Genomic DNA, 144,179 nt, shown 5'->3' on the forward strand with positions numbered 1-144,179 from the left:
ATAGTAGAGAAATTTTGATCACTTTTCTAGTTTCCAGGATGGAAAATGGTTATCAGTATAAGAACCAATGCCTAATTCCTGGTTGCCCTTGGTAAATGACAACAAATATTATAACAACCTGACTCAAACATCTTTGAACAACTGGGCTGGGCCCTTTATGGAATTATGTTCCTATCATCTAATGGGAAAGCACCCAAAAAATCGCTGGGAGATGCTTAGTCTGTGTAATAAGGATTTATAAGTTATTATTTAGATCTATAGACTTCTTTTTCTTGATAAAATTGTTTTCTATCAAATAACTGGGGCTTAGCAACTATCACTCTTGGATCATTTTTAGCAAAGCTTTTACTTTTTTTAATCATTTGGATCCACCTCTTAGATAATGCAAAAGCCAGAGGGGCATCAGCAAAATCCTTCCAACCATTTGCAATAAAAAATAATTTACCCAAAATTTTGAGGTTTAATTATAGAGACTCAATTGAAGATGCCCAAGTTTTACAGATTCATCTGGACTTATTGTTTTAGTGTTTTAGGGGAAAGTGAGTTTCCACAATTAAAATAACTTTTTCCTTCCCAAATTTCATTGCTCTAATTTTTTATTATCTTGAACTTAATAAGCCTTTTTCTTCAGAGCAATAGTTATCAGCTGATTAAAAAACTGGCCTCATTATTATTCCATTTTGAAGAAGCCTATCACATACTAGACAAGAATCAGTAATAATCATTATGCCTTGTGGGGCTCTCTAAAGACTTATATTTGGAATTAATTGTGTAAATATTGTTTTGCAGCAATTATCTTTCAGTTTTTGATGTTATTTCTTTAATTCATTATTTTTTGTACTTTAGGGGACCAATCTTATTTCATTATAGGCTTGAATGATCCTTGAACAGCTATTGTAGAGTTTCTAACTGACATTGAAATATGTCTTCTAAGAAACAGAGTTTTCCAATTTTTATAGCCAGTGCTTCTGATGAAGCTCTAATTTCTAAAATATGTAGAGAAGTAAGACAAATTTATAAGAATACAAACTATTCCCCAGTTGATAAATGATCAAAGAATATGAACAGGCAATTAGGTATAGTCATATGAAAAAGTTCTCTAAGTCACTGTTGATTAGAAACGTGCAAATTAAAACAACTCTGAGGTACCATCTCACACCTATCAAATTGGCTAACATGACAGAAAAGGAAAATGATAAATATGGAATAAGATGATGGAAAATTGCAAGATTTAATGCATTGTTGTGGTGGAGTTGTGAATTTATCCAACCATTTTGGAGAACAATTTGGAACTATGACCAAAGGGCAATCAAATTGTGCATACTCTTTGATCCAGCAATACCATTACTAGGTCTGTAGCTGAAAGATATCATAAAAAGAGAAAAAGTCCTCCATGAGTAAAAATATTTGTAGCAGCTCTTTTTGTAGTGGTAAGGCACTAGAATTTGAAGGAATGCCCATTAGGTGAGGAATGCTGAATAAGTTGTGGTATATGAATATAATGGAACATTTGTTCTAGAAGAAATGATGAGCAGGCTGATTTCAGAAAAACTTACATCAAGTGAAATGAGCAGAACCAAGAGTACATAGAACTATGGAGTCTGAATGAAGATTGAAAAATACTATTTTCAATTTTTTTGTTTCTTGTTTTTATCTGTTTTGTGGTTTCTACCTTTTGTTTTGATTCTTCTTTCAAAACAAGACTAATATGAAAATGTTTAACATTATTATAGATGTATAACAAATATAAGGTTGCTTGCTATCTTAGGAAGCAAGGGAGAAAAAAAGAAGTGAAAATCATAAAAATGAATATTAAAAACTATATACACAGAAAATTTTCACTCTATTTATAAAACTAAGTGGTGTAGGAGAAGCAGCTCATTTTTGTTTCATCAGATCAAATTCAGATATTCTGGGTCACTTAATTGTCAGCAGAAGTACATACTCTTGACTCATCCTTTGAAGAAAGAGATAGTGGTGAATGCCATCTGAGTGATGTGAGATGAGGAGGAAATGAAAGAATCAACTTTCAATGTGTCCCCATTTTCTCAATCAAATGTGAGGTAAGATTCTTAGATGGAAAAATAGGGAGAAAGGTACACCTTGGGAAGTGTGAAGAGGGTGGAAAAGTTGTGGAAAAGCAATTGGAGTGAATGAGTGTTAATAATTTAAAGAAGTATAAAGGATTGCCTCATCATAGTATGGGTGTAGTTGGGATTATATCAGTCAGCCAACTAGCATTTATTAGCATTTGTTATGAGCCAGGTATTTTTCTAAGTGCTAGGGAGAGAAAGATGGCACTTACTTTATCTGTGAGTACAATGTAGTCATGAGGAGTGTAGAGAAAACTCAGAAATTTGGTTGGTAAATCACAATGAAAACTGCTCAACTAAATCAACCCAAGGGGGTATAAATGCCTGTTATTGTTAAACATCCATTTCCTGTCTTGGTTAAGTAAACCTCATGTTTTTAAATTGTTGAATATTTTGTTTTGTTCCAATGTCAATTTGGAATTACTGGGTTTCTCTTCTGAGAGTCATGTTTGGTCTAGAGTGGTCCTCAAATTTTTTAAATAGGGGGGGCCAGTTCACGGTCCCTCAGACTGTTGGAGGGCTGGACTATAGTAAAAACAAAACCTCACACTCTGTCTCCGCCCCTCAGCCCATTTGCTATAATCCACGGGGCCCCATAAACATCCTCATCTGGCTGCATCTGGCCCACGGGCTGTAGTTTGAGAATCCCTGGGTCACTCTAGAACATAGGTATAACAGCTATAACCTTAGGCAAGCAACATTAAAAATAGATGACCAATATAGGAAAGAAGGAGGATGATATTATTCTTTTTTTATTAATAGTTTTTATTTACCAGATATATGCATGGGTAATTTTACAACATTGACAATTGCCAAACCTTTTGTTCTAATTTTTCCCCTTCTTCCCCCCACCCCAGATGGCAGGTTGACCAATACGTGTTAAATACGTTAAAGTATAAATCAAATAACAATATATGTATACATGTCCAAACAGTTGTTTTGCTGTACAAAAAGAATTGGACTTTGAAATAGTGTACAACTAGCCTGTGAAGGAAATCCAAAATGCAGGCAGACAAAAATAGAGGGATTGGGAATTCTATGTAGTGGTTCATAGTCATCTCCCGGAGTTCTTTTGCTGGGTGTAGCTGGTTCAGTTCTTTACTGCTCTTTTGGAACTGATTTGGTTCATCTCATTGTTGAAAATGGCCTCATCCATCAGAATTGATCATCATATAGTATTGTTGTTGAAGTACACAACAATCTCCTGGTTCTGCTCATTTCACTCAGCATCAATTCATGTAAGTCTCTCCTTTCTGAAATTGGATGACATTATTCTTAAAGATAGCATAGATAACAATATACTATTAATAATAGATATGTATGTACTGAATGGTATGTCATCCAAGTTCTGGAAACAAAACTTAATTTAGTTACAAGGAGTAATAGACAACAGAACTATTATAGGTGGACAGATCTAAACAAATCTAGCAAAAAGATAAATGAGAAAAAATGTAATGTCAGAATACTTTTATAAAAGTTAGATATGATAATTCCTTAGAAATTATTGGATAATAACACACACACACATACACACACACACACACACACACACACACACACACACACATATATAGTTTTAAATGTATATAACATCTTATAAATATTGACCATATGCTATGGAATAAAACTCTTAAAGGAGAAGAGTGGACATATTGAACACATTCATTGATCACAAAATAATGCATATATATTCAATAATGGACATTTGAAGAAAGAATTCAAATTAGAATGGATTCTAAAGAATGTGTAGCACAGAAACAATAAATATTTCTATCAAAGAAGTGACAATAAATGTTTGACAACATGCCACAAATTTTGAAATGTAGCTAAAGGAGTAGCACTTAACTAGAAAACATATTTTATAATACTTTCCTCAACAAACTGAGAAATAAAAGAACAATGAATTAGGCATGTAATTAAAAGAAATCATAATTTTTTTCCCCGTGACTTGCCCAGGGTCACACAGCTAGGAGGTGTTAAGTGTCTGAGATCAGATTTGAACTCGGGTCCTCCTGAATTCAGGGCTGGTACTCTATTCACTGCACCACCTAGCTGCCCCAAATAAATCATAATTAATAAAAAAAAACACAACTTAAAATGAAAACACAAATTCTGAAAATAAGAGACTAACACAATTAAAAATATAGTTGAAATTATAATACAGTTGAAATTATAAATAAAAGTAGACTCATTGAAATATTAACTTATAATGGGAAAGCACCTCAGGGGTCTTCTAGACTAATCTCCTACCTTTAAAAGAAAAACAAATTAGAAAAGTATAGTATGATTTTCTTGCTTTTATATATACATATCTATATCTATATATATATATATAATTTTTTTTGCAATATAGCTATGTAATTTCACATGAGTAATTGATATGTACTTTTTCTTGCTTTCTCAGTGCATGGGGGAAGAATTGGCAAGGAGAGAATTTGGAATTCAAAATTTAAAAAGAAAAAATGTTTAAAATAATATACTTGTTTAAAGAAACAAAAAGAATGAAGGAAAGATATTGACTGAGAAGTGATAAGAAATATAAGGAGAACTTGGAAAGAGCAGAATAAAAAATAACCCAGTACAGAAAAGTTAAGAAGTATAAATCTTAAAAAAAAAAAAGCCATTAGCAGAAACTAGAGCCACACCTAACACAGTATAACATGATAAGTTAGAAATGAGTTTAGATTTTAGACATGATTTAGACATAGTGATACTTTAAGCAAATTAGAAAAACAAAGAGTAGTCTACTCTTCAGATCTATGGAGAAGGAAGGAATTTATGGTCAAAGGAAAATTAGATACATTATGAAATAGAAAATGGATAATTTTGATTGTATTAAATTGAAAAGTTTTCATACAAACTAAGATTAGAAGGGAAAGCAGAAATTTGAGAAAAAAATATTTATACCCAAGGAGTCTGATAAAATCCTCATTTCTAAAACATAGAAAATTGACTCAAATTTATAAGAAAACAAACCATTCTCCAATTGAAAAATGGTCAAAGGACATGAACAATTTTCAGATGAAGAGATTAAAACCATTTCTAATCATATGAAAAAATGCTGTAAATCATTATTGATCAGAGAAATTAAGACAACCTTGAGATACCATCATACACCTCTCAGATTGGCTAAGATGACAGAACAAGATAATAACAATTGTTGGAGGGGATGTGGGAAAACTGGGACACTAATACATTGTTGGTGGAATTGTGAATACATCCAGCCATTCTGGAGAGTTATTTGGAACTATGCTCAAAAAGTTATCAAACTGTGCATCCCCTTTGATGCAGCAGTGCTACTACTGGGCTTATATCCCAAAGAGATCTTAAAGGAGGGAAAGGAACCCACATGTGAAAAACTATTTGTGGCAGCCATTTTTGTAGTGACAACAAACTGGAAAATGAATGAATGTCCATCAGTTAGAGAATGACTAAATAAATTATGGTATATGAATATTATGGAATATTATTATTCTATAGGAAATGATTAGGAGGATGATTTTAGAGAGGTCTAGAGAGAATTACATGAACTCATACTAAGTGAATTGAGTAGAACCAGAAGAATATTGTATACAGCAACAATAAGATTATACAATGATCAATTCTGATGGATGTAACTCTTTTCAACAATGAAATGATTCAGGACAATTCCAATAGCCTTATGATGGACCCAATTGCATATGATATTTTCACTTTTTTGTTGTTTTTTCTTGCTTTTTGTTTTCTCTTTAATTTTCCCCCTTTTTTGATCTGATTTTTCTTGTGCAGCATAATAATTGTGTAAATATGTATAGAAGAATTGCACATGTCTAATATATTTTGGATTATTTGCTGTCTAGGGGAAGGGGTGCAAAGAAGGAAGATAGAAAAATTTGGAACACAAGATTTTGCAAGGATGAATGTCGAAAACTATCTTTGCATGTATTTTGAAAATAAAAGCTATTTTTTTAAAAAAAATTAGATATGAAATTTAGTATCAAATAAAAAAGAAAAACAGAAAAGAAATTCAGTTAAGTCTGTCAAAGCTGTTTTCACTTATAATGCTATAGTCACTGTATAACATCCAGCTAACATAATTCCATATCAATTCAGACAAGTCTTGAGAGATGTCATTATATCCATCTAAAACAACACTTCTTATACTAAAATAATATTCTATTATTGTAATGTCCAGATGCTAAAATGTAATGTTATGGCTAGTTTTCTGGAGGACCTCGGGGACCAGCCTTGATCTTAGTGCAGGAGGCAGGAGAACCACCATGAGGCTGGTCAAAGATAGACATTCTATCTTCCAGTCCTTCTTAGCCCTTATATACCTTATTGTAATTACATCATTACAGCATACTGATTATGTGTGAACTAGAGAACCATTACATCACCATACTAAGTATTAAGTATGTATGTGAACTAGAGAACCATTATCTCATCAATTCCACTGAGTTAAAACCTTGTTTCAAGTATAGTTCTGGCTCTCTGGAGAAGAAACAAAATAAAGCAAAACAAAAGAGAACATTGTCATGTGTCCAGCAGGGACATCAGGGAGGATTCAAGATATATAACAATAAATTACCAGATAAAGAAAGTGTGTGTGTGTATATATATATGTATGTAGAAGAAATTATATTTATGAATGTTCATTTTTTTACTTCCTTGTAAATTGTTCTTTAGTTCTCTACTGAGAACTTTATTTACTTTATTCATTTCCACCCTTTCATTCCCCTTACCATCCAAACAAGCTGCAGTTAAATATAAAGACATATTTATGTATAAATATGAATATATATAAAAACATACACACGCACATCCCACATACACATTTGTCTTTCCTATTCCTGCTGACTCTTTAATAAATTCTGCTCCATAACTTGCCTTGCTGTTACTTAGTTCCTCCCTCCCCACTTGAGGATTCCTCCTTTGTCTTCTTCCCTCATCCTTTGCTTCCCCATCTGCCCATCTCTCCCCTTTTATTTCTTTAAAGATTTTGGAAGGTGCTATGTACTTCATGGTCTGATATTTAAATTTGTATTTAAAATGTTTGAGGTCCAGATTCTCTCACTTATTTCTACCCTCAGGCCCTATTAAGAAACCACTTGTAAAATTATGCAAAACATTTCCAAAGAAAGTCATATTGTGAAAGAAAACATAGATCTCCTACTATAAAAAAGAAGTAAAATTAAAAAAATAAAAACTTTTAAAAAGAGAGAAACAAGCAGTTAGATGAGTGCAGTAGATGGAGTTAGGAGGACCTGAGTTCAGATCTGTCCTCAGACACTTAATATTTTTTATCTGTGTGACCCTGATCAAGTCAAGTGACATTGCTGTTACTTTGTACATAGTACATTTATTTCACTTTGCTTGAGTTTATGGAGTACTTTCCAGGTTTTATTCTGAGAGAATTCTGCTCATCATTTCCCATAGGAAAATGATGCTTTGTCATAATCACATATCACAATTTATTGAACTATTCCCCAGCTGATGGGGATCATCTCAATTTCCAATTTTTTTGCCCTGAGAAAAGGGCAAAGTTCTTTTCCTTTAAAAAAAAAATCTCTTGGGATTCATGTGCAGAGGGATAGAACTCTGAAAAGGTGTACTTAAATCTAGATCAGCAACGTACTTATAGTTAAGTATATACTTAATACTTAGTATGGTGATGTAATGATTATTTTCTGTTTTTTTTTTTTTTTTTTTTAGTTTCATTTGATTGTATCTTAATTTCTCATAAAGGGGGCAGCTAGGTGGTGCAGTGGATAGAGTACCAGCCCTGAAGTCAGAAAGTCCTGAATTCAAATCTGACGCAGACACTTAACACTTCCTAGCCATGTGACCCTGGGCAAGTCACTTAACCCCAACTGCCTCAGTTAAAAAAAAATTGAGAGAATTTCTCATAAAGTCATTAGCTTCCATTTGCTCAATACTAATTTTTAAGAAATTATTTTCGTGAGCGAGCTTTTGTACCTTCTTTCCCATTTGGCCAGAGCAAGCATAGACAAAGAAAAGAAGTAAAGTTACAGCTTTTTACAAACAATATTTTCTTCAAGAATTATAGGAATGCAATTAAATTAATAGAAACAATTTATAACTGTAATAAACTAGTAGCATATAGAATAAACTCACAAAATCATCATCCTTTCTATCTATACCAGCAAAATACAAGTGATTAAAAAAATAAATTTAATTCTAAATTGTTACAATACATTAAAACATCTGTCTATTTAGACAAAAAAATTATATAAATGACAGTATAAAACACTCTTTTATAGAAACAAACATAGATCAGGGAGGATTCAAGATATATAACAACAAATTACCAGATAAAGAAAGTGCATATATACTTGGAGAGGAATTATCTACACCTGGTTGGACTTTGCTAATAAAAGAAAAATAAAAGTACTTTTGTATAAATTAATTTATATATTCATTATAGAATAAATTTTTGTTATAGCAAAGAACTAAAAATTAAAGACAATGCTTATCAATTACTAAGGAGAGGATGTGTAAATTATGTGGTATGCAAATACATATAAGATGTAGAGAGCCAGAACTCTGGAGAAGTATACTTGAAACAAGGTGTTAACTCAGTGGAATTGATGAGATAATGGTTCTCTAGTTCACATACATACTTAATACTTAGTATGGTGATGTAATGGTTCTCTAGTTCACACATAATCAGTATGCTGTAATGATGTAATTACAATAAGGTATATAAGGGCTAAGAAGGACTGGAAGATAGAATGTCTATCTTTGACCAGCCTCATGGTGGTTCTCCTGCCTCCTGCACTAAGATCAAGGCTGGTCCCCGAGGTCCTCCAGAAAACTAGCCATAACATTACATTTTAGCATCTGGACATTACAATAATAGAATATTATTTTAGTATAAGAAGTGTTGTTTTAGATGGATTCAATAACATCTCCCAAGACTTGTCTGAATTGATATGGAATTATGTTAGCTGGATGTTATACAGTGACTATAGCATTATAAGTGAAATCAGCTTTGACAGACTTAATTGAATCTTCATTATAGTGGATGGATTGCCAAATCAGGATTCAAAAAAGATTGAAAATGAAGTATGCCTTGTATTTCTTGGAGGAAACATGATTGATTTTATATATATGAAGAATTACAGATGCACACATATTTCCAGACACAATAAATACATCACATATTGTTTTGCTTGACTATTGTAGCAAGTCTGAAAGGTCCTACTGAGGCTATCCCATGAAACATTTTCAGAGAGCCTCTAAAAATTTCCAAAGACTCTTAGGACAAAGCGACTAATTTCCTGGGCTTTGGGGAATGTCGTGACTCAGAACTGTAGGACTTTTTGGAGTTCAAGAATGACATGATAGACCCTGAATGGTTCTTGGACTGTCTACCCCCATCACTTTCCCTATCTGCCCCCTACCCTCCATAATTGCAAAAAGTAGGTGGGATATTGAATCTTAGAAAAGAAGAAACTTCTTCTAACACCTAGTCATGTTCTTTTCTTCTTTTTTAAAAAATATGACTATCAATGAAACTTTAAACTGTACATAAAAGAAAGCAGATGGAAGTCCAGAAGGACATATAGGAAAAAAAAGGCAAGGTAGGTACTACTATGTTAAATTGAATATATTAAAAACTAAGCTGAAGGTAATTAAAATAAAATATATGAGGTGTTATTATACAGTAATGAAATGGATTTCTCAAATCACTCATGGAGACCAGTTCCATTACTTTATAGAAACACCTGGTAAATTCAGTGATCATGCCTGATTATTGGAGTTGGGGAAGATGGTGAGAATATATTAATGGTTTTTATTAGATCATATGTTTGAATATTTTACCTAATTATAAAAATACATATGAGTAATTATACACACACACACACACACACATATATATATATATATATATATATATATATATATATATATATATATATATATATATATATACATATATACATACACATTTACACACATACAAAAACACACATACACAGGATGAGGAGCCATGGTAGGGATAATCAAAGTAAGGGAAGGCAGAAGTTTACAAGATCATTGGCCCAGAGACAATATAGTACCATCTTCCTATTTTACAGATGAAAAAAATGGAGATTCAAAGAATTTAAACAATTTATCTCAGGCTACAACAGGTGGTAGACGTTCATGGTGGGATTGAAATCCACATCCTTTGACTCCAGAGTCAATGATCTTTCTCTTGTATTCTGCCTCTTCTTAGATAAGGACAAACAAAGGTATAGATATTCTCTAGCTCTAATTTTGGAAAAGTTAAAGAATATAAAACAGTCAGGCATCTCTGCATATTACCACAAAAGTCAGCAGAAAGAAATTGAAAAAATTTAAAATAATTATATAATGCATAAAATACCTGAGTTACCTATTAAACACGGGTGGTTAGTGCTATTATTTTTTTTCTCATTTTATAGATGAGGAAGCAGAGGCTGAGAAGGTTTGCTAGATGCCATTAAAATTACATGAGTTCAGCACTGATTGAATGACTGGATACAAAGAGTAATAGTAGTTCAATGTCAGCCTAGAGCAAGTTTTCTAGAATGATGTTCCTGTTATCTTTCCTCTGCTATTCCATATTTTTATCAGTGATTAGGATGAGGACATAGATGACATATTTATCAAATTTATAGATAGCACAAACTTGGAAGGGTTATTGAATATGTCAAGCAGCAGAATTAGGATACAAAAAGGACCCAATAGGTTTAACTAAAAGGTCATATCTAATAAGACAAAATTTAATAGGTCTATCAACTATATAAGTATAAAATGAGAGGATACTTGGTCAGTTTGTATAAAATAAGATTAGAAGCTGAACATCTGTCAATGGTTTCTCATTAGCTTAAAAAAGAAACGGTCTTAGACAAGATTTAAAAAAAAATTCATAGTGGTTCTAATGAGGGGAATAGTGATTACTCTGTATATTTCCTTGGTATTCCTTCTGTACCTATAGACTACATCTATAATAGTGTTCTCAGTTCTAGGGGTCACATTTTAGAAAAGACATTGATGAGACTTGGGCAAGTCACTTAACTTATCTCTTCCTCAATTTTTCTGTAACATGGGAGTTGGATTAGAAGACCTTTAAGGTTCTTTTCACCTTTAACCTTGTGATCTAAGTTTTAGCATATCCTGGAGAGTACACCTCAGATATGTAATATGACTGGAGATCGTGTTACATGAGGATCAATGGAAAGAATTAGGCTTGTTTAGCTTATAGAGAAGACTTGGCAGGAGCTAGAGTTCATAACAGCTTAAAATATTGAAAAGACTATCATAGGAAATGGTGATTGGATTTGTTCTGATTGGTAGTGGGAGAGATAGGTGGAAATAATAAAAAAAGATTTTGGCTTGAAAATATAAGGAAAAAATAACAAGTAGAGCTGTCTCAAGGTGGGATGGGCTACCTTGGGAAACTGGAATTTACCATTCACTGTTGGCTTTCACACAGAGGCTAGAGAGCTATTCACTGGGGATGCTACTGAGAGAATTTTCTTCAAATACAAGTTGGACTCAGGGTCCCCTGAAGACCCTTCTAATCCTGCAATTCTGTTACTTAGTCATGAAACTGAATTTTATCTTTTTTTTTTTTTTTTTTTTTTTTTTTTTGGCCCTTTTATTTTTTTTTTATTTTTTTTTTATTTTTTTTTATTTTTTTTTAATTTTTTTTATTATATATATATATATATTTTATAATATTATCCCTTGTATTCATTTTTCCAAATTACCCCCCCTCCCTTATTCCCTCCCCCCGACGACAGGCAATACCATACATTTTACATGTGTTACAATATAGTCTAAGTACAATACATGTGTGTGAATATCATTTTCTTGTTGCACAATAAACATTAGAATCCGAAGGTACATGCAACCTGGGCAGACAGATATTAGTGCTAACAATTTACATTCCCCTCCCAGTGTTTCTTCTCTGGGTGTAGCTACCTCTGTCCATCATTGATCAACTGGAAGTGAGTTGGATCTTCTTTATGTTGAAGATTTCCACTTCCATTAGAATACATCCTCATACAGTATCGTTGTTGAAGTATACAGTGATCTTCTGGTTCTGCTCATTTCACTCAGCATCAGTTGATTTAAGTCTCTCCAACCCTCTCTGTATTCCTCCTGCTGGTCATTTCTTACTGAGCAATAATATTCCATAACTTTCATATACCACAATTTACCCAACCATTCTCCAACTGATGGACATCCATTCATCTTCCAGTTTCTAGCTACAACAAAAAGAGCTGCCACAAACATTTTGGCACATATATGTCTCTTTCCGCTCTTTAGTATTTCTTTGGGATATAATCCCAGTAGTAGCGCTGCTGGGTCAAAGGGTATGCACAGTTTGATAACTTTTTGGGCATAATTCCAGATTGCTCTCCAGAATGGCTGGATTCTTTCACAACTCCACCAGCAATGTATTAGTGTCCCAATTTCCCCACATCCCCTCCAACATTTGTCATTATTTGTTCCTGTCATCTTAGCCAATCTGACAGGTGTGTAGTGGTATCTCAGAGTAGTCTTAATTTGCATTTCTCTGATCAGTAGTGATTTGGAACACTCTTTCATGTGAGTGGATATAGTTTCAATTTCTTCCTCTGAGAATTGTCTGTTCATATCCTTTGACCATTTATCAATTGGAGAATGGTTCGGTTTCTTATAAATTATGGTCAGTTCTCTATATATTTTGGAAATGAGACCTTTGTCAGAACCTTTGTTTTTAAAAATATTTTCCCAATTTGTTACTTCCCTTCTAATCTTGTTTGCATTAGTATTATTTGTACAGAAACTTTTTAGTTTGATGTAATCAAAATCTTCTATTTTGTGATCAATAATGATCTCTAGTTCTCCTCTGGTCATAAATTCCTTCCTCCTCCACAAGTCTGAGAGGTAGATTATCCTCTGTTCCTCTAATCTATTTATTATCTCCCTCTTTATGCCTAAATCATGGACCCATTTTGATCTTATCTTGGTATATGGTGTTAAGTGTGGATCCATATCTAATTTCTGCCATACTAATTTCCAGTTTTCCCAACAGTTTTTTCCGAATAATGAATTTTTATCCCTAATGTTGGAATCTTTGGGTTTGTCAAAGATTAGATTGCTATAGATGTACCCTTTTTTGTCCTTTGTATCTAATCTGTTCCACTGATCTACCGGTCTATTTCTTAGCCAATACCAAATGGTTTTGGTGACTGCTGCTATATAATATAGCTTTAGATCAGGTACACTTAGACCACCTTCCTCTGAGTTTTTTTTCATTAGTTCCCTTGCAATTCTTGACCTTTTATTCTTCCATATGAATTTTGTTGTTATTTTTTCTAGGTCATTAAAATAGTTTCTTGGGAGTCTGATTGGTATAGCACTAAATAAATAGATTAGTTTGGGGAGTATTGTCATCTTTATTATATTCGCTCGGCCTATCCAAGAGCACTGAATGTCTTTCCAATTATTTAAATCTGATTTTATTTTTGTGGCAAGTGTTTTGTAATTTTTCTCATATAATTCCTGACTTTTCTTTGGTAGATGGATTCCCAAATATTTTATACTATCAACATTTGTTTGGAATGGAATTTCTCTTTGTATCTCTTGCTGTTGCATTTTGTTAGTGATATATAAAAATGCCGAGGATTTATGTGGATTTATTTTGTATCCTGACACTTTGCTGAAATTTTGAATTATTTCTAGTAGCTTTTTAGCAGAGTCTTTGGGGTTCTCTAAGTATACCATCATGTCATCTGCAAAAAGTGATAGTTTAATTTCCTCATTTCCTACTCTAATTCCTTGAATCTCTTTCTCGGCTCTTATTGCCGAGGCTAGCGTTTCTAGTACTATATTGAATAGTAATGGTGATAGTGGGCAACCTTGTTTCACTCCTGATCTTACTGGGAAAGGTTGCAGTTTATTTCTATTGCATATTATGCTTACTGACGGTCTTAAATATATACTCCTGATTATTCTAAGGAATAATCCATTTATTCCTATACTCTCAAGAGTTTTTAGTAGGAATGGATGTTGGATTTTGTCAAATGCTTTTTCTGCATCTATTGAGATGATCATATGGTTCTTATTAATTTGATTATTAATATGGTCAATTATATTAATAGTTTTCCTAATATTAAACCAGCCCTGCATTCCTGGAATAAATCCTACTTGATCATAGTGTATTATCTTGGAGATGATTTTCTGAAGTCTTTTTGCTAATATCTTATTTAAGATTTTAGCATCAATATTCATTAAGGAGATTGGTCTATAATTTTCTTTCTCAGTTTTCGATCTACCAGGTTTAGGTATCAGTACCATGTCTGTGTCATAAAAGGAATTTGGTAGGACTCCTTCATCCCCTATTTTTTCAAATAATTTATATAACATTGGGGCTAATTGTTCTTTAAATGTTTGGTAGAATTCACATGTGAATCCATCTGGCCCTGGGGATTTTTTCCTGGGGAGTTGATTAATAGCTTGTTCTATTTCTTTTTCTGAAATGGGACTATTTAAGCAATTTATCTCCTCCTCTGTTAATCTAGGGAGCCTATATTTTTGGAGGAAGTCATCCATTTCACTTAAGTTATCAAATTTATTGGCATAAAGTTGGGCAAAGTAACTCCTTATTATTTCTCTAATTTCCTCTTCATTGGTGGAAAGATCCCCCTTTTCATTTGTAAGACTATCAATTTGATTTTCCTCTTTCTTTTTTTTGATCAAATTTACCAAAGGTTTATCTATTTTATTGGCTTTTTCATAAAACCAACTCTTGGTTTTATTTATTAATTCAATAGTTTTTTTACTTTCAATTTTATTGATTTCTCCTTTTAATTTTTGTATTTCGAGTTTAATTTTTGGTTGGGGGTTTATAATTTGGTCTTTTTCTAGCCTTTTAAGTTGTAAGCCCAATTCGTTAATCTTCTCTTTCTCAATTTTCTTCAAATAAGCCTCTAAAGATATAAAATTTCCCCTTATTACCGCTTTAGCTGCATCCCAAAGATTTTGATATGATGTCTCATCATTATCATTATCTTGGGTGAAATTGTTAATTGTTTCTATAATTTGCTCTTTCACCCAGTCATTCTTTAAGATGAGATTATTCAGTTTCCAATTACTTTTTGGTCTATTTCCCCCTAACTTTTTACTGAATGTAGCTTTTATTGCATTGTGATCTGAGAAGAAGGCATTTATTATTTCTGCCTTCCTACATTTAATTTTGAGATCTTTATGTCCTAGTATATGGTCAATTTTTGTATAGGATCCATGAACTGCTGAGAAGAAAGTATATTCCTTCCTATTGCCATAAACTGAATTTTATCTAATAGAAATCACCACATTATTGATCGTTTTGTTTGAAAATTAGACTTGTATTTTGTTTTAAAGGATATTAAAATGGGTATGTATGTGTGCTAGAAAATCATCATTCTTTGGGAAATGACAAACAGGATGCTCTCAGGAAAAAACAAAACAAAACAAAACAAAAAACCACAAAACTTTGAAAGTCCTCCATGAACAAAATGAAATGTACTATATTCAAAGTAATAGCAATGTTTTGGGATGACGAATTGTAAATGACTTTCTTATTGTCAGTAGTACAATCATCCCAAAGGATGAAAAATCTTATCCATACCCAGAGAAGGAATTGATTGTGTCTGAATATAGATGGAAACATTCTCTCCCTCTTTCTATCTCTCTTACTTTTTAACTTAATTTTTCTTGAGAGTTTTTATTTTCATCAGGGTGAGAGATTTATTTTTTCTTTCACAACTTGACTTTTATGGAAATGCTTTGTATAATTTCACATGTGGCTTTTAATTGTGGGTGGAGATAAGGAAGAAAATGTAGGATTCAAAAATCTTAAAAACAAATAAAAAGATTTGTTTTGAATGTATTAAATATTACATAAATAAAATATTTATCTAAATATTAAATATTTATTAATATTAAATAAATAAAATATATTAGTTGGGAGGATAGTTAGTACAGGATATATCTATGTGTCTAGGGCCAGAGGACATTTTAGGGATTAAATTCTTAGTGTAACTGCATACTTTTGCCCACTCACTAAATTCCTTATTGATTTCATATGTCTTTCTGTGAAACTGTTTTTAAGTTATTTGTTAGAGTATAATAGTATTCAATTACATTCAGACATTCTTCACTATCATTCTATCATTTTAGGTGAACCAGTGGCTTTCTATTTCTATTCCAGCCTCACCAATCAAAGTCAAAACAATTAACTCACTTATAGTACAATCTTTACATGAATATTTATTTGATCAGTATAATTTTCTCTGTGATATTGGATTACATAAGAGGAGTTAGGCTCCATAGACACTGGGGTCCATTTGTGAAAGGGTATATATATAGCTGTTGAGAAGAGAGTCACCTTCCCACTTGAGGAGTCCAACAACATAAAGAAAATTGTAGAGATCAGTGCCTATAGAGGTCATGCCATGAACAGGTCGATTTTTGGTGCAGATTGATAAAGCCAAAGTGGAGACACAGAACCATAGGTTCAGCTACAATGAGACAGTGATAGTGGAGAGTCTCTGAATGTAATGGAATACTATTGTAGACTAAGATGACCTCAAGGACAATTTCATAGAAATCTGAGAAGACAAGTGAACTAGTACAGAGGGAAAGGAGTAGAACCAAGAAAATCATTTGCAGGAAAGAGAAAAACCACATAACAGACCAATACTATTTTAAAGACAAACAAATTTTAAAGATTAAAGAACTCTGACTGATGAAACAAGATACCTTCCTCTATGAAATGAGATAGTCCATGACATACACATTTTTACACAAGGCCCATGAGAGAATTTGTTTTGCTTGATTATTCATATCTATAACAAAGATTTCATTTTGTTTTTAATTTGGGAGGGAATGAAAAGGAGAAAAAACAGTGCTTGTTAGTGAAAATAAAATAAAGGTTAAAAGAACACTGTGACCCAGGTCATATCCAGTCTGGCTTTGCAGTTTGGGGAAGAGTATGAAGATTGCTGTTATCATTCATTTGAAATGGTGCCATTCTTTGAAGGAACTGATGAGTAAGGACCACAAATAACTCTCTTACATGGATATTCATAAAACATACTTATGTGATTGGACATGCTTGTAGAGACTCACACAGCTCTTTACATAAATCTTTTATCATAAATTTATACTTGAAAAAAATGATGAAGTCCCCAACTTATCATTCTCAAGTAAGTGAGGGAGAAACTTGACTACAATTAATATGGAGGTGGCTACAATAGAATTTGGTTTGAAATTTTTTAAGTTTACAAAGAAGGAGTTTAAAGAAGCTATAAAAATATTTGAAGAAAGAATGAACATTATCATCTTGGTATAATATTAATTTTTTTTTCATGAGACAATTGGGGTTAAGTGACTTGCCTATGGCACACAGCTAGGAAGTGTTAAGTGTCTGAGACCAGATTTGAACTCTGTTCTATTCATTGCACCATCTAGCTGCCCCTATAACATTAACTTTTAATTTTTCTGATTGTCCTTACTTTTTATTTCCACTTTCTGTTTCTTGGAGATTGATCACATGGTTAGGTGTTTGAAATTTTACATACCAAAAGGCAGTTCTGAAATAAAAATTAAAACATTAAAAATAAATCAAAATAATTTAATTTAATAATACAGATGGAAAAACTTAAAGCATCTTCTTTGGGTTGCCTCTTATAACCCATGGATATAAGTTGGATTCACTGGGAGATAACTATCCCAGATTTAAGGTCTGTTGTTGTTCAGTAATTTTTCAATGATTTCTGACTTATGACCCCATTTGAAGTTTTCTTGGCAAAGAAAGTTAGCAAGCTGTCACTTAAGCTAATAAGTGTTTGAGGCTGCATTTGAACTCATGAACATGAGTTCCTGATTCTAAGCTCAATGTTCTATCCGTTCGGTCACTCAACTGTTCCAGTGATTTTAAGTAGGGTGTATTTATACACCTATATACTGCTTTTTCCATAAAATATTATCTAGAAGAATTTCTTTTTTAATTAATTTTATAATTATAACATTTTTGACAGTATATATACATAGGTAATTTTTTTTACAACATTATCCCTTGTACTCCCGTCTGTTCCGAATTTTTCCCCTCCTTCCCTCCACCCCCTCCCCTAGATTACAGGCATTCCCATACATATTAAATATCTTATAGTATATCCTAGGTACAATATATATGTGCAGAACCGAATTTTGTTGTTGTTGTTGTTGCAAAGGAAGAATTGTATTTGGAAGGTAAAAATAATCTGGGAAGAAAAAAAATGCTAACAGTTTATACTCATTTCCCAGTGTTCCTTTTCTGGGTGTAGCTGATTCTGTCCATCATTGATCAATTGGAATTGGATTAGCTCTTCTCTATGTTGCAGATATCCACTTCCATCAGAATGCATCCTCATACAGTATCATTGTTGAAGTGTATAATGATCCCCTAGTTCTGCTCGTTTCACTCAGCATCAGTTGATGTAAGTCTCTCCAAGCCTCTCTGTATTCCTCCTGTTGGTCATTTCTTATACAACAATAATATTCCATAACCTTCATATACCATAATTTACCCAACCATTCTCCAATTAATGGACATCCATTCATCTTCCAGCTTCTAGCCACTACAAAAAGGGCTGCCACAAACATTTTGGCACATACAGGTCCCTTTCCCTTTTTTAGTATTTCCTTGGGATATAAACCTAGTAGTAGCACTGCTGGGTCAAAGGGTATGCACATTTTGATAACTTTTTGGGAATAATTCCAGATTGCTTTCCAGAATGGTTGGATTCTTTCACAACTCCACCAACAATGCATCAGTGTCCCAGTTTTCCCACATCTCCTCCAACATTCATCATTATTTTTTTCCTGTCATCTTAGCCAATCTGACAGGTGTGTAGTGGTATCTCAGAGTTGTCTTAATTTGCATTTCTCTGATCAATAGTGATTTGGAACACTCTTTCATATGAGTGGAAATAGTTTCAATTTCATCATCTGAAAATTGTCTGTTCATATCCTTTGACCAATTTTCAGTTGGAGAATGGCTTGATTTCTTATAAATTAAAGTCAATTCTCTGTATATTTTGGAGATGAGGCCTTTATCAGAACCTTTAACTGTAAAAATGTTTTCCAATTTGTTACTTCCCTTCTAATCTTGTTTGCATTAGTTTTGTTTGTGCAAAACCTTTTTAATTTAATTAATCAAAATTTTCTATTTTGTGATCAATAATGATCTCTAGTTTTCCTTAGGTCACAAATTCCTTCCTCCTTCACAAGTCTGAGATTTAAACTATCCTATATTCTTCTAATTTATTTATGATCTCGTTCTTTATGCCTAGATCTTGTACCCATTTTGATCTTATCTTAGTATGTGGTGTTAAATGTGGGTCCATGCCTATCTAGAAGAATTTCACCATCCTTTCAAGAAAAAATTCACATTTTAAGTTACAATATGCCAAAAATTTCATGGCCAAGGCTGAAATCTTATCATGACATGTTTCTCAGTGATAAAAACACTGAAATTTTGCCTACTTTAATGTTCCAAGTAGTTGTTGCAATAAGTACATGAGCATTTGATTATAGCAAATGACAGGGATTAAATTAGGAATTTCAGTGATCTCCAGCTGTAGGGTTCAGAGAAATGGGAAGCTTTATTATAATTTGGGTGGATAGGGTACGAAGTTTTGTTCTAAATCCAGACAAGTGCCAATGACCTGTAAATTACAGGAGAGCAAATGGTCACTACAACACACTAGTTGACATGTTCAAAACATAAATGACTAATTGTGTGAATAGAAGCATGGGCTTATTCCTTCCCAAAGTCAACTTTCTTGCAGCCAGAAAGCAGAGCAGTGTCTGCATAAAACCATTTATCTTGGAATCCCTTTTGCATATCCTCTTGGGTTCTTCCTTACATCTTCCAATAAATAAATAAGTCTTCTGGTTTGTTTATCATTGTTGATTTTTTATTATTCCTTCTGGAATAAAGACATCTTTTCTGTTGGACTTGATAAACAAATAAAATTTCTCATGGTATTTGTTTCCCAGAGAATGCATTTAGAGAGACCAGACTGTGGAGCTGTTTACCTATATTAAAACTAGCTTTTGACAGCAAGGTTTAATAGAGTGGTGGTATTTATTACTTGAGCAAAGAATTATTAGTCATGTGAAAATGTAGCAATTTGTGACACTTAAGGTGAGATAACATTAAATCATACCAGACACAAAAGTTCTATAACTTCAATAGATCTGTTATCCTCCAGATAATCCCTCCAGATTCCAAGCTATTAATAATATAAAAGATAAAGTAATTCAGATATTAATTCCCTAAGGAAGGAGTTTTGCTTTTTAATGGTAAGAGTCTAAAAATCTAGGGCTGAATAAAAAGAATGCTAGATTTGAAATCATAGTTCCATAGTAGTATCAAGTACATATTCTGGATTTACTATTTGTGTAACTGTGGACAATTCTACCCACTCCTCTGGGCCTCAGTTTCTTTATTTTTAAAATGTAGGGATTGGATTTCTTGTTGTTTAGTTGTGTCCACTTTTCTTGACCCCCATCTGAGGGTTTTCTTGACAAAGAAATTGGAGTATTTGTCATTTTCTTCTCCAGCTCATTTTATAAATGAGAAAATTTAGGTGAATATGAAGCAACTTACCCAGTGTCTTTTTTCTAGTAAGTGTCTGAAACTAAACTTGAATTAAAAGAGATGAGTCTTCTTGATTCTAGTTCTGCCACTCTATCCACTATCACCTAGCTGCCCCAGAAGTTGCATTAGTTGATTTAAAAAATTTTCTTCTCCTTAAAATCTATGCTTTATCTAGGTTTAAGCCAGGTAAATTGAGAAGTCCACTGACAAAATATATTCTAGACATGAAAGCAAATCCTTTAATAATAGACTTCATCCCCAAATTGACAAGTTGACATGGACATTGTTACATGAAAGTTCTTACTTTCTAGGAAATAGTATTTCAGCAAATGAACTACAGAGGAAACAAATGGGTCAATAGCTCACTTTTTCAAAATCAAAAGTAGAGCAGTTTTTTCTTTTCAATAAGTAAAGAATAATTTAATTAAGGTCTATTTTTAAGAGGAATTTAATGTATTCTTATCTGCTTTTAAAATGAACAGAGAATATGAAACTATTAAACTAATATGATGAATAATAAAATTATGTGCAGTAAAAAGCTGACTTTTTCCTATTTGGAGTTAGTGGACATAGATTCTAATTATAGTTCTGCTACTTTCTACTGTGTGATCATGGACAAGCAATTTTGAGTCTTTTCCCTTATCTATAAAATAAGAGGCTTAGGAAAGATGACTTTTAAGGTCCTGACCAGTTTTATATTTTAGTTCTCTACTAAGACCAAGTTGAGATGTGAGGGCAGGAATTACATAAAGGAAAAAAAAAGAAAGGAAGAGAGAATCCATAGAGACAAAATTCAGGGAAATAGACAGGATCAGGCAACGGAAATAAAACACACACACATCATAAATCACAAATATAAAAGAATAATGGGCACACTTAAATACACAAAAGTCTTCATTTTCATTTTATAAATATTTATCAAGCATTCATTGTCTGCCATGCCTTTGAGGCCATCTGTGATCTTTTTAGGAATCTGCTAATAGGCATTTCAAAAAACACATTGTATATAGGCAATATTGCCTCTTGGTACATACAGGCTGCATAAAATATCTGAAGTCTGGACTTGGTCCTTGAGTCCATATTGACTTTCATTTGTTCAATACTCAGTAATGATATATTTATATGGATATATAATTTAATCAGCCTGGGGACCCTCTCCTATGGTGCAAATCATAACCCATTTTTGCTCTCTCCTATACACACATATTCTTTTCCATTCTTCTCCATGATTTCCTCAAGGTGATATATACAACATGATAGAGGCTTTTATATTTTCTTCTATAGGATTTTATGACACTGCTATCTTGTGGTTTTCCTCTTATCTGTTTTTAATACTCCTTAAAATCAATTGATCATGCCCATTAACCAAAGTTGTTCCTTTTAGTCCTGTGCTTTTTAGTAATCTCTTAAACTATTTTGAATTTAACTATTTATGTGGATGATTCCCATTGTTAGCCTTAACCTCTAGTCTCTCATGTCAAACTATTTATTAGAAATCTCAAATAGATGTCTTTTTAAAAAATCATTTCTGTTTAACAGCTTTTTTATTTTTCAAAATGCATGCAATGACAGTTTTCAATATTCATTCTTGCAAAATGTTGTGTTCCACATTTTTCTCCCTCCCTTCCCACCTTCCCCCTCCCCCAGACAGCAAGTAATACAACAAAATTTAAATGTGTACAAAATGTCTAAACATATTTCATTTATCATTCTGCACAAGAAAAATCAGATCAAAGGGGGAAAATGAGAAAGAAAAAAACAAACAACAACAAAAGTGAAATGTTGTGATGTAATGTTCTGATCGTCTCTCAGTTGTAATCCTTCTCTGGGAGGAGGTTTCTTTTCTGTATAATCTTTTCCTCTATGAGCAGGTTTCTTGGGAGGCTTCTGGAGCCTCCAGCCAGCCTCTTCTTCTTCCTGAATCCTGGCTCTGAATCTCCTCCAGATCTTGTCCTTCCCCAGTTCAGACTGCTTTCCAGGCTCAATGTTGCCTCTTTTTATCCTCCCAGAGAATGGGCGTGGGATAATGCAAGGGCTTCTGGGAAGAACCACTTTAATCAATGAGCTTGCTCCTCTTAGAATTCCTAAGATGTAAACTCCCTTTAAAGGCCCAAACCAAAGGTCTGAGCCAGATAACTGTCAAGACAACCTGAATTCTCACCTTGTCACTGTCCAGACAACCTGAGTTCTCACCTGGTAATCCTAACATCTCCCCCTTTTTTTTGATGTAGAACATAAGATAGTCATGACCTTGAAACATAAATCCATCAATATGGGAGGTATTACACATAATTACATAAATTACATAAGCACATAGTAACATAGTAACATAATACATGCTAGAAGTATAACAAATAACATGATCAAATAATCATAAATTGAAAATTTATAAATGTCCATAAGTCCATTGTCCATTAATCTCATCTTGTGTTAGGAAGTCCAATGATTCCTGCTGGTTTTAAAGTTCTTTAACAGTCTTTTTATTAGCCATGCTCTTTCGGTGTGAGATATTTCTTAGATCTTCTCCTTTGTTTTGAGGTTTTTCTCTTTTTCTGTCTCTCTCCAAGTGCTTGTTGCCACCCATCTTTTCCTTCTTCATCTGTTTTCTTCTGTCTGTTAAAATACAAGCAAACCCTCTCTCCCAGGCAGTTAACCTATCTAATTTTCTTCTATTTACCACTTTCTAAATCTCTTCTCATCATCTGGCAATTACATTGGAGTTGTTTGCACTGGACACAGCCCTGTTGGTTTAAAAGGCCTGTATTCTCCCCAAGTGTAATCCATTTTTGCAATCTGATTGCCTTTTGGCTGACTTATCAGGTAATCTCTTTCTGCCATGTGATTGCTTTTCTGCTGGTTGATCAAATCAGAGTCCTGACCTTCTAAAGGTTCTTTGGGTGTAACATCAGCTGCCATCATGCCCCAAGTCTTTTTTGCCTGGGACCCTGGACCTGGGCCCCTCATCTTGTTTCCCTGAATTATTCTACACTCTGATGCCCAATGGAGTCCTCTGTTGCATTTTGGACATGGGGTTTTAGGTCTTCTCTCACCCTGTCTTCTCACTGTATCTCCATACCTACAATGAGCTCTTAGATGCCCAATTTTTCCACATTGAAAACATCGCCGAATTTCTCTAGAAGGCCCTTGCCAGGAGGGACCCTGTCTTTCCACGTTCATCATTGTCCGGGTGTAAAAAGCATTTGTTTCCACTGTGGAACATTGTCTTATGATCTCCTCTAAAGGAGCATTTTTGTCTAATCCCCATATAATTCTTTTGCAAATCTCATTGGCATTTTCCTTAGCCAGATGTCTGGTCATTATTTCTGTAGCTGAATTTTCTCCAATAGTTCTTTTGACAGCAGTTTGCAAACGTCCCACAAAATCCGCAAAAGGTTCATTGGGACCTTGCTCTATTTTAGTGAAAGCCTCTCCACGACCTTTCTGTCCAGGAAGGACACCCCAAGCTTTTATTGCAGCCTTAGCAATTTGCTCATATATTGTCATGGTATAATTAATCTGTTCTGAGTTCTCTCCATACCGACCTTCACCAGCTAAGTGCTCAAAAGTGAATTGTGTGTTAACTCCTATTTCCAAATTGCATCTGACTTGAATTTTACATAATTCATGAAACTCCGCAAGCCATAGCAAATTTTCTCCAGGTTCCAGGCATGTCCTTGCTATGGATTTCCAATCATTCGGGGTTAGGACTTCATAAGACAAACCATCTAGTAACATTTTAACATAAGCTGATGTAGCCCCATAAAGGGTATAACCTTTTTTTCAAATCTTTAATTTTATTTAAATCTAAAGGTGCATATCTTCTCCTTTTTTGACCTACAGAGTCAATATCTTCAATCACAGGATATGCATGTATAAAATCACTTATATCCTGTACTTCTCTCTTAGCTTTAATCAATGCTTTTTCTAATCTTGTCATAGGCTTAGGCTTCTTCACAGGCAATTCTGTCTGTGTTTCTGCCTCTTCCCCTCCTCCTTCTTCCTCCACCTCTAAAGGTGGAGTTGATGTGGGCCTGTCAATAATCTGTTCTCTAGGCAGGGTTGAAGCTTCTTCAAGAGAATCATACCCTAATTCCTCATTTAAATCCTCTTGCTCTAGGGCAAGATCTTGATCTTTCCTTTTTTCCTCACACTTCCTCCTCTGTTCATTTTTAAAACTTTTACTTCTCCTACAACTTGCTTGATAGTTTAAAGCTAATTGAACTATGTTGTAGATATAAAATACCTCTGCAGAAATTGAACGAGGCCCATTTCTTGCATGAAATTCTTTCATTTCAAATCCCACTAGCTTCCATTTATCTACATCTGTCTTTTCTTCCTCTAAGAACCAAGGGGATGTGCGTCTTAATGTAGCCAAGAGTTTAGCATTCTGTACCCAGGTTACAAGTAAACTCTGCTCCTCAGTTATCTTAATTATACTCTCTATAGTACCACTCCTGAATGGGGGTGGAGCTGAGGCTGCTGCTGGGGCTGGGGCTGAGTCGGCTGAGGTCGAGGGATTGTCTTTAGCTAACATCTGTCCCATTTCAGCTATAAGAGGTTGCTGGTTTAGTCCTTAGCAAGTTAAGTTCCTTTTTTATCTATTAGCACACTCACTTAATCTTTAACAAAGTTTCTTTGTTACTCACAGTTCTGGGTCAGAGAGACTGAGATCTGGATCGGAGGCTTTTCTACTGGAATCAGAATTGTGTCGGTCCCTGTTTGGGCGCCAAATTGCTATGCTCCAGTCTAGCTCCTCTGAAGGGCTCAGAATAAGTCCTTGTCAGGATAAGCAAAAGTCCTTGCCCCACATGTGGATGCCATTGTAATGTTCTGATCGTCTCTCAGTTGTAATCCTTCTCTGGGAGGAGGTTTCTTTTCTGTATAATCTTTTCCTCTATGAGCAGGTTTCTTGGGAGGCTTCTGGAGCCTCCAGCCAGCCTCTTCTTCCTCCTGAATCCTGGCTCTGAATCTCCTCCAGATCCTGTCCTTCCCCAGTCCAGACTGCTTTCCAGGCTCAATGTTGCCTCTTTTTATCCTCCCAGAGAATGGGCATGGGATAATGCAAGGGCTTCTGGGAAGAACCACTTTAACCAATGAGCTTGCTCCTTTTAGAATTCCTAAGATGTAAACTCCCTTTAAAGGCCCAAACCAAAGGTTTGAGCCAGAGAACTGTCAAGACAACCTGAATTCTCACCTTGTCACTGTCACTGTCCAGACAACCTGAGTTCTCACCTGGTAATCCTAACATTGTGATTCAATGTGTGATTCACATTCAGTTCCTGTAGTGCTCTCCTGGATACAGATGGCTTTCTTCATCATAGGTCTATTGGAAGTGGTCTGCATTACCTCATTTTAATGAAGGAATGAAAAGGATCAAGTCTATCACAGTTGATCATTCCATAATCTTGTTGTTGCTATGTACAATGTCAAAGTATATGTCTTACAAATGTTTTAGACTCAATGTAGACTCCAAACTGAAATCATTATTAGCTCCTCCACTCCTACCCCCAATTTTCCCTTTTCCTAATTTTCCTATTATTGTCAAAAACATTGCTATCTTCATTAATGACTTGGTTTCCTAACCTAGGTGGTATCCTTGACCCCTTACTTTCATCCTCCTTGTCCAATCAGTTACAAAGTCTTAGTTGTTCTGTCTTCTTAGATCTTCAAAATACACCTCCTTCACTCCTCCATGCTGCTTCTATCCCAGTGCAAGTCCTTGCCATCTCAAACCTGGACTTTTCTAATAGCTGTCTGGTTCTTCCTGCTCCAAGGCTCTTGTTTCTCCAAGCCATCTTCCACTCATCTGTCAAATTGTTTTCCTAAAGTGAAGGTTTAGCTATTACCTCTCTATTCAATAAGCTCCAGCAACTATCATTTCTAACATTAAATATAAGTTCTCTGTTTGGCATTCAAAGCTCTGCATAATTTAGACTTTTCTCATCTTTCCAACACCTTATTCCTCCCCTATGTACTCTATGATTTATTAGCCTCCTTGGTGTTTCTCACATAACATAATCCATCTCCTGATGCTGAGAATTTTTGCATATTGTCCTCCATGCTTGGAATGCTCTTCTTCTTTATATTCACTTTCTGGCTTCCCTGGCTCCCTTTCTAAGCCCTGAATATAATTCTATTTTTTAAAAGAAGTCTTTCCTGATCCTTCAAAATACTAGTGCTTTCCCTCTGTGATTATTTCCAATTTCTCATATAAAAATGTGCTAAGCTGTGTATATATATATATATATATATATATATATATATATATATATATATGCATGTACAAATGTATATATAGGTATACTCATGTATCTATATCTTATTTGTACATAGTTGTTTGCACCTATCTTTCATTAGACTGTGAGTTATTTATGAGCAGGGATTGCTTTTTGCCTTTTTTTATAATTCTAGAGTTTGCACAATGCTTGATTACTGGCCACAATGATTTCACATTACACCCCCTTCATAAGCTTGATACTCTGGTCAAACTCTTCTAGCTCTTCCATGAGCTTTATTGTTCATAGCTAAAGCTGTTTCCCATGCCTGAAAATAGCTCACTACTCTTCTCCACCCTTGAGAAATATTGTTTCTTTTAAAATTTAGTTCATTTGTCAATAAACTTTTCCCTGTCTTCTTTATCAGTGCACTTTCTTCAAAATTCCTTCTATTTGATTTATTCTGTATATAGATTGTGCCTTCCCATACCTCTCTCTTCCTTCCCCCAAACCTTACACTAGAATATGAAAATTTTTATGGAAATAAATATTTCAATTTTGCTATATCCATGATGCTTTGCATAGTCTTTTCATACAGGAATAGCTTAAAAAGTGATTTTTGAGTTGAGTTGAATTGTGCAATAGCCATTTCATCTCTCTTTTTTGATTTGTACAATTATGGGATGATATTTTTTATGCCATTAATTGTGAGTAAAATTGTCATTTGCTATAGCCTATTTATACTCATCATTTATTCTATCACTATTTTTGGGGTCAAATGTAATTTAAATTAGCCTTTCATGATTTATATGCAATCACCAGAGAGGAATATTTGAAGGCACATTATTGATTTTGTGAAACACAAGAATACCACAGATAGGTCCTTCTTGATTAAATCCACAAACATGCAAAAGAGATAAAGATTTTTTTGTGCAGGCAATGACACAAAGATGGATGGGAAATCAGTACATGTGTGGGAGATGAACCACAGGTTTATAGATTTAGAACTGGAAGGAACCTCATTGGCCATCCAGTTTAATATTCTTATTTTATATATAAGAAAATAGAAATGAAAAAGGTTAAGTGAGGTGCCCAGAATCAGATAGTGACTATCTGAGGCAAGATTTGAACCAAATATTTTCACTCCAAATCCATTCCTTTGTCTCCTCCACTGTGATAATTCAATGGGCAATAAACTAAGCTAGAATGAAATAAGAGGAAGATAATAGATTGAATTGAGCAACAAAGCAGAAATTTAAATGATTCTAAGAATATAACAGTTCTCCAAGATAACCATGATAACCTAAGGATCTATTTAACCAACTATTACTGAAAGGTAGTGGAATAAGTGCTAGACATGTTATTAAGTAACCTGTACTCAAATATTTCTGCAGATATTTAGGAAGAATGTGATTATGGACAAGACACTTGGCTTTAAGAATCTAATTTCTGCATCATGCCATTGTATGGAAAGGTATTTTATACATTTCAGGTATTTTAATTTAATCCTTTGATATATTACTGTGCTTTTGTTCTAATTGCTATATTTCCTTGGGTTTCAATCCTAATTTGTAAAATGGAAGTTTTATAGACTAATTGACCTTTAATAACTTTTGGTTTTAACACAAAGAACTATGAGTTATTGTTAATTTTTTTCATAAGAAATATATCATGATAATTCTCATATAAGGCACTTCTGATTCCAAAGGCAAAACTCTCCAGTAAAATATTTTGGTTATGACTTATTTTTGTCATTGATGACACAATATGTTCTTGAAATGAATTGTTAATGCTCATAAATCATGCCAACTTCTCAAGGTTTTGAGAATAGACTCTAAGACAGATTATACATTAACTAAGGACCAGTCTTGTTAAATTTGGAGATTCTCATCAATAGAAGATTAACCATAAGGAATGAATTATTTTAAGCACAGAAACTCATTTTTTCAATTACTATTTTGCCCTCTGGTTCTAGTATACCAGGAGATTTTTCCTTGATGATCTCTTGAAAAATGCTATCCAAGTTTTTTTTTTTTAATTAAAAAAATTTTTTTTTCAATTATGGCCTCGAAGTAGACTGATAAGTTTTTTGGGAGGCATTTGGGGTTAAGTGACCTGCTGAGAGTCACACAGATAGGAAGTGTTAAGTGTCTGAAGCTGAATTTCAGGACTGGTGCTCTAGCTAGTGTGCCATCTAGCTGCTCCTTGACCATTAATTTTAAAAATTTCTCTCCTGGATCTATTTTCCAGATCAGCTCTTTTTCCAATGAGGTGTTTTATATTTTCTTCTTTCATTTTTTTCATTCTATTTAGTTGTTTTAGTTTTAGTTTGTTGAACTGATTCTTGATGTTTCATAGAGTCAATAGCTTCCATTTGTCCAGTTCTAATTTTTAATGTATGATTTTCTTCAGTTAGCTTTTATTTCTTTTTCCATTTGATTGATTCTCCTTTGCAAAGTGTTGTTGTTTTTAGTGGATTTTTTTTTTTTTTTTTTTTTTTTTTTTTTTTTTTTTTGCATTTGGCCAATTGTGTCTTTTAAAGCATTGGTTTCTTCAGTGAATTTGTTATACTTTTTTTCATTTGGGCAATTGTATTTTCTTAGGAATTGTTTTCTTCAGGCAATTTTTGTTCTAGTTTTCCAAGCTGTTGACTCTTACATACTTCTCAATTTCTTTTTCCAATTTTTCTTCTACCTCTTTTATTTGCTTTTAAAAAAATCCTTTATGAGAGCTTCCAAGAATGAGACTAATTCATATCACCCTTTGAGATTCTTATGTAGGGATTTTGTCTTCTGAGTTGGTGTTGTGGTCTTCCCTGTCATCATAGTAGCTTTCTATGGTTAAAGTACTTTTCTGTTTCTATTTCCATTTCCTTCCTTCCTTCCTTCCTTCTTTCCTTCCTTCCTTCCTTCCTTCCTTCCTTCCTTCCTTCCTTCCTTCCTTCCTTCCTTCCTTCCTTCCTTCCTTCCTTTGTTCCTTCCTTTTTTCTTTCTTTCTTCTTCCTTCCCTTCTTCCTTCCTTCCTTCCCTTCTTCCTTCCTCCCTACCTCCTTCCTTCCTTCCTTCCTTCCTTTGTTCCTTCCTTTTTCTTTCTTTCTTCTTCCTTCCCTTCTTCCTTCCTTCCTTCCCTTCTTCCTTCCTTCCTCCCTCCCTCCTTCCTTCCTTCCCTCCCTCCCTCCCTCCCTCCCTCCCTCCCTCCTTTCTTTCTTTCTTTCTTTCTTTCTTTCTTTCTTTCTTTCTTTCTTTCTTTCTTTCTTTCTTTCTTTCTTTCTTTCTTTCTTTCTTTCTTTCTTTCTTCTTTCTTTCTTTCTTTCTTTCTTTCTTTCTTTCTTTCTTTCTTTCTTTCTTTCTTTCTTTTTTTTCTCTTTCTTTCTTTCTTTCTTTCTTTCTTTCTTTCTTTCTTTCTTTCTTTCTTTCTTTCTTTCTTTCATCTTTCTTTCTTTCTCTCTTTTTTTCTCTCTTTCTTTTTTTTATCTTTTTTCTCTCTCTTTCTTTTTGTGTTTGTTTCTTCCTATTTTGTGATCTTTATGGCCAAGCTCTGTTCCTGGGGCATAGGGGGTGATATTCCAAGATTCTTGTGTCACTTTAAGCCTTGGCTTTGAGCTCAGGGGTTCCTTTAGTTTTGTTGTTTTGGTTACTGAAGTGAATGCCCCTACCTGCTCTCTTCAGGCAACTGCCTGGTTTCCTAAGTTGACGATTTGCCTTCTGAGTTGGAACTAGAGATCGCTCCACTGGTATGCTCTACTACTAAGCCAGCACTGAGGATCTCAGTTGCTGATCTTCTGTGATTAAGACCCTTTCACGTCTTTCCTAGACACCATCTGAGCTAGGCTGAACACCCCTTTCACTCCAATAAGACTGACTGTTCTTGAAGTCCTTCTGATGTATTTTGAGCTGGAGAGTGGTTCCATTCCATCAGATTCTATTAAAAGGCTTGGTTACATGTGTTTTTTGAGGGAAACTGGAAAATCATGAAAGAGATCACAGGTCTAGGAAGAAAGAAATTATGATTGTTTTTTTGTTTTTATTTGTTTATTTTTTGATCTTCCTATGATTTCATTGATATGGAAAAGTTCTATTAAGGAATCTTCTTTTATCAATGCATATTGATATAGCACTTAACTAAGTGGCTGTTATAAAGCATGTACCTAATTAATACTTGTTGACTTCTTGACCTAGAACTCTTAGGTTTAGAATGCTGCCTAGTACCTCACCAGGTTAAGTGAATTGCTTGAAGTCATTCAATCAGTATATATCAGAGTGAAACTTAAAGCCACATCTTCATAGCTGAGGTGGACAAATTCACTATACTCTATAATCTCTACAAAATTATGCATCAAAACTCGTATTAGTTATGGCATTTCCCCCCCTTAATTTTGAAGATAGTCCATATCAGTTGAAACACTTTCTCTCCATACTTTCTAAGAGTATTTATTGTCAATATATTTAAAGTTAAAGTAGTCAGTAGGTGTCCTAAAGAATAGTTAGGGTGTACTTCAACTCCCAAAATTTTCCTATTCTGTGAACTTAACTTTAAAAGTACCTTTAGCTATTCAAGAGGCTTGCCTGGCCTTATGAATACTAAAAAATAATTACATAGGACTTTCAGCCTATTATGTAGCAGAAGTCGAGTCTGGCTTATGAAACCCAAATATAATTTATATACAAATAATAACTTATGTTAGAACCAATGAGCAACTTTTTCTGATTTCTGCTCAAAGAACCATTACAGGAAATGGCAGTACATTGCTGTAGGGTAGCATAATGGATGCTGGATCTTGGTTCTGTGGTATTTGTTTTGACATGATTAATCTCCCCCCCTTTTCCAAATTTCCAAATGGAGACAAATGGAGACAAATGGCATGCAGACTAGTGGGGATGGTAATATATCTTCATTTTAGTTCCCAGAAATTTTAGGAATGACCTGACTTTGGGTCCTTAATCAGCAAAGGATCAAAGGACATTCTTGTGGTTTTGGTGTTATGAGATTTCTATAGTTCTTATTAAAGAAAGAAAATGATTCCTTCATCATTTTGTAAATGCTTTGATGTTTCATTTATTAAATATCAATCTTTTGTATAGTTCATTCAGTTTTACTCTATCTGTTAGTCTCAGTTTCCTTATCTGTAAAATAAGAAGCTTGAACTAAATGATCTCAAGGTACATTTTAGTTCTAAATAATTGTAGTGAATCATCATTTGAAATAGACATATCTGAGAGATGCCCAGTGTGTATTATCACAAAAGCAGTGCCAAGAGCCAAAACATATGGCTTTCTTAAGAAACCCCAGCTATCCTGAGAGCTCCAGACACCTGTGTTTATAAGCAGTCTATTTTTTCCATTATCATTTAGACAGTCTCTACTTTATGCTAGAACCACAGATGTTTCCCAAATGCTTCCAAAATGTTTTTTTTTTTCATACATTAACTCCCACAGTTATCTGATGGGCTTTTAAGGGATACATGATGGTTTTCTGATTTAGATGGTGCCATGGGGAGTGGAAGTGAAAAAACAGATGGGATTCCATTCAGTTCTTCAGTTCTAGTCAACAAACATTTATTAAGTGACTAAGAAACACCTTTGTTAGCCAAAGGGCTTGAAAACAGGAAAATAATCAAAAATACCAAATCATACTACCAGATCCAGAGACCAAAGAGAGCTTGTTTTGTTTTGGCAAAAGGTAATGATATATTCAATACAACTTGATTTTTCATCATATAAGCATAAGGATATTTAAAAAACAGGCAGTTCCACAGAGAATGACTAAAAATAAGAACAAATTTTGTTAGGATTTCCCAGGAACTGCTTTAGGTATGGTATATTCATTTAGTTTTCCAGTGTGCTTTCATTTAAAAGATGTCTCGCTGTAAAACATGTGGTACTACTTTCCAAGGAGATGGGCACACAAGGTTTATTTTGGGTCTGGTAGCTTAAGTTACCTTCATACTTCTGAAATGATGACTAATAAAACTTAAAAGACATGTAGGACTCTTTTTAAGGCTCCAAAGTATTTAAGTCCTCTAACTTGGAGTCTGGCATGTCCCAAAGTAAAAGAATGATGTGGAATTTATTTTTCATAGTCCATAGTCCCACTGATTTGAAAGATGATAAATTACTTAAATTATGATAAAAAGCCTGACACTTAACATGCAGTCACTTTAAAAAATGCCACCCACAGTTACATAGTGCAATCCAGCTTACAAAGTTCCTTTGTATTTGTGATCTAGTTTGATCCTTATAACATTATGAGCTAGTCAGGGCAAAAATCAGCCCTTCTCTATAGATGAAGAACCTGGGACTTCTTCTAAGAGGTAAAGTGACTTTCTCAGGGCTTTTGTTGCTCAGTTGTTTTCAGTTGTGTCTGTCTCATCACGGCCCTGTTTTGGGGTTTTCTTTAGATACAAGAGTGGTTTTTCATTTCCTTCTCCAGCTCATTTTACAGATGAGGAAATTGAGGCAAATAGGTTTAAGTGACTTGCCCAGGGCCAAATAATTGGTAGGAGTTAGAAATGGGAGTTGAATCCAAGTCTCTCTTAAATCATAGGTGAGCTTTGACTCACTAGGTCATATTGCTTCTCTTATATAAACAACAATATTATTCAGGGAAATATGGCCTTAGAGTCAAAAAATCTCAATTCAAGTCTTGTTCCTAATACATTTTGGCTGCATGACACTAGGCAAGACACTAAAGGGAATAACTAGGCAGCGTTTCCTTCAATGGAGTTCCTTAAACCAGGGAAATCCCAGGTTCTCCAAAATAAACTGAATGTTTAAAATTTTGAAGTTAGTTAGAAATAAATAATATTATTCTTTGAAGCATCATTGTAAATGTTGGCTTCTTATAGTTTTAAGGAAACTCTGATATTCAAATAATGAATATTTTGCCCTGTGGAGATCTGGACTATTATGCAGTAATGTGGAGTTTAAATAGAAACCAATAAAATGATGTTCCCTTTTCATATCCTGTTTCTAGGTTAGTAATTGTGTCCTTTTCCTTTTTCTTGCAGGCAGTTTTTAACCATCATGTGCTGTAGGCATGAGCTGCATATTACCTCTGTTTTTTCTGTGACAGCTCCAGCTGCCTATGGGTTGTTTGTTCCTTGTTACCTCAAACTCAGTATGTTCAAAGCTCAAATTTTCTTCTTTTCTTCACAAAAATATTTCCTTTCCTTTTTTTAAAAAAGGACTTCATTTTTCCTTCATTCTGGCTCAAACCCTCAAAGTCATCTTGATCTCTTCTTTTTCTCTCACCTCTTTCATGTCAGTCAGGAGGTACTAGTGAGACTTCCTTCAAAATGTGCCTTGTATCCACATGTTCCTTTCCATAGTCATTGCTAGCACTGTAATTTAGTTTCCTCCCCTTGTAATCTGTGCTATGTGCCACATGTGAAACCTAATTATGCATTTTGAAACTATACCTTACAGAATGACCAATCTTCTCAATTCTGGACTTTTGCCCTGTGGTCCATACTTGGATGTATGTGTCACATGGCTCACTATAACTAGCTATCACCTGTTATGGACGTTTCTCTCTGAGATACAGGCCACAGAGCCTGTATGCCATGTCAGCTGGTAGGGAGGGCCCAGGAGGTAAAAAAAGGGTTTCACCTCTGAGGCAGGAGGTTGTGTTTTGCAGGAATTAAATGAACTGCTATAGGTTTCTTGAGATGGTGGGGTATGCCCTCTTGCTAGATCTCCACCTAGGATGCAGCACTAACTTCAGGGATCTCCCTTCTGTGGATCCACCTATGCAGTGGTCTGGGCATGGGATAATCCCGGAGGAGAATAAGTATAAACTTAGAGATGCAGGCTACACTTGCTCTTGCACTCTCTTGCTCTTACTTCCTGCTAACCTCTGCTGAGATTACCAATAAAGAAAGACTATTTTGCATCTCAAGATCGACTCGTCTTCATGTGTATCTGGGATATCCCAAAGACAGATATGCATGGCCCTGGCAATATAGGATAGTGTGCATGGATGGTCCGGCACATCCCCAATCCATGCTTCATATCCTTCCATGGCCATTTGTTTGTCATCTGCCTCTGTGCCTTCCATACATACCACTGAATCTTGCCAACTGACCTTCCTTCTACCACATACACACTCAGACTTTCTTCCTATTTCTTCTGAAAGTGCTAATGGAAAGAACATATTAATCAATACACATGTGTGTATCTATGCATATATATGCATATACATACACATAAAAATATGTTAATCTGTGTATACACACATATATTGTTGCTATTGTTCATTGTTTCATTCCTGTACAATTCTTCGTGATCTCATTTGAAATTTTCTTGACAAAGATATTGAGATGGTGTGCCATTTCCTTTTCCAATTCATTTTATAGATGAAAAAAAAAAAAAGGAAAACAGGATGAAGTGACATCTATAAAGTGATTGGGGTCATATTTGAACTCATTACAATGAATGTTCTTGTTGTTGCAACAATTGCTAGGCTAATTGCCTAAATACATACAGATACATACACATATTCTCTCTCCTTAAAGTCAGGGATTGTCTTTCTTTTCTATTTGTATCCCAAAAACTTAAGTGCTATGATTGGCACATAGTCAGTATTTAAAGGTTACTCATTCATTCATGTCAGTTCTGTTGCAATAGTGTGGTCTCTCTGACTTCACTCTCTCTAGTTTCTCTCTTGGTTTTTCTTGCATGAGGCAACCAAATTAATGTCCTTTATACACAGCTTTGATCACACCATTTCATTAAATCTAAAGCTTCAGTGGCCTCTCATCATCCAAATCCCTTCACAGTCTATCTCAAGTTATCTTTTTATCCTTATCTGAAATTACTCTGCTTATATCCCAAATACTTTATCCTCAGGATAACTTTTTACTTAGTATTCCCCAAATGAACCCTTATATTTTTTATCTTCATAGTCTTTTTTTTTTTTACACTTGGAAGACCCTTACCCATTCTTATATATTTATAACTTTCCAAATTCTACTTAGCATTCATCATGATTAATAAATATTTATTGAGATCCAACTGTGTTCAAGGTGATATGTGCTAGGGATTTCAAGAGTTGTATAAATAAGGTCTCTTTACCCCAAAGGCTTATAATCTAGTTGGAAAAAGAATTTTTAGTCCATAAATATTTATTAAATATTTACTATGTGACAGACACTCTAATATCTACTTGGGAATACAATAATACTTCATCTTATTTGTGCACCACACCTTATTCATTTCATGGGTTTTCTCTTAATTTCCAGTTTTTCACTACTATAGAAAGAGTAGCTATAAATTTTCTTATACGTAAAGGACTTTTGCCTTTTTCTTTAATACTTTTTGAGTAGAGGCCTAATAGTGAGATGCAATGAATAGTAATGGACTTACCGAACACCCTTCGTAGAGGCAATTACTCTGAACTTTTTTTGGGGGGGGCTGTCTTGTATTCAAACCCTCTTTTATTGGGAGGTAAGCAAAGAGAATTCCATTGTCCCCTTTAAAAATTTCAGTGATATAATCACCCACAGGGCTATCTTGACAAGAGGAGATGTATTCAATTTTAGATGTAGTTTTGCATGATGCAGGAATCAGCACTCTTTGGATACAGTTAAGTCCTTCCAGTTGTATGTAAAGGATAATTTGAAGACTTAAAAAAGTAAATGTGATGAGTTCTGTTCTGTAGATGTGTTAGTTTGGGGTAACATATCAAAGGGACAGATAAAGACATATTACATTAACTAATTTAGGCTGAAAGTGCAAGAGTTCTGGCTTTGGCTTCATGTAAATTTTCTGTTCTATACAAATCAGATACATTCCCATGATAGATCATGGGATTGCAGCTTTATAGGGTAGCAGGCTAGTAGTGAGCCCTCCTCATCTTCATGGAAAAAAAGAGATAAAAGACAACTCAAAACAGCATTCATCACTCCAAATGCCTTCTATCACATCAGTTATATATATTAATTAAACTCAATTCATTAAACAAATTTTTATTACCAACTATGTGCTAACCTGTGGGGGTACAGTTAAATTGTAGGAAAATCCGTATTCTGGGCAAATTTATCAAAAACTTACTGAGAATAATCAAGAAGCTTCTAAATAAACAATCTGGAATTAAAAAAAAACACAAAAAATAACTCATTCTAGAAATATATTTTGCTCCAGGGTGGAAGCAGTGATTTGAGTAATGAATAGTTAATAGTTCTTGGTTGGTTAGTCATGGAATCCATTTGATTCTATGAATAATAATGCTTCTTTTGATTCTGGCCAGTGCTTGTGAATGGGCTAGTTGATGGGATGTTCACATAGAGACTTTTTTTCCCCCTGAAATTTCTGGGTGGGGTTTTGGACCAATAAAAGTTTGAACTCCTAAAGGGTAACCCAGTCCTTTGTTTCATTTGAGTCTGGGACATTAAAATTTCCTCTATGTCTTGCTTTTTTCATCAAACCATATTAACTGAGTGTCTTGCCATATTCCTAAGAGAGGCAGAATGGCAAAGTAATTAAATAAAGTCCTGAACAGGAAGACTGAATTTCAAATCTTTCTTTTGAAACTAGTTGTGTGTCCATGGGCAATTCACTTAAGCTAATTTATGTACATTCATTTTATAGTTTATGAAACCTCAATGAAATAATATATTTAATGAACTTTACTGTGCCATGCTAATTTTAAAGTGGCATATAAACACTCTTATTATAATAAGTCTAGCATTACTTATAACATTGTTTAGTTGTTTCAATTGTACCTGAATCTTTAAATCTACATCTGAGTTTTTCTTGGTAAAGATAAAGAAATGGTTTGTCATTTCCTTTTTCAGCTCATTTTACAGATTAAAAACTGAGGTGAATAGGATTAAGTGACTTGCATGTTACACAGATTATGTCGAAGGTTAGATTTGAATTCAGGACTTGACTTCAGGTCAACTACCCACTAAAAAGTTATACAGGTAGAAAAATAGTGCCTTAAATTTTCAGAAACCTAAACAAACCAACAAACAAATGAAACAAATGTAGGAGGTGGAACAAACTGACATGATAATATAATGCCTATATGGGAAATAGAAATACCTACTTCTTTATAATAAATTAAGTCACTTAGCCATTAAGTGGTTACACAGATCTTTGCAAGGCTCTTAACAATTAAAAGAACAACAATAATTCAAGTCAATAAGCATTTATTAAACATCTATTATTTGCAAAATACTGTTCTATAGTTTGGTACTACGGAGACAAAAATGAAACATCTGTTTTTATCTGTAGGTCCTTGTCTAAGTAATCCTCTCTAAGAATGTAGTTATATATTTTATATTTTAAAGTCAAATTGTTCTTGATATAGGTTTGAATCATTATTTTGGTCTTTGCCTTTTGAATTGAAATGAATCATAAAAAGTTTAAATGGAAACTACTTTAGAGACCACCTAGTCAAATTATCTCATTTTACAGATGAGAAAAATGAGGTCTAGAGAGGTTAAGTTCTTTGACAATTGTTACATAGCTCTATAGTGAAAGAATTTGAAAAATCTCCTGATTCCCAGCTTGGAATTCTTTCTGTCAAGTCTCAACTTTGGATCACACACATCAATCACTTCTTTTGCTTCTATGCACATGTTGCTAAGTGAAAGTGGAGAAAATAATGAAACCATGTTAAATGGATCCATACAAATTTGTTCCATAAATTCCATTTGACAAGAGCTCCTTCTTTCCTCATTTTCATATCACATCAACAAGATGGCTTTTGACATCATTCTTTCTTTTATCCATCTCATATGAAGAGGTGTCTCTATTCCTTCTTTGCCAAGGCTCACCTCTCTATATTGCACAAGCGATCTCATTCTATCCCATTTCATTTTCTCCAGGAGATAGTCCCTTCTCTCACCTTGATTCTCTCACTTATCTTCAATCTTTCCCTCCTTACTGGTTCTTCTCTACTGCCTACAAACATGTCCATGTCTCCCCCATCCTCAAAAATTCTTCATCTGATCCATTGATCTGTCCTATTATCCATTATCTTTCCAACAGTTTGTAGCTAAATTTCTTGACCAAGCCACCTGAGGCAGATGTTTCCACTTCCTCTCATTCCAGTTTTCTTAATTTACTACTTCTTGGCTTCTTTGTTATTCCTGATCTCATAGTTCAACTGAAATTGCCCCTTTTTATGGCCAAATCTAAAGACCTTTTAAAAGTATTCTTCCCTGATCTTTCTGCAACTTTTGACACTGTCAATCAACCTCTTCTCATTGATAATCTCTTCCTTCTAGGTAGCTATGACATTACTCTGTCCTAATTCTCCTAGTTATCGATCTCTTCTTCTTAGTCTCCTTTGCTGCACTCTTATCTCCCATACTGACTAATTGGTATCTCACAGAGTTCTGTCCTGGGCCCTCTTCTTTTATTTACCTATTTTATTTACCTATACAAACTTTATTCCCTTATGCTACTTCTCTTATCAACTTCTGTGGGTTCAACCATAATCTCTACATGACTGATTTTCAAATCTATTTGTCCACCTAACCTTTCTTCTGATCATCAGTCTCACATCTTTAACCCCTTGTTGGACATCTAAAATTAGATAATCTATAGACATCTAAAACTCAGCATTCCTACAATTTAAATCATTACCTTTCTCCTCAAACCTTCTTTCCTTCTTAATTTCCCCATTACTTTTTAGGACACTAACATCTTCCTAGTTTCTCAGGCTTGCAACATAGATATCATATTCTATTCCTCATTTTCTCGTTCTCTCATATCCACATTTCCAAAATGTGCTGAATTTGCCTCTGTAGTATCTCTTGTATTTACCTCATTCTTTCCTCTGACACTGGAATGAAGCCTCTGACATGGTTATCATCTGCAGCAGGTCCTCATTATCTCATGCTTGGATGATTACAAAAGCTTCTTGGTTGGTCTGTCTGGTGTAAGTCTTGCTTCATTCTACTTCATCCTTCACTCAGCTGTCAAAATGATTTTCCTAAAGTATAAGTCTCATCATATCACCATTCCTCCTCAATAAACTCCAATGGCTTCCCATTACTTCTAGGATCAAATATAGAAAAGCTTTCTCCAATTCTTTTTTAATCTAGTGCTTTCTCTTTGTTGATTATTTCTAATTTGTCCTGAATATAGGTTTTTTTTGGTACATAATCACCTATGTGTTGTTTCCCTCATTAAATTCTAAGCTAGGACTGTCTTTTACCCTTCCTTTTATTCCTAGTGCTTAATGCTTAATGTAATTTCTGGCACACAATAAATTCTTAATAAATATTTATTTAATAATTCTCAACCAAACTGTGATGAAAATCAAGTACAATGCTTTAGATCATGTCTAAAATTTTGAGATTTATAATTCTTGTATTAGGTCTTATAAATGAAAATGCTATATGTTGGACAAAATTACTATAACCCCTTGTAACTTAATTGAATGGCATAATTCATATAAGTGGCTGTCAGAGATGACTATCTAACTTGAAAGGTTTGGGTATAGTTCAGTTCTTTGGATTATTCTCCTTGACTGTAAGATCTGAAAGAAAGTATATGACAGTACTACTTCCTGGAGCATTATTTAAAATTCCCCTTACAAGCACATAGCCTCACAAAACTTAAAGCAGTATCAAGTTTATTGAGAGGTTAAAAGAGTATATATAATAATACAGACTATAGAAATAAAAATTTCTATCAATGAGTAACATTTATCTAAAAGCCTTCTAGGCTTAGACCTTGATACTATAACTCTTGATAGGGTTTCATTTACTAGGAGTGAGCACTTGATCCTCCATATTGGTACTTCCTTCCAAGATTCCTCTGTCAAGGGTATCAAGCTCAAATGAAGATGGAAGCCACTAAACTGTATATGAGGACCCTATGGGCTGCACAGAAAACTATATGTTAACATTATCTATGATTTATTATATTTGTATTTATTTTATTAAATATTCCTCAATTACATTTTAATCTGGTTCTGGACTGACAATCAGGAGTATTATAGGATGGCCACATGTTTGACACTTCCACTTTATTTGTTTGCTTCAGTGTGGTTCCTCACCTACAGCTCCTCCCGATAGATTCCACCAGCTGCTGCTCAGATTCACTTCAGCTTCCCATAGCTTCCCACAGCTCCCAGATGATGGTGGTAATAGGCAGGAGTATCTCCTCTGTAGACTCACTTCATGCTATTCTCTTCAACATCCAGTAGATGGAACCATATGTTTCAGTTTTGAAAGGTTGCATTTACTATTCAGAAATAATGGCTCCAAATTTGAGTGCCTCTGAAACCTTCTTTTGTATTATAATTCCCATGCCTGGGGATTTCATAGGGGAACTTCCACAACTAGAGGAGCTGATTTATCTTGCATCTTCTTTAGTGGATTTCTTTTCCCAATTTTATGTTGTCTCATGGTAGTTCTCTTGTACAATAGTTGGATGGTCATTAATAGTGCCTGATCATAACAACATTTCCTGTTGGGTTCTAGGAACTCATTTTTGTTAGTGAAAGTACTCCTCTTTCCTTAATCATCTTCTGCTTCTTTTGGGGCATCTGGATGGGATAATTTAGATGAACAGGAATTGCTTCCTGAACCAATCAGCACAGAAAAAGGGAAAGAAGCCATTCCTTCTTTTTGTACCAGGGAGAAAAATATATATAGTACTGGTATGTTTATGTTGTAGTATATTATATATGTATATTATAGTATACTTCTATACTATAGTTTTCTATGTATAGTATATGTATATAAGATATAGTCTATTATACATACATGTATAATATTGGTATATTTAAATTTTGTAAGATACTACAGAAGTACCTAGTTATGATTTAACAATCATGAAAATGAGAAAATCTATAGAAATAGATTCAACCTCTTCATGTCTGACAGAAGTATTACATATAGCTATGTGACCTTTGGAAAGTCACTCAACCTTTCTTACTTTCTTCATCAGTAAAATGAGAAGATTGGACTAAAGATGCAAAGAGCTCTTCCAGCTCTAAAAGTCAATAAATCTCTGGATACTGAAAGATAATATCAAAGAATAACATATATTTGCCAAGGGGCAGATAATTTCTTGGACATAGCTAAGTTAGCTTTCACTTAAAATATAAAGGAATGTTCTTTATTCTATTTATTCTGTTATTGACTAATTCTTAGTTATTAGAAAGTATCATTTGGCAATTTCTTCTAAACACAATAATTCTTAATTTGAAAATGTTTTCTTTCCCAGAACATGTTCCTCCTCTGTTAGAACTACTCACATTTTAAATAATTACAGATAAAACCCATGAATTTAAAAATAATTTAATTTCATAAAAATTGAAATTTTATATTAAATGAGATATTGAAAGGTTTAGCACAGTTCTAGGCACATGGTAGATAGTATATAAATGCTGATTTCTTTCCCATTCCCTTTATTAAAAAAGGTATGCATTTCAAAGATCTATCTACATTCTGCTCTTTTGGAAGCTCTTAAAGGAATGAAAACTGCTTGTTTTCAAAACAGTGCTAGAAACCCCCTTAAAACTGATTTCTCTGAAAAGCGAAATTTGTATCTTCAAACTCTGCCAGGATTTTATCCTTCTTAATGTAGGCCTTTTTCTAACTGTAGTCAAGTATGACCATCTCTTGTTTCCCTCTCCAAGTGCCTCCCATGGAAATTCTTGGAAAATAAAGCAATACTTCAACCCACACTTTAATGAGGGGACCGGCCTCCATATCCCTTCAGATAATTGTGCACTGACTCATAGTATTGTCCAGCCCTTTCTTTCCTAACATTTTCCATTCACTGTAAGTTAATTTTTTTCCTCTCTCCTTCTTTTTATGCTACACAGAAGTGATTTTCAACACTGCATGTATTTGGCAGCTAAAAAAAACTATGGATAAAAAATTTAATTTATGCTTTCAAATCTAATTGTGCAATTGCAGCTTTTTTTTTTTTTTTTTTTTTTGTACAGCTTTAAGGAATATTTGGCAAAAGTAGCACTGGACAGTAAAGCAACTAAAAAGTTGTTTGGCTGTAACTTGCCATGCTCTAAGCCAAGCTATATACAATTTGGCCTTTATATGACACTCAGTGATCTGTCCTGTACTTGGGCCACTTTCACCATGCAGAAAAAGTATTGTGAAGGAACACTTCAGAAACATTTACAGCCATGTTGCCTGTGATCTCTGCCCTCTGAGAATGGAAGTCTACTCCCCAGAGCCACTTAACAGTTGACAAAGCAAATGCTAATATATACTTCATTTAATTTAATCTCCATTAATAGTCCAGTTAGCTAAATAGGGCATATATCATCCATATTTGCCAGAAGAGAAAAATGAAAGGTTAAGTGACTTGGTCTATAATAAGATTGAATTTCAGGATTAGATAGAATTCCTAAATGATGCAGAAACCTAGGGCGGGTGGAATCAAGGTAAAACTTCAATTGAGGGAAGGTCAGTACATGAGCTGAACCTCCAGAGGGGGATTCTCGAGAAATAGAGATGATGAGGAAGGTATATCTTGCTTTCTCTCTATTCTTCTTTGTTTATCATTTCCTTCTGCTTCTTTCTCTCATTTTTCTGTCATCTGTCTCTCTTTCTGTCTCTGTCTCTGTCTGCCACTCTCTCTCTCTCTCTCTCTCTCTCTCTCTCTCTCTCTCTCTCTCTCTCTCTCTCTCTCTCTCTCTCTCTCTCTCTCTCTCTCTCTCTCTCTCTCTCTCTCTCTCTCTCTCTCTCTCTCTCTCTCTCTCTGTCTCTCTGTCTCTCTCTCTTTCTCTGTCTCTATCTGTCTCTCTCTATTTCTCTGTCTCTATCTGTCTCTCTCTCTTTATTTCTCTGTCTCTCTCTCTCTCTTTCTCTGTCTCTCTCTCTCTATTTCTCTGTCTCTATCTGTCTCTCTCTATTTCTCTGTCTCTCTCTATTTCTCTGTCTCTCTCTCTCTATTTCTCTGTCTCTCTCTCTCTCTCTATTTCTCTGTCTCTATCTGTCTCTCTCTCTTTTTATCTGTCTCTATCTGTCTCTCTCTCTCTATTTCTCTGTCTCTATTTGTCTCTCTCTCTCTCTCTCTCTCTCTCTCTCTCTTTCTCCCTCCCAGCTGAATTTAATTTCAGATCATAAAATTATCGAATGTTACACTTCAAAGAGACTTCAGATACTAGTCAAACCTGTACTTGAGTAAAAATTCCTTTGATAACATGTTCAACAAACAATAATCCTTTTACTTGAAGTTATAGAGTGTGAGGGACCATTCTGCCTCTTGAGGGAGCCTATTTCACACTTTGCTTTAATTGTTAAAAAATTATTTCTCTTAGCAAGCCTAAATATGCCTCTTTTCAATGTTCACCCATTGTTGGAAGTGTAAGAGGTGCTAGATCAAATATGTGACTGAGCAAATACATTAATTGGGAATTTATGACGTTGAGGAACTGTATGATCATGCTGACAACTTCACAAGATGGATAACAGACAGTGGTATGAATCTTGTTTAAATGAAACTTTATCTAGATAAGAGAATCCATTGATTTAAAGCTGGTATTTTCTGGAGAGTGTAAAAAAAGATTCTCAGAAAAATTATAGGGGATAGAGAAATGAAACTATGCACGATGCAAAATCTCCATGCCCCTTTGATGGCAATTTCCATTTTTTACTGATTTTCTTTTTCCTTTGATCGGTAGCTTTTTCTTACTAGCAACTCAGAATCTGTGCTTGGCAGAATGCCCATCCCGAAATAGAATAAATTCTAAACTTTGTGACTAGATATTTAAGGTCTTTCCCTACTTGACTCTAGCTCCAGCTCCAACCTATCTTTCCAGCCTTATTTTTTAACTTTTCCCTTCATAGTCTCTACATGTCAGCAACACTTGTTCACTGTCACCCAATCTTGACATGCCATCTCCCACCCTTTCACATTTATAGAAGTCATCTTTCATGCCTGGAATAAACTCTTTATCTCTGCCTCTCAGAATCCTTATCTCCATTAGAGGTTCAGTGCCTTGCTTGAAATGTCTCATAAACTGGGCCTTGAAAATCTACTTATATAAAGTTTCATTTAAAACTTTAAAACTTACAACCTTTTCAATGAAGTCTTCTGTGGTTGCATCCTCCCCAGATCCAGATTGTTTCCTCCATCCTCAAATTCATTGTTTTCATTTAACCATTCAGTTTTCTCATCTGTTGCATGTGGATATGCATGTGGACTATATTGGAGATCAAATGAGGTTATATGTATATTCACACATGCTTTATAAACTCTAAAGTCCTATACAAGTAAAAAGGATTTATCTATATAATATATAATATCTATATTTTATAAATAAAATGGCTTTCCATGACATAGTTTAGTGGAAAGAATTCTGGATTGGGAATCAGAGAATTTAAATTTGAATTATGGATTCTACTAATTTGCTGCTTGTGACAACTTAGGCAAATCACATAGTCTTTTTGGGCCTCAGTTTCCTCATCTGCAAAACTTTGAGGATTGAACTAGTCACCTAAGATCCATTCTGGCTCCAAATATTACATATATGTATATATATGTAGTCAGTGACTAGGAATATTTAAATATTGGCAAATGTGACTGAAATCACTGTCTTCTACATTTTAGGGTTTTCTTAGATATATTCTAGTTCTCATGTGCTCTATAGCATTCATATTTTGAATTATACCGCCTTGTACTTATGCACAGAATGTTTTACATTATTCACTACTTGGTTCACATGGATTAGTTTCATTTCTCCAGCTAGAATGTAAATTTGTCAGCATAAAAACATACCTGTGTTTTTTCTCTTGTCTTCCACATTTCCTAGCTCAGTGCTAAGCAAATTATAGATGTACCCAATCTATATTTGGTTGACTTGCTGATTTTCTTATCTCAGCAAATATCTTCATATTTTTATAAAATGTTTAAAATCACAGGAATGTATATAGGTATATGATTAGGCCTATACTCAGAGAGAAAGGAAAACTGACACTTAAAAGCCAAACAAACCCATTTGTAGGAAGTAGCAAAATTTTCCTTTACATCTACATAAGCTGCCATGGTCCAATTTCTTATATCCCATACCATATATATATATATATATATATATATATATATATATATAGGGGAATCACCATTCCCCCATGCCCCAGCCCACTTGATTTCTCCCCTTTGACTCAATAATATTGTTACTATGAACATTTTTTTTCAGTCTATCTTTTGTAGCTTCCATCCTGTTACTACTCCTGCCCCACTTCTGATTCCCTAGTATCTTGTGCTCTTAATTCTTCATTTTCAATTTCTTTACTACATTTTCAGAAAGAACTTCCAGTCAGCCACTACCTCACATTATCTGTTCCAACCATCAAACTGTCCTTAAGAATGTCTCTTCTTAGAGCAACTGGATGGCACAGTGAAGAGGGCACTGGCCTTGGAGTCAGGAGGATCTGACTTTAAATCCAGCCTTAGATACTTAGTACTTACTAGCTATGTGATCCTGGCCAAATCACTTAACCCCAACTGGCTCACCAAAAAAGTCTTTTTTTTTCTGCATTTTTGTCAAAAAATAACATTTAAGTTAGGAATCTTTCCATAACTTCAGTTGGTTGGGTGTTGGAGAAGAACTCTGGTATAATATGTGCATTACCATAAGAAAATGAGAAATATATAGTGGATTAAGTCTAGGGCTCTACATTTTTCTCATTGTTCATAAAAATTAGAATTTGCAGATAGCTTAGGGACTTATACAAATAGAATATCTTTGAGAGGGGCACCATAGAATGATGTATGACAGTGTGTGGTTACCTTCCAGATTGTCAACCTCAAAAATATAAAGTTTCACATAAAACCCCTTTATTTCATGGAGAGAATTCATCTAAGTCTTTGAAACTATTGATATTAGGATTTTGTAGTAGCTTTTGGAATCCAAAGCTTCATAAATTTACTTAAATTTTTTTTGTTTTTGTTTTTCCTTTAGGCTAAATTTCTTAAAGTTTCAAGGTTTGTTCCCTTATTTTCATTACAAGTCTAAAATAAAGTTCTAAACTGGTGTCCACTGATACTATAGATTTCAAGGCATACACATAGATAGAGAAAAAAATCCTACATATTTATTTTCAGTAACCTTTGATTTCTTTAGTAATCTGATTTTATTTTATATATTCAAAACCATTATCTGACTAAAGGTTATCCATAGACCACTTGCCTGCCAACAGGGTCCATGATAAAAAGAAAAAGAATAAGAACATCTATTTTAGAAACACGAAGGGCATATTTTTCAGTCTTTACTTTTCCTAGTTGAAGAAACCTAAAATTTTAAGTCTAACAATATTTATTCTAACTTCATCTGGTCTAAATTAATAATACAAACATTAGCTTAAAAGTGGCATTTATATTGTTCACTTTTTAATTTATTATTTTATTTAAATCTCACAAATACCTCTGTAAGAAAATATGTTATCTCCATTTTACAGATAAGAAAACTGAGGCTCAGAGAGGTTAATTGATTTGATAAAAGTCACTCAGCTAGTGATAAGACCTGCTTTGATTCCTGTTTTGAATTTGTCTACTGTGACTCCATATGTAGCAAACTTTTCCTTCACATCCTCATAGAGGTTGATTTTCATATGAAAAAAGTCAAGTGAAGCTATTAATTTTTAAGTGTTTTTCTATCTTTGGAATATCTGAGATACAATGAGTAAAATTACACGAAGCATTCCAGATGTAATTATATACTGGGCTAAAATGGATATAATTGGCTCCTTAAGATTAACATCTCAGTGAAAAGATCAATGTCATCCTAGTTGATTGCTGACATATTAATGTTCATATTCCTAATATGTGGATAGATTTTAGTCCTTCAGGAAGTTGGATAGAAGAAAGAAGCTATCTCAAAATATTAAGCAGCAGAGGAATTTCTTTTATCCCAATTTATATCTGAATTTTCCTTCTCTTCTCTCCTCCTTTCCCTTCCCCTCTGCTCCCTTCCTTTTCCCTTCTTTCCTCTCCTCTTCTCTCCCCTCTTCTCTCTTCTCCTCTTTTCTTTTTTGTCTTTTTCTCTCTTTCTCTATCTCTGACAGGTATCTTATTTAACAAAGAACAGGACATATAGGGGAATTCCTATCCTGGAATTTTTATGGGATTGCCAATAGTGTCATAAGATAGGGATTTCCTGCTAAATATGGTTTTTTATGTATTCAAGAATAATTTAGTGCTTATTTCTAGGACTTATGAGAGACTATTATGTTGAGAAGACACATAAATGAAAAGTTATTATTAACTAGGAGTATTAAGATATTGGAGCATATCTTTAAAATGTTACTTCCTTAGAAATCATGGAATCCCAAAATTTGAGAATTGGATGGAACTTTTGTATACATCTAGTGTAGGGATTCTTAACCTTTTTCTGTCATGCACACCTTTGGCAATTTAGTGAAACTTTTATACTCTTTATCAGAATAATATAGTTTGCCTATGTTAATAATGGAAAGAAATGCTATATTTCAATTAGAGATATTTTTTCCTTGCCCACATTCATAAATCTCCTGAAATTTATTCATGGGTCCTTTAGAAGTCAATGGACCCCAGAAAAAGAACCCTTTGATCTAATTTAATCTATATACAAAAGGAATTCTTGCTGTTACATACTTGTTAATCTCATCTTGAGAACTTCTAACTGGGAGAGCCCTATCACCTTTCAAGGCAATCCATTCTGCCTCTCAACCTCTCTAATACTGATTTATAGGGAGGTTTTCTTTTTGATACTTTGATATTCTAAAATGGCCTCTTACTTCCTCTCAATTTTGTTGATTCTGCCCCTTAATGCTAACAAACAAACCTAATACCTCCTTCATAGGACAACTCTTCAATTACTTGAAGACAGTTATCACATCTGCCTGAGTCTTCTCAACTCTAAACATATCCAGTTCTTTTAACCAATCCTAATATAACAAGAATACCATATTCATTCTCCATGGACTCATTAAATTTTAAATCAGATTTGGTAAGCTCCCAAGACAGAAATAATAGTGTCATGGGAAAATCTACTCTAATTCCTCTGTGGAATTGGAAGAAATTTAATGCTTCATCAAAAATAGCCAACATATTGCTATCTCTTGAGATGCAATTAATTGTTGTTAGCTTTTTTTGGCTGTTTCATTAATAGGACATCATTTATGCATAATTTTGTTTCATCCTTGCATATGAATTTGCCATGTTTCTTAGACCCTTGGACTTAATTTTGAAAATAAAAGTGAGGGTACTTCTGAAAGTGGAGAGAACATGATTTTGCTTGTTTTAGTGCTGTCATTGTTTGAATTTTTAAATGACCCACATCAAAATGGAGATGTTTATCTTCAATATTATATGCTGGGCAATAGCTTGACTCTATCATTGAAGATTTTGCTTAGGACCTAAGCATTATAAAGTTAAGTACCAGTGGGAAGAATAGGCACTCACATAGAGAAAATTAGTAGAGAGCTATTCACAAAAGGAAGACACATAGTCCTGACAACTTGCACTTCTGGCACTGCAGGGCTCTGTAGGCCTTATTTTTCTTCATATCATCATAACTGCTTCCTTAGGATACATTATCTTTTTTTTTTTTTTTTTTTAGGAAAGTCAATCTGTTGGCTTCTATCACTTCATCTCTGTAGAAGAGCTCTTGAAATCTAGTGTTAATTCTCTGTCTACTAATTTACCTTATGCTTTGATTCACCATGCTTTGGGCCAATGTTTCTGACTGGGTAAATAGTTCTTCTGGAGGACATTTGAGTCAGTGAAGGGAAGAGAGACTTTTTCCTCTTCCTATGCATTCCTCCCTCCAGAGGGGAGGAAGATGACTCCTGCCCTCAAAGAGCTTGCCTTGCTTAGATGCTTCATTAGATCACAGGATCTTGTTTGTGCAATACTCCGTGAAGAAGTACATATTCCAATCTTTTAGGATCTCATCTTATGCGATTCTTGTCTATGACTTTCCTTAAATTCTCCATAGAAAGGCCATCTTTTGACTGTACATAGGTACCAGTAGAGCATGAAGAACATTCATTGACTAAACCTTACTCTTGCTTCATGAATGAGTCCTCATCTTTTCTGGACAAGTATTATTCTGATTAAATGTAATACCTTTTCAGCTGCAGAGTCCTTTGTTAACAATACTCTGCAGCTCAATCATGCTGAGTAACTCCTTCTCAATTGCCATGAATATAGAATCTCATGTGTAGTTAGAAAGGACCTGATCACATTTCATATTCTATTTCTTTTAAGGTTGCTATATGTGTTCTTTAGATACATTGCTTAATAATTTCTATTAGTCTTGTTGGAGTATCAAGCATGTGTCATGGTGTCATCTCTGAAAGAATTCAGTCTCAGACAGAATCAAACCCATGCAAAGACATTTTTAATAAGATCGATGCACTCAGTGCACATGCCAAACTCTCTGGAGGAGTCAGCAGCCCAGAAAAGCAAGACAAGGATTTTTATGGTGTAAAAGGTGCTGATTATATCACAGGATATGTAAATTCTAAAGTTAAAAAGGAGTTTGCTAACATGGGGATGTCCTAAAGCCTTGCTTGCTGACTATTTTATTTCCCTTCAGATGAGGAAAGTAGGCCCCCAACCCTTTCATAAAAGTTTTTTTTTTCTATATATATTTGAGGCAATAATAAATAAACTTTCACTTTCTCTGGAAACAAATACTCCTAGTTCTAAGTTGTCAAAATAGGTCATTAGTGACTTATTTTCATATTTTTGTCATGCTTTCTGGACTTTCACCAGTCTTTCTAAATCCTTTTCAAAGTACATTAAAACTACATACAGTATTTCATACATCTCACTAATGAAATATGCAATATATTGAATAACTTCAATTATATAGTATTAAAATTATATATTAGTCTCAGGTATTAATTATAGCATAAGAAACTTCAATGGTAGCTATAATAACCAACATATATTACATAATGTCATTTGAGATTCATAGTAATCGTAGGTTCATTGCACTAGATGCTATGCAGATGGAAAAGATCTGCAAAAATTATTATAACAAACCGTTTTTATCATCAAGGATGTGGAACCACCACATTTAAGCTCCAACACCATAGTCCCAGATGTATCTATTTTCCAGGAGTTCTAAGGTACATAAACTTCATCAGACTTGCCAGAGGGATCTATTACAAAAGACTAAGAACCCCTACCGTAAAAGATGTATAAATTTCACTAAAAGCAAAGATGGAAAAAGCAGCTGGATTGGGTCAAATGTATTTATTAGAGATCTGTATTGGAAGTAGTACAACTATGAAGACCTTGACTGATTGATGGTCAAGCTGGGAGTTTCTCTGCAGAATCCAAGTGGAGGAGGGTCCTCCTGCTTGCATATGACACTGTGCTTATTTCCTTAAGTTTCAGAACAATAGTGAACCGCCTGAAAGAGCTTCATAGTTATTTAAATGGGACAGGTGAAATGAATAAAAAAAAGTCTATTGAGAACATTATGACATCCATTTTGATGGACAGCTCAAGGAGCTTCTCCATCAGTATGTTTGGTCCAGAGTTAAAAAGGAAGAAGTGACCAAGTTGGTTTGCCTTCTCAAAACCACCAATTTTTTTAAATGACCCCAAGCTTTCTCTGAGAACAAAGGCTATTTTTTAAAAATACTAATCCCATTTTCTTTTACAAATAAAAAACAAAACAAAACAAAACAAGGACCAGAAGGGTAACTGATTTGACTACTTATACATAACTGGTAAGTAAAGAAAAAAATCTTTAGAATTTCAACTCAGGTCTTCCAAATCTAGTGAATTTAATGACTGAGCTATAGTAGGGCAGGGGAATTTAGAAGGCTTAGTTGAAATGAAGGACAAAAGAAGACAGGGATTACTAAATAATAATAATATTTATAATAATTATATAATAATAATAACAACAACAACAACAACAATTCATGGTAGTCAGGAAAAGGACAGCAATTGGTATAGCCAGCTTGAACCCTCTTTGCTTTTGCTCTCCTGGAGCCTCCCTCCTGCCTCCAGAGTTGAAATGGTTCCTAGATGAAACAGTACTGGGCCTGAAGTTAGGAAGACTAGCAGAAATTATGTAGCTTGAAGCTGTTGATGGTAAGGCAGGATTATTATCAAACAGAATATGTGTAGATTAAGGATAGTTTCCCACTGATTAGCTAATATAGAATTTATTGACCTTGATCTTTGGGTTTTATTACTTAGAATCATTGAGTCTTAGATTTCTAATTGATTCAAAATCTTTGCTTGAAATCAGCAGCCTTGCAGGAAGCCTGATCTATTAGATACAATTTTTCTTTTATCTTTCTCACATCATGCTTCATTATTTGAGGGAAAACTTTTGTGCTTCTAGAAATAGATATATAATATGAGGAAACAGGAAATATAGGATTGTTGCCTGGAATAACTTAATCACAAAGTTTCCCCCCTCAAATCCAGGGGTATTAGGACAGTTTCCTCTTTCACCATTATATTAAGTCATCTATTTGTCCCCAGAACTGAGAAGGAGTAAGAATAAACTGAGGCACCTAGGTGGTATAGTACATAAAGAGCCATGCGTAGAATTAAGAAAACTTAAACTCAAACCTGCTTCAGACACATATTAGCTGTATGACCCACAGCAAGTCACTTACTCTGTCTGCTCCAGTGACTAATTCTATAAAAAAGTGATAATAGCACTTACCTTCCAGAATTGTTATTTATTTATTTATTTATTTTTTATATATTTTTTATTCATTTTTCCAAATTATCCCCTCCCTCCCTCCACTTCCTCCCCTCGATGGCAGGTAATCCCATACATTTTACATGTGTTACAATATAACCTAGATACAATATATGTGTTTAAATACCATTTTCTTGTTGCACATTAATTATTAGCTTCCGAAGGTATAAGTAACCTGGGTACATAGACAGTAGTACTAACAATTTACATTCGCTTCCCAGTGTTCCTTCTCTGGGTATAGTTATTTCTGTCCATCATTGATCAACTGGAAGTGAGTTGGATCTTGCTTATGTTGAAGATTTCCACTTCCATCAGAATACATCCTCATACAGTATTGTTGTTGAAGTGTATAGTGATCTTCTGGTTCTGCTCATTTCACTCAGCAACAGTTGATTTAAGTCTCTCCAAGCCTCTCTGTATTCCTCCTGCTGGTCATTTCTTACAGAGCAATAATATTCCATAACCTTCATATACCACAATTTACCCAACCATTCTCCAATTGATGGACATCCATTCATCTTCCAGTTTCTAGCTACAACAAAAAGAGCTGCCACAAACATTTTGGCACATACAGGTCCCTTTCCACTCTTTAGTATTTCTTTGGGATATAATCCCAATAACAGCAATGCTGGGTCAAAGGGTATGCACAGTTTGAAAACTTTTTGGGCATAGTTCCAAATTGCTCTCCAGAATGGCTGGATTCTTTCACAACTCCACCAACAATGTATCAGTGTCCCAGTTTTCCCACATCCCCTCCAACATTCATCATTATTTGTTCCTGGCATCTTAGCCAATCTGACAGGTGTATAGTGGTATCTCAGAGTTGTCTTAATTTGCATTTCTCTGATCAGTAGTGATTTGGAACACTCTTTCATATGAGTGGAAATAGTTTCAATTTCATCATCTGAGAATTGTCTGTTCATATCCCTTGACCATTTATCAATTGGAGAATGGTTTGGTTTCCTATAAATCAGGGTCAGTTCTCTATATATTTTGGAAATGAGACCTCTGTCAGAACCTTTCCTTTTAAAAATATTTTCCCAATTTGTTACTTCCCTTCTAATCTTGTTTGCATTAGTATTGTTTGTACAGAAACTTTTTAGTTTGATGTAATCAAAATCTTCTATTTTGTGATCAATGATGATCTCTAATTCTCCTCTGGTCATAAATTCCTTCCTCCTCCACAGGTCTGAGAGGTAGACTATTCTCTGTTCCTCTAATCTATTTATGATCTCATTCTTTATGCCTAAATCATGGACCCATTTTGATCTTATCTTGGTATATGGTGTTAAGTGTGCGTCCATATCTAATTTCTGCCATACTAATTTCCAGTTTTCCCGACAGTTTCTTCCGAATAATGAATTTTTGTCCCTAATGTTGGTATCTTTGGGTTTATCAAAGATTAGATTGCTATAGATGTACCCTTTTTTGTCCTTTGTATCTAATCTGTTCCACTGATCTACCGGTCTACTTCTTAGCCAATACCAAATGGTTTTGGTGACTGCTGCTATATAATATAGCTTTAGATCAGGTACACTTAGACCACCTTCCTCTGAGTTTTTTTTTCATTAGTTCCCTTGCAATTCTCGACCTTTTATTCTTCCATATGAATTTTGTTGTTATTTTTTCTAGGTCATTAAAATAGTTTCTTGGGAGTCTGATTGGTATAGCACTAAATAAATAGATTAGTTTGGGGAGTATTGTCATCTTTATTATATTCGCTCGGCCTATCCAAGAGCACTGAATGTCTTTCCAATTATTTAAATCTGACTTTATTTTTGTGGCAAGTGTTTTGTAATTTTTCTCATATAATTCCTGACTATTCTTTGGTAGATGGATTCCCAAATACTTTATACTCTCAACATTTATTTGGAATGGAATTTCTCTTTGTATCTCTTGCTGTTGCATTTTGTTGGTGATATATAAGAATGCTGAGGATTTATGTGTATTTATTTTGTATCCTGCCACTTTGCTAAAATTCTGAATTATTTCTAATAGCTTTTTAGCAGAGTCTTTGGGGTTCTCTAAGTATACCATCATGTCATCTGCAAAGAGTGATAGTTTGATTTCCTCATTTCCTACTCTAATTTCTTGAATCTCTTTCTCAGCTCTTATTGCTGAGGCTAGCGTTTCTAGTACTATATTGAATAGTAATGGTGATAGTGGGCAACCTTGTTTCACTCCTGATCTTACTGGGAAAGGTTGCAGTTTATTGCTATTGCATATTATGCTTACTGAAGGTCTTAAATATATGCTCCTGATTATTCTAAGGAATAATCCATTTATTCCTATACTCTCAAGCGTTTTTAGTAGGAATGGATGTTGGATTTTGTCAAATGCTTTTTCTGCATCTATTGAGATGATCATATGGTTTTTATTAATTTGATTATTAATATGGTCAATTATACTAATAGTTTTCCTAATATTAAACCAGCCCTGCATTCCTTATATGAATCCTACTTGATCATAGTGTATTATCCTGGGGATGATTTTCTGAAGTCTTTTTGCTAATATCTTATTTAAGATTTTAGCATCAATATTCATTAAGGAAATTGGTCTATAATTTTCTTTCTCAGTTTTCGCTCTACCTGGTTTAGGTATCAGTACCATGTCTGTGTTATAAAAGGAGTTTGGTAGGACTCCTTCATTCCCTATTTTTTCAAATAGTTTATATAGCATTGGGGCTAATTGTTCTTTAAATGTTTGGTAGAATTCACATGTAAATCCATCTGGTCCAGGGGATTTTTTCCTGCGGAGTTGATTAATAGCTTGTTCTATTTCTTTTTCTGAAATGGGACTATTTAAGCAATTTATTTCCTCCTCTGTTAATCTAGGAAGCCTATATTTTTGGAGGAAGTCATCCATTTCACTTAAGTTATCAAATTTATTGGCATAAAGTTGGGCAAAGTAATTCCTTATTATTTCTCTAATTTCCTCTTCATTGGTGGAAAGATCCCCCTTTTCATTTGTAAGACTAACAATTTGATTTTCCTTTCTTTTTTTCTGATCAGATTTTACCAAAGGTTTATCTATTTTATTGGCTTTTTCATAAAACCAACTCTTGGGTTTATTTATTAATTCAATAGTTTTTTTACTTTCAATATTATTGATTTCTCCTTTTAATTTTTGTATTTCAAGTTTAATTTTTGGTTGGGGGTTTTTAATTTGGTCTTTTTCTAGCCTTTTAAGTTGCAAGCCCAATTCGTTAATCTTCTCTTTCTCTATTTTCTTCAAATAAGCCTCTAAAGATATAAAATTTCCCCTTATTACTGCTTTCGCTGCATCCCACAGATTTTGGTATGATGTCTCATCATTGTCATTATCTTGGGTGAAATTATTAATTGTTTCTATAATTTGCTGTTTCACCCAGTCATTCTTTAAGATGAGATTATTCAGTTTCCAATTACTTTTTGGTCTATTTATCTCTAACTTTTTACTGAATGTAGCTTTTATTGCATTGTGGTCTGAGAAGAAGGCATTTATTATTTCTGCCTTCCTACCTTTAATTTTGAGATCCTTATGTCCTAATATATGGTCAGTTTTTGTATAGCATCCATGAACTGCTGAGAAGAAAATATATTCCTTTCTATTGCCATTCAGTTTTCTCCAAAGGTCTATCATACCTAGTTTTTCTAATGTTCTATTTACTTTTTAAATTTCTTTCTTGTTTGTTTTGTGGTTTGATTTGTCTAAATCTGAGAGTGCAAGGTTGAGATCTCCCACTATTATAGTTTTACTGTCTATTTCTTCTTGCAACTCTCTTAACTTTTCCTTTAGGAAGTTAGATGCTATACCACTTGGTGCATATATGTTTAGTATTGATATGGCTTCATTATTTATGCTACCTTTCAGCAGGATATAGTTTCCTTCCTTATCTCTTTTAATTAGATCAACTTCTGCTTTTGCTTGATCTGAGATAAGGATAGCTACCCCTGCTTTTTTTGGCTTTATCTGAAGCATAATAGATTCTGCTCCAACCTTTTACCTTTACTCTATATGTATCTCCCTGCTTTAAGTGTGTTTCCTGTAAACAACATATTGTAGGGTTCTGATTTTTGATCCAGTCTGCTATCTGTCTCCGTTTGATGGGAACGTTCATCCCATTCACATTTACAGTTAAAATTACTAATTCTGTATTTCCTGCCATCATATTATCCCCAGATTATGCTTTTTCCCTTGACCCCCCTGAGCCCCTTCCCCAATATTCAATTTATAGACTCCCCTTTTGACGCGCAGCCCTCCCTTTTTTTTTAGTATCCCTCCCCCCTCCCTCCACATCCCTTCCCTTATTCTCCTTTTCCTTTTCCCTTTTCCTCTCCCCCCCTTTTAATGAGGTGAGAGAAAATTCTCTGAAAAACAAATATGACAATTATTTACTCTTTGAGCCTCTTCTGATGAGAGTAAGATTTACACAATGATTCTCCCCCTCTCTAAATTCCCTCAGATATGGTGTATTTTCTATGCCTCTTCCTGGGATGTAGTTTCCCTCTTTTTATCACTCCCTCCCCTTTTTATGATACTACCCGCTTCCCTTTACTACACCCCCTCCTTTTTTTTTTTTCTTTTATATCAGTAAAATCAAATTATCCATGCGTACTTTCTATATACCCATAACAGAGATATACTTCTCAAGGGTTCTGTGTACCTTTTTCTGTTTCTCTTCAGTCTTGTGGATGTAGATCAAATTTTTTGTTTAAGTCTGGTTTTTTTCTTAGAAACATATGGAATTCCTCTATTTCATTGAATGACCATCTTATTCCATGGAAAAAGATGCTAAACTTATCTGGGTAGTTTATTCTTGGTTGCAATCCTTGATCTTTTGCCTTTTGGAATATCAGGTTCCAGGCCCTTCTATCTTTTAATGTGGAGGCAGCCAGATCTTGTGTGACCCTTATTGTGGCACCTTGGTATTTAAATTGTTTTTTTCTAGCTGCTTGCAGGATTTTCTCCTTTGTGTGGTTATTCTGCAGCTTAGCCACAATATTCCGTGGTGTTCTTTTTTTAGGGTCTATTTCAGAAGGAGTTCGATGAATTCTTTCAACATCTACTTTCCCCTCTGTTTCTATTATCTCTGGACAGTTCTCTTTGATGATTTCCTGTAAAATAGAATCTAGGCTCTTTTTTTGGTCATAGTTTTCGGGAAGTGCAATGATCTGCAGATTATCTCTCCTAGATCTATTTTCCAGGTCTATAGATTTTCCCAGTAAGTATTTGACGTTATTCTCCAGCTTTTCATTTTTTTTTGTTTTGTTTGACTGATTCTTGGGTTCTCAATGAATCATTCATTTCTATTTGTTCCATCCTGACTTTTAAGGAGTTATTTTCTTCATTCACAGTTTTTAGTTCTTTTTGTAAATGCCCAATTTCATTTTTAAATGAGTTATTTTGCTCTATTGAATTTTTTTCCTTTTCCCTAATTTTTTTTTTTTGAGAATTATTTTCTTTTTCCAATTCAGAAATCCTATTTTCTTGGGACTTTTTTATCTTCTCCAATTCAGAAATCCTATTTTCTTGAGACTTTTTTATCTTCTCCAATTCAGAAATCCTACTTTCCTGTGATTTTTTTACCTTTTCTAATTCACTAATTTTGTTTCCCTGCATCTCCTGTGAATTCTTTATTTTTTCCAACTCCAATTTCATAGCTTCTCTTTCCTTTCCCCATTTTTCTTCAAACTCTCTTAACTTTTTAATAGTCTCTTCAAGGAGAGAGTTATGTGATGGGGGGCAGGAATCGTTCCCCTTTAGGTTGTTATCTGCTGACTCTCTGCTGTTAACTTCCTCGGGGTTGGATACCCGCTCTTTCTCTGTGTAGAAGGACTCTATGGTTTTTTTGGGCTTCTTGCTCATACTTAAAAAATCTTTTGGGGTCTGTTCCTGGGGTAGGAAATCATTTATTTATTTATTTATTTACCAGCTTCCTCCCAGCCGGGATGGATGCAGCGGCCCCTGCACCTGAGCTAAGAGAGAGCTCTGGGAGAGAGTTCCCCACCCCCTTCCTGGAAGTGCCTCAGAGGTGATCAGCACTGCTGTGCTTTGAGGGCGCTGTGTTTTAGCGGCTTCCCTGAGGTTAAGACTGAACAGTAAAGGAGACTCAAAGTCTAGCCTATGCCTCCCGGTGGGACGTGGATGTCTGCAGCAGGTGACGTGAAAAGCCCCTGCGCTCAAACTGGAAGTGTCTGCCAGGAACCGCGGTCCCTAGTTCAAAGGTTCCGCTTCTCTGGGACTTCTGTTCCACAGCCTCCAGTCAGCCGAGCCAGGCACTATGAGTTACCGCTCCGCCCACTCTTCAATCTCTTAACTACCCCGAGGTAAAAGCCTGGATTGCCTACGTCGGCCACACCCCCGGTGCCGAGATCTGCTGAGTCACCCCCAGGATCTGGGAAGATCCAATCTGGTTTTAAATTTTAAAGTGGCTTATATTTCTCCTCTGAACTGCTGTTTTATAAGCAGAGAAGAGCTAACAGCCTGTGCCAGATTCTTTTATCTCAGTGGCTTCTCTGATCCCAGAGCCCTCCCCAGCGTGACTGGCGCAGTGTGCCACTACCCCACTGTCTGTGCTGGCCTCTCTTCTTCCTCCCCTGGGAGCTGACCTTTCCTGCTGAAACTCCAGATTCTCTTCAGCTGGTAAGTCGTGCTTCCAGTCCTTGTGGATTCTATCAGTCCAACGCTATTTCTGAGGCTGATTAAATCTAGTTCGTTGTGAGGGAAGAAAGGAGCTTACACAGTGGCGTGTATCTTCTCCGCCATCTTGGCTCCGCCACCCCCCCCCCCCCCGAATTGTTATGAAGATAAAATGAGATAATATTTTCAAGCACTTTCAAATCCTTAATGAGCTATGTAAAATTAAGTATCAGTAGCAGTAGGGGACTTGCATTTAACAAGGCCCATCTGTGACTAGGACTCATTATGTGACTCTCAGACACAATGGACATTTCTTACCTTTTCTCTCCTTACTCTCCCCTTCTGTGCAAGAGAGACTTTAATACCTGCTAGAATAAGTTGGAACCAGAAGCCTCTTGTTCCCAGAGAATTGTTGTCTAGAACTATATCTTTCTATTCCCTTAAATATTATTAGTCTAGGAGATGTGATTGGGTTCAATATAACTTCCAATAACTTTTCCACTATTGGGGGGGAAAGAAGATCCCAAGTTTCATACCCAATGCTAGACGTTCTCCCCCCAAAAAAACTCAGTTCCATAATGAATACACATTGCAAAAAGCAAAAAAACCACATTTATTCAAATCATAACAAAAAAGAAAAAGGAAGGAGAAAGAGAATTAGTAAAAAGAATAAGAAAAAGGAGAAGAAAAGAAGAAGAAATAATAGTAGTAAATAGGAGAATATCTATCCACCACCAGAAGAGAGTGAAGGAGATCTTCCATTAAGAGTGAAGTAACTCAGCTTAGTCAAGACAAGAGTCCTTGATCTCAGCAATGAGAAAATCCTCACAATTTCCAGAGTAGTAAATTGAGGTTGGGTCTATGAAGGAGACTTCCAGTTCAACTCATATATTCCCAAATAACATTTTCCTCATTCATCTTTACCCTCAAAGCTAGGAGCACCTGAAGTGACTCAAAATTCAAAGAAGACTTAAAGTTTGGGGAGTCCTAAAGAAAACTGAAGCTCTTTCCCAAATCTCCCCTGCCCCTTATACAGGTTATTCCTCTTCACCAATGATAACAGAGCACCATATCAATGGACTTTGAGGCAGAAGTTTAAAATAATGATAATGATTTTGAAAATAATAATAATCTGGAATTGAAGCTTCCTAGCAAGGGGTTAGTAGGGAGTTAGATTAAACAACATGGTATCTGTCTGGAACATGTGAAGATGATGAAGATTTCTTTATACATGGTGGAATTTGGGGGTCATTAAACCTGATGATTCTGGGGAAGGAAACCAGTATGTTTGTCTATAGTTGTCTTTTGTAATCTGAAGACTATCTGGGATATTAATCAGAGTGCATCCTGTTAAAACTTCTTTTAACCTGTATGGTTATAATTATCCTTCTTCAGCAATTCCCTATATAACATTCCTTTGGTCTCCCAGGTTCTAAGTCCTTACTGTGCCTCTTCCTAGCTTCAAGAAAGTAAGTTTCTTGATTTTGAACCTCCATTTCCAATGGCATGATGTGATGAAATGTAAAGAGCTCTGGTTATAAAGTTAGATGACCACAGGCAAGCCACTTAAGCTCTATCTGCCTTGCTTTTCTTATCAGTATACAACTCATGGGTAAAAATGACTGTATTCATTAATCAGGATTGTACATTTAGACAGTTAGATAGCACAGCTGGACCTGGAGTTAGGAAACCCAAGTTTAACTACTATCTATAACACTTATAATTATATACTTTCTTATCTATACAATGTGGATAATAATATCCCTCATTTCATATAGTTGCTATGAGACTCCAACAAGGTAACATGTGTAAAAACTATAGAAATTTTAAATATTTTGGCTTTATTGTGAGTTACAGAGATTAGTTATCCTTGGTAAGAGCCTAATGCTTGATTCTAAAAAAAGCAATGTGGAAATTTTTTTTTTTTTAACCAAAGGCTGGATACCTGATAGAAAATGGCCTCCTGAGGCCTTTAGCTTCACATATAAACATATAGAAATTACTGTGTCTGGAATATCACTAGCTCTACTTTGTATATATTCAAAATAAAAGACATTTTTATGCTATTTTCCCTGGCCTAAAATATGTTAATTATTCACTGGCAAATATGGAAACAATTGAATGGAAATTGTCATTATGGGATTATCTTGATATAAGCAAAAATATGGAGAAAAAAGAACAAGGTTTATTCTCTTATTTATGCACTTTTCTAACTTAAAAAAGATTATAAAATAGTTACAACTTTAGTGTAAGTTTTGAAAACTCTGTGGAAGATGATTTATATAAAAGTTGTAAGAAATGAGCAAGAATTATAAAACAGGCTTTAATGGAGAACTGCAGATTGTGAGCTAGTTAAAAGGCAGCAACCCCATTAATCTACATGAATGGACTTGACAGAGAATTTAACATATACCAAACGAATGCTGCAATGTTCTTTAAGATGTTTTTTTCCCCCAAGGAGAGAGTTACTATTTCACACACAGAAAGAATTTATTAGATTATGAAAACCTTCAGCCAAGGTGAAAAACTCTTGGGAAAAGAACTGGGAAAAGTCCAGTGTAGGTCCTTAGAGAACCAAATTTTCATTATGAATAGTTTGTAGTTACTGCTGGCTGTTTAAATTTTTTTTCAAAAATTGTCTATTGCAATTTTTATCTTTAATTTTTTCTTTCTTATCTTTCTTAGAATGTTAGTAATCTTGGTAAAAAAAAAGCTGAGAAAAGGTACTTCTCTCTTTTTGAAAGGATGGATACTATGCATGTGGATCTTTATGTACATACATTGTTAATTTATTGATTAATTTTGCTGAATCATGTTTTCTTTTTATATAAATCATATTTCTATATCCTTATGCATAATGTCACATATTATATATAAATATCTCTTACAGAGACAGAGCACTGGACTTGAAATTAGGTAGATTCATCTTCCTGAATTCAAATCTGTTCTCAGATATTTATTAGCTGTGTGATGCTGGGCAACTCACTTAATTCTATTTGCCTCAGTTCCTCAGCTGTAAAATGAACTAGAGAAGGAAATGGTGAACCACTCTAGTATCTTTGCCAAGAAAGCACCAAATGGTTTCCAGAGAGTAGATCATGACTGATATTCCTTCTTGGTAGGGAAGGAATTTGCAGTCAAAAAGTAGCATGGTTTAGAAATCAAAGCTCTCAATAAAAATAACAAACTTTTAAAAACAGAAAGATTTCTTTATTCAGAAATGGTATCTTATATGGCTTTCTGCACTGAATATGTTAATTTAATAAGATTCATGCAACTACAGTATTAGGCTGACCTGCTTGACATATAGCTATTAAAATAATCTTCCTAAGGTCTAGATCTGATGTCCACAACTCAGAAATCTTCAGTAGCTCCTTATTTCCTATGAATGAAATTCAGATTCTTCATTTTGACATTTAAAGTCTACTACAAGCTGATTCCAACCTCTCTTTCCAAATTAATTCCATAATATTTTCCATTTATTATATTCTTCCCCTTCTGACTTTGCTTCTGACTTTCCTGACTTTCCCACCACATCTCAGTTGATTTTTATCTTAGAACTTCCCTCAGTTGCTGAGGCATCTACTCTATGGAACATATGTCTTCTGTAAACTTCTCACTTTGGAACACTTTGTTGCCATGCTGGCCCTTTTCTCCCATTGGAGGGGCCTCCATTTTGGAGAAGGTCCAGGCCAGCAAACCTTCATTTGCCATCTGACCCTGCTTCTAACTTTCCGGATTATTAAATGCTTCTTAATTATTAAATTAATTTCCAATTTTTAAATGCTTGTTGACTTTCTACTTTGCATTTGCAGACTCTACATTCTGTTTAAACTCTCCTGATCTCAGCAGTCCTTTACACAGACTATGCACCAAGACTTCCTTTTATTTCTTCCTCTCCTTTGTCTCTTAAAATTTCTAACTTTCTTAAAATTTAGCTGAATTTTCTTCTACAGAAAACTTTTCCAATTTTTCAGTTATTAGTACTGTCCCTCCTCAAATTATTCTCTTTTTACTTTCTTAAATTTGAAAAAAAATTATTTTCAATTCTAAATTTTCTCTCTCCCTCCACAATCTCCTGCACTCAATGGGAAGACAAGAAATATGATACTTTTTATAAATGTGGAGTCATACAAAACATTTCTACATTAGCTACATTGAAAAGAAACAAGAAAAATAAAGTGAAAAAGTATCTTCACTCAGAATGTATCAGTTCTTTCTCTGGAGAAAGATAACATTTTTGTGATGAGAGCTTTGGAATTGTTGTGCATCCTTATATTGCTCAGAGTAAGTCTTTCACAATTGATAATCTCATTACAATTTTGTTGTTATTGTATACATTGTTATCCAGGGTCTACTCACTTCACTTTGAATCAGTTCAAAGCAGTTTCCCCAGGTTTTTCTGAAATCATCACAAGTCTATACCATACTTGTTCAACCATTCCTCAACTGATGGGCATCCACTCAGTTTCTAATTCTTTGCCACCTCAAAAAAAACTATTTAAATTTTTTTTTTGGCACATGTGGATCATTTTCTGTTTCTTTGATCTCTTTGGGATACAGACTTACTAGTTGTATTGCTAGGTCAAAGAGTATGCACAGTTTTGCAACACTGGGCATAGTTCCAGATGGTTTTCCAGAAAGATTTCACCAGTTCATGACTCCACATGTAATACATTAGTGTACCGATTTTTCTACATCTTTTCCAGCATTTGTCAATTTTCTTTTTTGTCATGTTAGACAATCTGATGGGTATGAGCTGCTTCAAACGATTTTCTATTTAATTATCTGTATGTAAATCACATTCCCCAAGTAGAATGTATGTTTCTTCAGAGCAAGGACTGTTTCTTGTCTTCCTGTTGTCATTCCTATGTCTTCCTACCTTAGAACAGTGCCTAACACATAGGACATATTCAATAAATGAATTGGGAAGAATTGACTATATGAACTTCCTTTTTGTATGAATAAAAGATCTGAAAAAATAAGGAGGTTGAACTAAATAATTTCATAACTCTTTTCCACATCTAACATTCTATGTCTTTATTAAAACATTTTTTTAACTTTTTACCTAGCTGAAGATAACTTTTGTACAGTATTACATTTGGATATTTTGTTAGATTTCTTTCTTCTAGATTCCCTGGCTTTATTCAGACACCAGCTAAAATCTTAACCTTCTTAAAGAGGACTTTCCTGATTGTTACTGTCTTCCATCTATTAGTTACTTTCAATTTATTATATATGAGTTATGTATTTATCTATATGTGTATATACATGTGTGTATACATACCTACACATTTTCATATACATATACATACACACACATATATATGTATATATGAATTTGCTATTTTTTCATGTTGTTTTTCTCATGAGACTTGGGGAGTAGACTTTTGCCTTTTTTCATATTTCTATTGCCTAACAAAGTGTCTAGCACATAAGTGCTTATCGACTGATTGCATCTTTGTCATTCACCAACAGGATCAACATTGTATTAAAAAGAAAAGAAAAATTATAATAGCCAGAAAATTGGGCTGCCATCTAGGTAAAGCAGGTAGCAGATGATAGATGAACTCAGGATAAGTACAAGCTAGAATGGCTAATTTTTGGTTAGTTATGGTTAGGGAGAACAAGAGTTCAAGAAGGAAGCTGCTATAAGAACTAGCTGAAGACAGCAGGGCCTGATTGCTGGCAGGCAGAGGCAGGAAAATGAGGTATAGAAAACAGACGCTTTTGGACCATTGGTTCAGAAAATGCATGAGGCATAAACCTCCCAGTTCTGGGCATAGTTCCTCATGACAGAAGCTATCCTGTCAGAGTCTGGAGTCAGGCCCTTTGATCTTTGAATTCCAGGAATACTGAGAGAGTTTACAGTGGTATTCAAATTTGCAAGTGATGCTGTACATTACACGCCTTTAATGCTATATAAAGCCTTTAAAATAGGAATTCTTAACCTTTTTATTTTTTATCAGATTTCTTTTGGAAGTCTGGTGAAGCTATAGATTACAGAGAATGTTTTTCAACAACTAAAATAAAATACACAGGTCACAAAGGAAATTAATTAAATGAAATACATTTATGAAACTATTTTAAAAATGGAACACAGGTTAAGAACTCATGCTTTAAAGTGAATAATCCAAGAGTCAAAAGAACTTTTTACTTAAAAACAGCTTCTGTAGGGACAGACCAGGAAGTCAGTGTATACAGGTTTGCACTTAATAAAACAAATTTTCAATATGAAAAAAGAGAAACTTTGAGATGCAAGACTTTTATGTTTCTGTTTTGGTTATTTTTATGTCTTTTTCCTATTTGTTTTATCTTTTCTACTATGTGCTGTGTGTACTGTCTGTTCAAAACTATGAATTCTTCAAAGCAAGAGCAAGTCTCCCTTCTACTACTCTCTAATTTGCTGCTCTGACCCAGGTGGGTGCTCAATAAATATTTGTTCCCTAGCTGACTAACTATTCCTTGCCCACCTTTTTCTTTTTAACTAAACAATATTCAAAATTTCCTGAATAAAAACCATGTTTTCAACAAGGATGGAAAAAAAAACCCTACTGTCACTGAGAAATGACTTCATTAATGAACTTTCCAGAAACTTTTAAAATATTTTGGTTCCTCATGGGAAGTCAATATTATTCCAAATTCAGTTATCCTAGTCCTACTGTCTGGCCAGGTCTAATATGTTGACCTCAGTTAATAGGAAGAATATCAAAAGAAAGCAATGACATTACTCATTGAAATCAAGCTATAGAAAATACCTTTCAAATTTTATCTGTTTCATCCAAACAAGTTAATATTTATAAATATTTATGTATATATTTGAATGTATACATAAAAGCTTCAAACTCCTTAGCCTTGCATTGACTCTCCTCAAAATCTGATTTCAGTTAATTTCATGAACTATGTTTCATACTATTCCCCTTTATGTAATCTGCATTTCAACAAAAACTTGAGAGCTTTCTGTTTCATGATCTTCTCCTATCCTTTCCCATCACAATCACTTTTATTACATGCATTCACTCTTGAAGTAACTCCCATATAAATTCATCTTTTGAAATATTTTATTTTATACAAGAATTAACTCAGGCTACATTTCTTCCATGATTCCTTTTAAACTCTCAGCTAAAAGTGATCCCTCGGTCTTGGATCATTCAAAATGGTTTTTGTTTGATTTGCATACCCTTCCTTCACTCACATAGTACCTTTTAATTTGCAATAAAGTTTGCATGATTGTCTTATCAGTTTCCCTAGTAAAGTAGAATTTCTTTGAAGGAAAGAACAGTATCATTTTTCAGATTAATGATGGATGGGTGGATGAATAGACACATAGTATTCCTAATTCTTTTTTCTATTGGGAAAGATTGAAGGCAAAGGAGAAGGGAGGAGCAGAGGATAAGATGGATAGTATTATGAAAACAATGAACTTGAACTTGGATAGACTTTGAGAAATAGTGGAGGATAGAAGAGCTTGGTGTGTTATGGACCATGGGGTGACAAAAAGTGACACATGATTGAACAACAACAGCAACAGTAAATTCCTATTTCTTATCATGAGTCCATATATGGAGTTTTTTAGCCTTTGTGGGTAGGGGACTTCAATCCGGTAAACTAATCCCTTGTCAAAATAGTTTTTAAATACGTAAAATAAAATGAAGAGGATTAGAAAGGAAAATAATTATTTGAAATAAATATTTAATGTCTTTTCCTACTTAAGTTTGTAGAATTCCTGAAATGTTTCCACAAACTCTCAAGGAATTTGAGAACTTCAAGTAAAGAATTTCAGTGGTACAGTAATTAGAAAAAGTTCGGGGGCAGCGAGGTGGCCCAGTGGATAGAGCACCAGCCTTGAATTCAGGAGGACCGGAGTTCAAATTTGTTCTCAGACACTTAACACTTCCTAGCTGTGTGACCCTGGGCAAGTCACTTAACCCCAGCCTCGGGGGTGGGGGGGGGAATTAAAGAAAGTTCTTCCTAAAAAGAAGTGACATTGTTTAAGTTAAATGGAGTATAGTGAGGGGCTACATCATAGAAGAAAACATACTTTTTTTTTCTTTTCATTTTGGTTTTGCTTTATTGTATCTTAATTTATCATAAAGTCTTTAGCTTCCATTTGCTCAATTCTATTTCTTAAGGAATTATGGAAAACACATACTCTGATTCTTTCTTTTTAGAGCACACTAGACTTTCCCACAAAATCTGCATAAATATTAGGACTAGCTGTCTTTGTTCTCTTGTTTCTGAGCTCTATTAATTTCCAAAAGTCATCTGGTTTGCTTGTCTGTATGTGCCTGTGTGTCAGATTTTTTAAAATTACATAATGGAAAAATCCAGGTATTAATATTTAAAGCTAATAGTTTAAACTGATAGTTATTTATTCAACTGGATCATATTTTCTTTCCTTTGCTAAAGATTCTGTAATGTGCTATAGTGCATGTCTAAAAACCTTTTAATGGAAGATCATTTTTCTGTGTTTATTTGAATATGTTCATTTCGAAGACCTATGGCTAGATTGTTTTTTAAAAATAAACTCTTTGTATAAAAATCACATAGATATCAATTTATAGTTATATTTTTATTATTTCCCAAGATATTTTAATTTATATGTCTATAGAAATATTTTCTAAATTAGCTCCATTATAGAAAAGACTTTTAGAAGTTAAGAAAATTGTCTTAGAAATGGCTTTATGTCACACCTTAAGCTTTATGTGATCAGGTGAAAAATGACTTCTAAACTTGTGTTCTCTCCACTTTGAAATTATTCTGAATGATTTTAAAAATATTTTACATTTACCTGCATTTGTCTATTTCATATCCATCATAGAATTTGAGCTCCTTGAAGGCAGGCCCTCTTAAATTTATTTTTGTTTTTATATCCTCAGAGTTTATAATAGTGCCAATTCTGCATATTGAACTATTCAAATAGATTCCTGACCTTATTGGTATAGGTATTCTATCCAGTGATGAAGATCACAACCTATCCTGAACAACCCTTGTTAATGTCTTCCAATAAGTTCACCATGGGAATTCCATTCCTTGTCCATCAATCCTGAATTGAGAAATTTTCTCCACTTCAATAAGATGCAGGATCTAACTATTTACCATCTCCAGGATTTAACTATTTACCATCTCTAGATATTTTCTGAGATCTTTAAAAATATTCTTCTTGACTGAAGAAAATTCTATACTTAAGTAATTACTGATGGTAAAAATATTGAACATAGAATTTTGAATGGAATTAATATAAAAGGAACACTTTAAATGATGTTTTTATTCCTTTGACTACTTTTAATCTTTGCCCTTATTCTTCATTGAAAAAAAAATCACTACATGACAATCATATGCTGTAATTCATGGCACTTGGTGCGTGCTTTGCTTATTTTTTTTGACATCTCCAGGGTACAAGTAGAATATAGAACTATCAACCTGTTATGTGCCACTTTGACCATGAGACTTATCCATCTCCCCCCCCCCCTTTATTGACAATACATTTGTTTGATAATCTTTAATTTTTGTTCTTCATGGTTTCTTATTTTCTTATTTTCAGAGAGTTCACATCAACCATGATGTTTCTTTAATATAATAAGCATTTAATACATATTTTTGAATAGAATTAAAATAAATAAGGATAGGGTCTCAAAACTAGAAATAGTTAATTAGAAATTTGGATATATGAAGAGCAATTTGTCATTTTATAATGATGACACCTTAAAGATGGTATATAAAAATACTTTATGTATCAGGGGTCACAATTTTTGGGGCAGCTAGGAGGCATAGTAGATAGAGTACCAAACTTGTAGTCAGTGAATTGTGAGTTCTTTGTGAGTTCAAGCCTGGCCTCAGACACTTATTAACTGTGTGATGGTGGGCAAGTCACTTAACTATTTACCTCAATTCTCCATCTTTAAAATGAGATGGAGAAGAAAAAGGCAAACAACTCCAGTATCTTTGACAAGAAAACTCCAAATGGAATCATAAAGAGTTGGACATGGCTGATAAACAATGGAACAAACAAAAAAGTCCTTACTTTTTACAACACTATTATTGTAGAATGTTGCAGAACAGAGTAACTGTCTAATCCTCATTTGGATCAAATATTTTTGAGATTTTATGGTGCAATATGTTAGACATAAGAGAGTTAAATATTTAATATGAGTCATGAACCAATAATTTGAAAGAAAATTTAATGTGGCTATCAGACAGTAATTGTATACAATATGGTAAACGAGTACTTTAAGGCTCATATTACATATTTAATGACTTTTGGGAAATCTGATGTCACTTGTAAAACTTGAAGTGATGCAGTATATCTTAACTTGATCCTTAATTTTAGTGAAGATAATTTAGCATCATTGAGAAGCATTGGGTGAGCTGTTTCATTAGATTTACAGTGCAGTAAATATGTGAGTTATTAAATAGCTTACCAAGGTCATCACACATATTGAAGAAGAAGAAAACAATCTTACCCTCAACCAATTTTTATTCTGTCTTTAGAGCACAAACTGCCTAATTTGGAGTAAAAATATAAGAATACAAAAAGGTAGTTTGAGCTAAGCACAAAAGTCAATGTCAAAAATAGTCTAATGATGATGAAAATTTACCACAATTTCCACAGTTCTGGGGCATGAAGGAAAGTACATTCATGGATATTTTATTTCTGAGGGCAGAAAGAGTTCTAAAATCAGAAAGAAACCAGAAAAAGTTCTAAAGAAAATATCCAATTGGCTCAGTACTTAGCTCTAGAAATGATACTTTTTTATTTATAGGAACCTGTTATACCTGTTATATTTTCTTTAAGTTAATAGATAAAACGAATAATTCTGGGAAGGAATTAATTTTACTTTAATGAATCACCAACTGATGAAAATGAATAAATTATAACCTATAGGTTTCCAAGTTCCCAAATTAGTGACATTAATATTACTTCCAAATTGTTGGGAACACTTAAATGTATGATTAGAGATTTTCTTTTATAATTAATTGAAAGAATACAATTACTATTTTGAAAAAAAAGATGTTAAGTAGTAAAAACAGAAGACTATCCTGTGGAACTTTGCCATGCTTTAAATAAGCACAATTAAAGTTAATTGATATTTACTTTTATCATTGAAGTAATTGCTAATTAAAATACCTTCTGTTACCATTTGAAGTCATGAGGTCTAGAAACCAAATGCCATCAATTACATAACATGATTACCATGTAATAATTTTTTTTCAATCAAGAACGCAAAGATTGAAAATAGTCATAGAGATGAAATACATCACACAAAGTATTTCATTTTATATTAATTCCATTCTCATCAAAAATCTGTGCTCAATGTTTTTACCATCACCAATTATTTGAGTATAGGTATTTTCCTCAGTCAAGAGGAATATTTTTAGAGATCTCAGCAAATATCTAGAGATAGTAAATAAAATCTTGAAATAATGTATCTTATTTGAAGTAGACAAAATCTATTAATTTTGGATTGATGGACAAGGAATTAATAAGAGAACATCGAGAACTTAATGTACGTACTGCTCATAGATGTATTGTCAATACTTTGGAACTTTAGACTTGGAATTTCTGTTAAGTATTATGTCTGAAGTCCATTATATTTTTCTCTCTTCCCCCCATTTTTATCATCTTTTTTTCCTTCCTCTTTTTCCAATATTAGCTACATAGTTGATTGTGTACATTAAGAACATTTAAAATTATGAATTTTGAAACTATTAATCAAGAGGGCTTCTTATACCTAGGTGAAAAAAAAAAGTGTGGTCTAAGAAGAATCAGAAAACACTATTAATTAGTTTCATACAAGGTTAGATTGTCAATTAGGATGCACATATCAATTATATTCTAATCCATTATTGTTAGAGATGATAATTTCCCATAATCATTTCATTATCAGCATGTATTGTCTATAAGCTGTCTTTTTGATTTATGGAAGCCACCCTGCATTTCAACCATTTATTTTTAAAGTTCTGAACTTTTTATTATTCTGGCTACATGATAGTAAATGTTTAAGAACCAGTTTTGAGGGAAAAAATGTACACAACACATCATTAACATTTTCTGTATCACTTTCTTAAATTTAGACAATCAATAAAACATTAAATAAACCCCAGATTTGTAGTATTTTCTGATTTTAATAGCATCCACTCTAGAGTCAATATGAGCTGACTTGTGCACACCCCTACATTCAGATTGTAACAAAGTAATACCACTTTGCCCAACTAAAAGATGGTGGAAATTGAGACTTTCTTACCTAAATATAGTGCAAGTCATTTAGAAATAACTAAAATTTTTGCTAATTAATAGAAAATGTTTTCCCTTTACTGAACCCTATGGGCATTAAATTCTGATAATTAGCCATGTTGTTGTTAGTTGTTTAATTGTTTTTCAGTCATTTCTGATTATTCATGACTCCATTTGGGTTTTTTTTTGGCAAAGATAGTGGACTAGTTTGCCATTTTCTTCTCCAGTTCATTTTGGAGATGAATTACTGAGATAAATCAGGTCAAGTGATTGCCCAGGGTTACACAACTAAGTGTCTGACAGAAGATTTGAACTCATGATGAGTCTCCCTAATTCCAGGCCCTGAACTTTTATTCACTGTGCTACCTAATTGCCGTGATATATAGCCATAGCTTTATTTAATTATTTGTGATTTTTAAGCCTAAGAAAATGTTTTGTTTTCTAACTTGCCTTTTTCACAGCTTTCAAATTTTCCAAGTATGACCATGTCTTGGAGTTATTAAAAAAAACTAAATGAAAATTGTCATTAGATTATTAAATGATCTTAATTTGATTAGATTTTCCAATCTAATTACAATTAGATCTAATATTTGTAAAGAAATCTAAAACACTTTGGAAAATCTAATGCTTTAGAATTGCTGGATTTAGAGCTGGAAGAATCCTTAGAGATCATATGATCCAACTCTCTCATTTTTTTAGATGAGGAAATTGAGGTAGAGATTACGTGGCTAGTCAGGTTGGAATTTAAAACTCTGTCCCTCTAATGAAGTTCTGTGTTTTTTTTCATGATTTGCTCTCTGATTTTCTATTTTTCCTCTAAGATTAAAAATTTTTCAGTTATATTTCATAAACGCTGAAATCTTGACTCACTGTGCACCACAACTTACACCTTTTGATAAAATGAGGTTTCAGTACTTCAGCTCTTCAAGTCCTACTATTCTTTCCATTTGTAATTATCATCATCGTCTTTGATAAGTTGGGTAGGAAGGAACTGACATGTTTTCCTCCTATTTTCTTTTCCCTAAGCTATTTACTTCTGTCACATCAAAAGGTTTTAAAGGTCAGAAATGCCAGGATATTATTGTTTCTAGACTTTAGTGGCTATATACTCTATTGTACATATACAATAAGAAAGAAAAAAAAAAAGATTTGATTGCATACAACATACATTTTATCTTGCCTTAAGCAAGGAGTGGCTGTGAAAATTCAAATTTAGACATGTCATACCAGGTATAGTTGGATTATATCTGAAATAGTCTGTAAAATTTTGGGTCCTACATTCTGGGAGCAATATAATTAAAAGAAAAAAAAATTAGAGCTCCCTTAACAGGTTAACTAGGATGGAGAAGGGTATTTGAAAGGATGTTATAAAAAAGAGAGATTCTATTACAATTCTTCTTTTTGGCCCTAAAAGATAGGAATAGGAGCAATTAATGTTAGTTGCAAAGAAACAAATTTAGACTTTACATAAGAAGGCTTCACAATATTTGGAGCCATCAAAAGGAGAAATGTGCTAATTTGGTAGGTAATGGGTCTCTCCTCATTCAAGGTCACTAAAAAAGAAAAAGATTACCACTTATCAGGTATAGGTTGGATTATATGCCTACTAACATCCCTTCCAACTGTGAAAGGTTTTTAATGGAAGAATTACTGTTTGCCTTACAAACAGATTCACAAGAGAGTTGCTTTTAACTGACTAGTATTCCCAGCCCATTAAACATAAGATTAAAATTACAACAGTTTCATATTTTCCACAATATATCTATTATATAAAATAAGATATGCCTGTAGGGAGATTCTACTTTAGGAGCATATGAATAAAATGACTAGCTGTAATGAAAAGGGAATTGAGCTTGAGACAAGAGGCATGAGTTTTGATATGTTCTTTCATTTACTGTCTGATTTTAGAGCAGGTCGTTTAATGACCTTTCCAGGCCATAAGTTTTCTTATATGTAAATTAAAAAGTTTAGATTAAACTATCTCTAAGGCTTCTTCTACTTCTAAATTTGTATGAACTTAATGTATTTTGACAATTCAAGAGAGGGACACATCCTTTCAAATTTATATTTTAAGTGTCACAAGACGACAGATTAAATCTGATATCTTGGTACCACCTACTCTGAAATGTAGTTCTCTTTTACAATGTTAGGTTTCAATACTATTTGTAACTCCCTTTGTGTTCATAGATGGTAGAAGAGAACCACCCAGTGATTTACTTTGACATTTTTGGCAAAGAAGAAACTATAATCATTTCAGAAAATGAATGGTAGTGATGTGTGATGAGTTAGGTTTTCTCAATTCCTGAAATAATATCTAAGTCAGTTGTTTCAGTTCCACTCAGCAATGGAAAATAAATCAAAAATACTTGCTTCTGGTCAGACCCTCAATGAAACCCTATGTCCAGTTCTTGGTTCCATAGTTATAAAGGGATATGAGGAACTTGGAAAAGGATCAAAGAGAAGCCACAGAGATGATTAAAGGGTCAGAGAGTAAGACATATAAGGAAAAGTTTGGGATTAGTCAGCCTACAGAAGAAAGCATGAGGTGTTATTTAATAACAGTCTTTGAATATATCAATGGCATTTACATAAAAGAAGGTTTTTAGCTGTTCACAATTTCCACTAAAGAAAGAATGAGAAGTTCATTCGTACATGTAGATGTAGAGCCAGAAAGAATTCTGTAACTATTATAGAATAAACACCTCATTTTATAGGAAATTTTCTTTCAAGGAAGATACCTTATATTTCAATATGAGAGAATTAGTCTAGCTGTCAATAATGGTCTTTATAATGAAGATAATTAGATATGGAAATTGTTTGCCAAAGGACATTGTAGCATCTCTTTCTAGAGAGGTCTTATAATGGGCCAGAGCTTCATTATTTTAGCATCATAGAAGTCTAGAACTGGAAGAGATCTTAGAGATTGGGTAGACTAACCTTTTCTCTTTCACTTGAGGCATTAATCCCCTAAGGATTAAATTAATTAAATGTCACTAATAGTAGCTATTTATTGGCAGAGCTAGAACTAGACCTAGGTCTATTGACCCCTGTCTTGACTGGCCTATTCACGTGCCTGCCTGGAAAATTAAATGATTTCTTCTGCCTAATTCTATATAAAAGGAATATTGACTCAGTTGAAGATTGTTTGTACTAAATAGAAACTAAAGATGGCATATTATTTCCAAAGTTCATCAGCCCAAAACAAGTTGGTCCATTTTTTGACTTGCTGATAGGGTACTTTTCATTTCTCCCTTCCAGCTCATTCCAGTTAGTTTGCAGAAGCGTGCTGTCCTCTGTCTGCTGACCCATATATGGTCAGACAAGAAGCTTAATTTATTTCCAACAATTCCTTACTAGTGAATCTAGACATGTCAGACTTGTGGGTTTTCTCTGAACCTTAGACATGCCATATCCCCACTACTCATCACTCCCAAGAGGTCGGGCGTTTGCCTGAAACTTCATAAATGAATAGTACGCTGGATAGAATCTGCTTAGATGACTAAACTATAAAAATAGCATAAGGTCTGGAAACAATTTAAACTTCTCCTGCCACATGTACACTATGCCAGAGGAACTGGGGGCTGGAACTACTGAGAAATAGAGCCGGCAAAGACCAGTTTAACTCAAAAGGGATTCAGCATAGTATTTTAGAAATGAGAAGATAACATTTACTTTTATAGGAGCAGTGCCATTTTTTTTTAGCTTATTTAATTGGTTGACTGCAATCTGTATAGAATGATTGTTCAAGAGTAATAGTAAATATATTATTTATATTTATAAAGAATCCCTATGGGTCAAAGTGTGTATGTGTGTGGGACTGTAGATGTGTGTATTGGGAGGGGGGGCATAATGTGGAAACTAAGAAGAGAGCTCACCTCAAGTTATAAATTAGAATATGTAATTTTCAATCCAGTAAAAATAATATAAAGCCTAATTATGATAGAGAACTGTTAAGACTCCAGGTATGGGGAGGAGCATCTTGAGACAAACCAGCCAATAAAAACATTTTAAAAAGCCCAAGACCAAACTAAATCATGATGTGGAGACATCCAGAAAGCATTTGTGATAAAATCTCTGCTCCGGAGCACTAGACTGTGAAATCATCTAAAAAGAGATAACAAAACCTTATAGTGAAATTTATTTGGTGGTTGGTTTAGTTTGAGCAACATAGTTATTTATAGGTGATTTCAAAGGATTTTTATAAAAATACTCCTAACTCAGGGTATTCAGGTGTAACAGCCTGACTTTCTAGTTCCACACTGACAATTACCCTAATTGAAGGAAAAGCCTCTTTAGCAGATGCCTTCATATCATAGCTGGTTTGCTCTGTGACATGGGAAGGATGTTTCCCAGCTTATTACTCAGAGAGATAAAACAGAACATATTGCTGCCCTTAGGGGCCCTTGTTCTTTCCCCAAAGGTAAAAAGTTCTAATCCCTTAAAAAGAAAATTCTAAGGAACTACACTCATTCATATCCAGGGGTAAAGAAGAATGGAAGCTCAAGATTTTCATGGGAGAGAAGCTCTTCTTTTCAAAAAAATGGTCTTATCAAGTCAGTTAAAAAATCATTTCATTGAATCTCCACTATGTACCAGACACTATGATAGATATTAAACATAGAATAATAAAAACATAGCATTCCCTGCTTATAAAGGTGATAGGGGAGAGTCTGTGCGCAGATAAGGAAATGTATGCAATATATTTCTGGATCCAGAAGAGCACTAGAGGATTAACAATAGGCATTCTAAAGGAACTATATCTGAGCTGGACAATGTAGGAAACTTGGGATTTGACAAGGCAGAGGCATAGAAATGGACCATGGAGTGTCCTTTAAGGAACATTTGGCTAGGACATAGAATGGTTGAGAAGTAATATCAATTTGGCAACTGAGTAGAGAATGTAATATAAAGAAGCGGGATTGAAGGCAGGGAGAGCTATTAGAAAGCTCTCCTGAGCAAGGCTGGATGAGGCTTCTTCAGGTCTAAGATGAAGACAATAATTTAAATATTCTTAAATAATATTAGTAACAAGCCTAATTCTTACTCTGCTTTAAATAGTCTTCATCCTAACAATTTATAATTATAGTAATTAATGGACCTTTAATTTAGGTGGCACAGGGAATAGAGTACTGGGCCAGAAGTCAGGAAGAATTATTTTTATGAGTTCAAATCTGGCCTCAGACACTTATTTGTTGTATAATCCTAGGCAAGCCACTTAACCCTGTTTGCCTCAGTTTCCTCTTCTATAAAATAAGTGGGAGAGGGAAATGGGAAACTACTCCAGTGTCTTTGCCAAGAAAACTCAAAATAGGGTTACAAAGCATCATAACCGAAACAGTTCAATAGCAACATAATAATGACATTTAGATACATTTTAAAATATGCTAAGCAATTTATATACATTATTTGATGAACTTCACAAATATGTGATGTAAATTATATAGATTATTATTATGGCCATTTTATGGAAAAATAAATTGAGGAACAGAAAAAATTAAATGACTTGTTCATACTCATAATGAAACATCGAACACCAGAAGTAGACTTTAAAACCAGTTCTTCTTGAATCTAGGCTCAACTATCTACTATGCCATGCTTTTAGAGAGGTTGCAGTTGTTGTTTTTTTGGAGTTTGCCTTTTTCTTGATAAATTTAGCTTAAGCACAGTAGGTAAACATAAATTTACAAAGCATTTTCCCTGACAACGGTCAAGCAAAATAACATTGAAAATGAGCTATAATTGATGCCATGTATAGGTAGCTGTTTCTTAAAAGAAAAGAAAAAGCCCTTTTACCTTAACAAGGTAGCATTGTTGTGTTGTCTATTGTGTATAACCTAGTTTTTATTACTTTTTAATATGTTAAATTAAAGTTTAATTTTTAATGAACAGAAATTTGTTTTCTTTCCCTGCTACCTCCCACCACCTTGGAAAAAAAGGAAGAACAAGAAAAAGCCCCTATTATAATGTGCATAGTCAAGCAAATTAAATCCCATCATTGCATTCTCTCAAAATATATTTGTCTCAGGCATTCTGAAGCTATTCCTCTGGAATCATAACTGATCATTGCATTAATCACAGTTCTTACAGCTTTCTAAGTTGTTTTGATTTACAGTGTTATTGTTACATAAGTTGCTTTCCTGATTTTGCTCATTTCATTAGTTCATAAAAGTCTTTAAAACTGTTGATTTTATAATATTGAGATTATGGTAACAAATCATTCTTCTGGTCCTATTCATTTTACTCAGCATCAGTTCATAGAAATCTTTTGAAATCACTAGTTTTCTCATTTTTTATAGTGTAATAATAGTACTCCATCAAATCCAAATAATACAATTTGTTTAACCATTCCCCAACTGAAAGGCACCTCCTTGGTTTCCAGTTGTTTTTTTTCCCCACCACATGAAATGATGTCATAAATACTTTTGTATATGTATTGGGGCTTTGGTGTAAAAGGAAGTATATAGCTCCTAGGAGAAGACATGCCCCCTTACCATATGAGTCGGAAGAGTCTTTTTGAATGCTACATTATCAGAACAGGCTGTGCTTTTCCAAACTGTCAGCCTGGAACACTATTTTTTTGTGTGTGGCTTGCAGAGAAGATAAAGATTCATAAGTGTTAGGGGACTGTTCACATTTGTATTCTTTCTCTTTCCCTGACATAAATATTCTTTTGTAAAAGCTAATCAAACTGATAATTAATTAAATGGAACTGGGGGACAGAAGAGCCTATAATTGAGGAAACATGATTGGTGGAGGCTGGAAGAAATGACATAGAGCCTAGACACACCTAAGCCCTTTAAGCATATGGAAAGTCTAGGGAAAAGAGTGATATATAACATACCTGAACTTCAGGCAATAGGAGTCATGCTGACCTCTGTAAAACATACATGTGACTCCTTCCTCTTTCTTTCATCTTTTTTGGATTGTGGTAGAGTTTGGTTAAAGGGCATGTATAATGTCTGGGCTAGCTCCCTGAAGGGCCTCAGGATCAGTCAGAATCAGGATCAACCAAAGTTCTTGGTCTTTAAGAGGAGAAGTGAAGGAGGCAGGCAAGCTGCCACGCGGCTTGCCAAAGATGTATCCTGGATTCTGGAGTCCGGTGTCTTCACCTCTCTCTTCCTCATCCTGCAATCAAGTAACTCTAACTTCTTTCCCTCAGCCCTCCAATACTTGCCTATGATTATCTCACCACCAAACATTCAGCAAGCACCAATGGTGAGGAGAGCCATCACATCACCATCTCACCTAAATATATCTATATAGAGCCATTATTTCACATCAAATAGTTAATTAGCCTTAAGTGCTTTGCTGTCTGATTCAGGCACACCTTTTTCAGAATTTCAGCCCTCTACAGGCATGAGCTCTTTTGTTTTTCCTTTAAAAATATTTAATACTTTACTTTTCTCAATTATATGCACAAATATTTTTAATGTTTGATTTTTTAAACTAAATAGTATTTTATTTTTACCAATTACATGGAAAGATAGTTTTCAACATTCAGTTTTGTAAGATTTTGAGTTCCAAATGTTTTTCTCCCTCCCTTCTTTACTTCACCCCTCCTGAAGATACCAAGCAATATGATAAGATTATACATATACAATCATTTAAAACATATTTTTATATATGCCATGTTGTGAAAGAAAAAAATCAGAACAAAAGGGGGAAAGCCATGAAAAAGAAAAAGCAAATAAAAAAGTGAAAATAATATTCTTTGATCCTCATTCAGTCACAATAGTTCTTTCTCTGGATACAGATAACATCTTGCATTTCAAGTCTAATGGAACTGTCTTGGATTACTACATTACTTCGAATTACTGTTATAATTGATCATCACAAAATCTTGCTGTTACTATGTACAGTGTTCTATTGGTTCTACTCATTTCTTTCAGCCATCAGTTCATGTAAGTCTTTCCAGGCTTTTTTGAAATCAGCCAGCTCATCATTTCTTATAAAACAATAATATTGCATTACATTCAAATAACAAATTATTAAGCCATTCACCAGTTGATGAGCATTCACTCAATTTTCAAATCCTTGCTGTCAGAAAAAGAGCTCCTCCAAACATTTTTGCACATGCAGGTCCTTTTCTCTCTTTTATGATCTCTTTGGGATACAGATCCAATAATGGCATTGCTGGATCAAGAAGTATTCAGTTTATAGTCCTTTAGACATAGTTCATTATTGCACTTGAGAATGACTAAATCAGTTCACAACTCCAGGAACAATGTATTAGTGTCCCCGGTTTTCCAATATCCCCTCAGTATTTATCATTACCTTTTCTGTCATCTTAGGCAATACTTAAGAGTTGTTTTAATTTGCATTTCTCTAATCATGATTGTAGATGGCTTTAATTTCTTCATCTGAAAATTATCTGTTCATATCTTTTGACCATTTATCAATTTGGGAACAATTTATATTATTATATATTTGATCCCACTTTTTATATATTTTAGAAATGAAACCTTTATGAGAAACACTGAGAGTATGAAATCTTTACTAACTTTTTGCATATAATTCTAAATTATTTTTCAGGATGGTTTTATCATTTTATACAGACAGTAAACTGATGTTCCCCAGTCTTTCCAACTTTTTTTTTTTTTTTTTTTTTGCCAATCTGATGAATATGATAAATAGCTGGTTGACCACTTGATCTCTGCATTTGCGCACCTGCATAGATGTTCATTTGAAAAGGATATGTTATTTTTGCCTTCTGTGCTAATCTAAATCAGGAATGCTTTTTTTTCCCATGATTTTCCTGTAGTGGGATGTTACAGCAAGGATTGTAAAAAATTTATAAATGTGAGGCAGCTGATAATAAAGTTACTATCCCAACTGTCATACTTAGGTGGCTGAATACCTTTTATCTTCCTCCTGCTTTGTTAATTATATTTTTCTTTGATATGTTATATGTTAAGACTCTAGACTACTGCTAACTAACTAATTACTTAATAATTTTCATTTCATGTCTCACCAAACTAAGGCTCTCATTTCTCAGACTTCTCCTTGTCTTCAGAATTATCTCCTCCAGTCATCCTGAACATCATTATCTGATTAATCTCTCTAAAATTCAATTATATATTTTTAAAATTTTTTTACATTTAGCATTATATTTTGTCCTAATTATATGCAAAATTAATTTTCAACATTTGCCATTGGGAAGGCAAGGAATTTGATATAAGTTACACATACTATAGTTCCATTCTGATCATATTTCTGTTCAGAAGTTTTTGGGGCTCCCTATTGTTTAAAGTCCAGAGACTTAGCCTAAAAGTCTAGTTAATCTACTGTCTGCCTTTCAATCCATATTCCTAATCATATTCTCCCCATTTTTTACTTTCCTCTTAGAACCTTATACTTTGGCCCAAAGGAACTAGTCTTCATTCTATTTATGTGCTGAACTTCCTAAACTCTGTGTTATTGCTCTTGCAAACCTTATTCCTAGAAATGTTCTCCCCTTCCAACATGCCTACTGAAATTCTACCTATGCTCAAATGCTCTGTTTTCTTTTAGAATTCTTTTAGATTCATTTTAGAATCATTTGATGTCCTTCACAAAGAATATACTTTTTAAACATGAACAGTTACACTGATAAGGAATCTAGGGAACTGAGCTTCACAAAAGTGATGGCAACTTTTGGCCAATACTTTAACATTTGTACTTTAGCTCCTTCGTCACTTCAAAGAAGCTATAACTTTAGCAATGTGTGGTAGGGAACTTGATATGGAAATAATTCTAAATTGCTAAAGGTAGAGCACAAGCTCTAGTTCAGCTTATTAAGCAAAAGCTTTGAGAATGAACTGATTGACATCAGACTGGATCTGTCTTCTGAGGGACAGCCTAGCAAAAGTTCAGAGGCTTGTCACCAGATAGTTTGCCACTAGTTGATGAATTTTTGTTTTTTGGCCATAGGAATGCAGGAAGATCATTTACTTAAGTTATTTATTTTTTTCAGTAAGCATATATATATATATATATATATATATATATATATATATATATATATATATATGCATATATATATATATATATATATATAATTCCTTAAATGGTACACTTTTTTTTCAAACGGAAAAGCACAAATATATATATATATATATATATATATATATATATATATATATATATATATATATATATACTAAATTAATGCATGGGGATTCTGGTGTGTGGGCACTAGCAATCAGAAAAATCAAGAGAGGCTTATGTGGAAGTTAGCATATCAATTATCTAACTAGAGACTCAAGTGAGGAGAGAGTTCATTCCAAGTATTGAGAAACAGCTTGTAGAAATCCATAGAGAAGCGTGATGGAATTCAATGTACAGGTAATAACAAGTAGTCCAATTTGCTTGGAATGTGTAGAAGTCAGACTTTAAGGACTTACATACCAAAGAGAGGAGTTGGTATTTTCTCCTTCAGGCAATAGTCATTGAACTATCTTGATCAAGGGAGTAACACATTAGATCAGTCCCTCAAGGAATATCAATTTGGCAGCTTTCTAAGGGATGGATTGGAGTTAGGAAAAAAGGACACGTGGAGGTTTTGTGATTTGTGTGGCTAGAAGGAGTGTCCCCATTACTGAAGTATTGGCTTCTTTGAAGTTCTGAAATAAGGGAGCTGAAGCAAAAAGCTTTAAAGAATTTGATAGAAGTAGCAATAAATGGCCATGAAGATAATCTATTATTGAAATAGTACTGGTCTTCAAGAAGAATGATGTATGTTAAATCTAGAAAAGCAGGTTGGAGGCAAGAGGTGAAGGGCTTTAAGAACAAACAGAAGAGTTTGTATTTATTTTCTATACTTCCTGAATAAAAAATTTACATATAGGGAATATTTTATTTTTGACTTTGTTTTCCCAACACTTAACACAATGTCTGACAGTGCTAGGAATAAAATCTTAATGGGGGTATAATAAATGCTAGCTGATTTGGGTTATTATCTAGGTTCTTCCACTGACTAGTTTTGAAACTTTGAGAAAGTCACGTAAGCTCCTTCCAATTTAATTTTCTTATTTAGGAAATAAGGGTGTTGGAATAGATGACCCGAAGCCTCATCTAACATAGACATTTTACAAGCTCCCTGACAAGTCTAGAATCCTCTAAAAATCCAGTTTAAACTGCTTTAAAATATTTATAAATTGCCTAATAAAACTGATGCAAGTCTCAGAGTACAGATGCTTGGATAAAGCGAATCTTATGTTTTACTAATCTTATGTTTTACTTTACTTCTTCCTCACCTACAAAGAAATGCCTCCTCCCTTCTAATCACTTGTCCCTTTCTGCTTTACATAGATGTGGGTGAGGATCAGTGAACTTTGGGGGAAAATGAAATTTGAACCCTGTAGAACAATGTTTGTTTTTCAAATACAAGGGATTGAGTTTGCCAGACTTACTATTCTGGGGCCAAAATGCTGCAGGAAGCAGATCCCATTCACTCTGGCCACTGTAAGTATCTCCCTCTTCCTTCCCTTTAACCTCACTCCAATTTGAATCAATTAATGAAACAGGACTGAAGAGAGCAAAAAGGTGTCAGAAAAAAATTTTTTTTTTCCTACAGTGAAGTTTAGAGAAAATTGGTTATTCTTCCTCTGCTCCATGACTTACAAATACAATTGATCACATTTTCCTTTTCAACAGAGTGGCTGACAGGATAAGTAGTAAAGAAGAAAAATTTCACAATTATTTAAAAAGAATCAGAGATAAACTGTCTTTTGACTTCAGCTGCTTAATATATAATACAATTCTATAGATTGATATTTATTAAGAATTGAAATAAAACCACTTATGGACTTACTCAAAGGCATAAATAAGAATGCTGTTTAATGGAAAATATTGCATTAAGTATTTTTTTTTAAATTGACGCTAGATATGACATATGTGCTCCTATTTTTTTCCTGCTCAGGAGTATGATTTGGAAAATGTCTCACTATGTTCAAATCTCCTTTTATTTGAAATTGCTTACCTCTCCCCTAGCCCTCACTTTTATTCTGTTTTGTCTGTTACTATAGCAGCCACTACTGTGGTTCCTCACACTTGGCTGAGAGACTGGACTTCCTTTGTAGGTGATAGACATGGCAATATTACCCCCCTGAGAGGCCAAAATAAAGAGTGGTAAATGGATGGGAGAATCATCTGTGCTTCTACACCCATATTCCTGCAAGTGAGGATCAGATGTGTCATAAGCTGAAAGAACATGAAACTTAAAGCTGGATGCTAAAGCCAAATATCTTCCTGCTTGCTGAGTAAGTCTTAGACTGGAGGAGACCATGGTGCCATGTAGCTACTTCATGTGCATTTGAGGGTGGCAGAGATGATTGTGTTATGATTTGTTTGCAGGTGATCAAGTGCCAGCTCTCTCACGATTTTTCCTGGCCTTATGAGCCCATCTGTAAATCTCATTATGTTCCTAATAATTTTTCCAGACACTCTTTAGTGTAGAATCCCATTATGTTTTACATAGCCCTGAAGAATATACTTGAGAGAACATTTGCAGTATATTCCTTGTGTATGTAGAAGAATATTTTTGACTGTTAACAAGGAAGGAACATCAAATATGTATTTCTTCTTCCCTTTTCTACTTATAAGCATGTATTTAGACCTCCCACTTCTTTTTATTAACATATGCAGGATTGTGGTCACAGAATCACAGCAAGTTGGAGTTGGAACATTAGACATCATCAATATAAGACTTTCATTTTATAGGTGAGGAAGCTAAAGCTTAGGAAAATAATGTGATATTTCTACAGTGACATAGCATATTAGAAGCAGAATCTGTGTATTTCCACATTTCTAGTCCAGCATTCATTCTACTAGATGAAAATCATGTACATACTCACACTACTAGATCACTTTGATACTTGGAAGGTGGTACAGATGACAATCCATTCACACCTAACTTTTATGCAACTTTTGACTATGTGTTTCTAGAAATCAAACACATAGTTGGGTGGGAATGGGTGGTAATCTGCTTGAAAGCTTTTTTCTCTTGATTTCTTGACACTGAATAAGCACAAATAGACTCCTTTATCCACTGATTTTTAATCTTACTATATACTGGCCCACCTCTCTTCTTGTTCATAAACTAGAATCATTCTTTTACTTGGGTTCTGTTAGACATTCTTGATGCTTAAAAAACAAAACACCTTTAGTTAGCATAGAGCTACTTGCTTGATGTTTTACTTGATATTAATAATCAGAGGCATTATTGAATAAAATTTATTTGCTATAACTTTTTATTTATTTTTTTAAATTTTATTTATTTTTTAATTTTTTAATTTTTATTTTATTTTATAATTATAAGATTTTTTGACAGTACATATGCATGGGTAATTTTTTACAACATTATCCCTTGCACTTACTTCTATTCAGATTTTTTCCCTTCCTCCCCCAACCCCCTCCCCCAGATGGCAAGCAGTCTTATACATGTTAAATATATTACAGTATATTCTAGATACAATATATGTGTGTAGAACCGAATTTTTTGTTGCACAGGAAGAATTGGATTCAGAAGGTAAAAATAACAGTTTACACTCATTTCCCAGTGTTCCTTTTCTGGATGTAGCTGGTTCTGTCCATCATTAATCAATTGGAATTGGATTAGCTCTTCTCTATGAAGAAATCCACTTCCATCAGCATACATCCTCGTACAGTATCATTGTTGAAGTGTATAATGATCTTCTGGTTCTGCTCGTTTCACTCAGCATCAGTTGATGTAAGTCTCTCCAAGCCTCTCTGTATTTCTCCTGTTGGTCATTTCTTATAGAACAATAATATTCCATAACATTCATATACCATAGTTTACCCAACCATTCTCCAATTGATGGACATCCATTCATCTTCCAGCTTCTAGCCACTATGAAAAGGGCTGCCACAAACATTTTGGCACATACAGGTCCCTTTCCCTTCTTTAGCAGTTCCTTGGGGTATAAGCCCAGTAGTAGTATGGCTGGGTCAAAGGGTATGCACATTTTGATAACTTTTTGGGCATAATTCCAGATTGCTCTCCAGAATGGTTGGATTCTTTCACAACTCCACCAACAATGCATCAGTGTCCCAGTTTTCCTACAGCCCCTCCAACATTCATCGTTATTTGTTCCTGTCATCTTTATTATTGTCATCTTTATTATATTCGCTCGGCCTATCCAAGAACACTGAATGTCTTTCCAATTATTTAAATCTGACTTTATTTTTGTGGCAAGTGTTTTGTAATTTTGCTCATATAATTCTTGACTCTCCTTTGGTAGACATATTCCCAAATATTTTATACTATTGACTGTTATTTTGAATGGAATTTCTCTTTGTATCTCTTGCTGTTGGATTGTGTTGGTAATGTATAAAAATACTGAGGATTTATGTGGATTTATTTTGTATCCTGCGACTTTGCTAAAATTCTGAATTATTTCTAATAGCTTTTTAGCAGAGTCTTTGGGGTTCTCTAAGTATACCATCATGTCATCTGCGAAAAGTGACAATTTGATTTCTTCATTTCCTACTCTAATTCCTTGGATCTCTTTCTCGGCTCTTATTGCCAAGGCTAGAGTTGCTAGTACTATATTGAATAGTAATGGTGATAGTGGGCAACCTTGTTTCACTCCTGATCTTACAGGGAAAGGTTCTAGTTTATCACCATTACATATGATGTTTACTGAAGGTTTTAAATATATGCTCCTTATTATTTTAAGGAATAGTCCATTTATTCCTATACTCTCAAGCGTTTTTAGTAGGAATGGATGTTGGATTTTATCAAATGCCTTTTCTGCATCTATTGAGATGATCATATGGTTTTTATTAATTTGATTATTAATATGGTCAATTATACTAATAGTTTTCCTAATATTAAACCAGCCCTGCATTCCTGGTATAAATCCCACTTGGTCATAGTGTATTATCCTGGGGATGATTTTCTGAAGTCTATTTGCTAATATCTTATTTAAGATTTTAGCATCAATATTCATTAAGGAAATTGGTCTATAGTTTTCTTTCTCAGTTTTCGATCTACCTGGTTTAGGTATCAGTACCATGTCTGTGTCATAGAAGGAATTTGGTAGGACTCCTTCAATCCCTATTTTTTCAAATAGTTTACATAGCATTGGAGTTAGTTGTTCTTTAAATGTTTGGTAGAATTCACCTGTAAATCCATCTGGTCCTGGGGACTTTTTCTTAGGAAGTTGGTTAATGCTATAACTTTTTAAATGAATCTTATATGATTTTTATGTGTGCATGGGAGACAGCTTGGTGGGTGAAATCTTTTAGGAAGGTCTTTCCCTCAACCAAAAAAATGCTTTTTTTGTAATTAATAAGCCACAATTGTGACAGGATATTTTATTCTCTGCATCTTTTGGTTATTTGACTATAAAGATATGGTCTGTTGTACAATATTGTTTGCAAATGTTTGCCTTTTCCCTTCTCAAGTTTTTAGAAGTCTACTACACTTGTGGAGACTGTTTTTAGAGATGGAAAAGTAGACATCAGCTGTTTATATTTTCTCAGTCATCTTTTCTGAGTAGCAAAAAGATTTGTGATTTTCATACTGTTGGGATACTCTTCTTTTTCAGATATTCCAAGAATTCTTATCTCAATATACTCAAAATTGTGTTGCCATGATCATGCACCAATCCTGTTTGTATTTGGTTCAGTCTAACCATTGTTCTGTTTTGTTGTTGTTGTTGTTGTTATCTTTAATTATAAAACAAATATAACTTATATAGCAATCTGGGGTTGTGATATTAGCGCCCAAATGTTGTGACTCTACTCATTAATGAAGAAAATAATTTGTTACAGAAATCATTTTAAATTTTTCATCCATTTGTCATCTCTTTAGGTTAATCCTTGCTTTTGGAAAAATTGTTTTAGTTGTGTCTTTTGCTCATAGAATTTATAAACTTCTTTCCCTCCTCACTACTTCATGTTGATTAGCTTTTGAAAGGTTTTACAAATAAATTTATATTATAAACTGATTTTGTCCTTAACTGTATCATCTCTTTCTGCTTGATAACAAGAGCAAATATTTGCATGCTAAAATAGTTTCTAGATTTTTATGGCCTTTTTGTCATAGTGATTTATTTATGTGTTTTATATTTCCTTTTCAGATGATGATATTCTAGGTCCATGTTTGTTCTTTAATTTTCTTTCTATTTTGAGGAAGCAAGGGTTAAGAGCTTACTGAAATACTTTGAAGTAGAGTGTCTTCAATTGTATTTCATATCATCTAATGTTTATATAGTCTCTTGATATTAGTTTTAATCTTTCCTCTAACATCAATTTCTGACTACACAGATAGATAAGTTGGAAATAACCTACATGTGATAATCAATTTCATTTTTTACTAATGTTATTTTACAGTGGTTATTTGCTACATTCCTCACAACATTTCTTGAGACATATTTGTGGTGTGTGTGTGTGTGTGTGTGTTTGTATACATTTATATCTATAACAATAGTGACAGCTACCTGTATATTTTGTCAAGCCTTAATTTTTTCATATTTTTTACACTTGAAACATGATTTGTATATTTTTTTAAACTTTCCTTCCTCTATATATTACTACCCATATAATGAAGTAACAGAATATTGATGTATATGTAGATTTCGTATGAAGGGTGTTAGCTAATTCTTCACAGAATTTTTCTATTCTCCATCCCCTTCATACTCTAAGATATATATATATATGTATATATATATGTATTTGTCTATTAACTATACTTATATTCATTTTGTCATCAGAAGCACTGGGATATGAAATGTCCTATTAAACAATTTTGTCTTTGGAGACATGGATTCTTAACTGTGTTTCCAAGTAGAACTCATGACCTATACTTCTATTTAATGGAAATTTCTTTTTTTCTTATTATTATTTCACTTATAGTGAGAATATTGAGACTGATAGGATTCTGTTTCTCCAGTAGTCTGTTCACCTATTTATCACTGGACATGGATCTCACATTTAGAGCAGTAAGAGCTCAGTTAATTTTTCTAGGTGGTTAAAAACCCACTTTTTCCCAGAGTGCTGTCAATGATATGCAGAAGTAATAGGAAACTGCATAGAATTCAGATCCAATTTTTTTTGTTCTTTTATTGCTTCCCTTGGCCAAAAGATTTATGACTAAGTTATTAATTTATTGATAATGAATCTTCAATATTTAGTTAGCCTAGGCCTCAGAAAGCATTTAGACTATCAAAGAAAACATATTTAAAAATACCTGGTTAAGTAATAGTTATTTTCTAAGTTATTAAGACCAAAGACAATAAATCAGTTCTTTTCTACACATGACTGTTTTTAAATTATCCCTAGTATACAGGTTTGTGGTCCACTGTCTTTAAAACAACAACAACATCATCAAACAGCACTATAATAGCTCTGAAATCTCTTTAGGTGACAAATTCTTGTATCACTTTTATCTTTCCTTCTCCCTTATAGCCTCAGACTCCATTCATCATCAATAATAGGACTTCAAATTCCTTGACTCCTCTGTTCTCTCCCAGGCCATCATCCCTGCATTAGCTGCACTCTCCTGCTTTCTCCCTATCTTGACTCTGGTAACAAATTAAAATGTAGACTGTCTCTCTTTTTTTGAGTTCCTCTTCTCCTTATGATATCACCTATTTTTGTTTTCATATGTACTGAAAGAAACTGGAGAAAAATCATGAAACTATGCTCGCTATATCCACTTCAATTTTTCACATACTTCAAATGTGCCTTCACTATAGCAAGGTAATCCTTTTAACCTTAATTCGTTGTTATATTCAATACAGTGGATCTTTCAAACCTTTTTAATAATTCTCAACTCTCTCATAGATCTGCTCCCACCATTCTTTCAACTGAGAAATTCATCTAATATTTCAATGAAAAAAATTGAGACATACTGAAATCCCCCTCTTTTCTCTTCATCTTTATCTAAGATTACTCAGATCAATAACAAAAATGATAATATTTATATAGCAATTACCATGTGCCAGGAACTGTGCCAAGTGTTTTAAAGGATTAAATAATTTGATCCTTACAATAACCCTGGAGATTATATTTTATTATGATCTCCATTTTACAGATGAGTAAACTGAAGCAAACAGAGTTTAAGTGAATTACTTGGAGTCATACAACTAATCAGTCTCTGAGGCTAAATTTGAGTAAGGTCTTCCTGACTGCTAACCTGACACTCTATCCACTGCATCACCATGCTTCCCCAAGATTCCTTTTGTCATTATCTCCTCTCTGTGAAGAGTTAGACTTTCTCTTCACCAAAGCCCAACCTCCTATGTAGGATTAAGTGATCTTATTTCATTCTACTTTCTCCGTCAGATTTTCCTACTTCCTACTTCCTACTCATATGTTTAATGTCAATTTTTGCTCATCTACTGCTTTAGCTATAGTCTATCCTCTTTGCCATGAGGAGGAAGTACGGTCCGCCATCAGTTCTCATCAGTCTTTCATGTTGACACACTATTTCACAATCTATTCCTGAGGAGTAGGTTGGTTAATTCTGTAGTATTACACAGCCCTGCCTATTATTATTCTCTCTCTCTCTCTTTTTTTTTTTCTTGAGGCTGGGTTTAAGTGACTTGCCCAGGGTCACACAGCTGGGAAGTGTTAAGTATCTGAGATCACATTTGAACTCAGATCCTCCTGAATTCAAGGCTGGTGCTCTATCCACTGTGCCACCTAGCTGTGCCCCCCCCCCTCCGCCTATTATTATTAAAGGAAAAAAAGATAAAATTAGAAATTGTATCTCTTCTATTCTCTTGTTTGTGTTCTTCTTAATCCAATTGCCATATTGAATTTGATAATTAAATCAAACAACTTGCCATTTTTGGCTATTACTATACTAACAAATAATGTGCTGATAATCTTAAAATCATATTTATGTCAGTTTTCCATTCAAAAATCTTTTAATGGCTCCCTATTTCATACCTCATCAAGTCCAAGGAAATGGAGGAAATTAAAGAACATCCAAAGGAATGAAAAAAATCCTAAACCCCTAGTAACACTTTAAAAATACAACTTATAGAACATAACCACCAATATGTAATTCTACATTCCCATCTCCACAAAAATTGTGAGTACTATATAAACATATCAATCAATCAATCAACAAACTTTTTTAAAGTGCCTCAACTATGATAGGTATTGTGGCAGGCACCGGAAATACATGAACAAGCAGCATATAGTCCTTGATCTTAAGGAGTTTACATTCTACAGGGAAGAAAGAATGTACACATAGATACCAAAGTAATCCAAATAGCTAAATACAAAACAGATGCAAAGTAATTGGTGTAGTGGTTGGGGAGGTTCAGGAAAGGTATCACACAGAAAATCATGTTCAAATGCAAGGGTCTGAAGTAGAGCAGTGGTATTGTTAATGAAGAGAAGGGGAAATATATGACCCTGTAAAGGGAGGAACCAAAATATTTCATGACTGATTGGATTTGGCATGGGACAATGAAAAGTTGGAGATGACATGAGCACAGAACCTTGTTGAGAATATTAGGAAATTTTATTGTTGTTCAGTAATTTGAACTAACTTGATCTTTATGATCCCATTTGAGGTTTTCTTTGCAAAATACTGGAGTGGTTTGCCATTTTCTTCTTCAGATCATTTTATAAATAAGGAAATTGAGGCAAAAAAGGTTAAGTGACTTGATCAGGGTCACTCAGCTAATAAATTTGTGAGGTTGGATTTGAATTCAGGATTTTTTAATTTTAGGTTCAGTGTTCTATCCATTGCACCACCTATGTTAGAAGTAGGTTTTTACAAGTGATGTTCTACAGCAAACCATAACTTCAACATTTCTCAGTGAACTGAAAGATGTAGAAAACACAAGATCATATCATTTTTATTATTTTCAAAAAGCTTTTTTATCTTATAAAACAAAAACCTCATTAAAGACTCTTATCTAAAACAATGTCTTCAAAACATACATCGCAATTATACAAGATCTTCCTTGAAAGGCATATGTCACAATAACATCTACTTCCCAGTTGTTATAAGAATAAAATGATACTGTATTTGTTAAATGCTTTACAAATCTCAAAATGCTATCTAAATTCTAGCTCTTATTATTTTTGACAGATATAATTACAGAGATAAACTTGCTAACAGTATTCTGATAATTAACATCAAATGACAAAGTAGGGGATAAATGTTTGCCAAAGGTGTCCCTGAGGGGAGATCTGTTGGCTAGACCCATGTATGGCTGGAGAAGATCCAGTTCCTAGGAGATAGTAAAGGTAAGAAAAAACTCTTCTGGTTCTAGACAAGGCCAATTTCCCAAGGTTCATCCTTTCCAAAGGCAAGTCCCAGAAAGGGGATACTGGAAATAGAGAAGATGAATTTGTTAATGATTAACATCAGACTTTTTCCTATTTTGAAAAGGAGAAGGGTTTGGAGAGATGAATGGCTAGAAAAAGAGAATAGGTATGACAATAAAGAGATTTCTTGGCACATAGTACTTAAGTATTTATTGACTGAGAGTGTTAGGGAACTCCCTCTAGATTTTTTGATATATAAGGATCAATGTAGCACAAAGGCTATCTCTCCCTCTCAATATATGAGCAGTACAGCCACATAAAGTTCTGGACATATATTTCTATCATGTCTTTATGCTTCTTTTTTCACTCTATTCCATTGTGTTGATAATATATTGTGTCACTCTCATATTAGCTAAGCCTTTCCTTTGCTTACTGGATGACATCTACTTGAAATTCTTTGGAAAATTAGATTAAATTAAATTAAATATTGTGTGACTCATTCAGAAAATATCACCAGAAAAATGATGTTGTTAAAAAAAAAGACCTGTCTGTATTTTTTCAGGAAGAAATTTAGGGTTAAACGCACAGCACAATTTCTTAAACGGGTGAGAAAACTGAGGCAAAAGGGGTTAGGTCATTTGCTCAGTATCACACATTTGATAAGAATCTTGAGGCCAGATTTGAATTCAGGAAGACTATCATAATTTAGACTATTTAATTTTTGAATTTAAATTTTAAGTACCTAGCATAATATCTGGAATATCTGTTATATAGCAGATATGTGATCTTGATACTTATGTGTAGATTGATTATACAATAAGAATTCTTCAACACTTGCATTTTTCTCATATGGATTATTAGACCAAAACCCTATGAGAGTTATTGATGTTATTTAGGAGCTTCTATAGTATTCTAAGATTCTTATTATAGCCATGTAGTTGGTACATCCACTGATTGAAATTGTAGGGGCAAACAAAATTGCAGGATGCCAGCGTGTCCTCACAACTGTCAAGAATCATGAAGTTCTCTTATCTCTTATCTAAGTAATCCTTTTGTCCCTTTAAGCAAGGACAAAGATTTTGGGATTTTTCATGTGGAGGTTATCCTTGCTTTCTAACAGAATGTTTTTAAAATCAAGTGGTTTAATAGGGAATAATGAGTTTTCATGTGCTAGAGTACCCTTTTGTTTCTTTTATATTCTTCAAAAAGTCTGTGACTCAGGCATATGATCTCCTATTATCATAGTCTATCCACTAGTTAAGAGTATATCCACTAGTCTATCCACTAGTAAAAATATATCCACACAGTACAAGTATACTATATATATATATATATATGTATGTATATATATATATATATATATATATTCTTATCTAAATAGACATGAAAAAATATACATATACTTATCTAAGTAGACAATAGTATGTGAGTGTGTGTATGTATGTGTATTTAAATCTATGTGTGTAATTAAATCTCCTCTTATACAGCTCCTAACACATAGTAGGCATTCAATAAAAATTACTTGGATATGTAAATTTCCTGAAAGCATACATTTTCGAAGTCCAAGTTCAATTATTTCTATTTGGTTAGCATATTTTCTGACACATTAATAACCTGATATTAGGCATCAATTATAGTTTTGACAACCTAGTCCAAGAGCTCTGAATAATAGAGTGTATTTATTTTAAGCTAACGAAATTCCACAATTTCTAATCCTTGTCCCATGTGCTTGTTCAGTGACTTGGATTAGTAGTTTCCATTCCCAGGAAACTGTTGAGTCTGTGATCATTTATTCTTCTACCAAGTAAGTCTGGTATTTCAGAGTGGTTTCCCTTCTCCACAGTTATTTCCATGTGAAAAGAATGGAAAAGAAACAGATGTTGGATGAAGAAATAGATTTTCAACTGTTTCAGAATGTATTTGGCAGAAAATACTAGTATATGGGGTGGAGAAGACTTTGTGAAAATGGCATTTCTGAATGTGCATTTCTGAAATTAAAAAAAAAATGTTTTCCATGAATTTGCATATGGACCTGTGAATAGAGTAAATAAAATAAGAAAGCGAATGTTTTCCATGTAATTCCAAGTATTAGAAAAGAAGACAAAATATACTTATAACCATAAGGGTTTTCACTATCTCTTCTAAGTCCCAAACACTAAAATTCAGTATATGGTTTCATAGTTAAAATATAAACATATGTACAAGTTTTTAATTTTCATATTTATTCATTTTTTGATTAATTTAACTTAGCTTTTCTGCATTTCAATATTTATTGTTGCTTTCATACTTGACAATAGAGATGATTGTTAACTGTCAAAGAACTGAATTTATTCCATTTAAAGTATTGTGGACATGATGGGACATTTAATTGATTTTATTCATTTTCTGTATAACAAAGTAAGAGTTTCCTATCATTAAAAATAGCTTAAAACATCTTGAAGTTATTTTGCTGAGGATGGCAAAAGCTGATTCCATTAAAAAATAAAAGAAGTTATTTTAATGTTTCAAAGAATTTTAAAAAATCATTAGTCAGCCCAACTCAGAATTGTGCAGCCACTCATATATTTCTCTCCTGCTCATTTTAGAAGTCATTCTCTTTTTTTGTTTTGGCTGCACTGAATAGGGTTATACTCTGACAAGCATCCAGCAAATGAAGTTTCAACATATAAGTACAATCATATCTTAGTGCTGGCATTTGTTTTCCTTTGCTGAAACTCTAAAATTATTGCTGCAATTCCAAACCAGCTATTGTCACTAACTGTGAACATATCAACATATCTTAAAGTCTGAATGTCTTACTTCAAAAAGGCAAAGGTGTACCTGTATCCATGTTGAAATCAGAAAAAAATCATTTTGAAACTCAAAAGTTTTATTATGTGTTACATGGCTTGCATTCTTTCTTTGTTCAGCTACTAAGGTATATATTGTGGCTAAATTCCAAAAACTCTCCAAGAGCTGAGGATAGAATAGTAGACACCACGGTTTCTATTATGTTCTTGATATTGTTCCCTTTTTAAGTATATTTAAAGGGCAAAACTGCATTTTGTATTAGTTACATTATTGGGGCAATGAGTTCTCCATCATGAGAGATGTTCAAACAGAGGTTAGATGAATATTTGTTGGCTATTTTAGAAGTGAATTAGGCTTTGGAGAGAGGTTGGATTTGAGAACTTCTAAAATCCTTTCCAGTACATGGTATGACTTTATGATTTAATGATTAAAAGAAATCAATTGCTATACTGACATCTCCTAATAAGGACTACAAGCATTTGTTCAATAAACTACATACATACATATATGTACACATCATATCTATCTATCTATCTATCTATGCCTACATACTAATAGGTAATATTTAGTTTGTAAATAAACCAGATTAGAGTTGGAAAGTGTATATTATAACTAAACCAATGTGGTAGTTCATAGAGCATTTGAAGGTACTAATAAAAGTATGGAATTCCCAGAGTGACAAAGAAAAATATGATAGTTCACATGGAAAGCATTAAAGAAGTTTTTGTGGTACACTGAGATGTTTTGAGTTTGAAGTGAAAAAAATCAGCTCTGACAAGTGAAGAGCTTTTCCACTGATATTTCCATTTGTGGAGGAGGTATTTATTTTCCTTCTGTCTGTAGGACCAGCCTATTGAAAACTTGATTGAGTTCAGTTCTGTCATTCATTCCCATAAATGCCCATGGCATAGCAGTACAATTTGATTTACTCTTTTCTTAAAATGTGGTCTCCTGGCAAAAATAATTCATAATCTGTCCTTGAGACCTTCAGTGCTGAGTTAAAAACAGCGAACACCATGCTTTAGACTGTGAACTACTTTGTCAGATAATGTAATTTTAACACGAATTCCCATTGACTCAAATGGAAATCTTATGTTGTTAGAATATGGAATTGCAAAGTAGGCAATGTGTTAAAGTGAAAAGAGCACTAGAAGTCAGAGGACCAGAATTTTAATTCTGACTCTGCCTCTTAATCCCCAAATGATCTTGGGCAAGTCTTTTAATACCTTTAGAGCTCAGTTTCCTTTTCTCTAAAATGGGATGGAGCAGTGGAGGGGAGTCTGACTCAGCAGTGTCTAAGGTTCTTTTCCTCCCTAGATGTACCATGCTAGGATCCTGTTGCTAAACCTACTTATTTTTCTTGGGTTACTGTTGTGCCATTTGTTGAAGCCTCCCAGTACTATTATCAGCTTAGCTTTGGGACTGTGTGGTTTAATTATATAGAACTAGGTGGTACTATGGATTATTAGTCCTTGAATCAGGAAGATTCATCTCCCTGAGTTCAAATCTAGTCTCAAATACTTATTAGCTGAATGACTCTGGGAAAATAACTTGATCCTGTTTGCCTCAATTTCCTCATCTGTAAAATAATCTGGAGAAGGAAATGACAAACCAGTCCAGTATCTTTTCTTTAAAAATCCCAGATAGGGTCATTACTAGAATAACTGATCAAAGACAACATCACATCTAGCTGACCCCAGTTGTCTTCCTGACTTCCAGCTGTTAATGCACTGTCCTACCTCCAACCCCACCCCCACCCTTTTTCTACTGATGCTTCTGAAAAAAAGTTATTAAATTAATACTCATTACTTCTGGAAAAGTATTATCAATTAATTTCCTTGGCTTTATTCACTATCCTTCTGACTTCCTTAATTGAAATATTCCTCCCAGGCCAGCATTATCCTAATTATATTATCATTCATATATATATATATATATATATATATATATATATATATATATATATATATATATATATATATATATAAAATAAAATCTCTCTCATAAGAAATTATTTATTTAAGGTCAAGAACTGTCATTTTTCATATTTGTATACTAGCATTTAACCCAGTGCTTCATAAATAGTAAATGTTCTTTTATTCATTCATTCATTCATTCACTCACTTATTCATTCATTTCAGCTTCCTATATAATTTCCTATATATTTTCTTAAGATATAGATCAAATCCCAACTCATCTATAATGTTCACCCTTTTTTCTAGAGGCCCACCATGAAAGGATCTCTCTCTCCTCTTCTGTCTCTCTGTCCATATATATATATATATATATATATATATATATATATATATATATAACTTTCATTCTCTCTCTCTCTGTCATTCTCTCTCTCTCTCTTTTTCTCTCTGTCTCTATCTCTGTCTCTTTCTGTTTCTCTCTCTCTGTCTGTCTCTGTTTCTCTGTCTTTATCTCTCTCTGTCTCTTCTTCATTTCAATAGTTCTTTTTGTATAAGAATCATAGGTGAGAAGAGAAGCACAGAAGGGTTGAGGGAGGAGGTGTCCACCTTAACTCACACTGACAACAGGCCTTCCTGGAGGAAGAGAGACTTTGTAACTCCTGTGACTTGGTAGGTATTGGTATAATCTTTAAACAAGGTCATACATGTTAGGTAGCTTGCAGAGTAAATTTTATGGGAAGACTAGGAGATAAGTCTTGGGTAGCCTCATATTAAATGGTTTCACAGTAGTAATGTAGGATTTCTGGGCATCTTCATTTTGTCTTTTTTGTATGTGTATATACCTAATTACTAGTTCCCTTGGAAAGATAATCAGAAGGATTGGGGAGTTTAGCTAGAGGTTACAATTAAAGAAAGAAGACAGAAAAGTTAAATTGTGTTTCAAACTCAGCTTTAGAGGTAGGTATTTAAATCTTCTCCACCACACTAATACATTGTGGATAGAATTGAGAATGGATCCAAGCATTATGGAGAGCAATTTGGAACTATACCCAAAAGACTGTCAAACTGTGCATGCTCTTTGATCCAGCAGTGTTTCTTCTTGGATTTTATCCCAAAGAGATCTTAAAGGAGGGAAAGGGACCCACATGTGCAAAAATGTTTGTGGCAGCCCTTTTTGTAGTGGCAAGAAACTGGGAATTGAATGGATGTCCATCAATTGGAGAATGGCTGAATAAGTTGTCGTATATATGGAATATTATTGTTCTGTGAGAAATGACCAGCAGGATGATTTCAGAAAAGCCTAGAGTAACTTACATGAACTAATGCTAAGTGAAATGAAAAGAACCAAGAGAACATTGTACACGGCTACAGCAAGATTATACGAAGATCAATTCTGATGGACATGGCTCTCTTCAACGATGAATGATTTAGATCAGTTCCAATAATCTTCTGTTGAAGAGAGCTATCTATGCCCAGACAGAAGACTGTGGGAACTGAATGTGGGTCATAACATAGCATTTTCACTCTTTTTTGTTGTTGTTTGCTTGCATTTTGTTTTTTTTTTCTTATTTTTCCTGTTTGATTTTTCTTGTGCAGCAAGATAATTGTATAAATATATGTTCATATATTGAATTTAATATATTTCTACCATGTTTAACATATATTGGATTACTTGCCATCTAGGTGAGAAGGTGGGGAAAAGGGGGAAAATTGGAGCACAAGATTTTGTTGTTGAGAATTTGTTGAAATTTTGATGTTGAAATATTGAAAATGTTGAAAATTTATCCATGCATATGTTTTGAAAATAAAAAAGCTTTAATTAAAAAAAATATGTTCCATCCTTGTAAAAGAAAGTTCTGTAGTGAACATTGGTATATAATATAATGACTATATTACTCTGTAGTGAGGCTAATTATTACATGAGGATGAGAATATATTGATATTTCACTATACCTATATATTGCTATTTGTAATTATGATTTAAAAATGTGCTATGTAGCTCAATGCCTAGTTCAGTGGATAGAACATAGGAATTAGATTTCTGGGATTCAAGCTCTTTTTAGGGTTTTCTAGCTGTGTGACTTTGAGCATACCTCTTTTTAGACTTCTGAATCTCTAAAGTGAGAAGGTTGGACTCAAAGATCTCTAAGATCCAGTGTCATTCTAAAATCTATGCTCCTATGAAAATGATAGGATGTCAGGAAAGCCAGAAAAGGTATCAAATATGCATTAGTGGTATTTATGTCTGTTGGGTCAGCTCAGTCAAAGCATGATAATATTGGGTAGGAGCCTTTAGGATTACAAGGGAGTAGAATAAATTAGGCAAAAAAGAAGAAATGATTTTTATCATCAAGGACTGAGTCATCAAGGAACTATCTCCTCAGTAGAAGTTGCTTCATGTGGACTATAGAGGAAGGAAAGAAGAAGGGAAAATGTGAAGGAAGAAACTTCTAGGACAAGAGCACTGAGACTAGAGGATAAGAATGAGGTGGCATAAGGTTAAAAGCTAAAAGCAGACGAGGGAGGGAGCTCATATGGTATTGGCAAATGGTTCTTACCCAGCTATGACTTATTTTGAGGGAGTAATCATCCCAAGCATGACAGAGCTGGAGGTTCTAAGAGAAAAGAACTTAATTAAGACATAGGTTATCATACCTATAATTGCAGAAACCAATTTTGAAGGTCTGAATTAGAATGGATTGGCTAGAAAATGCATAACATTTGTTGATCTAATAAGAATGCTAGAGAGGAAGGTAGGCTAGAAAACAACTAAGTATGTTTAGCCATGTGTTTGATAGGTGGATTCAGCTATTTCCTCAGATTTTGTCAGACAGAAAGAAAAAAAAAAAACACAGGGAAACATACAATAATAAAGCAAGGGCTGAATCATTCATATGGGATCAGTTTTATATGAATCTTTTCAAGTGGACTATTAAGAAGGGAAGGGTAATTTATGACACACAAAGATATTGAGAATTAAATTGTGCATTCAATTCAACTCTTCTAGTATTACATATTTATCAAGTCATTGTAGCCTTTTAGGGCTATTGGTGGTGGATAGATAGGGATTATAAAAATTTAGGGATCCTGTTCATGAAAAGATTAAAATCTCATTGGGCGGGACCTCACTGTTTACAGAAAATCATGTCAATTAGGAGTATAGCTATATGATACAGGTAATTTCTTGACCTCAAATTGAAAAAAAACAAGAACTTCTCTGTCTCTCTCTTCTTGGATTAACTGGATTACAGCCATCAAGTTGATGTTTCTAAATTGGTTCTGTTGATTGAGTCTTTCTTGCCCTAATTCTCTCTTCCACTGGAAATAATAAAAGAGGTTAGCCCAATGCTATATGATTACTAAGTGAGAAAACTAGATTTTGAGAGGATAAAATCTCTGGCTTTTTTACTCCTAAATGGATTGGCAATTCCCTACTCAGACATCTTGAACCTGAGAATGTTGTTTCTTTTCTCATAAAAACTATTAGCAAAAGGACATATTTTTGGATGGTTAGCTGTTCTGTTGTACAGAACTCCTAGATTCTTGGAGTCATCACTTGAGTTTTCACATATATAATCATGGTATATATTGGGAGGAACCTATTAATTCTTTCCCTACATATTGTTAATTATATGACTCTTGCCTTTAATGAAAATGAATTTATTTTTGTCATTAGGAACAGAAGTGAAAATGAATTGTTTGAAGTAATTTCACCCCAGATGTCCCCAGAGCCTTCAGCAGGGGCTAAGAAATATGACTATGGATGTGGGAGAGAATAGGGAGATGTGAGTTCCTAAAGGCATTTTACCTGGGTTGAGACTTAAGCCAAAAAAGCTTGTTACTTCAGCTTTCTTAGGTCTATGGATTAAATTCTCTCTGCCATGTTTGTATGGACATGGTTATTTGCATACTGTTTTCTCTATTAGAATGTAAGCTCTTTAATTTGAAGAACTATGTTTTTCCTTAAATAGTATCCCCAGACCTTAGCACAGGGCATAGTAAATGGTTAATAAATGCTTTTTGATTGAAATGCTAGCACTTGAGTGCATAAATATATACTGAGTGTATAATGCTAGCACTTGAGTGCATAAATATACACATGAGTGACAAAGAAATAGGATAGCCTGTGAACACACCATAGATCTAAGCCTGATGAATTTTTCTGTCCCAACCCCACAAATATGATCTTCTTGAGGCAGCACAAGTTGCAGGGACAGTGTTTCAGCTCTTGGATGAGGAGTTAGAATTTCTAAGGTTTATCTCCATCCAGGAACCAATGCTTCCTTTTCCATCCCTTTTTTGTTTTCTTTTAGAATGTAAAATACTAACAAGCATTGACTTTTGACCTCTTCTTCCCATACTTATCCTGTAGGTATAGTTCATAGGACAAGTGATCCATACTCAGCATTATTCTCTGGTTAAATTGTATTTTATATAAATAAAATAAAATAAATTTAAAATTTTAAATAAATATAAAATAAAATTGTATTTTGTTCACAGAATATTTTAAATAAAATTAAATTTTTTTCCTGAATTATCTTTAAGAATGATTTTTAATATTCATTATTTTTTATTTTAACATTTTGAGGTCTAAATTTTATCTATCTATTCCTCCCCTTCTCCCTCTCTGAGATTTTAAGCAATCTGATTAATGTAAATTATACATGTGCAATCAAGTAAAACATTTGCATATTAATCATTTTCTGCAAGAATGTAAGAAAGAAAGAAAAGAAGGAAGAAAAATAATATGCTGCAGATTATATATTCAGATATCAGTTCTTTCTCTGCAGGCATATAATATTTTTCATCATGAGTCTTTTGGGATTATTTTAGACTATTATATTGCTGATATTAGATAAGTAATTCACAATTCTTTATTGTACAACCCTGTTGTTAATATTTGCAATGTTCTTCTGATTCTAATTTCATTTCACTTTGCTTCAGTTCATATAGGTCCTTTCAGAGTTTTCTGAAATTATCCTGTTTATCACAATCATATATCACAACTTGTTTATCCATGCCCCAATTGATGCACATTCTTTCAGTTTCCAATTCTTAGCCACAACAAAAGAGCTCACAGAATAATTTTTAAAGCAAAGCATATGATTTACAGTTCTTGTACACAATTTTTAAAGCACCAATACACAGTACAATTTTTCAGTTGTAAAAAGAACATGCCTAGTTTAATGGTGGTAATGTAGTTTCTTTCTTCTTCTTCTTCTTCTTTTTTTTTTTTTTTTTTTTTTTTTTTTGGTAATATAGTTTCAACTGAAGTTCATAATGTCTACCAGTATTAATTTTTGTTTCTTTGTCCAAAGTGATTAGATTGCCAATGAAAAGAATAAGGAGAATGCTTTAGTAGAGTGAAGAACTTTTCTTAGCCTATGCTGGAGGGTAATGCTCTGCAGAGGTTCTGACCTCTTTGTTCTTAAATTTGGAAAGATTTGTTTATATGTAGGCAGAGTATTAGAAACTATACTTTTTGCTTTAAAAAAGGGAAGTGATCTTTCCCTGGTCAAGCTTAGAAGTTTGGCCTTCCCAGTGTCCTTGAATGGGATCCATGAATCATTGTGGCAGACATTTCTTTACTCTGGGAAAACTTGTCCTGGGTATGTGAAAATTCTCTGGGACATGACACTGGACCAATGACAGCTGTAGTGGTTCACTGGACTAATGATGGCTTATTTTTAAGTCACTAAAATATATTTTTCATGTCCTGACTGGGTCTCTGCCTTGAGCCTCAGGCACAGCTCTATGATTGCAGTTTTGGGAAACTTTCCACTGGGCATCGGTAACTTCCTTTCCTGAACTACAAACAGGACCGGCCCTTCTGAGGAGGAAAGCAGACAGGTTTGCTTTGGCTCAGATCCATGTCATCAATGGCACAATGTCAAGCCCTTAACTGCTTTTTCAAGTGCCCAGATCTGGCTCCCTGAGGATCTGTCTGTATAGTAGCCTAAGAAGGAAACTAAATTACCTGATTCTTTCTGTTCTGGCATTCGCTGTTATACAGCTGCTTCCTTCTGTTCCCAAGGAGAATAACCTGGACAACCATATTTATATGGTTAGGAAAGCAAGGCAAAGAGAAAGAAGATGTGAACATTTATTCAGTGATGTGTGATGTATGCTATGATGCTCTTTGGTTTGTCTAATGAAACCCTAGGACTATCAGAATGGTGTTTTGAAATATGTAAAATAAAATTCGCAGGGTTACCAAGAAAAGAAATTTTATATTGAAATGGTTATCCAAATGAAAATAAATAAATAAAAAATTACAATCAGATTAAGGATCCCTGACTAAAGGGAGGTTGTTACAGGAAAAAAAAATAACAATTTTTCTTTACTAACTTTTGCATTTATGCTAACATTTTCAGGCATAATGAATTTCCTGGAAAATATTTATTATTTAGAAGACATGTGTGAATTCTGACTAAGCTCTAGATTATTAGATAAACAATTATCCAGTCTGGAGCCAGTTGGGAAAGGAAAGAAACTTGAATTGGAAGGAAATCAATGTAACTGATATGAATAAGCCAATCTGTTACAGATATTTGAAGTGTATAAATACCTATTACACTTTAGAATGTAGCTGCCATTTGCCTCTATGTTGTGGAATTGCCTCAAAGGTGAGACCATGTCAGCTTCCTTTTGTTATTTCAGTAGTTGGGTTCCTAAGGAAAGGATTCTTTTTCTTGAATGAAAATCTATTTCCCATCTGTTTTGAGACAGCAGAGTCTGTCTCCCATATCTGAAATATACTCACTATTCTTACCTTATATTCTTGACTCATCTTAGTTTCCTTCAAGAGGATAAGAGAACAAGTATTTAAATTTAAGTGCAAACTATGTGCCAGACACTTTGCTAATAAATACTTTGCAAATATCGATTTTCTCAACTCTGAGTGGTAGATATTATGATCCTTATTTTATACTTGAGGAAGCAAAAGCAAAAAGACATTAAGAATCTTGCTCAGGATATACAGCTAGTCAGACTACAGATGTTTTTTGGTATCTATTTATTTATCTCTAGATATGGCTATCTCCTTTGTAAAGTGAACTTCCTAAAGGCAGGGACTATTCTGTTTTTTTTTCCCTCTGTATCCTTAGTGCCTAGCATAATGCCAGGCAAATAAAATGATAGGTATTCAATAAATTGTTGTTGAAATGAATTTAATCCAAGACAGAACATTTGATATACCAGGGAAGATTCCAGAACAGTGACTCTGTTCTGTCTGACCAGGTTTTCTTTTGATCTTAGGCCCCAACTTTTATAACATTAGAATGGCCTTTGTTCAGAAGAACTACTTTTGATCTTTCCTTCCAAGGCCAAAGTATGAGAAGATGGGGGGAGGGGAATAAGAAAATGAGTTTGAATAGGTATTTCATTCTTTTAGATGTGACCTGTTAAAACTGCAAAAAAAAAACAACTTAAGAAAGAGAGAGGATTTGTTTCTATTTAAATCATATTTTTTCCCTTTGACTAAATATAGATTTATTTATGTTCTATTTATTGAGTCAAAGATTTTGGCTAATTTTATTGTGGTGAGGATTGTCCCTCACATACAGATTGAGCTTGAGATATGAAGACTGTGATTTTTTAGAAACAAAACAAAATGAGTTAATATGTTTTCCCACTACAGAATTCAAATTTCTTGGATTTCAGTGAATGACACAATTTTTTACTCACATTGTAGGAAAATGAATGGGACTAATAGAATTTGCCAGCTCAAAAGACTTTCTGAAATCACATAGTGAGTCAGGGGAATGGAAACCAAATCTCTGGATTATTTGGACATTATGCTTTTCATTCTCTTCTCTCAGACACTTCATTTTTCCTCAAAAAAGTTACAGTTTCACTTTTCCACAATATTTTCCTCTGTTAAAACTAATGACTTTTGGGGCAGCTAGGTGGTGAAGTGGATAGAGCACCAGCTCTGAAGTCAGGAGGGTCTGAGTTCAAATGTGGTCTCAGACACATAACACTTCCTAGCTGTGTGACCCTGGGCAAGTCACTTAACCCCAATTGCCTCAAAACAAAACAAAACAAAAAACCCCCGGAAAAAAAAACAAAAACAAAAAACAAACAAAACAAAATAAAAACTATTGACTTTCAGATATACATAGATAAAAACTTTTACAAATTAAAGTTGAAATTAAATCCAGCTTGAATGACATTATTTCTTATGTTTTTGGTTCTTTTGTCAATCATTCAATCAAGCACCTACTATCTGTCAGGCATTGTGCTCAAGTAGATACAGAAAAAAAGATGAAATAAATACAAAGGGCAGTTGGGGGTGGGGATTCATCAGGAAAAGTCCTAATATAAAAGATTATGCTTGACCTGAATCTTGAAGGAAAGAGGTGATTTTGTGAAAAGGAAATAAGCAAATAGCTTGTACTTCTAGCATGGATTACAAGACTACAAGACATAAAGATAGAAGGAGTGCTATATGTCAGAAACAGAAACTGGCTGGATTGTAGTACAATGTGTAATGAAGAGAGAAAGATAGTTGGGTTGTTATAAAATACCTTTGTCTTTAGAGGAAATAGTTAAGGCTATATTTAAATAAAATTATTTTGTCACTTTGTGTAAAGGATGGATAGGTGTGAGGAAAGACTCCAGGCAAGTACATATTTAGGAAGCCATTACAATGATCTGGTGAGAGATGATATGAACTAATGTAGTGGCTACACAAGCAGGGAATGTAAAATATGTAGTGGTTATAAGAAATGGAAAAATTTAGCAACTGATTTAATATGTAGGTATGGGAGAATGAAGAGTTAAGGATGATTCTGAGATAAACCTCAAAGACTGGAAGTAGTAGCTACTGTGTGCTAACCGTTTTGTGTAGGTACTAGAGTGCACAGATATGAAACTGGAAAAAATTATCATCAATAAATGGTAGCTATCAAAATTATTGATAACTATCAACTAATTTCTATTTTATCACAACAAAAACTTTATGAAGTCAACCTATAAACATTTCCATGGCATGAAGAAGATATGAAATAAAGTGTGAAAAGGGAACAGGAAATATTTCACAAATGATATTTCATCAAAAATACTACAATACTGAGAGGTGTAAAGTTCAAATTCCCAAACTCATTTTCTGTTGACAATGTAGCAGTGGTCCTCACTTTTTAAATAGGGGGCCAGTTCACTGTCTCTCAGATTGTTGGTGGGCCGGACAATAGTAAAAACAAAACCTCACACTCTGTCTCTCCCCCTTAGCCCACTTGCCATAACCTAGTAGACTGCATCTGGCCTGCGGGCCATAGTTCAAGAACCCCTGGAGAGGGTAATGCAGCTTTTAAGTCATGCTCTAACAAAATATCTCCCATACATGTAAACATTATTTAGTTGCTTTGCTAGATATAGCATGCATAACTTTATTGTTTGTCATTTTTCAGTAATTTCACTCTTTGTGACCCTATTTGGGATTTGCTTGGCAAAAATATTGGAGTAGAAAAACAAAAACAAACAAACCAAAAATATATTGGAATAGTTTGCCATTTCCTTCTCCAGTTCATTTTGCAGATGAGGAAATTGAGGCAAATATAGTTGAATGACTTGCCCAGGGTCACATAGCTAATAAATATCTGAGATCAAGATTTGAATTCAGGAAAATGAATCTTTTTGACTCTAGGCCCAGCACTCTAACCATTGTATTATCTAACTATCCTAGCTTTGTTTAATTATCCTCTACTTATTAATATCTAATGAAACATAAAACAGAAAGAAGCATGTTCAAAGTATTTGTTTTTGTCATAGGAGATATTCATTCAGAATCTAAATAGAAGAGCTTCCCTATAGATGTGATCCTACTAATCTTCTTTTAGACTAGTGATCACTACTATAAAGTCTCCTTAATAAGATCCTTAATAATTAAAGATTTCTGTTACACCCCTATGGCTACTCTAACCTGGTAGCTCCCCTTAGAGCTACTCTTAATGTCTGTCTGTCGATGGCATGGCTAGGCCACACTTACCTGTCTTCGGGCACCAATCCGGATCCCATAGAGACAGACCACCATTAAGTAGGGGTGAAGCAAAAGAGAACTTTATTCTGAGATAGCACATATTTATACCCCATTGATGATATGGGGGAAGGGGGAAGTCCTCTAGGAACCTGGCATAATGGGATTGGCCCAAGAAGAAGGAGGGAGGCATGTTAGGCTTTGAGAGCACTAAGGAGGGAGGCGTGGTACCTGGAATCAGACACCGCCTCATGGGGCTGTGCCCCACCTCCACGTAGGACTTGCCTGTACCTCAGAACTTCTTATCCCTTAGGTCCTCCCACATGCCTTGAACTGCCTTCCTTGCTTCCAGAGGCTTTTTAAACCTTACAGATTTCAACCTAACTATCCACACAGGAAAAACCAAGTGGATGAAGCATACCTATTTCCATACTATGCTATATGATTGGATAGATAGTCTATAGATTTCATCCATTAGTATACATAACTTAGAGAGTCATTATAGATTGACAATGAATTGGACTCAGAAATGAATATAAAGAAAGACGCTATCTATATTCAGAGAAAGAATTGATAAATAAAAGTGTGTATAGAATGATCATATATGTGTGTGTTTGTATGTGTGTGTGTGTGTGTGTGTGTGTGTGTGTGTGTGTGTGTGTGTGTGTGTGTGTAATAGTAGCCATCTCTGGGTAGGGGGTGGGAAGGAAAAAAGAAAATTACATGATAATTTTGTTGTTTATTTGGAGGGAATAGCAAGTTGTACATGGTAGATTTGAGGTTTCATCTGAAATCTTTTTTTAAAAATTTTACTATGTTATGGAAATGCTTGGTTTTTTCTATGAATTGAAAAAAAATTTAAAAGAGAGAGCATGCTAGATTGGACTTGGGAAATTATAATTATTTTATTTTTTTTTGAAAAATAAGTTATTATTTATGTCTTTTAAAAACATCATTATAGTTATCTCCTGTATCCTTTACCTCTTTCTTCCTAGAAATCCATTTTATACAACATAATATTTTTAAAAGCAAAAAAAAGAAAGAAAGAAAAAGGAGGAAAAATATTAATACAATCAATATATTTATTGAAAAAGTCTGAAAATGTGAAATGTGTAGCACTTTTGGACCTTTTACATCCATGAAGGGGTGAGTTAGGGGGTCCTCTTATATCTCTTTATTCAAATCATGCCTGATAGTTATAATTTTGTTATGTTCACTTTTGATATTGGAGGTTGTGATTATTCTTTCCATTTACATTGTTGTAGTCAATGTGTATATTGTTTTCTTGGCTCTGCTTCCTTTATTCTTTATTAGTTCATATAGATCTTTACATGAATCTCTGTGCCCATTACATATCATTTCTTACAGCACAGTAATATTCCATCAAATCTATGTGCCACAATTTGTTTAGTCATTCTACAATCCATAGACATTTACTTTATTTCCAATTCTTTGTTAACATAAAGTGTATTGATATAAATGTTTTGGTGTATATGGGCACTTTTTCTTATCAATAACATCTTGGTATAAGCCCAGCAACAGTCTCTGGTCAAAAAGGGTATGAAAATTTGAGGCACTTTATTTACATAATTTACAAATAATTTACATAATTTTACAAATTTTTAAATAATTACATAATTTACATAATTTATTTACATAATTTCAAACTGCTTTTCCAAATAGTTACATCATTTCATAGTTCATCACTCAATGTATAAGTGTGCCTTTCATTTCAAAACCTTTTCAACATTAACTATTGACTTTTTGGGTCATTTTTTGCCAATTTGCAAAGTGTGAGGTAAAATATTCCTCCAAACCTGAGGATCATTTTGATTTGTATTTCCCTTATTATTAGTGATTTGGAACATTCTTTCATGTGGCTGTGTTTTTTGCTTCTCTTCTTTTTTTCCCTATAATACGATCTCTTATCTTAAGAGCATGAGTCCATTAGAATGTATTTTGGAATGTGGTATAAGGTGTTGATCTAAACCTAGTTTATGCCACACTGCTTTTCACTTTTTATCAAATAAAAGTTTTTTCTCCTTTAGGTAATTTATATTTTCTATTTTAAACTGGATTATTGAATTCATTTTATCCCCTAATTGTTCCTTATCTAGTCTGTTCCATGAATCTATTGCTCTTATTCTTTAACCAATACCAGATGGTTCTGATAACTGCTTTATAACATAGCTTGAGGTCTGGAAATGCTTTTCCCTTTCTTGTTTCTACTGCTTTTTTTATAATTTCTTTTGATACTATAGATCTTTTGTTTTTCCAAATAAGTTTAATTATCATTTTATCAAGTTCTATGAAATATTCCCTTGTAATTTGACTATAATAACAATTCTACTAGAAAAGTAGAATGCTAAAAAGTTTGGTAGTGTTGTTATTTTTAATTATATTGTGACAGCCTACCCATAAGCATTAAATATTCCTCTAGCTATTTAAATCATTCTTCATTTCTTTATGGAACACTTTGTAATTTGTGTGCTTTCATAGATTGATAATCAGATATTTTAAGCATTTTGTGGTTATTTGTAATGAGATTTTCTTTTTTCATTATACGGAAATACAGCTGATTTGAAGATTTACTTTATAGCCTGCAATATGTTAAAATCATTGCCTCATTAGTATCTTTTTGGATTCCCTAGGATTTTCCAAGTAAATCATCATATCATAAGCAAATAGGGACAATTTTATCTCTTTACTTGGTTTTAGGCCTTTATTGTCATGTCTTTCTTGTCATTGCTGTTGCTAACATTTTCAGAACCATATAAATAATAGAAGAGAGAGTAAATATTATTGCTTCACCTTTGTATTTATTGGAAATGATTCAAGTATATCCCCATTGCATATATTTGCTTTTGTTTTTAGAAAGAGTTTTTTTTTTTACATTAAAAAGGCCCTTTATTATGTTTACTTTGTATCTTTTTAAAATAAATGAGTGTTATACTTTAGTCATTCACTTAGATAATGTGTGGCTTGGGATGTTTTGGTTTTTAATGTGATTAAGTATGATTTTTTTTTCTAATGCTGAACCATTCTTGTATTCCTGGTATAAATCCAAATCAGTCATAACTAATGATTTTTAGATAAATTGTAAAACACCTTCAATTATACCAAACCTCTTTCTTAAATAAAGTCTCATCTCTTAAACATCAATAATAGCATAATGATATTCTATGGCAACTCATCTTGGAATATTGCAATTCCTGAGAAATAAAAATTTCAAATCATCCAAATGATACTGGAGATATTCTTGATAGAGAAAAGCAGTACATTACCTATAAGGGATTGCATGTTTGTCTCAGTAGAAAAGAAATAATGAAAGAAATTAAAGTTAGGCATATGAAGTTGGGGCCCATAGGTAGATAAAGTGGGAGGTCTGGAGTCAGAAACATTAATTTTCTTGACTTCTGGCCTCAGACATTTATTAGCTATGTGGGCCTGTGCAAGTCAATTAAAACTATTTGTCTGAGTTTTCTTATCTATAAAATGAGCTGAAATAGGAAATAGTCAAACATCCACTATCTTTACCAAGAAAACTCCAAAGTGGAGTCAGAAAGAGTTGGCCATGGCTAAAATTTGACTGAACAAAACAAAAACAAATGGATTGATCATGTAAGAAGAATGGAAAATAATAGATACACAACTAACTGTAGTGCTATCCACATGAAGGCAAATGGTCATGTGAAAGGATCCCATTATATTGAATTCACCTGCTGGCAAGTGTTACAAAATTAAATGCACAAAACAAGAAAATGATATTCGCACACATGTATTGTACCTAGACTATATTGTAACACATGTAAAATGTATGGTATTGCCTGTCGTCGGGGGGAGGGAATAGAGGGAGGGGGGGGTAATTTGGAAAAATGAATACAAGGGATAATATTATAAAATATATATATATATATATATATATATATAATTAAAAAAAAAAAAAAAAAAAGAAAAACCTTGTGTTCTAATTTTCTCCTTTTCTTATACTACTCCCCATTCTCAGGGTAGGAAGAAATGTGACATGGGCTAAACATTTGTAATTCTTCTAAACATATTTCCATATTCATCATTCTTGGCAAGAAAAATCAGATCAAAGAGGAAAAAATATGAGAAAGAAAAAAAAACTCAAGCAAACAACAATAAAAGGTGAAAATCTTACACTTTAATCCACATTTATTCTCCATAGTTATCTCTCTGGATGTGTTTGGCCTTTTCCATTGCAAGCCTATTGGAATTGTTTTGAACCCCCACCTTGTTGAAAAGAGCCAAAGGAAAATTTTCTTTGATTATTTCTTGTATTATTTTCTCAAGGTTCTTTTTTTTTTTTTCTGTCACAGTTTTCAGGTATCCCAATTATTATTTTTTTTTTCTTCTACATATATCATTTTTCTTATGTTTGCTTATGTTTTACATTCTCTCCTACTTTTTCATTCTTTATGTATTGTTTTGTTATTTTTGGGTCACATAGCTTCTCTGGCTTTCTCTTGTTCAATTAGAATTTTTTAAAGAATTATTTTCTTCTTTAAAATTCTGGATCTCCAGTAATGAACCCAGGGAAAGAACACTGGAAAATGAGCATGGATCACAACATAGCATTTACATTCTTTTTTGTTATTGTTTGCTTGTATTTTTGTTTTACTTCACAGATTATTTTTACCTTCTTTCTAAATCTGATTTTTCATGTGCAACAAGATAACTGCATAAATATATATATATACATATATTTTATAAAATAATATATAATACACATATATTTTATTTAACATATACTTTAACATATTTAACATGCACAGGACTACCTGCCTTCTAGCCATCTAGGAGGGGGTGGAGAGAAGGAGGGGCAAAATTGGAACAGAAGTTTTTGCAAAGGTCAGTGGTGAAAAATTACTGCATGTGTTTTGTCAATAAAAAGCTATAATAAAAAATAAAAATTTAAAATTAAAAAAAAAATTAAATGCACAAGAGTTGCAAAGGATGAGAAGGGGTGGATAAGTTGGGATTATCACTATTGCATAGGACATTCATTATTGATGAAATCACAAATCTATTAAAATATTGAAATATGTATTTTTAATATTCTTGTAAAAGGATTATCTCCTTTTCATGAATTATTAGATTTTAATTTAAAATTTTGAATTGCAAATTCTATTTCATCCTCGCTTCCCTCCCAGAAGAAATAAAGTGAAAAATAGTATGCTTCAATCTGTACTCATCAGTGGTCCTTTGCAATTGTCTTGGATCATTATATTGCTGAGAATACCTAAATCATTCACAGTTTTTCAAATAATTTGGCTGTTCCTATGTACAACATTCTCTTGTTTCTGTTCACTTCATTATGCATTGATCCAGGTTTTTGAGAAATAAGTTGGCTCATCATTCTTATATTCTATCACAACCATATACTATAGCTTGTTTAGCCATTCCCACTTGATGAGAATCCTACCAATTTCCAATTTTCAGCTACCACAAAAAAGCTGCTATAAATATTTTTTACATATAGGTCCTTTTCCCTTTTTGGATGGCTTTGGAACATAGACATAGCAGCTGCATTGTTAGCTAAAAGGATCTACACAACTTTATAGCCAAATTGCTCTCCAGAAGTATTGGGTCGGTTCACAACTTTACCAATAGTGCATTAGTGTTGCAGTTTTCTCACATCCCCTCCAACATCCAATATTTTCCTTTTTTCTGTTGTTAGCCAATCTGATAGGTGTGTGATGGTGCCCCAGAATTCTTTTAATTTGCATTTCTCTAATTAATAGTGATTTAGAATCTTTCCTTTTTACTACATGTGCCTTTGATTTCTTTGTCTGAAAACTACCTATTTATATAATTTGATCATTTATCAATTATGGAAAGACTTGTATTTTTATAAATTTGACTGAGTTTACTATATATTTGAGAGATGAGGCCTTTATCAGAGATACTCATTACAAAAATTTTCCTAAGTTTTTTGGTTTCCTTATAATTTTGTTTTCATTGGTTTTGTTTGTGCAAAAACTAATTTTATATAATCAAAATGATCTTTTATATTCTCTAATGTTCTCTATATCTTTTTGATCCTAGATTCTTCCCTTATCCATAAATCTGACAGACAAATGATTCTACACTCTTAATTTCCTTATAATATTATCTTTTCTATGTAAACCATGAACCCATTTTGACCTTCTATTCATAAAGCATAAGATGTTGGTCTATACCTAATTTCGGACATATTGTCTTCTAATTTTCCCAGTAGTTTTAGTCAAATAATGAGTTTTTGTTCCAAAGCTTGGATCTTTAGGTTTATCATATACTAGATTACTATGGTTATTTACTATAATGCAATTTGTGTCTAACCTATTCTATTTCTCCACCATTCTATTTCATATGCTATTCATATGACATATTCATATTCTATTCATATCAGATTGTTCTCGTAATTATAGCTTTATAATACAATTTGAGATCTGATATGATTAAAGCACTTTCTTTCACATTTTTTTCATTGATTCTTTTAGTATCCTTGATCTTCTCTTCTTCCACATGAATTTTGTTATTATTTTTTCTAATTCTATAAAATATGTTTTTGATAGTTGGATTGGTATGTCATTGTATAATTACCTTCAGGTAGAATTGTCATTTTATCATATTGCCATATTTTATTATACATGCATATATATATAGATATAGATATAGATATAATATATCATTCTATCCATGAGAAATTGATATTCTCCCAATTGTTTAGATCTCATTTTATTTGTGTGAAAAGTGTTGTTTTAAATGAAATTTCTTTTCTATCTCTTCCTGCTATTGATAATGTGTAGAAATGCTGATAATTTATGTGGGTTTATTTTATGTCTTGCAACTTTGCTAAAGCTGTTAATAAATTCAAGTATTTTCTTGATTTTCTAAGTATTATTAATACAATATTATTATCTATTTCCTCCTGCAATTCATTCAACCTCTTCAGAAGTTTAGATGCTATATTATTTGGTGCAGATATATTTGGATTGATATGATTTCATTTTCTATAGTGCCTTTCAACAAGATATAGTTTCTTTATTTCTTTTAATTAGGACTATTTTTGTTTTTGCTTTGCCTGACATCATGATTATTATGCCTGCTTTCTTTGCTTCAGCTAAAGCATAATATATTTTTCTCTAGTCCTTTACCTTCAATTATGTTTCTTGTAAACAACATGTGATAGGATTCTACTTTTTTATCAATTCTGCTATTCACTTCAATTTTATGGGAGAGTTCATCCCATTCACATTTATAGTTTTGGTAACTAACTGTATTTTCCTAATTGCTATTTTTACTTCTTTTTCTTTTCCTCTATTATATCCTACCACTTCCTTCCTCATCTTTTGCTTTTGAGAACCAACTTCTATAATATACTTCCCCTTTTATCAGTCCTCTTTACCTCTTTTATTATCCTTATCTCTTTTTAACTTCCTTATAGAATAAGAAAGATTTCTATATACAATTGAGTATATATGTTATTTCCTCTTTGAGCCAATATTGATAAAAAGTAAGTGTTAAGCTCTCCCTGCTACCCCCATCCTCTACTTCCTATTATAATAGTTTTTTCATGCCTCATATATGTGGTCTAATATATACCATTCAATCTCCTCCCTCCTTCTTTCAGTGCAATTTTCTTTCTCATCCCTATACTTATTTTTTTTGACATTATCTCATCAAAGTTATCTTATTTCTATACCCTCTGTCTATATGTCTAACTTTTCTTATAGTAATAAAGCTGTTAAGACTTCCAAATATTATTTTCCATATAGAAATTTAAACAGTTTAACTTTATTGAATTTTCTATGTTTTCTCTTTCTTGTTTCTTTTTTATGTTTTTTTCTTTTTTTTTATAATTCTTTTGAGTCTTGTATTTAGAGATCAATGTTATTTAACTCTGGTCTTTTATTTACAAATGCTTGAAAGTCCTTTATATTGTCAAATATACATTTCCCCTTTGTAAGATTATGCCCAGTTTTGCTGAATAGGTGAATCTTGGTTGTAATCCTAATTCTTTTGCCTTCAAAAATATCATATCCAAGCCCTCTAGTTCTTTAATGTGGAAGCTGCCGATTCCTGTATAGCTATAGCTCCACAAGATTTTATTTTACTTTATTGTTGCTTGCAATACTTTCTCCTTGATCTGTGAGGTCTGGAAATTGGTTATGATAATCTTTTTGTTCTCATTTTGGGATCTTTCCAATTGTTCTTGATGGATTTTTTCAATTTCTATTTTCCCATCTGATTCTAATATATCAAGGCAAATTTCTTTGATAATTTCTTGAAAGCTGTCTAGGTACTTTTTTATTCATGTTTTTCAAGTAACCCAATAATTTTATATAATCTCCCCTGGATCTATTTTCTAAATCAGTTGTTTTTCTAATGAAAAATTTCACATTTTCTATTTTTTTACTTGTTAGATTTTGCTTTAGCAAATCTTGATGTCTCATAGAGTCATTAGTTTCCACTTTTTCAATACTAATTTTTAAGGAATTTTTTCTTGAATGAGCTTTTTTTTTTAACCTTTTTTTTTTCTCCTATTTGGCTGTTTTTAATGTTCATGAAGGTATCCTTAGCAAAATTTGTATAACTTTTCCGATGCTTTTAATCCTTTTTTCATGGTCCTCTTGCATTACTCTCCTTTCTTTCCCCAGTTTTTCTTCCATTTATCTAATTTGCTTTAAAATCCTTTTAAGGCTCTTTCAGAAATTTTTTGGACCTGATACTAAATTTGTTTTTCTTTGAGGCTTTACATGTTAACTATTTTGACTCTATTATCCTCTTCTAAGTTTATGCCTTAATTCCCTCTATCACCATGATAACCTTCTACAGTTAAACTCTTTGTTTGTTTGTTTGTATGTTTTGTTATTTCTTTTCACTTTTTTTTTTTTTTTTTTTTTTTTTTGCTATTTTTATATCTGGTTTTGCACTGTCTCAGCTTTTTTGTGCTGAGGTTCTAGGTCTTATTGATTGCTGGCTTTTCTTGTGCTTCAGAGTTTATCTACTTCCTTTCATTGGAAAGTAGACTTCTCTTCCAGCTTGTATGATGGAAGTGAGTAGAGAGGTATTCCCTTTTAGCCTTACCTGGTAGGTTGATATGGAATAGGATCTTGGTTAAGCTCTAAGGGTCAGGTCTCAGTGTTAGCCAGTCCAGAAAGGGGACTTCAGTATTGGTTATCTGGAGTAGGGCCTTGCTGGGCTATACAGACTGCTCACTTGTCAAAGGACTGTTAGTTTACATGAGGGTGGGGCTTCTCTAGTGGATTGCCCCAACCTTGCAACCTAACTTCAGGCCTCTTGATAGGAGGCTGGCTGCTGCTGCTATTCTTGAACTTTGCTTCCTTCTCACTCCAGTGAGAAAGGCCTTTCCTGCCTTGCTAGTAAACTGCTTTCTGTTCCTAGATCAAATTAGAGGCTGTTTTCTAGTAATTTGGAGGGTGGTTTGGGAGGGTTTTAGAGAGTTCCTTCCTCTTGATAGTGGAAGTTCTAAAAAGTCTTGGAATTCTATCTTGAGAAAAATAAAGATATAGTTGGTCTGGTGATCATTCTAAAAATGAAAATGCTTTTTCCTGGAAAAAAAAAATAATTCTGGGAGGAACTAGCCAATCAGAAGAAGAGGATACATGGGCAGAATATATGTCTAGTACAAGAAACACAAGAGTGAAGTAAACTTGCAGACTGAAAAAGTATCTATAGAGAAAGTTTAAAGAGTCAAGAATATATCCTGGAGACGAATGAAGATCTTGAATATGGCTAATAAAGTGAAATAGCTAGATCAAGGAGATGAAAGAAATATGTGTTTATAGATCTTACAGAGATTTGGTGTGTTGTGACTCATAAATAGTATACAAGCAGGGGGAAGACTAAATGGCTGTAGCAAGATGATAGTATTATATGTTTGTCTCTTTATAATTTTAAAAATGATGTTACTGTGTGCTTAGTCATCAATAAATACAAACATTTTAATATAAAAAAGAACAAGTGAAAAGTTACATAAGAAACTGTTGACTTTCATTATATATAAATATGTGTATATATGTTTAAGAGTATTTATAGATATATTTATACATTTAATTACACAGAATAGTGACAAAACTATGCAATGTTCCTTTAAAAACTGTTCTTGTGCATTAAAATGTTTTATTGATGTTTTATTTTTCCTTTTGCATAAATGTTCATTAGATATTAAATTTACTGTATCATTCACCATCCTTAAATAGAAGCCACTTCTCTTTTCAAATAGGTATCAACCACAAGACAAATGAATACACTGATTGTATTTGAGAATGCATTGTATATTTCTTCATCTCCTTGTCAGTATCCCTCTTTTAAAATATGGGAAGAAGATGTTATTTTCAGTTTTTTTTCATTATTGTTTGCTGATCAGAATTCTTTTTTTTGAATTTTTTTCCTTCCTATTATTTAATCATATAAGTTCTTTTTATTCCTGTTAGTTTTTCTTTATATAACTATTTATAAGTTTTCAATATTGCTTTGAATCAGATTTTTCAATATCTGACAATGCAATAATATTCAGTTGAATATAATATATCAGTTTCTTCACTATTCCTATCTATTCATCTGCCTGTTTACTTATCTACTACAGTGTGCTTAACCTTGAGCATCTATTTTTCACTTGTGACATTGATCATACCTTTCTCCATGCTTAAAGGGCCCTACCCTTTAACATCAGCTCTGCCTTTTGATATCTCTCCAAATCTTTACTAGTCAACAATGCTATCTCCCTCAGCCATAAATTATATTGTCCTCAACTATCTGAACAACTTATTTGAACTTTTCTTATAATGCATTCCCACTTTTCAATGAGCATTGATAATCATGATTCAATGAAAAGTCATAGATAGTATCCAATCAAATGCTCCTTAATACCTTAATACCTAATGTTAAATAATGAGAAAAAAAGTAGGAAAGGCCCAGGAAAGATGGAAAAGGATAATTCTTACAAGAGAAACTTGCTTAGAAACATTTAGGTTTTAAGCATAATCAATAGACAATGAGCAGGCCAAGCACCCAAAGTAACCAAGAGGGAAAGAGAATAGAGGAAGATATTACAGTGGGTAACAAAGAAACTGCTATCCATGTATTTTTGATAGTGTCAAGTAACAATTACTTCCACATAAAATGTGAATTTCTAGAAAAGAAAATTAAAATGCTAAAGAAAAATTCTTTAATTTCCAACGGATTGAAGAATATTGGCAACATTGGTTCTAAAGTCAAAAGATTTGAGTTCCAATACTGGTTCTGCTTTTTATTTCTTGTGTGATCTTGGACAGATTACTTAATTTCATTGGACCTCCATTTTCTCATCTATAAAGTGAAGGGATTGGTCTAGATGGCCTTGGGGTATTTTCCACTTTACATCTCTGGTCATGTGAAAATGATATATCCCTTGAAAAGAAGAAGGGCTTCCAGGGGAAAGAACACCAAAAGCAAAAAGAATTTTAAGAAGTAAAGAGAATACAAACTTCTCTAATATAATGGTTGCAGGTTGGAAGAATACAAAACTAAAATGGAAGGGGACAAGGAGGGCCATTGAACTTTGGATCAATATAATAGGATGGATAATCTTTCTTTAGAGGTTGGAGCTAGAATCTATGTGAAGGAAACAGTTTTCCAGTATTACAAAGAGATATGATAAGAATTCTGAGGCTCCAGTAGGAAAACAAGCATGGTGCTAGACACAGGAAAAAAAAAGAGTTAGCTATGGTGGTTAACAGTACTTGAATAAGAGACTTATAAGTCCTTCATTAGCTTTAGTGATTTTTTTTAAAAAGAAGAAGAAATCATTGAGAGGACTTTTATTCTTTTGTTTGTTCTTTAACTAATATTTTATATTTTCAAATATATGCAAAGATAGTTTTCAACATTCACTCTTACAAAACCTTGTGTTCCAAATTTTTCTCCCTTTCCTCCCACCTCCCTCCTATTCAAGACAGCAAACATTTTGATATAGGTTAAACATGTGCAATTCTTCTATATTTTCATATTTGTCATACTGTGCAAAAAAAAAAATCAGATCAAAAGGGGCAGAAAGCACAAGAAAGAAAAAAAAGCAAACAAACAACAAAAGCAAAAAGGGGAAATATTATACTTTGATCTACATTCAGTCTCCATGCTTCTCTCTCTGGATACAAATAGCTCTTCCCATCATAAGTCTATTAGAATTGCCTTGAATTTCCTCATTGTTGAAAAGAGCCACATCCATCAGAATTGATCATCACATAATCTTATCATTATGTACAATGTTCTTTAATTCTGCTCACTTCCCTTAGCGTTAGTTCAGGCTTTTCCAAGCTTTTCTGAAACCAGCCTGCTCACCATTTCTTATAGAAACATACTTTTCCATTATATTCACATACTATAACTTATTCCCAAATTTCACAAATTAATGGGCATCCACTCATTTTCCAATTCTTTGCCACCACAAAAAGAGGTGCTACAAACATTTTTTTTTTTGCAAATGTGGGTACTTTTCCTTCTTTTATGATCTCTTTGGGATACAGAATCAGCAGAAACATTGCTGAATTAAAGTGTATACACAGTATTATATTTCCAAATTGCTCTTCAGAATGGTTGGATTTTTTTTTTCACAACTCTACCAACAATTCATTAATGGGGGATTTTAATTCTTGACTTGATTAAGAAGGAATTAATTGCTGAATAGAAATGATGGGAAACTAGGTGAGGACTGGGGGAGGTTACTGATTACTTTAAGATTTGTGATAAAAAATGAGGCAAAGTGTAGCATACCCCCTTTGTTTTTTGAAAGCCAAATTTAAAGATTTTAGTGGAAAGATAGGTGGGATCTATTGTATTAAGAATCTATAGGGAAACCAGTACAGGAAGAATGAAAAGCTCTAAAGACTGAAATTTTTAAAACTCAGTGAAAAACAATTCTGCTTTCATTTGGATTCATTTGGATAAACAGGAAATTCATTGGCCAATTTATATTTTAAAAATAAAATTTAAGAAGTTGGAATCAAGGGAAGGTAATGGAGGCCAAAATGACTGAATGTTGGTAAAGAAAGTGAAGGATAACAAAAAGAATTATTTTAGGTATATTGAGGGAAAAAAGGCAGATCAAAGAAGAGAAAGGACTCCTTCTAGAATTGATGTTGGCTGATGATGTTGGCTAACAGGAGATGCTCAACTCATACTTTGTTTCTGATTTTTCTATCCAGGTGAATGATCATAGAAAAAACACTTAGGAGGTACTGAAACTCTCAAGATAAAGAAGTGTAATAAAAGAGAACTTAAACAATATGTTTGAGTTAACTGGGGGATTTAATACCTAGGGTACTGAAAATACTTACAAATAGGGATCATTGAGTTAAAATGAAGAGAAGAAGTAATCTGATATTACAGATACATCAATGCTTTCATGAATTCTTCAGTCAATGGACTAGTGAGCTTGACTTTGATTTCTAGAACCATTTTATAATGCATTATTAATAGTACAGTTTAAAAGACAAGAAAGTGATAGCTAAAGCCAGCATAGATTTATCAAGTATAGATAAGACTTGATACCACTGCATTTTTTAACTGGATTATTAGACTGGTAGATTATTGTTGTTTGTCCTTCCCTTTCAAAGAGGGCCAGTGGCATGACTGGAGATTTCTTGACTTTTAAGTGAAACAGAGTTGCATAAATTTATCAGCCTTTCTCTCTTCCAGAATCATTCAAGCCTAGAGACAAGACAGAAATCAAAATGATTGGCAATGGCCTAGTATACAGTAAGTGACCTTGGCTTCTTTGATGTCTGATCAAGCTCTAAGCACTTCAGCCTGCTTCAGCTGCCTTCATGTATGGTGGAACAAACAGTTCTCATCCATCCATTCTGCTGTGCAAGAATTCTGAATGCAGACTGGAGTATATTTTTCATTTTACTTTTTTCATGTTTTGTGTCATTTCCCACAATATGACATATAGAAATGTTTTAGGTAACTGCATATATTTAACTCGTGACATTGCTTACTCTTTTTGGGTGGGAATAGGTGAAAGAAAATAAATTGGAATCCAAATTTTTATAATAGCTTTTTGTTTTCAAGATATATATGCAAAGATAGTTTTCAGCATCTCCCCTGAAAAACCTGTGGAACCAATTTTTTCTCCTTTTCCCCTACTCCTCTCCTAGACAGCAAGTAATACAATATATGTTAAGCATGTGCAATTCTTCTATACATATTTCCACATTTATCATGCTGCACAAGAAAAATCAGATCAAAAAGAAAAAAATGATAAAGAAAAACAAATAAGCAAATAACAACAAAAAGGTGAAAATATTATGTTGTGATCCACATTAAGTCCCTTTAATCTTCTTTCTGTATGCAGATGGTTCTCTCCATCACAAGTCTATTGCAATTAGCCTGAGTAATCTCAGTGTTGAAAAAAACCACCTCCATCAGAGTTGATCATCACATAATCTTGTTGTCACTGTGTACAATGTTCTCTTGATTCTACTCACTTCACTTAGCATCAGTTAATGTAAGTCTCTCCAGGTTTTTCTGAAATTATCCTGCTGATTATGTCTTATAGAACAATAATATTCCATAACATTCATATACTATGACTTATTCAGTCATTTTCCAATTGATGGGCATCCACTCAGTAGAACTCAAAATTTAAAAAAAAATGGTAAACTAAAAAAAGGAACTTCCTCTACTTATGCAGTATTTCATGTGAACCCAAGAGTTATAGTAGTCTGAAAGCTCAATATGAATCAGAAACAGTTGCAAGATAGTGGCCAAATTGCTCCCAAGTCCAGTCTTTCATACCTTTTGGATATTTCTTATTCTTATATGCCTGACTATATATGCCATCTATATTTGATCGTGTGGGCATCACATTCTCTGAGCCCTTCTGTGCTTGCTCAATATTATCCTTAACCAATCACTATCTTTTAACCCTCAGATTCCATATGTTTCCAAGATGTTTGCAACACCTCTCAGAGATGTTTTTCTCTCCTTTGATTCTAGTAGTTATCCTCTTATATCTAAACTGTTGCAATAGGTAACTGATAGATTTGCTTGACTCAAGTCTTTCCCTACTGTAATTCTTCCTATATTCAGTTGTCTCCCGAAAGCTGAAATTTGATCACTCTGGTGTCCAAAAATCTCTTAATAACCTTGTCTCTTTCTCTTTTTCTAGTCTTATTATACTTCCCTTCCCTGCCTCTCCTAAACCATGTGCTCTGGGATTCAGTGACACTGGTTTCCTTTATGCTTCTTTAAATACATTTCATCATCTGGTATCTCCAAATTCTCTTCATCTTCACTAATTCTCCTTTATGTCTAGAACATTCTCTTTCATCTGCCTTCTAGATCCCTTCAAGTCTCAGCTGAAAGCCACCTTCTATGAGAAAACTTTTCCCATTCCTCCATAGTGCTAGTGCCTTTTCTCTGTTGATTATTTCTAACCTATCATATATTCTTTACCTTATTTATACATGATTTGCATGTTGTCTTCCCACTTAAACTTTGAGCTCCTTGAGTACAGGAACTATCTTTTTCCTGTCTGTATCCCTAACCTTTAGACAGTTCCTGACACAGAGTACATTCTTGATAAATATTTATTTATTGATAATAACAAAAGTTAATTATTTTCATCTGTATTAATGGAAGTATAGTTTCCAAAATGAGGGAGGTGATACTCTCATTTGTTCAGTCTTTTAAGAGCAAATGTGGAATATTTAATTACAAGTAGACCATTTTAGGATGGAGACTGACAATCTAGAAAAGTTCCAGAGAAGAGCAAAGATAATGTGAGAACTTGAAACCATTACATGAGAATTGTTTGAAGGGGCTAGAAATATTTATTCTGTAGAAGAGAATAATTAGGGAAACAAGATAGCTTTGTCCAAGTATTTGAAGATCTGTAACATAAAAGAAAAGTTAAATTCATTCTGTGTGGCCATTTTTAAAGTTAGTACAGAAAAGACTTAAATTCAAAGAGAGAAACAGAAGCTTAACTCTGGCCTCTTACATATACTATCAATGGGATTCTAGGCAAAGTATTTAATTTCTCAGTTCCTCAGATAATTCTCTAAATCTATGAAAAAAATATAGAGTACAATAGTTTACAACAGTACAATAGTGTACAATAGTACAAAAGTACAATAAGTTTACTGACCCAAGTCATCTATACCAAATCACAGGTTACTCCTTATTTGTCCTATACTTTTTGGCATTAAAGCAGAAGACCTCAGGTGATTGATTCACAAGGCTCCTAAGGGTAGCTGGAATCATATTAAAATGTAATTGGGAAATATTTAACAAAAAAAATTCACTAAAATACAAAAAATGTAGAAAGGAAAATATACAATGAGACATCAATGACATAATTTAAAAACTAATTTAATATACAGAGTGCAGGAATTCCTTAAATATAGATTAGTAATTCTCCCCATTCTCCCTTCTTATTTCTGTTTGAGTTTGACATCATTGCTACAAAAAGCTGAACTAGGTGCAAAGGAACTTTCAAAAAGACAGATAACAGTTGATGTAAGGACTAGGATTCTAACATTTAGAACTGCTCCATAGTGCCAGAGGCCACTTCTTTTTAACTGGAGGTCTTTATGTATAATGTAGATGATGATTTATCAAAGATATAGAAAGGATTCCTGTTCAGTTGCAGATTGGATTAAATGGCCTTTAAGGCAACTCAAAGATTCTATGAAAATATACTAAATCAGGAAACAAGTCAGTGAATAGATATTTGCCAGGAATTAAATTATTTGCAGATTGCTTGGCATATATTACTATAAAGAAGCAAACCTTTATTTCTCCTGCTCACTTATTCTCTCTCTTTTTTTTTTCAGCTTGTTTGATTCTCCAAAAGCAACTTTTTTAGAGCAAAATTATCAGGTGACATTAATCTATACAAAATAAAATTTAACAATATTTTAATATCTGAAATGTGGTACTGTCTTCTAAGGATCTTTTATCTTTTTTTTTTAAATGATAAAGTAAATATGATGAGACCACCCTTGGTTAGCTTCCCTTTGACACTAAGTTAAAAAGTTCAGGAAATTCCAGAAAGCACTATTATGGGATTTATGGAATTGTTTTTGAAATAGTATTTTTTTCAGATGTCACCTCAAATCAAAGTTACCAGTTCCCATGATTCTGTAATGCTAGTGAGTCAGAAATTCACCATATTTGGCTTTTTACTCTTCCACTTTCAATGGCTTCCTGTGTCTTTTTCCCCCTTCAAGCCCAACAAATGTAAAATATTTTAATCAAGTGAAAACAGACGAAAATGTGACTCATTCCACTAGTCTAGGGATTGGTTTGCTGATGTCATTCCTGTCTCTACCGCCAAAACCTTCCAAACAGTATAATCAATCTAAGACGATCCTGCATTTTAGCTTAAGGAGCTTGAGCATTTTGTTCCCCAAATGTTCTAAAACAAACCAAAAAGTTGAATAGTTTCATGCTTAAATACTCTCTGGGTCTCGTTCTGCACTGTTTTTCCATGGCCCTTTGTTTATTTCCCACTGAGTAATAAATTTCTTTTTTTTTTTTCCTATATTTTAGTAAGGTTACAAAAGAGAAAGCACTCAAGTTATTATTTGCTATAACTTAAAAAATATATATTATCCAAAAAAATGAATGTATATATTGGGCAAAAAGATTTTAGTGCCTTAGTTTGGCTATAATCGATGAAAATCTCATACTCATGAGCTTTTAAAGAATTGTTTTGTGACTAAATTATAAAAATGTGGTACAATAATATAGGGGCAAAGGAAAATTATCTAGGGTAAATCAATGAAGATTAGGAAATGATCTGAAAATTAATCTAAATATTGCACTGGATCATGAGGTCATAGATTCAGAACCCAAATAGGCTTTAGTATGGTAATATTTAGTATGGAAAACCTGCATTCAGAATACACCTCAGATATTTAGTAGCTGTGTGATCCTGGGCAAGTCATGTACTCTCTCTTGTCTTAAGTTCTTCATCTGTAAAATGAAGGCATAATGCCTGGTCTTAGTATTGTTTTTAAGGTAAATACTTAATAAAAGCTAGTTTATTAAGTGACTGAGGGGATTGTTATAAGATGACTTTTAATGTACCTTTTAGCTCTATATCTATGATCCTATTAACATAAAAATGAGTTTTTACCAACAGCAACTTTAATGGTATCATCCATAAAGGGAGACAGTGGGAGTTATATTTAGTCACTTATAACCTAACTAGGAAGTGCTTAAGAAAGTTATTAGTTCAAAGGATAAATTTCAGTGACAGTATAAATGAAGGCAATCATTTGTTGTTCATGTCTTATGGATTTCAGAAAATTTAGCTTGTTTTATACCTCAAGCAGAGGAATTGTGTATTGGATTACAAAGACAATACCCCAGAAAAGAAATGTAGATACCCCAGATTTAGAAGAGGAGATGGACAATAATCTAGGATAATTTAATCATATATAAAATTAAAGTGTTGGCCCTATATTTCTAAGGTCTCTTTCATTTCTAAAAATATAGAGTAATTGAATCTCAATCAACACCTTTGCTAGAGTTTTTGGTATCTGTCAATTTAGATCCAATTTAATCTGGATTTCAATACCCATTATAATGGGTCTTAACTTCATTACTTTGATCTCACTGATGAAAGTATTTTCTTTACCAAGTGACTTCTTCCCATTCCCTGCCCCCCTCCCACTTTATTCTGTGTTATTCTTGTCCTTTTCTTTCTGAATTGATTCACTGAATATGCTGTAGACCATCCTTGTGTTTTATTTTTCTGGAGACATGAATACAACAGTAGTTCTCTCCTTGTGTAATTCCTCATTCTTGCTACAAGACTAGGCCACCTCCTTTTTTCAAGAATACAAAATGTCCATCTAAAATAAAATTTTATAACAAAATTAGAAAGTTCTTTTAACCTCCCAGTGCCCTCACCCACATACTCCTTTCCTTCTCTCTCACAAGATAAAGTAGCTTTTCCCCTTGCCAAAGCTAAGCCCTTGTCTCTCCATTGTAACATAATGCCACTTCTGTGATATTTTAGCCATGTAGCTGATATTTATATAATGCTCCTAAGGTTTTAAAACACTTTATGTACCTTATCACATTAAGCTTCATAATGACCCAGAGAGTTAGATACTACAGAAATAATCATCCCAATTTTGCAGATAAGTAACTAAGCCTTAGAATGATTAAACCATATGCTCATTGTTTGATAGGTATTAATTTACTTAAGGCAGGATTTGCATCCATCTCTTCCTGAATCTATACTGTTTGCAACTTGAGTCAGATTGTTTTCTATATAAATTATAGTCTAAATTGTAAAATTTTTGAATTTTAAACATGTGTGCATCTTTGTTATTCAGTCATACCCAACTCCTTGTGACCTCATTTGGGGTTTTCTTGGCAAAAATACTGGAGTGGTTTGCCTTTTCCTTCTGTAGCTCATTTTACAGATGAGGAAACTGAGGCAAACAGAATTAATTGATTTGCTCATGGTCACACAGCTATTAAGTGTCTGAGGCCAGCTTTGGACTCAGGAGTATGTATTGTTCTTGAGTTTAGTTCCAGCACTGTATCTACCAGACTATCTAGCTGCTCAGCGTGTACATTTATTTCCTTTAAAACTTCTTGGTACTTCTATACCTGTTCTTGTGGCATCTGGGCATTCATTCTTGGCCTTGATTCTTGGCCTCTACAACAAGAACTACCTCCTGTATATTCTGTTGTTTTTGGAATTCTTTAATGTAATCTTAATGCATTTTGAATAATCCAAAAGGCTATCATAAATCAGAAGGCTCATGTTTAAATTTCAGATCTTCCACTAAATATATCTATGACCTTAGAGAATAAATTCCATTTTTCCCACTCTTGGTTTCTTCATTTGTAAAATGAGACAACTGCTCTAGATATACTCTTGAGGCCTTTTCCAGTTCTAAATCTATGATTCTATTAATAAACCTAGTGCCTGGCCCATAGTAGGTGTCTGAAAAAATGTTTATTGAATTGAATCTATTCAATAAATTCTTACTGATGGATAATAAAGATTACTTTTTATCCATTGAGAGAAGCATAATATAAGGTACTTGATTATGTTCTCAATGTATTACTAAACTTTTGCAATTTTGAAGGAAGTTATTGCATCTTTCTTGAGCTTCACTTACATGAAATGACTGAAACTGAAAATAAATTGCTAGTGTTTATGTAGCACTGATTAGGTTCCTGGCACTGTGATAAGCACTTTATAAATATTAACTCTTTTGATCATCACAACAACCTGGGAGGTAGGTACTATTGTCATCTCCATTTTAAAAATGAGAAAACTTAGATAAAGAGGATTAAGTAACTTGCCCAGGGTTATACAACTAGTAAATTTCTGAGACCAGAATTAAACTCAGTTTTTCCTGATTCCAGGCTCAGCATTCTATCCAATATATATAGACTCTGAAGTCTCCAGGTTTTGTGTGCCCTCTCAACTTCCCTCTTTCTCCTCTCCCCTCCCCAAATAGCATCACTATTTGACTTGATGGAAGAAGGAAAATGTCTCAAATTCTAAGATAGTTAAAAGTATCTGGGTAAGACCTATCCCTGAGATCAGAAGCTGGAAATATTAAGTTACAATCGACAAAGTGATAAACATGTTCAACAAACCCATTCACTCTATAAAAATAACAATTAAAAAAAAAAAAAAAGACTTGACAGTCCCCTGTTCTCTAAACTTGCTTATATATTGAAACATTGGGTATCCTTTTTGTCTAATTCAGCAAATTTGGATATTGTAAAATACTCAGCATACAGCTGTGTTCATATTTGTGCAGACTTCACCTCTGCCAAAGCAAATACTGGTCTGCCTTTCTGTAATTCTACCGCTCACCATAGTCCCTCCTGCATTTATGGGATGGGCGTGTTGACTTTAACTTAGGGTTCTGGTGTTTGGTTCTAGGGTATACTGTATTTAAAGGCATTCTATGGTGTTTTGGTCAGGTCATTAAAGCTGCACCACTTTTAGATCTGGGAGGGGATGATGAAGTTCCGCAGTGCAAGCATGTTGCAAGGTCTATATAAGTTCTCACATTCTAGGAAATTGAATATTATATTGCATTAACCTAGGCCTATGCTGGAAGGGCTCAGATGGTCTCATTTGCCAGCACTTGCCTTTCATTATTCTATTACTGACACACACATCTTTTCTACACTGATTCCACACTTCACTATTTTAATGCATTTCTATGCCACTAAAATAAGGTAAAATTTAGCACAGTGGTTTTTGAAATGCATCTAAATTAATATCAGTTTGGGAAGTTGTCCTGTTAAGGCAGTGGACTTTTGAAAGCTGAATTTGGTACTTCAGATTTTGATGAGTTACTATAAACTTGTAATTAACTTTAAAAACCTGAAAATAGTCACTGGAAAAAGCCATAAAATGAAACCAAAAGAATTCTTATAGTTTTGTGAGGAAGGAATTGACTGAGATCTGAGCATTTCTCTTTTAAAAGTTCTTATCCAAAAAATATTACATCCTTTAGTTATTGATAATTAGCCATATCTAGTAATATTCCTTTTTCCCCCAATCTTCCCATTTCCAGAAGGTAAATCGATTCACCAGAGTCTATGATGGGTTTACTAGTTTCAAGAAGAGGATTGGTGGGGGAATCCCTGGAACTTGTGGGGTTGAATTTGATGTAGTTTTGGAGAATCTTTTTTTTTTTCTTTATTTCTATGTTGGAAAGGGAGGAGGGTGCTTAATTGTCTATTTCTCCTTATTCAAAATCAATCAGTAAGTATTTAACAAGTGCTTACTATCAGCCAATCATTATGCTAATGGTTTGGGATGCAAATACCAAGAATGGAACACTCTATAATCTGAAGGAGCTTGCTAATTTTTAAAATTAAAGCTTTTTACTTTCAAAACCTATGCATGGATAATTTTTCAACATTGACCCTTGCAAAATCTTGTGTTCCAAGTTTCCCTCTCTCTTCCCCCACTCTCTCCCCTAGCTGGCAAGTAATTAAATATATGTTATACATGTTAAAATATATGTTAAATCCAATATATGTATACATATTTATACAATTATCTTGCTGCATAAGAAAAATCAGATCAAAATGGAAAAAAAATGAGTAAGAAAATAAAATGCAAGTGAACAACAACAAAATGAGTAAAAATGCTATGTTGTGATCCACACTCAGTTCCCACAGTCCTCTCTATGAGCGTAGATGGCTCTCTTTATCTCAAGATTGTTGGAAATGACCTCAATCATCTCATTGTTGGAAAGAGTCACATCTATCAGAATTGACTATCGTATAATCTTGCTGTTGCCATGTACAATGATCTCCTGGTTTTGCTAATTTCACTTAGCATCAGTTCATGTAAGTCTCTCCAGGCCTCTCTAAAATCATCCTCCTGATCATTTATTACAGAACAACAATATTCCATAACATTCATATGCCATAATTTACTTAGCCATTCTCCAATTGATGGGCATCCACTCAGCTTCCAATTTCTAGTTCTTACAAAAAAGGCTGCTACAAATATTTTTGCACATAAGGTCCCTTTTCCTTCTTTAAGATCTCTTTGGGATACAGGCCCAGTAGAAACACTGCTGGATCAGAGGGTTTGCACAGTTTGATAACTGTTTTGAGCAGAGTGAACATGTAGTCCTACTCAAATACTACTTCAAGTAGTTGCCTTTTTGGGAGCAGTCTTAAATATACTAGTGTTTGTATAAAAAGGAAATCTGCCTTTGGAAATTGTTAGTGCAGTGGAATGTAGACATGGTTGCATAATAGCTAGCATTTATATAGTACTTTAAAACATACAAAACACTTCATAAAAATGATCATCATAACAGTATTGAAAGGTAGGCAATATTATTATACATATTTTGTAGATGAAGAAACTGAGATAAGTAAAAAGTAAGTGATTTGCCCAAAGAAACACAGTGAATAAATGTCTGGGGCTGTATTTAAACTCTGGTTTTCCTGAGTCAGTTCAGAAGTTTATTACCTGCATCACCCAGCAATCTAGCTGGCCTTTTTTGGTGGACATGGAAGTTCTCTAATTATTTCCAAACTGATAGTATTAAAATATATTAAATTCTACCTTTTGTATTTAATTAATTTAAAAAATTGGAGATATATTTACTTGTTCTTTAAAGTATAAATCAGGAGGGCGGAGCTAAGATGGCGGAGAAGATACACGCGATTCTGTGAGCTCTCTTCTTCCCTCAGTACCAATTAGTTAAATCAGCCTCAAAAATAGCACTGGACTGATAGAAATCACAAGGACTGGAAACACGACTTACCAGCTGAAGAGAAATTGGAGTTTCAACAGAAAAGGTCAGTTCCCAGGGGAGAAGAAGAAAGGCCAGCACAGACGGTTGGGTGGTGGCACACTGCGCCGATCACGCTGGGGAGGGCTCTGGAATCAGAGAAGCCACTGAGATAGAAGCTGTTAGCTCTTCTCTGCTTATAAAACAGCAGCTCAGAAGAGAAATCAAGCCACTTTAAAATATAAGCCAGATACTAGAACAACCCCAATCTGAAAGTGACCTAACAGATCTCAGCACTGTGGGTGTGGCCAACTTCGGCTGTCTGGGACTTCACCTGGGGGTAGTTAAGAGATTGAAAAATGGACAGACAAGGCCCAAGGTAACACATAGTGCCTTGCTCGGCTGGAGGCTATGGAACTCAGCCGTGGAAGTCCCAGAGAAGTGGAACCTTTGCAATAGGGACTGTGGTTTCAGGGCAGACGCTTCCAGTTTGAGCACAGCGGCTTTTCACGTCAGCTGCTGACATCCACACCCCACTGGGACACATTGGCTGGGCTTTGTGTCACCTTTACTGTTCAGTCTTAAACCTCAGGAAAGTCGCTAGGACACACAGCACCCTCACAGTGCAGTCCTATTAATCACCTCTGAGGCACTTCCAGGGAGGGGGTGGGGAACTCTCTCCCAGAGCTCTCTCTTACCTCAGATGCAGGAGCCACTGCATCCATCCGGTCTGGAAGGAAGCTGGTAAAGAAGTAAATAAATAATTTCCTACACCAGGAACAGAACCCAAAAGATTTTTTAAATATGAGTAAAAAGCAAAGAAGAATCATTGATTCCTTCTACACAGAGAAAGAGCGGGTATCCAACCCCGAGGAAGTTAACAGCAGAGAGTCAGCAGATAACAACCTAAAGGGGAACGATTCCTGCCCCCCATCACATAACTCTCTCCTAGAAGAGACTATTAAGAAATTAAGAGAGTTTGAAGAAAAATGGGGAAAGGAAAGAGAAGCTATGAAATTGGAGTTGGAAAAAATAAAGAATTCACAGGAGATACAGGGAAACAAAATTTGTGAATTAGAAAAGGTTTAAAAATCACAGGAAAGTAGGATTTCTGAATTGGAAAAAATAAAAAAGTCTCAAGAAAATAGGATTTCTGAATTGGAAAAAGAAAATAATTCTCTAAAAATAAATTAGGGAAATGGAAAAAAATTCAATAGAGCAAAATAATTCATTTAAAAACAAAATTGGGCATTTACAAAAAGAACTAAAAACTGTGAATGAATAAAATAACTCCTTAAAATTCAGGATAGAACAAATAGAAATGAATGATTCATTGAGAACCCAAGAATCAGTCAAACAAAAAAAAAAAAAAATGAAAAGCTGGAGAATAACATCAAATACTGGGAAAATCTATAGACCTGGAAAATAGATCTAGGAGAGATAATCTGAGGATCATTGGACTTCCCGAAAACTATGACCAAAAAAAGAGCCTAGATTCTATTTTACAGGAAATCATCAAAGAGAATTGTCCAGAGATAATAGAAACAGAAGGGAAAATAGACATCGAAAGAATTCATTGAACTCCTTCTGAAACAGATCCTAAAAAAAGAACACCACGGAATATTGTAGCTAAGCTGCAGAATTACCATACAAAGGAGAAAATCTTGCAAGCAGCTAGAAAAAAACAATTTAAATACCAAGGTGCCACAATAAGGGTCACACAAGATCTGGCTGCCTCCACATTAAAAGATAGAAGGGCCTGGAACCTGATATTCTGAAAGGCAAAAGATCAAGGATTGCAACCAAGAATAAACTACCCAGATAAGTTTAGCATCTTTTTCCATGGAATAAGATGGTCATTCAATGAAATAGAGGAATTCCATATGTTTCTAAGAAAAAAAACAAGACTTAAACAAAAAATTTGATCTACATCCACAAGACTGAAGAGAAACAGAAAAAGGTACACAGAACCCTTGAGAACTGTATCTCTGTTGTGGGTATATAGAAAGTACGCATGGATAATTTGATTGTACTGATATAAAAAAAAGGGAGGGTGTGTAGTAAAGGGAAAGGGGTAGTATCAGAAAAAGGGGAAGGAGTGATAAAAAGAGGGAAATTACATCCCAGGAAGAGGCATAGAAAATACACCATATCTGAGGGAATTTAGAGAGGGGGAGAAATATTGTGTGAATCTTACTCTCATCAGAAGAGGCTCAAAGAGTAAATAATTGACATATTTGTTTTTCAGAGAATTCTCTCTTACCTCATTAAAAGGGGGGAGAGGAAAAGGGAAAAAGAAAAGGAGAATAAGGGAAGGGACTTGGAGGGAGGGGGGAGGGATACTAAAAAAAGGGAGGGCTGCGCGTCACAAGTGGGGTCTATAAATTAAATATCGGGGAAGGGGTTCATGGGGGTCAAGAGAAAAAGCATAATCTGTGGATAATATGATGGCAGGAAATACAGAATTAGTAATTTTAACTGTAAATGTGAATGGGATGAATGCTCCCATCAGACTGGATCAAAAATCAGAACCCTACAATATGTTCTTTACAGGAAACACACATAGAGCAGGGAGATACATACAGAGTAAAGGTAAAAGGTTGGAGCAGAATCTATTATGCTTCAGGTAAAGCCAGAAAAGAAGGGGTAGCTATCCTTATCTCAGATCACGCAAAAGCAGAAGTTGATCTAGTTAAAAGAGATAAGGAAGGAAACTATATCCTGCTGAAAGGTAGCATAAATAATGAAGCCATATCAATACTAAACATACATACACGAATAGGTATAGCATCTAACTTTCTAAAGGAAAAGTTAAGAGAATTGCAAGAAGAAATAGACAGTAAAACTATAATAGTGGGAGATCTCAACCTTGTACTCTCAGATTTAGACAAATCAAACCACAAAACAAATAAGAAAGAAATTTAAAAAGTAAGTAGAACATTAGAAAAACTAGGTATGATAGACCTTTTGAGAAAACTGAATGGCAATAGAAAGGAATATATTTTCTTCTCAGCAGTTCATGGATGCTATACAAAAATTGACCATATATTAGGACATAAGGATCTCAAAATTAAATGTAGGAAGGCAGAAATAATAAATGCCTTCTTCTCAGATCACAATGCAATAAAAGCTACATTCAGTAAGAAGTTAGGGGTAAATAGACAAAAATATAATTGGAAACTGAAGAATCTCATCTTAAAGAATGACTGGGTGAAACAGCAAATTATAGAAACAATTAATAATTTCACCCAAGATAATGACAATGATGAGACATCATACCAAAATCTGTGGGATACAGCTAAAGCGGTAATAAGGGGAAATTTTATATCTTTAGAGGCTTATTTGAAGAAAATAGAGAAAGAGAAGATTAACAAATTGGGCCTGCAACTTAAAAAGCTAGAAAAAGACCAAATTAAAAACCCCCAACCAAAAATTAAACTTGAAATACAAAAATTAAAAGGAGAAATCAATAATATTGAAAGTAAAAAAACTATTGAATTAATAAATAAACCCAAGAGTTGGTTTTATGAAAAAGCCAATAAAATAGATAAACCTTTGGTAAATCTGATCAGAAAAAAGAAAGAGGAAAATCAAATTGTTAGTCTTACAAATGAAAAGGGGGCTCTTTCCACCAATGTAGAGGAAATTAGAGAAATAATAAGGAGTTACTTTGCCCAACTTTATGCCAATAAATTTGATAACTTAAGTGAAATGGATGACTTCCTCCAAAAATATAGGCTTCCTAGATTAACAGAGGAGGAGATAAATTGCTTAAATAGTCCCATTTCAGAAAAAGAAATAGAACAAGCAATTAATCAACTCCCCAGGAAAAAATCCCCAGGACCAGATGGATTTACATGTGAATTCTACCAAACATTTAAAGAACAATTAGCCCCAATGCTATATAAACTATTTGAAAAAATAGGGGATGAAGGAGTCCTACCAAACTCCTTTTATGACACAGACATGGTACTGATACATAAACCAGGTCGATCGAAAAGTGAGAAAGAAAATTATAGACCAATTTCCTTAATGAATATTGATGCTAAAATCTTAAATAAAATATTAGCAAAAAGACTTCAGAAAATCATCTCCAGGATAATACACTATGATCAAGTAGGATTTATACCAGGAATGCAGGGCTGGTTTAATATTAGGAAAACTATTAGTATAATTGACCATATTAATAATCAAATTAATAAAAACCATATGATGATCTCAATAGATGCAGAAAAAGCATTTGACAAAATCCAACATCCATTCCTACTAAAAACTCTTGAGAGTATAGGAATAAATGGACTATTCCTTAAAATAGTCAGGAACATATATTTAAAACCATCAGTAAGCATCATATGTAATGGGGATAAACTGGAACATTTCCCAGTAAGATCAGGAGTGAAACAAGGTTGCCCACTATCACCATTACTATTCAATATAGTACTAGAAACGCTAGCCTCAGCAATAAGAGCCGAGAAAGAGATTCAAGGAATTAGAGTAGGAAATGAGGAAATCAAACTATCACTCTTTGCAGATGACGTGATGGTATACTTAGAGAACCCCAAAGACTCTGCTAAAAAGCTATTAGAAATAATTCAGAATTTTAGCAAAGTGGCAGGATACAAAATAAATCCACATAAATCCTCAGCATTTTTATGTATCACCAACAAAATGCAACAGCAAGAGATACAAAGAGAAATTCCATTCCAAACAAATGTTGAGAGTATAAAGTATTTGGGAATCCATCTACCAAAGAATAGTCAGGAATTATATGAGAAAAATTACAAAACACTTGCCACAAAAATAAAGTCAGATTTAAATAATTGGAAAGATATTCAGTGCTCTTGGATAGGCCGAGCGAATATAATAAAGATGACAATACTCCCCAAACTAATCTATTTATTTAGTGCTATACCAATCAGACTCCTAAGAAACTATTTTAATGACCTAGAAAAAAATAACAACAAAATTCATATGGAAGAATAAAAGGTCGAGAATTGCAAGGGAACTAATGAAAAAAAAGTCAGAGGAAGGTGGTCTAAGTGTACCTGATCTAAAGCTATATTATATAGCAGCAGTCACCAAAACCATTTGGTATTGGCTAAGAAATAGACCAGTAGATCAGTGGAACAGATTAGATACAAAGGACAAAAAAAGGGTACATCTATAGCAATCTAATCTTTGACAAACCCAAAGATACCAACATTAAGGATAAAAATTCATTATTTGGAAAAAACTGTTGGGAAAACTGGAAATTAGTATGGCAGAAATTAGATACGGATCCACACTTAACACCATATACCAAAATAAGATCAAAATGGGTCCATGATTTAGGCATAAAGAATGAGATAATAAATAGATTAAAGAAACAGAAAATAGTCTACCTCTCAGTCCTGTGGAGGAGGAAGGAATTTATGACCAGAGGAGAACTAGAGATCATTATTGATCACAAAATAGAAGATTTTGATTACATCAAACTAAAAAGTTTCTGTACAAACAATACGAATGTAAACAAGATTAGAAGGGAAGTAACAAATTGGGAAAATATTTTTAAAGTTAAAGGTTCTGACAAAGGTCTCATTTCCAAAATATATAGAGAACTGACCCTAATTTATAAGAAATCAAACCATTCTCCCATTGATAAATGGTCAAAGGATATGAACAGACAATTCTCAGATGATGAAATTGAAACTATATCCACTCATATGAAAGAGTGTTCCAAATCACTACTGATCAGAGAAATGCAAATTAAGACAACTCTGAGATACCACTACACACCTGTCAGATTGGCTAAGATGACAGGAACAAATAATGATGAATGTTGGAGGGGTTTTGGGAAAACTGGGACACTGATACATTGTTGGTGGAGTTGTGAAAGAATCCAGCCATTCTGGAGAGCAATTTGGAACTATGCCCAAAAAGTTATCAAACTGTGCATACCCTTTGACCCAGCATTGCTGTTATTGGGCTTATATCCCAAAGAAATACTAAAGAGTGGAAAGGGACCTATATGTGCCAAAATGTTTGTGGCAGCTCTTTTTGTTGTAGCTAGAAACTGGAAGATGAATGGATGTCCATCAATTGGAGAATGGTTGGGTAAATTATGGTATATGAAGGTTATGGAATATTATTGCCCTGTAAGAAATGACCAGCAGGAGGAATACAGAGAGGCTTGGAGAGACTTACATCAACTGATGCTGAGTGAAATGAATAGAACCAGAAGATTGCTGTACACTTCAATGCTTTATGAATAGGTATTCTGATGGAAGTGGATATCTTCAACATAAAGAAGATCCAACTCACTTCCAGTTGATCAATGATGGACAGAAATAACTATACCCAGAGAAGGAACACTGGGAAGTGAATGTAAATTGTTAGCACTACTATCTATCTACCCAGGTTACTTTCACCTTAGGAATCTAATACTTAATGTGCAACAAAAAAATGGTATTTACACACATATATTGTATCTGGGTTATATTGTAACACATGTAAAATGTATGGGATTGCCTGTCATTGGGGGGAGGGAGTGGAGGGAGGGGAAGATAATTTGAAAAAATGAATACAAGGGATAATATTATTAAAAAATTACTCATGCATATATACTGTGGAAAAAATTCTAAATTAAAAAAAAAACTAATAGGAAAAAATTAACTGAAATATTAAAAAAAATAAAATAAAGTATAAATCATCCTGTTTCCTGAAAATTCAGATCATTGTTCAGTTGTTTCAGTCATATCTACATCATTGTTATTGTCATTCAGTCTTATCCAACTCTTTGTGACCCCATTTGGGGTTTTCTTGCAAGGATACTAGAGTAGTTTACCATTTCCCTTTCCCTCTCATTTTACAGATGAAATTTTTGAGACAAACAGGGTTAAATCACTTGCCTAGTGTCACATGGGTAGTCAGAGTCTGAAGCCAGATTTGAAATCAGGAAAATGAGTTTTCCTAACTACAGGCCTACCATTTTATCCACTCAACTACCTAGATGCCCTATTCAGATCATTAGGAACTATGAAAAAGTAATCTGTTCCCTCTCTGACACCTTCAATATCTCCATTCATTTGGTTTCTTTCTATCTGCCTTCAAACTTATCTGGAAGACTAGTTTTCATTTAATTTTATCATCCCTTCTAGCCACTGTCTTATTCCTAATTTATGGACCCAACCAATTTCTTCTGTTTCTTCTAGTAAAAAAAAAAAACTGTTCCTTCTAAATCAGATTGATGTCGTCTGATGTGACTTACTGTCTTATGGTCTCACCTATGGTACTCTTCGATTTAGTGACTTTCCCAAGTTCCTCCATAGCCTAGTGTGTATCAAAGGCAAACCTTGAATTCAGATGATCCTTTTTCTCAACCCACTTTTCTATCCACTCCATTACATCTTACTTTTATACAATCACAGGATTTGTGACTATCTTATACTGGCCACCTTACTGACATTCTCATACAACAAAGAAACAAATAATCATCCAATCTTTACATGAAGATATACTTGGAGGGGAGACAATGTATGCCATTCTGCTATCAGACATCTCCAATAATTAGAAAGTTTTTACTCATATTAAGTCTGAAGTTGTCTCTTCCACATTCTGCTTCTAGTTCTGCCACTTGGGATGAAACAGAATAAGTTTGCATTCTTTCATATGCCCACCCATCAAATATTTGAAAACAGCTATCTCATTTCCCTTAAGTCTTCATTTTTTTCAATCTTAACACCCACAGTTCCTTCATTTGACATGCATATAACATGAACTGAAGTATCTTCATTATCCTCATTGTTTTCCTTTGTACACTCTCCAACATTTTAATGTCTTTCTCCAGCTTTTCAAAGTTATTCTAAAGTGAACTATTCCCAAATGAACACGAACGGTATGAATGTGGTCTAACTATAGAAGAATAAAGTGAAACTCTTGCCTTCTTCACTCTAGACTCTATATCTTTATTACCGAATTCTAGGATTACACTAGTTACTTGGGTCACCACATTTCTCATTTTTTGTCCTGCTCAAACATTCAATAGTTGATTCATATTGAACATTCATACCACTATTAGCCTATTTACTCAATAAATTAGTCATAACACAGCAGAAAAATTGAGTCTATTTCTGACCACCACATTTTGGGATGCATCCAGAGTATGACAACCTGAATAGTGAAGAGGCTTTAGTTCATGTCATATAAAGATCGATGAAGGAAATAGGGTATTTAACCTGTAGAAGAGAAGACTTAAAGGAGACATATCAGCTATCATATTCTGTTTGACTTTAGAAAGCAAAAATTGGAGCAATAAGGGCAAGTTTCAAAAAAGACAAATTTCAGCTTGATGTTAGAAAAACTTCCTAATATTTAGGGCCCTCCAAAATAGAGAAGTCTGCTTCACAAGGTAGGAGTTCTCATGATTGTATATCTTTTTCATATAATTCTTTTTCAGGTTTGGGTTAGTCCAATTAACTGCTGAGGACCCTCCACCAAAACTATAATTCTGTAAAACAGATCAATTTAACAATAGTGTTGTTAAACTACATAAACATCAGGAGTAAATAAAGAGCTTCATTTCTTTGTTTCAAGTATTTCCTAGAAACTCTAGCTTATTTGAATTCTCATTAATAATTCCAAAAATTCCAGTAATAATTTTTGAACGCCACATTTCTAATACACCTGCTACTTCCATTTTTTTTTTTTTTTTGCTCTCTTCCTCCTTTAAATTCTTCACATTGATTTTTTGATTGGTAATATGAAAGGGCTCTCCTGAAAGTTCTTAAATCCAAAGATTCTTTCTTTATCTTCATTCTCTTATTCTCTTTGGCATTTCTGTTGCAATTGACATTCTTAGTCATTTCTTCCTTGAAAATCCTTCTTTGGTTTCCATGACATGACAGTATCTTGGCTTCTCTTGTGGTTTTCTACCAATTCTTGCTATATTACATTTACCCCTGCTTTTTTTTTTTTTTTTTTTTTTTTTGCCTTCTAACTGTATTCTTTAGAATGAGTTTTATTTTTCTGTAAAATCTTCATAAAAAAAAAAAAAACAAAACTTTATTCATCCTTTTTGCCCTAAATTTTATTTATTCAAAGTATTCTGAAATTTACATTTTCAACTACAAGTTAACCACTGTATTCCCAGCTTATTACTGGGTATCTCCACATGGGTAAGAACTCACATCACTTCAAAGTCAACAAATTTTTAAAAAGACTCATCATCTTTTTGAAAGCAAGCAGAGCCACTGATCAGAAAAATGTTGAATTATTGGATTTTCAAAAATGTTAATTTTTATTTTTTCCAGCCCATCTTGTATACTATTAATATATTAATCGTTCGGCATGGTTTTTATCACATTACTCATATGCTCATAAATCAAAGTATCTCCTAACATCAAATCTAAGCTTTCTTGAAGAGATTTTGAGGTCATCTTTGAATCAACCCCCTACTATCAATCCAATCTTTGATTCTATTAGTCTCCCAAATCTGGTTAAGTTATGTTAGAATTAAAAAGATTGAATTAGATATTATGGTGATATAAATGCATAAGATATAGTCCCTCAAAGAGTTTACAATCTGCTGATGAAAATAGTTACTATGAATATCTTGACCAATAAGAGGTAGTATTTGCATTTATCCCCACATTGACCAAAGAAAAATATGAAGATTTATGAAATTTGAAACTTTTTATATGATTTTCTTTAGATTATTTAAGCAAAAATTGAAAATGGTCAAAACCAACAAACAAAAACTCAGACAGTTAATTTAAAATCTATTCTTCATTGTTTATAACTCAAACATTTAAGCAATTTACAGATGTGGATTACCATTTGTTTCTTGAAGTAACTGCTACATATACCATTCCTAGAAGAAATAGAAGCATTCCTTGATGGCTCTGCTTATCTTTGGGGCTTGCTGAATGTTTGGTGGTGAGGTAATCATAGACAAGGATTGGAGGGCTGAGGGAGAGAAGTCAGGGTCACTTGGTGGCAGAAGGAGGAGGAGAGAGGCTGGAGACTCAGGACTCCAGAATCCAGGATACATCTTTGGCAAGCCATATGGCAACTTGCCTGCCTCCTTCATTTCTCCCCCTAAAGACCAAGGACTTTGATTTATCCTGACTCTGGCTGATACTGAGGCCCTCCAGGGAGCTAGCCTGTACTTTACAATTCCTAATAATTCTTAATGCCATAAGATCTCTAGAGTAAAAATCATTTTACTCCACATCTTACATTAGAAAAACACACTTGAGAAAATGGGACAGAGAACCATTAATTGTGGTCATTTTTATTTTAAATTCTATGAGAATTATAAGACTAATGCTGGTTCATAGAATATAGCCCTATCATATTTAAAAATATGCAGTTAATGAGACTAACTAAATTTTATATAATGGCTCAATTCAGACATGCTTATTTGTACAAGTTGAACCTCAAAACATATTAATATTTTCTTTTTCCTATAGTATATAACTTGTAGAAATCATAATTTTGCACATATCAAAGCATTTAAAATTTTTAGGAGATAAATTGTGGGTTTTATTTCTCTTTTGCTTTTTGTGTGACTTCAGATCTGGTTTTATTGACCAAAAAATAGGCCTTATTAATGTCTCAATATCCAAATTCATATAGCTTTTATCATCTTTGCTATACAATTTAACACCTAACAGTCAAGGTCTTATATTAATATTTTATTTTATTAAATATTATTCTTGTCAGACTGCAAGGCCCTGAGTTCAGGATATGCATTTCACATTTTATTGTAAATAATTAATAGGATTTCTTCATTTTATAAATGGAAAAGTGTCACACTTTTAAATAAAAACACCATGCTTTGGACAACACAAACATAAGGGATTCTCTCCCTCTTAAAGTTTATTTTGCATAGAAATAAGTCATCATACACCAACACTACTATGTTTTTCCCTGAACTTTCTTCCTAGCTATGACTTTTTCATGTACATGGTAGCCCTATCCTCTGAAACAAGGAGCCAAAACAATGTTTCGTTCATCTTTTTTATATAATCATTTATAAAGAAAATTAAAGTGGCAGTTTTATATCTTTTACTTTTCTATTTTATTTTTAAAATCTTTTTATTTTCAAAGCATATACATAGATAATTTTCAACATTTACCTTTATAAAACCTGGGTATTCTAAATTTTTTCTCCCTCCCTTTCCCCACTCCTCCCTAAACAGCAAGTAATCCAATATGTGTTAAACATATTCAAACCTTCTACACATATTTCTACTGCTGCACAAGGAAAGTCAGATCAAAAAGGGAAAAAAATGAGAAAGAAAACAAAATATAAGCAAACAACAACAAAAAAGTGAATTTACTATGATGTGATCCACACTTATTCCCCACAGTCCTTTCTCTGGGTACACTGAAAAAGCATTGGAACAGGCCTGAATCAGAAGTGGGAGTTTTGAAAAGAATAAATGCAAACTTTCTTCAGCCATATGTAATAATCTTAATCTTAATAATCTTAATCCCTAATAAGAGAGGTATAAATTAAAATAGTCTTGAGATTTTCTCTCATACCAATCAGATTGACAAGGGTAATAAAAGATGAACAGGGTAAATATGGAGGATCTATAGAAAGAAAACACTAATTATTGTTGGTGGACTTGCAAACATTTAACTATTCTGAAAATCTATAGTATTAAACTAGAAAAGTTACTAAACTGAAAATCCTGGCAATACTTACATGCTTTGATCTGAAGTGAGCAGAAACAAGAGAACATTGTACAGAGTAACTAGAAGATTATGTAATGATCAACTGATATGGACTTGGCCCTTTTTCAGCAATGAGGTGATCAAGGGAATTCCAATTAACTTGTGATGGAAAGTATCATCCACATCCATAGAGAGAACTGTGGAGACTGAATCTAAATCAAAGCATAGCATTATCACCTTTGAAAAAAGAGAGAGGTGGGATGGAGCCAAGATGGCAGAGAGGACATAGGCATCTTCCTAAACTCTCCTTTTCCCTCAATCTATTTTAACAAGATTCAGCCTCAGAATTAGTGCTTGACTGTCAGAACTCACAAATATTGGGAGTACAACACATTACCAACAGAAGATAATCTTGAAATTCCTCAGAAAAGGTCTGTTTTGCTTGCAGACGGGGACAGACCAGGGTTAGGCCAGGTACAGACCTCAGGCAGACAGTGAGAAGAGGTCACCCCAACCTAACCAGAGAGAGGGTGGGGGGATGTTAGGTTCTTACTAAGTGCAGTTGAGACAGCAGATATCCTCCCAGAGAGCGATCGGCAGTTTCTGGAGATAACAGCACATTTCATATTTTTCAACACTTTTACACTCCCTCCAGGGAAGAATCCTCATGATTTGAGACCCAATGAAATCTGGCAAATGGATGTGACCCATTATAAATCTTTCGGTCTTCTTTCTTTCATCCACATGATAGCAGATACCTTTTCAGGATTCACTTTTGCAGTGCCAAGAGCAAAAGAGACAGCCCAAGTGGTCACTGAATTCCTTATCCAAGCATTTGCAATTATGGGTGTGCCACAAGAAATAAAAACAGATAATGGACCTGAATATAGTTCTAAACATTTTGAGCACAGAAGATTTTACACACTACTAGAATACCTTTTAATCTGCAAGGTCAGGCATTAGTAGAGAGAAGAAACAGAGACATTAAGACACTCCTCCAAAAACAAAAGAAAGGGGGAGATGTTAGGTTCTTACTAAGAGCTAAAGAGATAATGAGATATTAGGTTCTTACTATATGCTAAGTCGGTACTTAACAATTCTGTAGTTCTGGCCTTTACTGGGAGTTTTACTTCTGTGAACTCCTGGGGAGGAGCTTACATGCTTAGGAGGAGCAAGTTCATTGGTTGAAGTAATTTTTCCCAGGAGCCCTTGCATTATCCCATGCCCATTATCTGGGAGGATAAAAGAGGGCGGCACTTGAGAGATAGAGAAGAGTCTCTGCTCTAGGTCAGAGTTGGAGTTGGATGAGAAAGAGTCTTGCTTGGGCCAGACCTGAGGCGGCTCTCTGGAGTAAGAAAGAGTCTCTACACAAGGTCAGAGTTGGCGGCAGTTGAGACAGCAGATATCCTCCCAGAGAGTGATCGGCAGTTTCTGGAAACAACAGCACATTACAGGGGATGGTCTCTTCTGGCAAAAAATCTGCAGCTATGTCTATGTGACCTACTTGTTCTGGCAGCAAGCCAGTAAATCAGCAGAGAAGCTATAAATGCAGGGGGTAAGCACTATAATCCCAGCACCAGGAGTGACTCAGTGTGATTCAGGTACAGATACAATTGTCGTTCCCAGGGCAGCCCTAGTAGCTGCCTTTCTGCTGCTGCAGATTTCAGCAAAATTGCTAGTCCCAATGCAGCCAGTAAGTGCTGTCCCACTGCCCCATTCACTGCCACTTCCTGTTGTCATTATTTTTGTTTGTATAAAACCTTTTCAATTTGATATAATCAAAGGAGAGAAGAATTCGAAAGAGGGAGAGCTGCGTGAGTCAAGTGGTGCTCATAAATCTAATACTGGGGAGGGAAGTAAGGGGGAAAAGAAAGAGAAAAGCACAATTTGGGGATAATAAGATGGAAGGAAAGAATTAGTAGTTTTAACCATAAATGGGAATGGGGTAAACTCCCCCATAAAGCAGAGGTGGCTAGCAGACTGGATTAAAAGCCAGAATCCTACAATAAGTTGTTTACAGGAAACACATCTGAAACAGGGTGATACATACAGAATAAATGTAAAAGGCTGGAGCAGAATGTACTATACTTCAGGTGAAGTCAAAAAAGCAGGGGTAGCCATCCTCCTCTCAGATCTTAAATTGATCTAATTAAAAGAGATAAGAAAGGGCACTATATCTTGGTAAAGGGTAGCATAGATAATGAGGCAATATCAATACTTAACATATATACACCAAATGGTATAGCACCTACATTCCTAAAGGAGAAGTTAAGAGAGCTGCAAGAAGAAATAGACAGCAAAACTATAATAGTGAGAGATTTCAATCTTGCACTCTCAGAACTAGATAAGTCAAACCATAAAATAAATAAGAAAGAAGTTAAAGAGGTAAATAGAATGCTAGAAAAGGTAGGTATGATAGATCTTTGGAGAAAACTGAATAGAGTCAGAAATGAGTACACTTTTTTCTCAGCAGTTCATGGAACCTATACAAAAATTGACCATATGTTAGAACATAAACACCTCAAATTCAAATGCATAAAGACAGAAATAGTAAATACATCCTTCTCAGATCGCAGTGCAAATAAAAATTAGATTCAATAAAAAGCCAGTGGAAAATAGACCAAAAAGTAATTGGAAAGTAACTAATCTCATTCTAAAGAATGATTGGGTGAAACAGCAAATCATAGACACAATTAATAATTTCACCCAAGAGAATGACGATAAAGAGACATCATACCAAAAGGTATGAATTGCAGCCAAGGTGGTAATAAGGGGAAATTTTATATCTCTACAGGCTTACTTTTATGAAATAGAGAAAGAGAAGATTAATGAATTAGGCTTACAACTTAAAAAGCT

The 144,179-nt window shown here is 33.8% G+C and overlaps 1 long non-coding RNA gene across 1 annotated transcript; it reads left to right on the top strand.

Moving 5' to 3' along the window:
- Window positions 1-59,041: 59,041 nt before the first annotated feature.
- Window positions 59,042-120,897, top strand: LOC141559630 (uncharacterized). The gene is made up of 3 exons (XR_012487510.1): window positions 59,042-59,240; window positions 120,097-120,156; window positions 120,755-120,897. It is a non-coding gene; the product is annotated as an uncharacterized LOC141559630 (long non-coding RNA).
- The last annotated feature ends 23,282 nt before the right edge of the window (window positions 120,898-144,179 follow it).

Source organism: Sminthopsis crassicaudata, chromosome 3, assembly GCF_048593235.1.
Source record: "Sminthopsis crassicaudata isolate SCR6 chromosome 3, ASM4859323v1, whole genome shotgun sequence".
NCBI classification, from domain to species: Eukaryota; Metazoa; Chordata; class Mammalia; order Dasyuromorphia; family Dasyuridae; genus Sminthopsis; species Sminthopsis crassicaudata.